The 131,156-nt window shown below is 44.2% G+C and overlaps 1 protein-coding gene across 2 annotated transcripts; it reads left to right on the top strand.

Moving 5' to 3' along the window:
* Positions 1–9,735: 9,735 nt before the first annotated feature.
* UBE2F (ubiquitin conjugating enzyme E2 F (putative)) lies at positions 9,736–117,820 on the top strand. 2 transcript variants are annotated; one of them, XM_044673325.1, is made up of 10 exons: positions 9,736–9,813; positions 37,676–37,809; positions 48,401–48,430; positions 50,985–51,050; positions 60,938–61,005; positions 69,809–69,879; positions 79,880–79,937; positions 95,091–95,123; positions 102,132–102,194; positions 117,723–117,820. In XM_044673325.1, the coding sequence occupies exons 2-10, from the start codon at positions 37,692–37,694 to the stop codon at positions 117,771–117,773; spliced, it is 558 nt and encodes a 185-aa protein (XP_044529260.1). In that variant the 5' UTR covers positions 9,736–9,813; positions 37,676–37,691; the 3' UTR covers positions 117,774–117,820. The 2 variants fall into 2 exon arrangements, with proteins under 2 accessions (XP_044529260.1, XP_044529259.1); XM_044673324.1 differs by lacking the exon at positions 9,736–9,813 and adding an exon at positions 22,799–22,817.
* Positions 117,821–131,156: the final 13,336 nt, after the last annotated feature.

Raw genomic sequence — 131,156 nt, 5'->3', positions numbered from 1 at the left:
CAGAAGAAAGAAAGAGAAAGAGAGAAAGGGAGGAAGGAAGAAAGAGAGAGGGAGGAAGGGAGAGAAAGAATGAAAGAGAGAGAAAAGAGAAAGAGAAAGAAAGAGAGAGGAAAAAGGGAAAAAAGAGGAAGGGAGGAAGGAAAAAAGGAAGGGAGGAAGGAAGGAAGAAAAAAAGAGAAGAGAGAAAAAAAGAGAAGAAAAGGCCATGCCACTCCGTTTCCAAGGTTTCTTAAGGACAGCATGAAAGAAAAAGTCCAAGTGTTTTCTAATTATCAATTCAGAAACATTCTTCCATCTTCTCTAGAGACTCTCTTTGCATCCCAAACATTCTCCTTTTCTCTCCCAGCCAAACTCAAACAATTCTAATTTGTTGTCTCTGTTTCTTAGACTTTTTGCCTTCCTTTCTTTGACTCTAGGGCTTTTCATGCCCGCTGTTTCTGGCATCAGAAACCTGAGGCCTCTGGCTTTGATTCCCTGGATTCTCAATCCCCCACTCCTAGAGATGTCAAATATTGGTGCTGCAAGGGGTGTAAAATAAATCAGTTCCCTTTGCCTTTTCTTCCCAATGGGAGTTTGGGGTGGATAGGGAGAAAATAGGGAGAAAATAGGAGAGCAGTAAAATGAAATAAATGGGATATTTTTAAAGTGTATTTTACAGACCTTAAGTCACTTTGTGATTTTTGGATATTTGGATATTTAAAAGTTATGAAAAACTAGCCTTTATTTTTCAATGATAGAATTTTTTTTTGAGAAATTTTTTGGATAAAATTTGGATAAAAACTCCTACCACTGGGACAGCTGGGTAGGTCAGTGGATTGAGAGTCAGGCCTAGAGACTAGGGAGGTCCTAAGTTCAAATCTGGCCTCAGACACTTCCCAGCTGTGTGACCCTGGGCAAGTCACTTGACCCACATTGCCCACCCTTACCACTCTTCCACCTATGAGCCAATATACAGAAGTTAAGGGTTTTAAAAAAAATCCTACCACCATTCACTTTCAATTATTTTGATATTTGTCACAAGTAGATCTGATGATTTGGGAAGCTCACTGATGTGGGTACAATTTCCAAGAAAGCAGATCAGCATCCATCTCAACCTCTTTTCCTTGTCTGCCCTCAAGTTCACCATAGAGAGTCCACCTAATATTCTGGGAGGCTTTCCTCAATTTCTCCTGACATCTGGTAAATACTTATTAGGTGAAGGCAGAATCTTGTGTGATTCCTTACCCATCTCTTTTTGCTGGCTGGATGTGACTCTGACGATGTTCCTTATGCAATTACGTGTGTGTAATGTGTTTCAATACTTATTCACTTCCACTAAGTTCCCCTACCCTGTTTCCTCTTGGTCAACCCCTAATTTTAATTCTTCTGAAACTTTGGCAAATTGCATTGCCAACTGCTGAACTCAAGGAAATCTAGTTTGCCTTTATGGTTGTTATTTAGGAGAAGTAGGGGAAAAAAACAACCACCTGAGAAAAGAAGCAACCACTCACAGTATAATAAAAATCAAGAAAGATCTTTTTCTGGTCAGTGTCTTCATAGTGCTAAGCTGCCAACAAAAGCAATCCTTTTTTTTTTTTTTTTAAGGGGGAATGAATACTCCATGAATATCACTTGTTTTCCTCATGAACTACAGTCCACTTCTGAGACCTCAGATTTCATTGATTTGCAAGACACATTTTATTTTCTCTGTCAAGCATTCCTTGTCCCTCATTAAGTCACAGCCCCCCACGCCTATTCCTTTTAGAACCTGTTGGCCACGTTTCATTTGTTCAAAGCTCGAGATTCAAGGCAAGCAAACAGTCTCATTAAAGTTCAATAGACAGATGCCAAATCAAAAGCAGCTGACGCATGTATCAAGGTACACAACATTCTCTTCCTGTTTCAAGGCCAATACTGGAAAAAAAACCAAACAAACGTGCCTTCTTAATTTGGAATCCAGTTCCTTTTCCAGGCTTTCAACTGTAGCATAAATCAGGAGAGCAGGTGCCTGCTTAAATGGCATTGAGAGGCAGCCTACCTAACTGAGGTGATGGTCCCATAGCATTCTGGCCTGGCCAAATCTGCCACATATTGGGGAGAATCATGGAATCATTTACTTAAAGCTAGAGGAGACCTCATTGGATGAGGAAGTGAGCCACAGATTGAGGCCTAGAGGCCAGGCGTGTCTCTATGTCCAACATCACCCCCCTAGAAGGAACTAGACTTTAAACCTAGGCTCTCCGACTTCGAATCCAATACCCTTCCCTGCAGTGTTCTGCCATGACAGCGACTGGACTTTAATAAGCTAGAGGGTATCCAGAGGATCATGGATCTAAGGCTGAAAGGGACCTTCTCAAGATGGCGCTGTATGAGAAAGATGGACCAAAGGGTGTTTAGACTAGAGAAGAGCTCATTGGCAGTGGTATGGTCAAATAACAATGGAAAGAGGATTGGGGCCCTGCTCTGCCTCAGAGGACAGAGCTTGGAAAAGGCGGACCAGCTCCTTACGGAGACAGTGGGCTGCTTCTGGGAGGAGGCCTTTAAGTAAAAGCCACTCATTGGAGATATCATAAAAGGGACCCTTGTTCAAGTAGAGATTTTAAAGACCTCCGAGGTCCCTTTTAACTCCACCATCCTGTGATTGAGCGATTATATGGGGAATGGAACTCTGGTAAGGAAGGAAGAAGCCTTTACCCCTACTCCCACCCTTCCTGTATGTCCAGGTTTTTCTGGGACATACTGGGGCTTCTCTCCTGACTTTCCTGCCAGCAGATGAGAAAATGAAGGCTCATAAATGGAAAGGGACTTGCCCAGGGTCACAGAGTTGGAAAGTGTTGAAGGTGGAATTTGAAGGCAGGTATCTCCAAACTCTTAAGTAATCTCATTTCAACCATATCCCTAATAAAACTAAATTTACACTTACTTCCCACTCCATCAATAAACACTGACTAAAAGCCTTTGTTTGCTTTCTTTCTTCATCTGTAAAATGGGAATAATAGCACCCACTTCCAATGAGATAATGCTTATAAGGCACTCAGCAAGCACTCTCTGTATGTGAGCCCTTATTATTATTATTACTTCAATGCATGCTAGGGATGTAAAAAGAAGCCAAAGCCAGACCTTGCCCTCAAGGAGCTTCTCGTCAAATGGAGGAGAGCACAGGGAAACCGATATGTACAAAACAAGCTCTATACACCATTGATAGGAGGGAAATTCACAGAGAGAAGGAACTCAAATTAAATGGGGTTGGAGAGGTCAGCAGGTGGAGTGGAGGAGGGACAGCCCTGGGGGACAGCCGGAGGGAAATGGCCAGAGCCAAGAGAGAGTGTCCTGTCCTGGAACAGCCAGGACTCACTGGGTCGAGGTGTACATATTGGGGGACAAGATGGAAGAAGATCAGAAAGGGAGGAGGAGATGGATCGTGAAGGGCTTTGAAACCCAAACTGAGTATTTTGAGTTTGATCCTGGAGCCAAGAGGAAGCCCCAGGACTCTCCGGAGTAGCCTCCACTTGAGTTCTAGGAAAGTCACTTTGGTGGCTGCAAGGAGCCAGGATTGGAGGGGAGAGACTTGAAGCAGGTTGACCCGCCAGCAGCCTTTGTCATGGCCCAGCATAAGGGCACAAGGGTCTGCCTGCCCTCTCTCTCCACCTGCTGTTTCTGGGCTGTGTGACTGGGGGCAAATCACCCCTCACTGACAAAGGCTCCAAGGTTTGAGCTGGAAGAGGCCTTTGAGGGCATCTCCATCACTTTACAGAAATCCAGAAAGGGTAAGCAACTTGCCCAAGATCACAGAGTACTAAAGGGGCTACGCTGGGCCTCTGGCAATGGTTGGCCTGGAAACTCTCCAAAGAGACAGTTTAGAAGGTCTCTACAGTTGTGTGGCTCCGAGGCCCTCCTCTGCCCTGGCATCCTTCCTCCCCAGAACTGGCTCCCAGACCAGACAGGAGCTGCCTTGTGCCCTGGCTCTTGGCTGCCCCCCAGTGGTAGCACTCTACCTGGCTTGTGCCATCTGGAAACTTCCAGTCCTCCCCAAATTCAAGGGATAACTCCCATTTTCCGAGGCTTTGGGGGAATCTTTGTTGCAGGCAAGTAGGGGAAGAACATTGTTTTCATTTTACAAATAAGGAAACAAACTCAGGTAAAAGGACTTGTCCCGGGTCACACAGCTCTAGTAGCACAGCAGGGCAAGGTGGGGGACTGGAACCAGGGCTTGTTGGATCCCAATTCATTCCTGCTTCTACTCTACTGAGGAGTGGATGCTCAAATTCAGCCCCAGATCTCCTTCTTTGAGTCTAAGCCACTCTGCACTCTCCCACACTGACTCTTCATGTTCATTTGGAGCTAAGAAAGGATCTTTCCTTAGGGGGAAAAAATGCTATAAATGATGATTTGGTTCCCTGGCAAGTCCACCAGGGGTTGTCCCTTCCCATTTGGGGGGGGGGGGGACAAACATAATTTCATCAGTTGAGGGAACCCTCCCAGCCCTAAGCAGATAATTATAATAATAGGTAGTCTTAATGATTAAGCCATAAAGGTTTAAAACTCGATTAAGATTTTTGAGAAGCTTTATGTGAAGCGTTTACATATATTATATCATCTGATCATCACAACAACTCTGTGAAGTAGGTGCTATTATTATCCCTATTTTAGATGTGAGGAAATTGAGGCAGAAAGAGGTGACAATGACTTCCTCAGGGTCACCTAGCTAGTTAGGGTCTGAGGAGGGATTTAAACTCACTCCTTCTTGACACTAGGCTCAACACTCTGGCACTACCCTGATACCTCAATAGAAGTAATGGGTCTAAAATATAATTTATAGTCTTACGAAGTCACACATCATATAAATCAACTTTCTTAGAGAATCATCTGCCCCATATTGTCAGGGTGTAAATCCAGGTCTTCCTGACTCCAACTCTAGCCCCCAATTAATTCTGTCCACTTCACCTTGCTGACTATCATGTGTCCCCCCAAGGAGTTAAAATACTATAATTTCTCTTTTGGGGACAACTGGGTGGCAAAATGGGTAGAGTATTCAGCCTAGAGTGAGGGAGATCCACCTTCCTGATTTCAAATCTGACTTCATCACTTATTAGCTTTGTGACCCTGGACAAATCAGTTAACCCTGTTTGCCTCAGTTTCCTCATCTGTTAAATGAGCTGGAGAAGGAAATGACAAATCAGTCCAGCCTCTATGCTAAGTGTTACAAATAACATTGATATAGATGGATATATTCAAAAGTATTAATAGTTTATTTAAAGCCATATTGGTAATTAAGAAGGCCACGTGTCTGCAAAGATCTAATTCAGATGCCGCACCATTACCTCTGCCCACCTGGCTTGTTCCGCAGGAAAGAGCAAGTCCCAATCCCAATCTCCCTATTTAAGCTTCTGTTTACGTTGTCTTACTTCACCACATAAGGGCAGGAAGCCTGTTGAATCATGGGAAATGTAGTTCTCAAGTCCCCTAAGCATCCACAGGACGTTTATATCATGGATCTTGATATTAAGACCAAGGACGCCAAATTTCCACTAACACATAAGAAAACGCCAAATGGGTTCATGAAGAGTCAGACACAACTGAAAATGACTGAACGACAATTTCTCCTTTAAGAAAAAAAGTAAAGGAGAAGCATTTCGTCATGATGGACCAGAGCCAAGAAGTCCTTTGTTCAAATCCCACCTTTGGCACATACTGGCTGAGGGGCCCAGTCACCTTCCCCTCCCTGGGCCCCTGTTTATTTCTCCGTAAATCAGCACTTTGCCTGGCTAATGTTGTCCTAGACATCTCTAGACCCTCTGAAGTATGATGTAGGCAAATACAGGCCAATTATGGAGTGCACAAGAATCACATTAAAATATAAATGGGAAATGTTTAACAAAAAAATTAAATAAAATTCAACATAGATGTTAATTTTGGAGTTTTCTAAGACAATATGTAGCCCAAAGGGATCCGTTTCTATTTGAGTTTTACATTACTAATATGGAGGGGGGTGGTGGTGGTGGTAGAAGAAGTATCTCGTAGAAGAGGAATGAGCTTTGGATTTAGATCTAAAAGACTGTTTCTAGGTATGACTTTGGACAAGTCACCTCACCTCCCTCAGCCTGTTTCCTCATTCATAAAGTAAGAGAATTGACCTAGATGTCTACCTTGGAGACCTCTTCCAGCCATTCTTAGTAACCACATCTCTATCTCCTATCACCCAGATTTCACACAAGCTGTCTTCCCTGTCTGAAATGCTTGTCCTCTGGGTTTCCACTTCTCAGAATCCCTGTCATACTTCAGGACTCAGCTTGAGTGATATCTTCTTTTTCCCATATTTTTCATTTTTTAACACATAAATATAATTTTTTCATTTTTTTATTTTTAAACCCTTAACTTCTGTGTATTGGCTCCTCGGTGGAAGAGTGGTAAGTGTGGGCAATGGGAGTCAAGTGACTTGCCCAGGGTCACACAGCTGGGAAGTGTCTCTGAGTCCAGATTTGTTTTTTTTTTTGTTTTTGTTTTTGTTTTTTTTTTAACCCTTGTACTTCGGTGTATTGTCTCATAGGTGGAAGATTGGTAAGGGTGGGCAATGGGGGTCAAGTGATTTGCCCAGGGTCACACAGCTGGGAAGTGTCTGAGGCCGGGTTTGAACCTAGGACCTCCTGTCTCTAGGCCTGACTCTCACTCCACTGAGCTACCCAGCTGCCCCTTCTGAGGCCAGATTTGAACCCAGGATCTCCCGTCTCTAGGCCTGGCTCTCCATCCACTGAGCTACGTAGCTGCCCCTATCAATATAATTTTTAATAATTGTTTTCTGTTCTCTCCCTCCTTCCCACCGCTCTCCTCTCCCCAAGAAGGCAGGTAATATAATATAGGTTGTACATTTATTAGTAATAATTTATGACTTTGTGGAAGAAAACACATATTGCTTACACTAGAGAAAAATTCATGGAGGAAAAAAAGGTAAGAACGGGATCCTTCAATCTGCATTTGGACTCCATCTGTTCCTTCTATGGCCTTTTTCATCACGAGTCCCTTGGAATTGGCCTGGATCCTTGCCTTGTTGATAGTAATTAAGTCTTTTACAGTTTATCATCATACATTATTGTTGATACTATGTATAATGTTCTCCTGATTCTTCTCACTTCATTTTGCATCACTTCATATGATGCTCCCCAGGTTGGTTTGTTTGGGGGTTTTCGGTGATCATCGTGCTTGTCATTTTTTATGGCACAATAGTATTCCATTAAAATCAGATGCCACAACTTGTTCAGCCATTCCCCAATTGATGGACGCCCCTTCAGTTTCCATTCTTTGCCACCACAAAGAGCGGCTATAAATATTTTTGTACAAGGAGGTCCTTTTCCTCTATCGTTCATCTCTTTGCCATACAAACCTACTAGTGGTATTGCTGAGCCAAGGGGGTATACACGGTTTTATGGCCCTTTGGACGTGGTCATTGTTTTCCAGAATGATTGTTAGCTCTACCAATATGTATCAGTATTAGTGGCCCAATTTTCCCACATCCCCTCCAACGTTTATTATTTTCCTTTTTTTTTTAATCATATTAGCCACATCTCTGTGTGAGGTGATGGCTCAGAGTTGTTTTAATTTGCATTTAATTTGATTAATAGTGAATTGGAGCATTTTTTCACACAACTAAAGATAGTTTCTATTTCTTCATCTGAGAACTAACTGCCTGCTCATATCCTTTGACTATTATTTGTCAATTGGGAAATGCATCAATTAGCTTTTACAAAGGGAAAGTTTGAGAAGGTAGAGCAAAAACCGAAGTACAGAAACTTCTGAAACAAACAACTGAGTCCCTGAAGAGAATGAGCTCAAACTTAGAGTGGTTTTTGAGTGTGGCAAAAAGATGGATGAGTTGCTTTCTTGCTTGCAGATGTCTAAGTTGGCGAACTGATCCACTTCTGGGATGGGTAAAGCAGGTTGCAACTTAGGTCTGGTTCCTTGGCAGACTCGCTGCCAGGAGGTTCCACTATGGATTCCAGCTGGACTTCTGGCCTTTCAAAGCTCACAAGAGGGGGAAGCTGGGTGGCTCAGTGGATTGAGAGCCAGGCCTAGAGACAGAGATTCGAGCTTCAAATCTGGCCTCAGACACTTCCCAGCTGTGTGACCCTGGGCAAGTCACTTGACCCCCATTGCCTAGCCCTTACCACTCTTCTGCCTTGAAACCGATACACAATATTGATTCCAAGATGGAAGGTAAAGGTTTAAGTAATAAAAAATTAAAAAAAAAAGCTCACAAGACTGTAATGTGGTCCATTCTGCCCCTGGTGCTTATTTACCTAAGAACAAACACACCACAACCAGGAGGGCAGTGCTGGGCATTCACAGCCTCACGGCAGGCAGACTTGCTCAGGACCAGGAAAGAGGGATTTTGTTTTGTTTGTGCTTTGTGTGTGTGTGTGTGTGTGTGTGTGTGTGTTTTAAAACCCTTGTACTTCGGTGTATTGTCTCATAGGTGGAAGAGTGGTCAGGGTGGGCAATGGGGGTCAAGTGACTTGCCCAGGGTCACACAGCTGGGAAGTGGCTGAGGCCGGGTTTGAACCTAGGACCTCCTGTCTTGTTTGTGCTTTTTGCATGCACACTAGGTTCCCGTGCAGCAGCCACCTAGAAAACTTTCCTCACTTTATAGTAGACCGATGGGAAACCGGCACCTGCACCTGCTCTGAAGAGAAGATTCATCATTGGCTCCCAGAAGCACAATCCCAGAGCTTCTCTACGGATTCCCCATCAGCTCAGCATCTGGCGCCTGCCCTAAAACCTGGGCTCTCCTTGGCTAGTTCTCCTCCCCCTTCCTGCCCTGACTGAGATCCTGCGGGCAAAGTGATTTACTGTGTCCTTACTAGGACCGAGCACTGGACTCGAAGATATAAAGCTGAGAGGCAGCAGGGCGGCGCAAAGGATGGAGAACCAGGCCTGGAAACCGGAGGTCCTCGGTTCAAATGTGGCCTCAGACACTTCCTAGCGATGTGACCCTGGGCAGGTCACTTAACCCCCGTCGCTAACCCTTCCTGCCCTTCCCTTGGAGTTGGAACTAAAGAAGACGGGGAGGAAGGGAGGGAGAGCTGGATTTGGAGCCTGAGGGTTAGGTTCCAAGCCAGGCTCATCTGTCGGATGAGGAGCCTCTCTGTAGTCTTTATCTACGGTCCTGGAGCCCCACTTTCAGGCTAGACCAGGGATCCTAGACGCGATCCTCAGTCTGCAGAAGTCCTGCGACCAGGTACCTGCAGGTGGACTCCCTGGTCTTCAGGCTTCCAGGGCCTCTCTCCGAGGTCCGGCGTTTAAATCTTCCCGCCCCTCAGAAGGCTTTCCACCAATAAGAGGCTTCCCTGATGACATCACCACGCAGACCGGCACAGCCTCCAGGGGAATGGAGTTCAGAATGTATCTCCCTTTGAGCGATGCCCCCCCCCCCGAAGCATCACGGGAAGCGAAGTCCCAAAGGCTGAATCTCCTTCGCCTCAGAGGCACGAAGCGTAATGAAAGGGAGACGGAAGGGGCAGAAGCGGGATTCGAACCCGATCTTTCGGGCCCCTTGACCAGACCTCTTTCCCCGCCTCTCTTTTGGCTCCCCCCCATCTCAGGTGTTTGACTGGACGAACTCGGGAAACGCATAAAGTTCTTGTTTAAAAAAAAATTTGTGGGAGGGCTGGGGAGACCATTAACCAATCAGCGGCGGGAAGCCTCTCTTGCTCCTCCCCTTCACTTCCGCTTCCGCCTTTGCCGCCGCTGCTGCCTGAGGGGCCGGAGCCGGAGGCCAGAGAGCCCGACTGTGGCCGCTGCGGATCCCGTGCCAGGGCCGGGGGATGGTGTGGGGTTCCCCAGGTGAGTGGGCGGGCGACGCGGGGTACCCCGACCCTGCCATCCCCTCCCTGCCCGAGCCCTCGGGGCCCAGTGACCTCCCCAGTGGGAACTGCAGCGTCCCTACCCCCTCAGGGTGACCCCCCCATGTGGGGGCTATGACCCCTCCTCAGCGTGACCTCCGCCCTCTGTGTGACTCCCTGTGAGGCCGCAGCGTCCCCTCCCCCCATCGTGACTCCCCCTCCGTGGGGCTGCAGGGTCCCCCTTCAGTGTGACTCTCCAGGAAGACTACAGCATCCCTCCCCCATGTGGGGTTCTGCGACCCCTCCAGCGTGACCCCCACCTGTGTGACCCCATGTGAGACCTTAGCATCCCCTCCCTCTCAGCGTGACCCCCCCCCTTCGTGTGATCTCCCATGGCGCTGCAGGAGTCCCCAGGTGAGTCCCCCCATGGTCTTGACATTCAGATCAGGCTGCAGACCCCGCCCTGTGTGGCCCCCTGGAAGGCTACATCGACCTTCCCCCTCAGCGTCACCCCGCTTCCGTGTGACGCCCCCACTCCCCCGCACTGCAGGGCTCCCCTGACCTTCATGTTAAGGTTACAGATCCCCCTCAGGCTGCCGGCTCCCCTCTTGTGTAATATCCCACACAGGGCTCCAAGATCCCCATTTTCTCTCAGAACCTGTGATAACTGTGGAGCTGCAGGACCCCCTCTGTGTGACACATACCCCATATAGGCTGCAAGACTTGTCCCCCTACCTGCCCCTCCAGGTCTCCCTAGACCCTCTGACTCCTCCCCCCCAGGGGGCTGCAGAATATCCCAACCCTCCCATGACCTCATAGACCCTTATGAACTCCCCCCACTTCCTGTGACACCCCCCCATGTCCTCTTAGGCCCTTGTGAGGCCCCCCTAATATGAGACTGCACAACCTTGCCATGTCCTTATAGGTAGGTCCCTGTGACCTTCCCCCCATAGATCTACCTAGGACTACATAAGATCTCTTCCTCCTTGTTTTTATCCCCTTCTCCCCACAAAGTAACACACCCTATACCTCCCCTCCCCCATCCTGCTCCTGTGGTTGATGCTCTCTCACCTTCACCCCTACATTATCAGCTTTTTCCCAGAGCCTTTTGAGACACTCCCTCCCTCCCTCTCCCTTCTTCCTTCCTCTCCTTTCCCCCCCACCTCTAGCCACACACACCACATGGTTTCCTTTTCCCATGACCCTTCACCCCTAGTAGCTGTACAGCCTCCCTCTCATCCCTCCCTCCCAGTGTAGAGCCATAGGCCTGAAATTCCCCTTGGCCTCTGTCACCTGCCATCTCACAGACCCTCTCCTGTGTACCCCCCTTCTCTTGGAAGACTATTTCCTTCCTCATTCTTCCTGGTCTGCTGGAGCCAGAGATACCTCAACTTAACTCCTTTCCCCTTCCCCTGCCCCCACTTTTTCTCAGGTTCCTGGAGCTTTCCCCAGCCCCTCTTGTTGGAAGTCTCTCTTTAACCCTATCTTCTCCCTTTGAGAGGGCTGCTAGAGGGCATGGAAGGCCTGGGGCATATCCCTCTGTTAGAGTCCAGGGAGAAAGATGTGGGAAATTCAAAAATTCTTGATTTTAGAGCTGGCAGAGAATGAGATCATCCCAATGATGGGCAAACTATTTCCCATGGGCCAGATCCAGGCCTTAGTTTGCCCATCACTGCCTTAAGCAATTCCCTAATCACTGCACCCTCCACATCCAGATGTAGTGATTAGGGAATTGCTTAAGGCAGTGATGGGCAAACTAAGGCCTGAATCTGGCCCACGGGGAATAGTTTGCCCATCACTGAATTTTCTAGTCCAACTTCTTTGCAATAGATTGGCAGTCTGAGTCTACACATTTTTGTCAATAGCTTGGAGGAAGGAATAGATGTCATGCTTCTCAGGGCTCCTGTGATAGGAAGCTTAGCCAGGCTGATGATTTCTGGAACATTGTGTTCAGGTTTGGGCCCCATGGTTCATAGGCAGGTAGTTAAACTGAAGAGTGTCTAGAGAACAGCAACCAGGAGTGTCAGAATCATAGATTTAGAGGTGGAAGGGGGAGGGACATCAAAGGCCACTTAGGCCAGTGCCCTCATTTTTAAAACTGAGGTCAGGTTTGACTTGCTCAAATGTTAAAGTTGGGATTTGAATCCAAGGCCTTAATAACCTCCAGTGGCTCCCTAGGATTTCCAGGATCAAATACAAAATATTTTGGCATTCAAAGACCTTCCTAACCAAGTCCCCTCCCACCTTTCCAGTCTTCTTACACCTTATTCCCTGTTTAGATTCTTTGATCCAGTGACACCAGCCTCCTGGCTGCTTCTCAAACAAGACACCCTCCCTCTCTTAGCTCTATTCATATTTCCCCAACTGTCTCCCTGTGCCTGGAATGCTCACCCTCTTCTCTGCCTGCTGGCTTCTGTAGCTTCCTTTAAGTCTCAACTAAGTCCCATGGACCTGAAGGTGCCCCCCTCCCCTTAATTTTAGTTTGATTATTTCCTTTTTCCTACAGTGAGCTTGTTTATACTTATTTATTTGCTTGTTGTCTCCCCTGTTAGATTGGGAGCTCCTCGAGGGCAGGGATTGCCTTTTACCTTTTTTGTATGCCTGGCGCCTGGCACCAAACAAGCACTTAAATAAATGTTTATTGACTGACTGACTCCAGAGCTAGTGTTCTTTCCATTGTGAAGGATCCCATTTCCACTTTGTGAAGACCATCTCCCATTTGTTGGAGGGTCTCCTGAGCAGAGAAGAGAAGACCAGGAGGATATGAGGGCTGTGTCCAGTATGAAAGGGCTGCACTGTGGTAGAGAGATAAGACTGCTCTGATTGGCCCCCAAGCGCAGAAGTAGATTTCACCTTTTTGTAATCAGTCTAAACCCATTTCTTTGAGGAACCAAAGGCCAAGAACAAACAAAGGAATGAAAGTCCCTACCTTGGTGGAGCTTTTTCCTGAGAGGGTAGCAGCATAAGTAAATACTTGGATGTGCCACTAAGTCATTAACAGAGTGAAGTATTACTTATAATGCTGCAGCTTGGCATTTGTGGATTGACAACCAGCCCTTGTAGAAAGATTGGTTCTGTCCCTCTGATATATCCCGATTGGGTGTCTGTGCTCTCCTTAATCTACCCTGGAAGCTCTGGCGGGAGTTTCCTATACAGATGAAATCACTGGTCACACCCAAACCATATCTCCGGTAATTTGAGTGAGATCTCCCACTGCCTCTGGGACTGTCTCAGCCCAGGCTTCCTTTGGGAGCTGGTACTTGAGCTGGGCCCTGGAGGCCCAGGTTACTTGAGGGGACCTAGAGATAATAAAAGAACTTTCTGGTCATGGGGACAGCAAATGCCCCCAAAACAGAGAATGGGCTGCTTTGGCAGGGAGTGGATTTCTCTTACTTGAGGTCTCCAAGTGGAGACTGGGTGGCCTCTTATTGGGATGTTGAGAGAATTCTTGTTCAAAGTCCTGGTTGGACTGGATGGCCCTTGAGGACTCTTCCACCTCCAGGGAAGGATTTGGGGTTCTGCCTGGGAAGTGTGGCATATTTTGTCCCAGGAGTGGCTATTGTTGGATCCAGAGGTAGTAATAGCAATATCGAATGAGGTGGTTTTTCTGAAGCACTTAGCTAGCACATAGCTGCTATAGAAATATTATTAATAGAGCCCTTTTCCTCTCAGTAGTCTGTGATAGCGACTGTGTAAATAATGTCCTCCTTTTACAGGTGAGGAGACTGGTTCTGAGAGAAGTGATCTTGCCTAAAGTAGACAAATAACAAGTTTCCTTGAGGAACTCGTACTGGCCTAAGTTCTGTGGGCCCCCGAGGACAGTGCTCTTTACATTGCCCTTGCTGTGGGCTCCAAAGTGAGGAGAGAATAAAAAGGCCTAAACACTGACAACGGCATTTACCTGCCCTCATCTAGACTGGCCTTCTGGGCACCTCTTTGTTTTCTTACAGAAGTCGTTGGAGGATTAAGAAAGCAGCAGTAGAGGGGATCCCCAACCTAGAGAACCCCAGCCAGAGTGCTGCCCAGGCTTGGGCCAGCACTAAGGAAATTAAGTGAGAGGTGGGAGGGGCACTTTCTGTGAGACTTTGCCTTTCCAGCTATGAAACAACCCAATTGGGTCACCCTGAGGGTGGTAATGTTTATCTTACCAAGTTGGCTCTATTTCTAGATCCCATTCATTCTAGAGAGAGATTCTTCAGGGCTGAAGGGCCTTCCCTTTGCCTGAGAAGCAGTAGAGGGTAGGAGAAAGAATTCTGGTTTTAGAGTCAAAAAACCCAAGTTTGAGTCCTGACCCTAAGCACGTCCCTGTTGTATGATTCTGGGTTTGAACTTGATTTTCTCATCTGTAAAATGGTGATTAAAAAATACTTGTACCTTGGCCTTTCTAGGACTGTGATAAGGAGGTGCTTGTCAAACCTCACATTAAAAGTGGTGCTTTGTGGGGCAGGGGACGGTGGTGCTAATTCTGGAGGGGTAGCTAATATGTGGGATGAGTCTAAGGAGGCAGAAAGATCCCAGTAAGTTTAAGGAATGGGCTAGAACCAGTAAGACAGTATGACAGACAGTATGACAGGAATAATGACTATCAGTCATTGATGTACTTAGATACTGAAGATGTGAAGAACATCTGGCTTTGATAGCTGAGGGATTGTGGGGTGTTGGCTATAAGCATAGCGTGGGTGCAGCTGCTAATGTGTAATGATGCTGTCTTGTTCCTGGTGAAAAGATGATACCCACAGAATGAGAAGATGTGTGGGTGGGGCTGAATCAAGGAGATCATGGATATCCATCCAAGATTTAAGATTCTGGTGCCCTGGACAGTGGTCTCTGTCAGGTGGACTTTAACACCTTGGGAGAATTTTTAGAGATGGGGGTTGTGGGGTACAGTTAGGACAATGAGATGAGGAGTGGCAAAGACCAAAAGAGGTCCTTAGCTTGGAGAAGAGAGGACTGAGGGGGACATAGTAGACACCTTCAGATATTTGAAAGATTGTTGGGTAGGAAAGAGGATAGGTTTGTTCTGTGTTAAACTCCAAAGTCAATCCCGGCCCTCCTCACCTCCCCAGTGTTGTAGTGGCACTCTTACTCTCCCTGTCTCCAGACTTTCTTCTCTCTAGTCTTATCTTTCAAACAGCTATGAAATGGACGTTTTCCTAAATCACAGATCTGATCAGGTTACCCTTCTGCTCAGGATACATCATTAGCTCCCCATTGATGTTATGATCAAACACAAACTTACCTTTTCAGCTTTTCATGATTTTCCTAGTCTGGCTCCAGTTTGCTTATCCAGATTTGTTACCCAGAACTCCTCTTTACACATTCCAAGATCCAGCCCACCTGGACTTCTCATTCCTCATTCACAACAGGCCAGAGACTTCTTTCCTGCCTTTGCATGGGCTGTCCCCATGCCTAGAGCTCTCCCTCTTCCCCTGACACCTTCATTTTCGAGCTCCTTTCAAGGCTAGGCTTGAGTGCCATCTCCTTCAAAAGGCCTTTCCCAATTCCACAGGCTGTTAGTGTGTCTACCCCTTCACCCCCATCTCTGTGTATTTTTTAAAATTTCTCCTGCATTTACTTAACTTTGAACCTACTCTTCTCCACAGTGGCAAGTTTTGTCTCACTTTTGTCTTTGATACATTGATACTTGGTGAATGTTCCTTGATTAATTAAAGTTACAGGGCAGCAACTTAGTGTATCTGCCCCTTTGGAGCTGTCCAGCATCTGAACAAAAAGCCTGAAGCTCTTAAGCAATCTGTTCTTGAAAATGTTGTGCTTTGGGCTGGATGACCATCAGTTGAGGGTTTTGTACGCTGGATTAGTGCATTAGAGAGGAAACTGAGTGAGATGGACTCTGAGATTCTGACTTGCTGAACACTGGTCTTGGAGTCAGGAGAGCTTAAGTTTAAAGCCTGGCACTATCACTTCTTTTCTGTGACTGAATAAGTCACTTTTCAGATCCTGATTCCTGTCCCCAAAACAGAGAATGCTTGGGCTACCCACCTCACAGTTGTTTTGTTGAGTGCCATGTTTGTACATTGCTCACTTGTTTCAGACTCTTCATGACCCTGGGGACCTCTGTTTCTTGGCAAAGATGCTGGAGTGGTTTGCCATTTATTTCCTTCTCCAGTGGCAGACAGTGATTTGCCCAAGGTCACACAGCTAGGAAGTTTCCCAGGCTGGATTTGAACTCCAAACCCAGCACTCTTATCTCCTTATTTATATATAAATTAATCTTATTTCTTCTTGTTCTGCCCACTCAATCAGGTACTCATTGCTCCTCACTGCCACCGGAGTGGCTCCTAAAATGCATCTTCTGACCTCTTTCCCCTGATAGCCCACACTAGTATGTTTGTCAGATTAGTCTTCCTAGTATGTAACAGCTTTGATCACATTCGGCTGCTGAGAAACCTTCCAAGGCTCCCAACTGCCTGTTAAAGAAATTCCAAGCCCATTAGCCTGACATTCAGGACCCCCAGTCTGTCTCTTCAGCTTTATCTCAAACTGCTCTCATTTGCTCAGTGGTCTAGCCAGATTGGACTAGATGTGTCCCCTGATTTATCCCCTCTGCCCCTTGGCCAGGCCATTCCCCATTTCTGGAATGCCCTTCACCTACCTGTCCTTCAAGGCCCTGCTTCAAATGCTGCCTGTTCCATGAAGCCATATTTGATCTCCTGAGCCAGAAGTGATCATTCCTCCTCTTGAATCCTCAGAGTGTTTCTGGTGCCTCTCATTTGCATATTATGTTCTTTAATGTTTTTATTTGGTAGGCCACTTGCGCTTCCAGTCTGGATTATAAACCTGATGCCAGGTATCTTTTGAGGATTTCCATCTCTCTCAGCTCCTTGCATATATTGGGCGCCTAATGTTTGTTGGGCTAATGAAGATAGTCTTATATTCTGAACAATAGAGTTCCAATGGAATTGTGATTGTTTTGGTGTACCTCGTTTAGTGCATTTAATTCCATTCCAAGGAAACATTGGCAGCTCCTGCTTGTGGTAATGGAAAGGCAGCAGGGCAGATCATAGAAGATGGGAGTAAGTCAGAAGTCATTTGTTCACTTTTGCTATTTTTTGTTCTCTCAGTCAGTTCCTAAAGCAGTTCTAAAATGTCGCCATGGCCGTTTCCTGATTCCACTGACAGTGCCCTCCATTACATTCTTTTTTATACATACATGTATTTGTACTCAGCACCGCTCTGGGTAGAATGTAAGTTTGTTGAAGTCATGGCTAGTCTCCCCCCCCCTTACCCCCCCCCCCCATATCTCTTTGTTAAGCACTTGGTAGGCTTAACTCTTTGTTGGATCAAACATGATTCTAGGTGGCTGAGCAGCAGGGGAGTGGACACTAGTCAGAGATTCAACATTGCTGTGGAAAAAATCAATAAAGTAGGGGATTGTCCTATTAATGATCTGGAATTGCAGTTCAGATCACTGTGAGTTTGAACCTCCCAGGATGTTAGATTTGAAGCTCAGCTTAAACCGATAGCTCTATGGATCCTCGGCTCATCACTTAAACGTTCTGAGCCCAAGTTCCCTCAGATGTAATAGGGCTAATACTTTGACTTAACTACCTCAGAGGATTTTGTCAGTGTTTGGACCTGTGATTTCATTTCATTTATAATTATCTTAGCAACTCTTCTCATACTCAGTAATACTTATTTGCAGTGTAGAAAGTTGCCTAGTAAGCAGGTCCCTGAGCCAGTATGTCCCATAAGAGGGGGACTCGAAACCAGGTCTTACTGACTCAGAGGCCAGTCACAGTGTACCTCAGGCCACCTTGTCAAATGATTGTGAAGAAAACAGTTTATAAACCTAAAAGTTCTTTCTCGGATCGTAGATTGGAGCTCAAAGGGGGATCATAGGGGTCATCGAAATCAGATGTGAGGAGACTGAGACCCACTGAGGTTAAATCATCTGCCAGGGTCACCCAGGCAGCAGGAATCTGAACCATTAATAGATTCATAGAATTTCAGAACTAGAAGGGATTCTGTCCAGTGTCTTAGTCTGAACCCGTGTCCTGAACTTGTAGACCTGCCTTTGTGAGCCTGAGGTTAACGAGCTAGTAAGTGGCAGAGGCAGGATTTCATCCCTTCATTTTACCAATGGGAAAAACAGAATCCCTATGAGCAAAGTGGTTTCCCTGTAGCCACCAGGGAAGTACAAACTTTAAAAGGGGATATTGGATGCCATGTTAACCTAAGAACTTGAACTTTTTCCCTTCTCAGGATCATGGATCCAGAGTTGGGAGGAGCCTTCAAGGCCATTGAGACACCAGCCCTTTTGTTTTGCAGAGAAGGAAACTGAGGCTAAGAGCAGTGAAGCTTTGTAGTAGAGGAAGGAAGTGGCTGAAGCAGGATTTGAACCCAGGCCTTCCCAACTCCAAAGTCCTGAGTGCTCTCCACTGTGCCACAATGCCACTTCTGTTCTCTTTGTTTCATAAAGAACACAGCCTTTCAGAGTAAAGGAAACTGAATTCCCAGGAATATAATATTGTCTTGTTCTCATCAAATAAAGTCAAGATAAATAGTAGCAGCACATCTTAGCAATCCCTTATGCTCTTTTCATCATTTAATGGGGAAATTTTAGAGAGGGAGATTCCAGCTATAAGAGAACACTTAACAATTACAACTGTCCCAAGTGGAATGGGCTTTTGGGGAAAGTGGCAAGCACCCTGGAGACCTCCTGCACACACACCTGTCGGGGATAACTGGGCAGCTCTGCTCAGCTTGGGACTTGATTCCTCTCAAGTCCCTTTCATGTAAGTGTCTGTGGATAGCCTGGATGGGTCATCATTATGCTGTCTTGTGGGCAACACGATCTCATGTGAAGACCCCTGGATTCAGAGCCAGGAGAGATCCAGCTTCCACTCCTTCTGCTGACCCCAATCCAGCTCTGTGACTAGGGCAGGTCTGTTCCCTTCTGTGAGCCTTAGTTTCTTCAGCTGTAAAATGGGGATGATTAGTCCCTAACTCATAGAGGGAATTGTTGAGCAACTCAGATGAGTTAATATTTCTTAAGTCGTTAGGATGAGGTCAGCTCTGCCCTCCTCCCATGGCTGGAATGACTCAAGAACTTGTGAGGTATTTCTCTCTATGGTTGAGCCGGAACTATAGCAGAAGGGGCCCTGTGCATTTACTGAATGGAGCTGGAGCAGATAGGTTTATTCCTGAGGAGCAGCTCCCCAATTAGACTGGGAACTCCTAGAGAGTAGAGACTTTCTTTAAATCCCCAGTGCTTAGGCCAAGGCCAAGGCTAAGCTTCCAGGCCTAGGAAGAGCTTAACAAATGCTTCTCAATTTCACCAATGATTTTTCGTTTTCTAAGATTCATTCCATTTCCATCTCCCACTGACTTTATCTTTCTGAATAGTGTTTTAAATGATAGAAGAACATGTAATCTGGAGAGGTTTCTTTAAAAAGGCAGTGCCTTGGGGCACTTAGGTAGCTCAGTGGATAGAGAGCTAGGCACAGAGACTCCTGGGAGGTCCTGGGTTCAAATCTGACCTCAGACACTTTACCCTAGTTACCTAGTCCTTAGCACTCTTCTGCCTGGAACCTCCATTCAAAGACAGAAAGTGAGAGTTTAAAAAAAAAAAAAAGGCAGTGCCTCTGCTTTGAAGTAAGAGGGGAATGTAATATATTTTGATTTCTTTGAACATAATGCCTCTGAAAGTATTAGTGAGCCACTGGTGTGCATGGCTGAATTCCTCTAGCATTAAGGTTAAGGCAGTAAGAGAGAAAATTGCTTTAATTTTGGTTTTGGCATGAATTAACAACTTACTTGAGATTTCATATATTATATACCTTAGTTTATATTTTATAAATATATTTATAAATTTATAAATTACATATTTTATAGATATTTTCTATAATAAAATTGAAGCTTTACCTTTTAATGCCTCATCAGAAGTTTTAAAATTCAATATTTATTTTTATGTTTGTTCTTATTAGTCCAAAGTTTTCTTTTGACTCTTGCTGGCTCTTTTAAAAATGGTCTGCAGGGGGCAGCTGGGTGGTTCAGTGGATGGAGAACCAGGCCTAGAGACGGTAGGTCCTAGGTTCAAATCCGGCCTCAGACACTTCCCAGCTGTGTGACCCTGGGCAAGTGACTTAACCCCCATTGCCTAGCCCTTCCCACTTTTCTGCCTTGAAGCCAATATACAGTATTGACTCCAAGATGGAAGGTGAGGGCTTAAAAAAAAAAATGGTCTGCAGACAAGACACCTTTAAAAACATTTTTAAAGAAGGAAGCAGTTTATGTTAAAATGGCTTTATTTTGGAAGTGACAAGAATCATTTTCCTGATCTCCCCCTACCCCAGCTTTATTGATGTTCTTTTAAAAAGTCTGCCACTTTCCAAAGATGCCATCCTTGCTCCTCTTCCCTTTCCCTGGCAAACACAGAAGGCCAGTTTCAAACACAGTTGCACATTCCCTGTGCATGTATTATTGGCCATGCCTGACAACATATACCTAGTTCCTCACTTCACTACTGAGAAAAGGAAGACACGTTTGTAGATAGTCCTGGAAGTCACAGCTGGTGACTGCTGGGATCAGAGTTTTGCTATCCTTCCATGTTGTTTCCTTTTTCATTAGTTTGAATTTTGTGTAATCTTGGTTCTGCTTATTTTGCAGCAATGCATAGAAGGACTTGTGTTTTTTTTTCATATTCAATGCATAGAAGACTCATTAATTTCTCACATTCTTTATTTCTTTTAGCAGAATAGCTTGTTATATTCAGATACTACAATTTGTTTCGTAGGTGCCAAAGTGGAAAGTTCTCTACTTTGTTTCCAGTTCTTTTTTATACAGAAAATGCTGCTACAAATATTTTTGTAGCCATGGAGTATTTTTCTCTGTCTCTGACCTCCTTGGGGACATATAGTAATATTATCATTGGTTTAAGGAGTACAATAGATATAATTTTGTGGCTTTTAAAGCATGATTTCAAATTTTTTACCAGAACAGTTGAGCCAGATTCATAGCTCTACCATCTGTGTGCCTGTCTTCCCACAGCCCTTCCAGCAGCTTTCATTTTTGTCTTATGCTCTTTTAGTCAGTTTGACATGTGTGGAGGCAAACTTCAAAGTTGCTTTAATTTGTAGTTGTCTTAGTGATTCAGAGAATTCTTTCATACAGATGTTGATAGTTTGTATTTCTTTTTTGGAGCCCTGGCCTCGGATCCAGGTGATGTGGATTCAAATCTTGTTTCTGACATACTGACTGTGTGACTCTAGGAAAGGCATTTAATACCCAGGCTGTTATATAAAGCTATAGTTGTAGAGTAGGTGTTGAGATGTCTTAGATGGAGGGTTTCTTTACCTAGAGTTCCTCAAACCAATGCGGTCATTATTCTGACTTTTAAAAAACAGAAAGAAAGAAAACTAGCTCTTCATAGTCTTTAACCACTTAAAATAGGGAAATGGCTTCTGTTCTTATGTGATGGTATCAATTCCCAGTATGACTTCGACAGAATTTTATCACAGATATTTTCTGGGACTCCCCTCCCCCCCCCATTTTATAATTTCCCTCATCCCTGCTACATTGATTTTTGTTCTGAAAAAGGTATTTGAATTTTATGTAATCAAATGATCCTTTTTAAGATCGATTACCACATCCCTTTGTTTAGTTAAGAATTCTCTCCCAAATAATGATTGTAAGTTGCCTTTTTGTAACTTTTTAATGAGGTGGTTTTTCATGTTTAGATCATATGTCCATTTGGACCACCTTGCTTCACGAGTACCAAAAAACAAGTTGTACAAGTCTCTGAAGATAGCAAGTAACATTTAACTATTTCATCTAGATGGTAAGGTTTTGACTAGGGCTACCTCCTGCTTAGTTCTTGAATTCTAGATTTGGCGGGGAAAGCCCCACCTAAATCTATATTTCTTTTCTACTTCTTGCTTCTCTTTGCCTTCCTTCAGGTAAGAGAAATCCCAAGAATGGATTGTTGGCTTGTACCATCTCCCAAAATAGCTATTTGTAAAAAGAGCTCGTAGTCCACGAAGACTCTGAGATGCTTTTCATATGAACTGTTGTCATGTACCCTGTATTTATTTTGTTGACTTTTAAAAAATCTCTCTTAATTATATAGCACTTTATAGGTTGCAAAATGCTTCGTAATTTGCCTCATCTTTGAACCTACAGGTAGGCCCTTACATTTAATCCTATAAATTTTATCATGTTAAGTTCATCCTACTGTTCTCGGCCACTGTCAGGATTTTTTTATGTTCGTGATTACATCATCCAAATTGCTAACTCCTCCTCCTAGCTCTCTGGCATCTAAAAATTTGATAAGCGTGCCACCAGCAAGATGCAGAATACTGATAAAAAGAGGGAGCAGGAGGTAGCCCAAGGCCTCTGGGGCTCCACTGGAAACCCCTTTCCAGGTTCACTTTCAGTGCCTGCTCATTCAGATAGTTCTGATATTTCACTTGCTTGTAGTGCCATTTATTTCTCCTCAAGAATAGTGTGAGAGACTTTGTTGAAAGAAGCCTTTAGGAATTGTCTGTGCAGTAGTTCTCACAGTGTGGTCCACAGATTCCTAGGGGGCCTGTGAGACCTTTTCAGTGGCTCCACATGGTCCAAACTATTTTCATGTTACAAAGATATTATTTACCTATTAAGATGTTCTTCTCTTTTTAACTATCTGCGCAAACAGATTTTCTTCATATACTCCACCAAAACAACATATTGCAACAGATTGAAGGCAGAAACAAATATGAGAATTCCTTTCTCTTTACTTGCCCCAAATTTTAAAGAGACTTACAAAGATAGATAAAACAATACTATTCTCAATCTTTTTTTTTTTTTTTTAGGAAATAGTTATTTTTATTTTAGCATGTAGTAGGTTTATCAATAGTTTAAGATGTACAATTAGACAAATATTTTACAGTTTTTCTGTTTTAACTTCTAAAATGGTAAATAATTGTGGCCCTCAATAATTTTTAGGAATGTGAAGGAATCTTGAGACTGAAAAGTTTGAGAATTACTGATCTCTGGTGCTGCAAAGTAAGTGATGATTAAAAAAGTTTGTCTAAGCCAGTCTTGTTTTTGATAAGTCTATGATAACTTGGATAGATCCATCCCTTTCTGATTATTCACAAACTATCCCTTCATTAATGGGTTCTATTAGTTTTGCTAGGAATAAAAATAAAGCTTATTTGCTTATAGTTTGAAGAACCTACATTTTTCCTATTTGAAAATTAGAATCACAGTTAGTAATTTCCTGTTCTGCAGACTTCTCTTACCTCCTTTTTTTTTTTTTTTTTAAAAAAAAACCCTTTGCTTCTATCTTAGAATCAATACTGTGTATTGGTTCTAAGGCAGAAGAGTAATAAGGGCTAGCTGCTGGGGGCTAAATGACTTGTCCAGGGTCACACAGCTAGAAAGTGTCTGAAGCCATATTTGAACCCAGGACCTCCTGTCTCTATGCCTGGCTTTCAATCCACTGAGCCTCCTACCTGCTCCTCCCTTCTATGATTTCTCAGGGTTTACTGACATCAGATGCTCAGCAATCACATTATTAGCCATTATTATTGTTAGCTACCATTTATATAGTGCTTACTTACCAGGCACTGTGCCAAGCACTTGACTTTTATCTCATTTGATCTTTACAACACCCTTGGGAGGTAGGTGTTATTATTATCCCCAATTTACAGATAGGGGAAGTGAGGCAAACATAGGTTAAGTAACTTGCATAGGACCACACAGCTAGTATATGTCTGAGACTAGATTTGAACTCAGGTTCTTCCTGTCTGCTGGCCTGATGCTTTATCTGTTGTGCCACCATGTTGGCAAGTTCTTTCAGTATTCTAGGATATATTTTCAATTTGGGCCAGGTGACATGACTTCACAGAGAGCAGCTTATTGAAAGTTCTTTTATTGTGAGTTATAATTCTCTGCCAACCAAATTTTGTTCCATACTTTGCCACTCCAAAAAAAGATTGTAAGAAAACACAGAGATGATTAGTTTTCTCTTTCTATCTTTATCGTCTCATTTGCCCTAAGCAGTGATCTTATCCCAGTTTTGGTCTTGCTCCCAGTGTGACTTTTAAAAGAACACCATTTTCTTGTCGTTAGCATTTATTCTTATTGTTGTTCATTCATTTTCAGTCATATCCAACTAGGGGTTTTCTTGGCAAAGACACTAGAGTGGTTTGCCATTTCCTTCTCCAGTTCATTTTACACATGAGGAACCGAGAGAAACAGGGTGAAGTCTCTTGCTCAGGGTCCCATGGCTGGTAAGAATCTGAGGTTGAATTTTAACTCGGGAAGATGAGTCTTCCTGATTACAAGCCTACTCACTGCTCCATCCACCTCGCTGTCCGTAGCATTCATAACACTTTTCATTTAGGACTTTCTAATATTTTTCAGACATGCTTCCAGGGCTCTGTTTTTCCTGTATTTGTATTTAATCATTTGTCCTTGCTTCTTTCTTCCTTTCGTTTTCCATTCAGAATTTTAGCTGGTGAATGCATTCCCTGTCCACCAATATCTGCTCCTTCCTGGGATTATTCATGTTTGTATTATTAGAATTTTTTTCTTGAAAGATCTCAACCATCTTAAGCTAACTTCCTCCGTTTTATTTTAGATCTGTCTTACGTGTCCTTTCTCTGAATTCCTTGTTACCTTCTTTCCCCAAATCTAGGGGGCATATTTGACTAATTCACACTTTCTTGGCCTTATTGATCATGTATATTAAGGGGTAATGATTATTTTCTCCCAAAGTTCCAGTAATTCCAACCTCTGCAACTAGTTGTTCCTTTACTGGTCATAATCTCTCCAGAAGAGCAGTTCCCCTCACTGTTTCCAATTAGGGAAGAATGCTATTATCATCAAGGCAAATTGATAATTTAGCTACTGTTCTACTGTTAACAGAAACAGAATTGCAGATAGTTGAAACCAAATTTCCTTCCTTGCCAGCTTTGAAACGTCTGAAACTCATTTATTCATTTCCGATTTAGTCTGTTTGGCCTTTAGCAGAGGTTGGCAGACTGGGGCATCTAGAGCAGATGCTGTTTTTGAATGGCTCATGACCTAATGGTTTTTAAGTAAAAAATTTTAATTTGCCAACCTGCGGTCTAGAGTGTACTTGTATCACAGTGTTGTTTCTCTTCCTACGTTAATCCTCTCACCCAAATATTCTTCACCACATTTCAATTGGACTTGAGTAGTTTGTAGGAGTATTTATCTTCCCAATAACCTGGGTGCCTCTGGTGCCTCCGGTTCTTTTATCTTTGTGCTCCTCTGGCCATATTTGAGTCACGAGATAGAGCCCACAGATCTTCAGTGATATCAGAAACTGGAATCATTTACGTTAAAATCTCTTGTTCCTTTTGCTTGTTGCCCACATGTTGTATGTTTGTGAGTAGAAATACGAGGTTACTGGTGTCACTCCTCTCTTCTTACTGACTCTCTGGCCTTAATAACTCTTCTTACAGCTTGGGGGCTTCTCTGACTGCTGTCTTAGAAGTCACATGTTGGTATTCTTTTCTCTCTTCTTTAGACTGTCTCCAGGGAAATCGATTTTTATCTCCGTTCCTGGCTAGAAATTCCTCATTTGTGTTTCTGAAGTCCTAGTTCATACATCTATGCTCTGTTCTTAGCTATTTTCTTCCCTAATCTACTGTTCTTTAATGGAGCACAACTTTTTTTTTTCTTTTAAAACTCTTACCTTCCATTTTGGAATTGATACTGTGTACTGATTCCAAGACAGAAGAGCAGTAAGGGCTAGGCTATTGGGGTTAAGTGACTTGCTCAGAGTCACACATCTGGGGAAGTATCTGAGGTCAGATTCAAATACAGGACCTTTTGTCTCTAGAACTGGCTCTTTATCCACTGAGCCACCGAGGTGTCCCTGAAGCACCAACTTTTAATTGCTAGACATGATGGATATACTGCTCATGTCCCTAAAAGTTTTTAATTTGTTTCATTTAGCTCCAGAGGCATAACTGAATGAAAGTTACAGGGAAAGAGCTTTTGGCTCAGTATTAGGAAAAACTTAAAAACTGGAGCTATCCAAAATGAAAAATGGTTTCTTTGTTGTAGTAAGTTGCCCATCACTGGAAGTATTCAAGCACAGGGACCTTGTCAGGGATTTTGTGGATGGGAGTTTTTCTGTTGTGCTTTGGGCTAGAGGACCTCAGACAGCCTAGACTAGAGCAGTTTCTCATCCCATCCAGCTGTTCCTGGGCCTCTCCCTTCCCAGGCCTTTACTCACCTTTTATTGAAACCATGTAATTGACAGGATGGTTTTAAATAATAAAATGAAGCTATTAGTACTACAAACCAACTCCCCAAACTGCTGCCATTTAATCTTTTTATTTGGGACTGTTATGGTCACCTTCAGTACCTCCAGAGAAGTTACCGTAGTACATGCTCTGCTCTCATCAGGCCATCTCCACTCAGGTCTGGGCAGTAAAGGAGGGTATTGATTTTGTGTGGGTGGGTGAGAGAAAGGGAGACAGGAGTGGAGGAGAGTCTGTCTCTCAAGACAAAATTTGATTTCTACATTATAGGTAGAAGCAGTGGTGGCCCTCTAATACCAGTTTATATCAGAATTAGAGGGGAGATATGCTACTTTCAGGGGTTTTATGGGTGCTTTGCACCTCCAATTACTGCACCCCAGTATTACTGTTCTGGTTCCATTGACCTAGTTATGCCACTTTCAAAAAAGCTGAGTAGAACTTCCTAGATGATTCAGCAAGAAGTTAAACACAGGTTCAAGCCTAAAAGAACTGAAAATGAACTTGCAAGGAAAGGCACTTGAAAGCCCTCCCCACCCCAAACCTCCCTCTTGGACTTATATAGTTGATTTGTTTTAACCCAAGTGGAAATACCATGCCCTGTGGCCTGAAGCGGTTTTTCAAAGTGGCCTCAGCCTTCCTTGTCAGCCTTTTATTCCTCACTACTTGTCTTTAAGCCTGCTGCTGCTCTTCCTTCATGCACACTCTGGTCTCATCCGTAGTCCTTAAATGATGATGATCTGAGGGCTGAGAGCTCAGAGAGTCCCCTCCCCCTGCTGATTCAATAGATAGCTTAAAGATTTGCTTCAGGCTTAGGTACAAGCTTTTGAGCTCATTGGATCTTGATCAGGTCAGGGGGTTGCTGTATACTTGATCCAATTAGGTTCACCCTGATTGTCCTGCCTTGGAGCTTCCCTGAGCTTTAGGCAAAAAAGATCAATACTTAGTACTTAATACTTAGTACTACCAACCACCCCAAAGTGTGGACCAAGTCCTTATCTCAAGCTCAGACTAGAATTCCCTGGGCTGGGGCTCTAGATTTCTCCCCAGGTTTGTACACTCAGGGCTGCTCATCTGCCTTTGGTGTGTGTCCCCCTTTCACCCATGTATGGATCTCACCTATGGCCCCAAGAATGAAGCAAGCACAGCACCCTCATCCCAGTAAACTGGCTTGGCAGGTGGGCTAAAGTGAGTGGAGAGTAACTGACAGTGAGTGAGGGGAGTCTGATCTCAAGCACAGGAATGAAGACTTGCCCCTGGGTAATGGACAGATAAGAATGGTCTCCTCAGCAGCTGAAATACGGTCTGTGGAGCCTTAGAGCTTGGTCACACTTCAGAGATGCCACGTCGTCTACTGCATCCCAGTCTGCCTCCAGTTGTCCTGACTTGTGTTTTGCCACTGGTCCCTGAAAGGGAGAATGACGCTGATGGCTTTGTGTACCTCTGCATCACTTAAATCCAGTTCACGCACAAGTCGGGACTGTACCTTGTGACATCCTTGTTCCTCTTGGAAAACAAGGGACAAACAATAGTCACAGTGTTGTTTGATTCTGTTAACTTCACTTTGCATCAATTTATTCAGATCTTTCCATGCTTCTCTGTGTTCATCCCACATTATTTTAGCACAGAAATATTACATTATTGTAATCATATTCATTTACCACAATTTGTTTAACCATTCCCCAGTTGATGGGCATCTGCTTTACTTCTAACTCTTTAACTATCACAAAAAGTGCTGCTGTAAAGATTTTGGCATAATAAGGGAACTTTTTTCTTTTCAACACAGCTTCCTTAGGGTATAAACCCAATAATGGTGTCTAGTTCCAAGAGTACAGGCATTTTAGTCACTTTATTTGTATAACTCCAAATTGCTTTCCAAAATGGTTGTATCATTTCACAGCTCCACCAACAATGTACTAGCGTGCCTATCTTTCTACATCCCCTCCAACATGGACTTACCTTTTTTTTTTCCAATTTGCAGTGTCAGGTGAAATCTTTGTTTTGATTTGCATTTCTTCTTATTAGTGATTTGGAGGTTTTTTTCATGTTGTGAATACTTTGTAATTCCTTTTTTTGAAAACTTTTTGTTCATATCTTTTGAGCATTTATGTTGGGGAATGTCTCTCAGTTTTATATATCTTGGATTTGAAACCCTCATCTGAGAAACTTGAGATAAAGGGGTTTTTTCCTCATTGAACCACTTCCCTTCTTATCTTAAATGTCTTAATTTTGTCTGTGCAGAAGCTTTTCAGTTTTAGGTAATCAAGGACTATCTAGTTTATCTTTTGCAATTGCCTCTGTATCTTGTTGGGTTAGAATATATTTCTTTCTCACAGCCAAAAGGTATTTTAGGTATGTTTCTTTTCTAATTTTTTTCATAGTATGGTCTTTAATTATCAAGATTGCATCTCCATTTAGAACATAGTGTGAGGTTTGGTCTAGGCCTTATTTCTTCCAGATGGCTTTCCAGTTTTCCCAGTAGCTTTTTATCAAACAGAGTTTTCCTAGGTAAATTTATGTTTTCCATTTAATCATACACTGGGTCTGTTATTTCTAAATCTCCCTTGTCTGGTATGTTCCATTGTTCTATCTCTCTATTCTTTTGAGTTGACACTCTCGAAGGAAGACAGAGGCAAGGAGGGGGAGCATTTGATACTGGAGGGGACAGCTGTTGCTAAGAAACAGAGGTGAGATGTCATATTGTGCGTAAGGAACAGCAAGTAGGCTGATATATGGCTGGACCCTCCTTAGAGTCAGACCTGTGCTTAGGAGGCTATATTGGAGTGAGGAGACAGTCAAGGCTAGAAGATGAGCCAGGAGACTATTATAGTTGTCCAAGTGAGAGGTGATTCGTATCCTTCATATTTACATATAGATCATAGATCTTATTTGATTATAATGTCCTTGAGGGCAGGGACTATGTCACTTTCCATGTAATCCCAGCCGCAACTACTTAGATGTCTAGAATATAGTAAACTTAATGTTTATGGAATTGTACGATTGTCCTCCATTCTTCCAATTGCAAGCTGTTCTTAAAGTGGAAGGTTTACTTTAAGAGGATTTGGGAGTGAGGGGGCAGGTAGGTAGCACAGTGGATAGAGCACCAGGCCTGGAATAGGGAGGACCTGGGATCAAATCTGCTCTCAGACCCTGGACAAGTCACTTAACACCTCCATTTGCCTTGCCTTTGCCCTTTTATCTTAGAGTTGCTACTAAGGCATTTAAAAAAAAAAAAAAAGAGGATCTGGGAGTGGAACTATACTTTGTACTGTCACCACAAGCCTACAGAAACCTTTTTTGTTTCTCATCCTAACCCAAGCATTTTTCTGCTGAGAGAAAGAGAAAGATAGAATGGTTCAAACCAGCACAAGTCTCTTCATGCTCTAGACCATTTTTCTTTAACGTAAGTCACTTCAAAGTCATATTTTATCAAATTCTTAGAGAAGGGAAATTTTCTAACAAGAATTAACTAACTTGTTGCCTCATCCAACAGAAGAGAATTATTTTCCTAAAACCACTCAGTCCCTCTCTGACCACTCTCCACAGAGTGACCCAAAATAATTCCAATCCGCCGCCCCCCCCCCCCAGATTACTATTTTAATCCCCACTGTGATTTGAGGAAGGCTATCTCCCATTCTTAGTCTGGTTACTACCCCAAATCCATTCTCCTGGAGCTTAGCTATACTTTTTAAATACTTTTCCTAAAAGAAAAGAGATAGGGCAAAGAGAAAGGGGAAAAGAATTTAGTAAAGGGCATTGTTTCTCCTGAGAAACTAGAGAGATATTTCTTAATATCTTCAGTTGAAACTAAAAACAAAGGTTTTACCATGCTACCAGAAACACATGAGCTTTTGGTTGTTTGATTAGACCTCTGACACAAACAAGTGTACTTTTTAGTCAAAGTGGCCAGTAGTATACATTATGCTTTCTGTTAGACATTATTTTTTCCCATTTTCTTAGATATTTTATTTTTCCAATTGCATATAATAACCATTTTTAACATTTTTTAATGAAATTATAAGATCCAAATTATCTCCCTTCCTCCCTTCTTCCTTCCTTCCTGACATGGTAAGCAGATCCATATTGATGATGTTTTAGGAGAATACTCATATAAAACCAAAATCCCAAAATAAAAACACAAAATAAAATAAAATGAGAAATAGATTGCTTCCATACCGATTCTGACTCCATCAGTTCTTTCTCTGGAGGTAGATGACATGCTTTGTCATAATTAGGGCAAAGATTCTTAACCTGGAGTCTGAGAACTTAGAAAAAAAATTCTCTATTTGGAGAACTATTTCATTGTAATTGTTTTCCTTTGTAATCCTCTGTATTTTGTTTTGTGCATTCAGAAACATCATTCTGAGAAGAGGCCCATAAGATTCACCAGGGATGCTTTAGGACACACTGAGCCAAAATTCCTTTTTTAAATTTTGTTCCATTTTTATTATCATGGAAAGCACATTTCCATATTGGCCATTGTTGTACGAACACACTCATATATAACCAAAACCCCAAATAAAGCCATAAATACACTGATATGAAAGATAGTCTGCTTTGATCTGCATCCATCTGACCCCAACAGTTCTTTTTCTGAAGGTGTCAGAATGCCTATGTCTAATCTCTAGTCATTTGTGAGTAATGAAGGAGGAGAAGAGAGGAAGGACTTTTAGAGCTCCCTTTATTTTCTTTTGTACTTGATTTTTTTCTTGATCCCAAAACCATAAGAAGGAGTGATGGTGAAAAGAATGACAAACAACTTCTCTCTATTGGGCATCCTTCATCTTTTTATATTAAGCCTCTAGAGCTGTGATTTTCCTCGCTAATAGTGATCTTGTTTTTGAGGGGAGTCTGATAAAGTGCCCCATTTATGCTGTGTATTTCACAAACTTCCTTTTCCCAGACAATCTCTCATTGAGACTGATTAGGCCAAATTCAGTCTGAAGGAGAACTCGTGTTTATTGACACTAAGATTTTAAGGCATGCATAGCTTTATTTGTTGAAAAGTGATGCCATTCTCTTTAGATTCTTGGGGCTTGCCAGTATAATACTTTTTTATTAATCAATGTCAGTTGATGTGTTATTTTTGGCATATGCTTAACGGCTCCCAAAGGTCCACTTACTGTAGCTGCTCTCATCGCTTACAATGAAGGAATGGGGCTGAGAAATGAGGCTAAGATGGTGGTGCCAAATAATTCTTCCCAAAGAATAGTTGGAGTTTATCTCATAAGATGCAAATAACATTGATAGAACAGTAGCTCCCCAAAGCTCCTAACAGAAGTCATACCCACTTAAGAATTCCCTGTTTGGCAGAGTATTTGAGAAGTGTTGTCTTTTTCCCCATTTAATAGAGATGGCATAGAGTAGTGGAAAGATCATCAGATTTAGAGTCTGAAAATCAATCAGACAGCATTTATTAACCTCTTGGGACAGGCTTTGACTTCCAACTTGAAAATTTACCATCTGACTGTAGGCAAATCATTTAGTCTCTTTCAGCCTGAGTTTCTTCATTTATAAAATGGGGATCATAATGTTTATACTACCTATCTTATAAAGGTGGTATAATATTGTATCACATAACTATGAGCATAATAAGCTTTGGAGTTGTGATCCAGGAGCAAGCTAAAGCCACCTTTGCTGCCTCTAAATCATTACAGTGTTTTTTGCCCAAGGAAGTGATCTCATACTACTTTCAAGGGATTTGAGTACATTTGGAGAGTATGGAATATTTTTTTAAAGGATGTTTTGTTCTGTTGGAAGGAGCTAAAGGAAGTCTTCTCTCACATATAGTTCCTTGGAGGGCCTGAGATACGCATTCCTGCCCATTTAGTGCCCAAGGAACTATTAGAGGGTTAGAATGGGAGGCTGTTTTTAAACTGCAGAGCCAGAAACTCTAGGGCTGTGTTGGTGAACCTATGGCACATGTGCCAGAACATGCCAGAGGAGGCTGCTCCCTTCCCCCTCTCCATGCACCTCTAAGGACATTCCTTACGTGACCTGGCCCTCTGCCCAGCAGCCCAAAGGGAGCACCTCCTCCCCTGTCTGGGGTAAGGGAGGGGTGCTCACATGCGGTGTGAGGGTTGCAGTTTGGGCACTCAGTCTCTAAAAGGTTCACCGTCACTGTTCTAGGAGCTCCCTACCTTGATTTGGCCTTTAAAGTCTTTCACAGTTCAGCTCCAGCCTACCTTGTAAGGCTGGTTGTATATTATTCTCTCACCCATTTCCCTGTGCAGCCAAGCTGGCCCTTTACATGTTGTAACTCCTACCCTTACCCAGACTGTTCCCTGTGACTGGAATGCTTTCCCTCCCTGTCTCTGCTGTCTCTTGGAATTCTTACTCTATTCAGGACTCCGTTCAAGTGCCACCTCTTTCAGGAGTCTTTTTTCTGATACTCCCAATTGTGTTTGTTAAAATCCTGCTCCCCAGTCAGTGAGTGAATATATATTTATATATTATTTATCTTTTATTTACTAATTTGTGTACATGTTGTGACCCACATACACATACACACACCCTATTGAATGTAAGCACCTTCAGGCAGGGACTGCCCTACTTCTGTATTTATATTTCAAGTTGCCTGGCCCAGGTGCTTAATAATTGTTTACTGGCTGGTTGATTGATTGATTGATGGATGGATGGATTGAAGAGAGAGCTTTAAACTTCTATTAAAAGCATTCCTGTAGCCCATCTCTTCTTTGACATTAAAGAGACATTAAGTTCTTCCCCATGGTAGGGGAATGGAGATGAACCAGGGAAAAGGAAAGGTTGGCCAAATACTGCCTCTCTGTTGGAACTCAAGGCACAGCATGGGACATTAGAAACGAAGGATCCAGAAATAAGCTTGAACTTTCTTCACTGTAGATTTTGGTTCCGTCCAAACAAAATGAAAATTGGTTTTTATTGGAATGTAGTACTTGTCGGTTTGTGTCGAGAATCATGTCCTCTCGAGCAGCGGTTACTGAAAAATCATTTCTGCTGCTTGTTGTTGACTTGGGCTGGAAGGGCTTCTGCTAGTGACCATGTCAGCCAGTTAGCTATTGTCCTTTGTAGTGAGAGGACTAAAACGATGGGATTCCTGGTAATGTCTAAATTGGATTTAAGAGGGGCAGAGTTACACCAACTTGTCTGGCCTCCCAATCCTCTTCCAGAGTCATCGAAGTCCTGTGGCCAGACAACTGGCCATGGCTCAGGCAGGGGGCAGTCTGCTGCAGGCCTTGTGTCTGACTAAACTCTAAGTGCTCCGCAGCTCCCACTTCTGTTGCTTCCATGTCCATTGGAACAAATTGTTCTCAACTGCCAGGGGAAGTCTTCATGTGCCTCTAACTCATTAATGCATTTGAAACCTGTTGGCCCCTCAGCCAGGTTTAGCCCGCCTGCCAAGATGGTTTGCTGGGCATGGCCACTGCATGCTACACAGCCTCTTGAGCCACAAATGAGAGCTGGGTGGCAGGTGGGTACCAGAACAGGAAAGCAGCCCCGAAAAGGGCTCAACAAGCCGCCACACCAGAGGTGCTAGTATTGCCTCAGCACTCTGTATACCCCACATGGGCTATAATAGTTGTGACTTGCCCACCCTTATGGAACAGCTTGCTTGGGGCCATTGAAGACCAACTGAATGAGGACTTAATTTATTTTTTTCTCCAAAACAAAATCATATTTATTTCTAAATACAAAGTAGCAAATTAAAAGATTGCATGTGAAAGCAAGAATATTCCTCTATTCCTGAATGAGGACTTAAAAAAAAAAAAACCCACATAATCTTGCCTTTTGCCTTAGAATCAATGCTTAAGTATCCATTCCAAGGCAAAAGATCAGTAAGGGCTAGGCAGTTGGGATTAACTGATTTGCCCAGGGTCACACAGCCAGGAAGTGACTGATACCAGATTTGAATCCAGTACCTCCCATCTCCAGACCTGGATCTCTACCCACTGAGCCACCTAGCTGCCCTGGAATGAGGACTTTAAAAACTGCCTTCCATTCCCATGTACCTTCTTCCCAGTTAACTCTTGCATCTTGGGAAGTCCATAGAGTTTTACTAACATGGTAGTCTTACATGTTAGGTGAGTACCAAATCCCTAGATGTTTCCCTAAGATGTTCTGGGAATTCTGTCCTTCTTAGGGCATTTTAGTATTCTTTCAACTACTGTAGGTCAATTTTAGGTGTTTAATGAAAGGAGATCATTTGTCTTAAAGTAAGCACATCTCTAGTAACTTTAGAGTCATTGGAAGGAAAGGGAATAACTGTTTTCATAAATGGTTTATCCAAAATAGGAAAAGGAGAGATGTTTTTCTGTGTCTTCTGTAGTTGTGATTCAAAGCCCCCCATTGCCCACTGCAGGGTTCCTGTTTGTGAGGTTCACATCCCAGGGTAGATGCAGTCATGAATATAAATGAGAAGCTGACTTAAGAATATACAAGGCTTTGTCCCTGACCAGATTGGTTTGCAAACTCTACACAGATACTATATTCAGTACCAGTGATTTTGTTTGCTTTTTTTTTTGGATTATTTGAATTATAATTTTTTATTTTAGAAATATTCTTAATTTGGTCATGAATAGAACACGAGGATAGGAGAGTTGGTAGGTAGAAGTGTGTAGATGCCAAGAGTCCTTATCTCAGAGGTCATTGTGGCTTCCTACGAGGGATTGGTAAAGGAATCAAGATGGAGAGGAGAAGTGATCTTCAGAAGATGGTTTAGCTTGGAGATAAGTGGGAGTCTGGAGTAATAATAATAGTGATAATGTTAGCCAACATAAAGATTCCACTCGTGCCAGACACTGTGCACTTTGCAATTATTTTCTCATTTGATCCTCACAACAACCCTATGGGATGGGTGCTGTTATCCCCATTTTACAGTTGAGAAACTGAGGCAGACAGAGGTGAAATGACTTGCCCAGGGCCATATACCTAATAAAGCATGATTTGAACTCAGGTTTTCCTGCCTCCAGGCCCAGGCTCTACGAAGAAAGAATTAAAATTCTTTGTCTATTTTGAGTTAATCAATCAAGAACTTAAAGTACCCTACTTAACACTGAGTAAATCACTAATAGAAAAAGTTGACTCCAAAAGGCCACAAGCACTGCCCTCTGGGCAGTGCTAGGCAAATTGAAAGACTGTGATTGGTTCCTGTGAAAAGAGGGAGAGACAGGAAGTGCCGTGGAAAAAGGGGTATAAAAGGCAAGACCCAAAAGAAGATCTTTTGGAGAGGCTTGCAGGGTGAGTGACTGAAGCTGAAGGAAGAGGCTTGCGTTGGTGGAACCCTTGCTGAAGACACCACCGACTCCCCGGAGATGGAGGCTTGAGGGAGCCCTTGCGGGGTGGTGAGCTGGACTTCTTCGGACAGCAGCTATAGGGTATCTAGCTAGCCAGTATTTTCTACTTTTACTACATTTCTCTTCTTTTACTATATTTACATTATATTAAATTATTAAAAGCTACTAACAGCTTCATAATTTAATTTTAACCATTACAGCTCTATCCACTGTGTCCTTAGCTGCCTCTAAGACAATGCAAGGAATGGTAGAATCCGATTATAGAGAGCAAGTGGTTTGACTTGGGAAGAGTCCCAATGACCAGAGGGCACAAGGGTCTGAGAGGAGACTCTTAGGGGTCCCAGACTGCGGAAAGGCCCATTGTGGTTTGAAATGAAATGCCTGAGGATGTGATCAAACCGACTTCTGAGCCAGGGGTAGGAGAAGATCTGGGCAAAAAAGCTTTGGGGTTCTTAGCATCCTGGTCTCTGACTTTGTCAGCGTTTAGAGTGCTCATGGTAAAGACGTTCCCTCTGCTGATGCTCTTCCCTGGCTCTTCTATCATTTATAACCTTCAGGAGATGTCACGGTGTATGAGAGTGCAGACTTGGAACTAGGTTTTCCTGACTACAAAGCTGCCTCTGTGCAATAGCAGAGAGACCCAGAAGTGTAGCTGGTCAGCCCTCTGGTTTCCCAGGGGTGCCACACTTCTGTAGTGTTGTTGATTGGGATATGGGTGAAGGATCTCCTCTGGTGGCTAATTTCTGTTCCTTACCACACAAATCATGGAGGTAAATACTCCTATGAGGAGGCTCTCGAGCCCTCTGCTAGGCAAAAGGATGTCAGCAGGGCAGAGAAATCCTTCATCGGCACGTTGCAGCCTCGTCCAGTCCTCTTAGGCCATAAAAGAGAAGATAGAGTCACAGTCCCCTGCTTCCTTCAGTGACCTAAAAGTGGAGCAAACTTAGTTCAGCAGTCAGGACACAGACCTCATCCATCAAACAAATTACAGGTAAAGGAAGTCAGGCACAGACAGGCCGATGGAGGATTCACAGGGCTTTGGGGACAGCTGAGCTGCTGCTTCTGGCTTCCTTTCTAGGGAGAGTCCATCGTCCCCTCCTGGGGGGCAGACGTTGGTCTGGTGAGCTCAAAATGAAGATGGACTTTTAGTTATCCAAAATTTGAAGAATTCTAATTGGCTAGTGTGTGTTATCACGGTCTTCTCTTCGAGTCCTTCCTGTGGCACTATAGAGCAGGTGTTTGGTGGTCTTGCTACCTGGCCCTCTGCTCAGCCGCCTGCCGCACATGCGCTTCCACGAGGCTGCCAGGCTGATGGGAGCGGGGCTGGGAGGGGGCAGCCCGGGTGAAAGTGTCTTCTCCCTCCAGCCAAAGGGAACTTGGACTTTGAAGTAAAATTCCCCTCCTGGTTATCATTTTTCATTAAAACAGGCGAGGTGATGTTAAATGGGCTTAGCTACACTTTAGGCTTGAAGAAGCTTCATGTCCAGAAAATCGATTCCCTCATTCTCAGCCTTCTTCCATGAATGGGACTCTTCACTGGGGCCTATATAGGAATTTTCTATCAGAGAATTTTCCTTTGCAGAATTCTCCTCCTTGCCACCTCTGTGCTGTATTTTCAGCTTTTTTCTAGATCACATTAAATAGGATTGATTTTACTTTTGTTTCCTATTGGGTAAAAAGCCTTCTACGGTGCATGGGCCTGCTGACGCTGACAATAGGCCCAGCGGGATTCGGGCCACAGCCTTGGCTTCCTGCTCTAGCTCCCTGCCCTGTACCCCTGGGCCACAGCCTCCTGAGGATGCCTCCTCCGGACTGTCCAGTTAACTGACAGCCAATACATAGAAATAGTCCTATGAGAAGAAATGAGTGTTAGCCCAGTCCACTCCCTCGATTGACATTTGTCTTTTTATGCATCTGGCAGCTTTGTGAGTTCTGATTAGCATATGGTTGGAAGCCAGAGCTCATACGTGCTGAGCCGTGGCCTGGGCAGCTCTCTCTGTACCCCGCACGGCTTTGGTTATGGTCCTTTGTCCAGGCCTTTCTCAGGGCACTGTGGTCAGACCCAACAGTGTTTGGAGAAGAGGGGACGCATGGCAGAAAGATGCACTTAAAGGGAAGGGAGCCCCGGGGCTGAGGAGGTGGGGAGCAAGCCCCAAGATCTCGCCTCTGATGGGTCCTCTCAGGATGCACCGTGGGGGGGTCAGCGGAGCTCTTCTGAGACCCCGCTGTGGTCACAAGAAAGTACGGCCAAAGCAGAGCTGGGCAGCCTGAATCTTCCCTGCAAGAGGCTCCCGGTAAGTCCTTTCTGCTTGACCCAAGGTAATCCCTCGTTTCTGGCCCTCTCTTCCAGGGTAAAGGTAGCAGGAATGCTCACATTGGCGAGCAAACTGAAGAGGGATGAGGGCGTTAAAGGATCCCGTCCATCCGGCCCAGCCTCGGACTCCACACGGAGAGTGTCTGTGAGGGACAAGCTGCTCGTTAAAGGTAATCGGCTTCCTGCCCATCATGCTCAGAGGACGGAGACCGAGGGGAAAGCCCTGGTAGAGGCTCTGCGGGTACACCCTGGGAGCACTGACTGTCCCAGAGGAAGGGGCAGGCTGTGCCTCATCTAGAAGGACAGTCACCATCTGTAAGGCCAGAAGGGTCCTGGGAGCCCATCGAGCCCAACCCTTTCGTTTTAGATGAGGAAAATGGAGGCCCAGAAATTTGTGTGAGGCCAGGCCAGCTGGTAAGTGGCAGAGGAGTGATTTCAGATCCAGGGCCCCTTCCACTTGGCCCCCTGGCTCCCCACCTGAGGTTTGGGGGTGGGGAGGTTGTAGGAAGAGTCTTGAAAACGGCCCTTTTCCTCCACACCCCCAGCCTCCGTCTGCCCTGGCCCTGGATTCCTGAAGAAGCCTCTTAGCAGGGCTCCCTCCTGCTCCAGGACATCCTTCATGCAGCTGCCTGGCTGTGCCTGTCACCCCCTGCTCCTTCCAGAGTCAGCTTTAACCTGCCCACTTCCCATATCTTGGCAGCTTGCTCGCCCTGGCTCCCCCATGCACTCTGTGGCCCTGCTGCCCTGGCCTTCTTGGGCTTCCTCACACGTGGCACCTTTGCCCAGGCTGCCCCTGCCTGGGATGCTCGGCCCTTGGCCTCGCCATTTCCCTGGCTCTCTTTGAGGCTGATCTTCCTTGGTCTTTCCCTGTCCTCTCAGCTGTTCATGCCATCATCTTTTGGGGGATCTTCATTGATTCTGGTTCTGTCTTCTCAGTACCTAGGCCACATATGTGTCATCTCCTCCTGAAGGCAAGGACTCTGGAGCTGGTTCATTTTCCCTTGCTGGATCCCCAGTGCTTAGCAGCCTGTCTGGCACATAGGAGGTGCCTCTCAAATGTTTGTTGCCCAAATGAGTCGAGAGACCTGGGTTCTAATCCTGTCTCCTCTTTTAACTCCCAGCATGATACCAGGCAAAGCACTTTTATCTCTTGGAAATTCCTCAGGAGGGCCCTCTGAACTCTTTGATTTGGATTCAAGCTTAGGAACTCCCCACACAAAGCGAGGTTTTTTAGAAGGTTAACATAAAGAGTATCCTGAAACCGCGATGGAGCCCTACAGGTGTGAGGGATTCAGAATGTGGGTCCCCGGAGGCTCTGTGGGAGAGGCGGCATATTTTCAGCCGACTTCTTTGACCAGAGCACCCCGAGACCCTGGAGGGGCGCAAATATATGAGGTGCCCTGCCCTCAGAGAGCTTAGAATTTGCAACGGTTTTGCCTTTGTGTTTTCTATTTTGCTTTGATTTTAAAAGTATGTTTGCATTTGCTGAACACAGCCCATGTGGGAAGTAAGGGGCGTGCTCGGTCTTTGGGAAAAACCACTTTGGAACAAACATGGAACTGCTTCTTGTCCGCAGACTCAAGGTAAATGGCTTCTTAGTGCTGCGATCACCTTCTAGAGCAGAGGGACTCGGGGGCATCATTGGGGCAAGCACTCCCCGAGGATGAGGGCTGGCCCCTGGGGATGGGGGAGCCTTCCAGTACGGACTGGGATGAGGGTCTTGGAGGCGGGATCCATGTAGTCCCTTCCAGCTCTGTCATTCGTGGAAGGTCCCTCCACAATTTACAGAATGAACCTTATTGCTCTTACTAGAGCTGTCTCAGATGTGCTCTTTGGACCTGGCAGCCTTCCGAGGGTCTGGCAATATAATTAGAGCCAGTTTAGTACCAGGTTTATGCACTTAGAAGGACTTGTGGTTCTGTGGCCAGCAGCATCCCAGAACATTTGTCTTTCGGGGAGCACCTCCAGAAGGATCTCCCAGGACAGTAAATGTGCATTTAGTGAGACGGGTCTGCTGCCCCTGGGCTCTGAGCCCTGGACACCCTTAGCATCGATTTGACTATTAATTCCGACTGGAAGGGAAGGAGAGGCCCCTCTGCAGCAAGAGTTGGGGTTTGACAAGATGTGGACAGGGAAGGGTCTGGCGTGTGTCTTTGAGGCCCTTGGCAGGTGCCCCAGAAGCTGTTCGTATTGGGACAGACTCCCAAGTCTACACACAATTCTCCTGTTCTGAGGGCTGTCTGTCTGTTTGATGACAGGAAAAGAGATGTGCTCTGAGTGTGGGTTCTGTTTGCCTGCTGGCAAGAATGAAGATGGCCAACTGAGCCTTGGGAGAGTCCATCCAGTGGCCCTTTCCCCACCTCTTCTCTCCCTCCCAATCTCTAACAACAGTAATCAAGGCAGCAAGTGTGGTGGAGTCAGGAGAGAGACCCAGTGGGTGCCATGCCCACCTTAGATATTTATTCTCAAGCAGTGGCTCAACTCCTCTGAAAAAATGGAGTAAAGATTCATGGAGTATCTGTCAGAGACCAGACTGTTGTTGGAATCCGATGAAGTGATGGGTCTTATAAAGGCGGGTGCCTCATGGGGATAGCAAGAGCTTTAATCATTAACTTCTCATCTTTTCTGGGGTTCAAATAAAATGGTCCTGAGACAAGTCACTGCCCTGCTACTGTGTTTTTAAATCCTCACCTTCTGTCTTAGAGTCAATACTGTGGGTTGGTTCCAAGGAGAAGAGAGGTAAGGGCAAGGCAATGGGGGTCAAGTGACTTGCCCAGGGTCACACCGCTGGGAAGTGTCTGAGGTCAGATTTGAAGCCAGGACCTCCCATCTCTAGACCTGGTTCTTTATCCACTGAATCCCCTAGCTGCTCCCTGCTTTTTTTCTTTTTTTTTTTTTTTCTTTTAATTAGATTGTGTAGGTGGATAAAACAAGTGTTTTTTTTTAATTAAGTTAAAAGTGTAAGACCTAAGCTTATCTTCTGAAGGCTTCCTGATAGCTTCAGACAGCATGGGTGCAGGGAATAGATGGGCCTCATTTTCTCATGTGGTTTTGACTTCTTTCACTAGGTCTGTTTTGAACCCCTTTTCATGTGACTTTAGTTGTAAAAGAAAAAAGATCCATTTTCTTGGCAGGATGTTTCAGAAGTCAAGACGACTTAAGAGAGGAGCTTGGAAGTGCAATATGACTTTACCAGTCTGTGAAAAATGGGACCTTTGATCAGTTTGTAAAGAAGGAGGTAACAGTCAGGAGAAAAACTGAAAATCTGCTGAACGCTGTTCATACCGAATGCTTCAAGAGAGTGTTCTAAAAGGTAGCTGGAATTCTTTACCAGGGAATCTCTTCCAAAGATCTGGCTTCACTGCTGCTTTTGTATGGTTGCCTAGAACAAGGAGATTTATGCACTCTATTAGTTCCAGATTGGTCAAGATAAGGAAGGATCAGGAACTGGAAATGACGTGGAGCCCTTTTCTGTCACACGGCTTTGCATTTTTAAGATAGTGCTCAATGCAGTGAAACGTTTGTGAATACATTTTATGAAGTTTTTTAAATGAACATTTGAATGTTGGTGTGGGCCAGATTTTTTGGTTATTTAAAGATACTTGTCATTTCTTAGTGCCATGGCACAATAGATTTCACCTAGGCGAGGTACGGTTCAGAAAATGCCCTGTGTTACCTGCAAAGTCTATGCCAATGCATGGCATTGTTATGGCTCACCTCTGGGGAATTTGGTGTTTCGAAGCTTCAGATCTACTTTGGTAGCGCCCAAGTAATGCCTGAGATTGGGTTTAACTCCCCACTGAAGGGTCTTCTATCTGACCAGGTTTCTTTGTTTTTGCTGCCGTTTTGTGCCCACCCATCTTCTTTGTCGACTTGATGGGTAGGACGGGTAGGGTCCCTTTTCTTCTCTAGTCATCACCCTTAGGGAACAGATCAAGTAGAGGCATCTTCTGTTCTTTTATAGACCCAGGTCTTCAACGGTAACATTAGCTAGCTAGAAGAGAGCCATGCTATTTATAGCTACTAATAATAGCTAGCATTTATATAGCACTTTAAGGTTTGATAAAATACTTCCCAAATATTCTCTCATTTTTATCCTTAAAACAACCCAAGGAGGTAGGTTGTTGTACTTGTTGTACAGATGCAAAAACTCAGACAGAGGTTAAGTGACTCTCCCAGGATCACACAGCTAATGTCAGAGACTAGATTTGAACTCAGGTCTAACTCCAGGGCCTCACCACTTGTTAGAACACCACTGCCATGGAGATTTGGTGGGAACCAGCAGCTCGGTTTCCTGGTCTTTCATAGACAGGAGAAAAGCCAGTCATAGTTTGGCATGTACTCTAGATTAGGAGAGAAAAGTTTCTAAGGTTAGAATAGGGCCAGTCCATGGGCCTGGCTCTCAATTCACTGAGCCACCCAGCTGCCCCCTGGCTCTTTTTTTAAAGAAAAGGTGGACTCAAGGACAAATAACAGGAGATGAGTACAAAGGAGGGACATGAAGGTGTAAAAGCAGTTCAGGCGTGTCAGAGTAAACTGCAGTTAGAGCAGAGACCCAGGGAGAAAAACAAAGACTGCTTCAGGTAGATGGGATCATGGGTAACTTGACAAGAAACAAATTTGCTAAACTCTTAATTTGCGTGTCTTCTCTGTCAAGGAGAATGAATGTTCTTTGGTCTGGGAAGAACCAAACAAAAATGGCCCAGAGGGAATTGATGACCTAGATAAACAGGGAGGTAGAGAGCATTTGAGTGCCCTTAATTCACATCTCTGGTACTGAAAGACTTGGCAGATGTGGTGACTACTAAACTACTGTGAGCGACATTTGAAAGGGCTCAGAAAGCAGGAGGAGTAGCAAAAAGCTGGAGGGAGACAGGTGGGGTCCCGCGTTTTTATTCTATTAGATCATATATATAATTATATCAGGCCAGTATATAATTACTATTAAATGTAAGCCAACCATTTTGACTTTTAATTTCTTTTATTTTAATTTTAATTCCTGGCATTGTAACTCTACATTCCAGAAGGCCCTATTATAGAGATGGTGAATAAAGACCTAGAAAAGAAAGTAGGGATTGCGAAGATACAACCCGACATCATCAAGAATAGCTAAATCTTTTTCCCTTTTTGACAGAATTACTAAGCTGGTAGATCTAGTGAGGGAGGGAGAAAGTCTACCCAGATTTTAGTGAAATATTGGGCCAAGCCTCACTTGCCACCAAAGTTCCCATAAAATCTACTCCAGCAGCCATCTCCTCCCTGTGGTGAGACTCAAAGTTCTTATTGGTTTAATGGTTCCAGTTGGATGATAATCAGCTTAGGTAGATTTGGATCTGGTCGAGTGCCCGAATGATCCCAAGTCATGCTGGAAGGACGTCTCCCATGGAGTGTTCCAGAGTCCTGTTCTTGACCGTGCACTATAATATTTCTTCTCAGTGACTTGAATGAGGGGGTGTAGGCATGCTTCTCAGATTTGCTAATGAGAAAGCTGACAGTGGATGATGGAGGTAGAACTCAAAAGTTTTTTGAGGGTCCAAAATATTGTTCTGAACTGAATAAAATGGAATGTAGTAGTAATAAATAATTGTAAGATCCTAAATTAAAAATGAGCTGCTGTACCAAAGGGAAGGAGCCATCATTACACCACAATTTGTTTGAAAAAATCTGATGTTTTTGGTGGATTTCAAGTTTGGAGTGAGTCGGTAGCTTGCTGTGATAGCCAAGAAAGCAAATACCATCTCAGGCTTCACTAAAAGGGGCCCTCGCATACAGAAGGAAGGGGTGAGAGTTCAAGCTACTGCGCCCTAGATGTGCCACATCTGGAAGGTGCTTTTCAACTTTGGATACCAGGAGAGTGTCCAGACAAGGGCAACTAGGATCATTGATCAGAAATAGCATAAACCTTGGAGGTCCTCTAGTCCAGGCCTTTTATTTTATGGCTGAGGAGACTGAGTCGCAGAGAGGTTCAGGTGGCCTTCCCGAGATCATGTCAGTGTTAAATCAACAGGATTGGATTTAAACCCAGCTCTTCTTACTTAAAACCCACATTCTTGCCAGTATACCATGCTGCCTCCTTCTGGGCCTCCAGTTTGTACCACAGGGAGACCTGGCCAAAGGAGCTAGAGATGTTTAGCCTAGAGGAGAGATGCCTAAGGGGAGACATGTTTAAAAGGGCCATCATGTCCAAGAGGATGAGGCTTGTTCAGCTTGGCTCAGAGGACAGAATTACAAACAGTGCATAAAAGTTAAGTAGAAAATGTGTGTTTTCAAGAAAGATTTCTTGAGCATTGGAGCTGTCTCAAATAATAGCTAACAAATATAGAGATCCTACCATGTGCCAGGCTCTGTGCTAAGCACTTTACAATTTCATTATCTCTTTTGATCTTCAAACTCTGCAAGTTTAGTGCTATTATTATCCCCCTTTTACACACGAGGAAACAAACCAAATAGTTTAAGTGATTTGCCCAGTGTCCCAGAGCTAGTCAGTGCCTAAGGCTGGCTTTAGAAAAGTCTTCCTGACTCTAGGCCCAAAGCTCTATCCATTATACTCTCCAGCTGCTCGATAAAAGTAGAATGTTCCCTTTCACTGGAAGAGAGTAGGCAGGTATGTTTAGATAGGGTTCTTCTTGAGGTGTGGATTGGACCACGTGCCTTTGAGGATGTCTCCTCTTTCCTCTCTTTTGATCCACAACAAATTTCTGTATTGGCCATGTCCAAAAAATTATGTCTCAGTATATATAGTCTCAGCCTTTCACTTCCCTATCGGGGATGGCTAGCATGTTTCTCTAGTACTCTGGAATAGCATTTAGTCCAGTGATGGGCAACCTTTTGAGCTTGGTGTGTCAAAATTCACCAAAAAAACAAGCTTCACTCGGGTGAAGCGTCACTTTGAGAAAACCTAATTTCATGATATTTATAGTTTAAATAACAAAAATGTATCATTGTAATATATAACTGTATTTAATAAACCAAAATAGGTCAATGAATAGAGGTAGAATTGTTGTCTAGAGTGCACAGAGTGTCTACACTCCACTACAGCAAATGTTTCATCCTCGGCACGCGGCCCCGTATTTCTCTGTATGCGGCCGCATGTCATTGAAAATGGCTACGTATGTCAGGGCAGACACACGTGTCACAGGTTTGCCATCACTGATTTAGTCGTTAGGCTCAGTAAATACCCCTCCCCAGTCTGCTCTGGATCTGTGACCCACAGGCTGCCACTTGGCACCTGCATCACAGGGCCTCAGGGGGGTCTGTTTAATAGAGTTTCGTGGAGGGAAGTTTGACCTGCTTCTTCTCCCTCCTCTGCCCTCTCCCCAGCATTCCTTGTGACCCAGACCAGCTGCCTGTCAATCTATGAAACATTTGCTTAAAGCCTCTCTGAAGGAGATTTCGTTCTCCCAATCTGCCTGGGGAAACGTCTTTTGCGGTCAGTGGGGGGCCCCCTGCTCCCAGTTTCACTTGATGTTAACTTCTTTGGACTTCTTCTGGGTTTTGGAGCCACGTGTGAGAGAAGCAGTCGGTCATTGGGCTGCCTCTTCAAAGTTTCTTGGACCTTCTCTGAAACATCTGAAGCTTCCTAGTCAAGTGTGTGTTTGGACTCTCAAGTCTCCTTTCTGTTTTCATCTAAATTAAGTGCTTTACCCAGGGCCACATAGTTAGGATGGGTCTGAGACAAGATTTGAACTCAGATCTTACTGATTCCAGACCCAGTTCTCTTCAGTGTGCCATTAGCTGTCTTTGGCCAAGGCACTGTAGGACAGCCAAAAGCTCAGGGAGACAGAAAGTGGTGTTTGAGGTCAGTCTTGAGGAAAACCAGGGATTCTGGGAGGCAGAGGTGGGTTGGGGGTGGGGGGGAGGAGAGAGAGAGAGAGAATGTAAGTGTGTATCAGTAAGTAGGCTAGGATGGCTGGACTGTAGAGAATATAGAGCAAAATAATGCGTCCAAATCCTGGAAAGAGAGATTGATTTCTGGCTCAGGGGATTGAGAACTGGAGAAGATGAGAGATCCTGGCTTTAAATGTGGCCTGAGACACTTCCTAGTTCATTGCTTAACCTTTGCCACTCTTCTGCCTTGGAACCAGTACAGAGGACAGATTTTAAGATGGAAGGTAAAGGTTTCAAACATAAACCAGCTCTAACTCAAGTTCACAATTTCTTGTTCTTTTCTTGATGTGTTTGCGTTTTAGCGATTATATTAACAATAAAAAGGAAAGAAGCTTTAGAAGAATATTCATGGCTCTTTTGAAGAGACCTGTCCTGGTCTGGGGCTTTATGCAGTTGGCACAGTACTGCATTAGCAACTAGCACCACGGGCTGACCTCATCTAGGTACAGAACAGCCACCAAACTGCCGAGGCGCACCTTTGCCAGCAGCCAGTGATTGCCTCGGGCGCATTTCTTCTATGTTCTTCCCATACTTGGATTCCTTGTTGGGAGTGCCCGTAAAGCCTGCTTCGCTGTGCAGAGTCAGAGGCCTTTTAAAATCCAGACACAGTAAAGTGAAGCTTTGGGTTTGGGGATTCTTTCAGTCAATCGTGTGATCTTAAAGATGGGGTTTGCTAGGGAGCATCTCCTGGGAATGCCTGCCTGCTCCTTCTCTTGTTTTCATCAGTGGTCAGAGGGGCTCTCTCCAACACTACACTGTCGGGGTCTTCATTTTGACTGATTGTCTTCCACTCTTTGGTTTCTTCTTTAAAATAGCGGCCAAAAATCCAATCCCTTGATTCACGAGGCAGAGTGAGACATCCGTCCTGACCCAGGGCCAGGATGGGAATTTGTGTTGCCTGATGGCATCTCTGTTACAAGGGCTTCTTTTTCTTTGTTTTCAGTTGAGTAGGAGGAGAGAAAAGAAGTGCCCGCCATAGAAAAATAAAATGAGGAACGAACAAAAGCACAGCCAACCCCTTGGTGCTTTCAGAGCCCTCAGGGTGTACTCGGTCCAGTCCCATCTTCACTTTTCCACAGAGCACACCCAGGCCTACGTGTAGACTTCTCTTTCCCTGCTGGCATTTCTCATTACAGAAACGTGGACAAAGCTGGTCCGTTTTTTTGTCTGTTGGCTCCATCAGTTTTGCCCAGCACTTACTTAGCACTTATGCTATAGCTATAACTATTCGTATGCTCTGAACAAATGTTTGTTGACCAACTACTTAGATATGTCATTCTTGTGTGTGTGTGTGTGTGAATGAGACACACCACCCCTACAGTTCCCTTGAGTATTACTTCGGCTGCGATGTTTAAAAGGCCAGATGTACCCATTTCAGCTAATAAGTGGGAGGGACAACAGTTATGGGAAAGAGAAGGAAAAAGTATTTACATAGGATCCACCAGCTGCCAATGTGTCAGACACGGCAAATAGGGTCTCGCTGAATCCTCACAGCCACCCTATGAGGTTAGTAATATTATTATCCTCATTTTACAGATGAAAAAATGGAGGCGGGCAGAGTAAGTGACTTGCCCAGAGTCACACAGCCCCTCTGAGGCTGGATTTGCACCTGGGTCTTCCTAACTCTAGGCCCAGTACTCCGTCTGCTGTGCCATCATCTACAGTTGACCAGTAGGGACATTAATGGTGTGTGATTATAAGGAGAATTTTGTGAAGGACGTGGGCATTGGGGCCATCTTAGACTATTTCACCTGCCCTTCAGTGATCATTTTCCACAAAAAGAAGCAGCAGAAGACTTGGGACACTCCCCCCTCCCCCCACGTGCACCCCATCTTCTGGCCGTCTGGAGGAAGTTGCTTTGCAAACCTCCAAGGCCAGTGGAAATGTGAGGTTCACTGTCTTGTTCTCTGTACACCTTGCGGCTTTCCCTTTCTCTGCCTTCCCGTGGCTCCTGCACCCTAAGGCCTGCGGACACCCTCCCTCCTCGCTGGGCTCTTCTCTGACCCTCTCCCAAGGCCCCTTTGCTGGTTCTTGGGCCACATCGCCCCCCCAACTCCAGGCTCTTACCTTACCTTTCCTCCCCTCTCCAGATCATCGTGGATGTTCAGGGCCGTATATGCCCTCTCGTATATATAATGCTCCCCCTTTGTGCTCTCTTCTGAGTGTTCTGACACGCGAGGTCATCCAGCATATGCTAAAACCCAGCGCCACCTTCTACCTCTCCTTGGGCCCACATGGGTCAGGTCCGAGTTCTCTCCATTTCTTGGGGCAGCACAGAGCAGTCACCTCCCCAGCCACCCATCTCATCTCCTGTGGAACGTAGGAGAGTGTCCAGGGAGAGAACAACACGGGAGATGCTGAGGGCGCCCCTGCTTAGAGAGGGTCTACAAAGGAGCATTTCCCTGCCTCTGGTCCCCACCCGCTCCAAAATCTGGGACCAGGTTTGATCACAATATCTGTGGGACAGACAGCGGACAGACCCTGCAAGCCTTCAGATACTTCATCAGTATTCTGAAGGGAATAAACCTAAGCAGAAACTCCTGGTCACAGCCTCCGGGGAAGCGTGGCCCAGGGCTCCTGTGCTGATGGTGCAAGAAAGAGAGGTTTCAGCGGGAATGGGGGATCCGTGGATCCCTTGGTTTCAGATAGCCACCATCTGCAGGGAGTGTCAGCCCGCTCTGGCCGTTGGGTTACTTCTTTTAAAACTCTGTAATTATGATTTTTCACTCATTTAGTGAAAGTTAAGCTTCCTTTCAATTAGTCCAACGTACTGACGATTTTCATATTCTAGAAGCCCCTGTCCATTGGGGATAGATTTTGTCTGGAAATGCATTAATTAACTGGCACTAACCAGAGTCTTTTTGTTTTCCACAGAGGTTGCAGAACTTGAAGCCAATTTACCTTGTAAGTACAGAGCTGGAAATGCCAGAGTCTCAGTGGTCCCCCATGATTCCTTGGGGAATCACTGTTTACTTTCATCTTGCAGGGAGCCTTCTTATTGCCCCTTTCTGCCTTCCCTTTGGCTTCTGACTTTTGATTGTGAGCAGTGATTCCCACCCCCACCCCTCAGCCCATTTCCTCTGAAGGTAATGTTGCTGCCCTTTTTAAAGGATGAATGAAAATCTTAGGAAGCCACTCAGGGCATAGACTACCAAGGATGAGCCTGTGCTCATGGGGTTGTTATGGCCTGGCTTCTAAAGGGCCTCTTTTCTGTCATGGGAAGGGGTGAGAGAGGAAAAAGATCTTCAGCTTTAGTCCAAGTTTAGTTTGTGTCTGCTTCTTCCGACTTCTCCCAAATCCTTTTCAAATCCTCAGTTCACAAAGGGCCCCAGTTAGCTCTCACTTTTCTTAACTGGGGATCCTGAGAATGGGTTTTTTGTTTTAATCTGTAGAACTGAGGCTCTGACTAAATTTGACTAGGGAAAAGCCAAACCAATCTTTTCCTAGAAAGCAGATTGCATTTGCTACCCTTAGCATTGAAAAGCCCACCCAGCTCGCCCTCCTCAGTAGTGCAGATAATGAGCTACAACAGTTTCTCCCTTAGTTCATGAATTTCCTCTTCTCCACTCCCCAAAACCCCACCAAAAGGGAACAGAGAAAGTGTCACCAAAGTATTTCTCAGTGACCAAACCCTCCATGACTCAATCCAGAGTGGGATACAAAATGCCAAATGACAAACTTTTGTCTGTTTAAAAATCTTTCCACAAAACCCACAAAAACAAGCAGTTTCAGTTTTTGCTAAAATGTAGGGGGCAGCTATGTGGCTCAGTGGATTGAAAACCAGGCCAAGAGATAGGAAGTCCTGGGTTCAAATTTGACCTCAGATACTTCCTAACTGTGTGACCCTGGAAAAGTCACTGAACCCTCATTGCCTAGCCCTTATCTATCTTCTTAAAGCCTTGGAACCAGTACAAGGCTTGATTCTTAAACAGAAGGTAAGGATTTTAAAAATTAAAAGCTTTGGTAGAGAAACATCAGCAGAGAGTGTACCTGGTCGAGTCTCTTGTCCCCATTTACAGCCCGACCCCTTGTAATAAGGTGCCCCCGCTCTGGATCTCATGATTCTGTAACCTAAAACCTCCCCTGCAAATGTTGTGTCAGCAGATTAAGCTGCAGAGAAGACCTCCATTCAGGCCTAGAGAAATTCAGAAAAAAGTAAGTTCATTCACAAGACAAGGCAGACTGGAACACAAGCTACTTTATTTTTTGATTCCCCTGCTGTATACGAAGTCCTCCTTCAATGCCACACTTTTCTGTGGTGAGAAAAGGCACATTGGGATTTTATCAGACCCTGCCTAGAGGAGGAACCTTGAGCTCGGGGCCGAGGGCCAAGTTAGCCAGGTCCTGGAAGGCACACCACAAGAGGCTGGAACTGCTCACAAAGATCCAGGCTTGAAACACAGAGGGCTTGGGATCTGGGCTAGTGGAAGGCATGGCCACCTCGAGGAAATCAAAGCCCTCAGAAGCAGCAACTTTGTGCCTGTGGCTTGTTCTTTTAAGTTCATAGGATTGTGACTCCTCGGGGTATTTGCTTTGTTCCAAATCGTTTCCTCCTTGTGAGCAGCTCACATCCCCATCTGTTTTCATACACGTTTAAACATATGTACTTCAGGGTCCATATATAGAAATGGTCACGTGAGATGGCTGCCCATCATCAGGTTGGCAGATAGGCCCCTTCCCTTCCCTTGCCCTTGCAGGAGATGAAATAGCAAACGACTTTTAAGGATCTTTTGGTCAGGAACTATTTGTCCACACGTAGAACAGCCATCGTCTTACATTTCAAAAAACTGTCCTGAAGCCACTTTTTCATGCATGTACCGTGCTAATGAGACTTCCAAGGGGACTGGCCTGCCTTTCATACTTAAATCTGCCCCCTCTTCAATAAAGATTTATCTCAGTGACAAATCACATCTGTGAAATACAGTATTCAAGGTAGTTAGGAAAATCTAATACAATTAAGTAGCCCTCCCCAAGGAAAAGATTTAGTAATAGAACATTCAAAATTCTTACACATTCAGTGGGACCAGTGCTAATGTACAAAACTGGATCTGCAGAAAGCTATACTCCAAGGGCTTTGGGGTTTCTATGTTCCTTTTAAAGGACTCCCAAATCCGTTCCTTTCCTTTGGAATTTATTCTTGTGACTTGTTGGAAGAAGTGGACAGAGAGCATTCGGATTCTCCTCCAATCTATGTGCAAATAGCACTTAGCACATAGTGAGTGTTTGAAAAAATGCTTATTGACATTTCCAGGGATCCCTTTTCTGTGGCCAGGACTGCGGTGGGGAGTTTCCCTGGTGCCATGTTGGAAGCTGTGGCGTGCTAAGTGGCCTAGTGACCCAAGGTCCGTGCTGTCAGTCAGTCATGGCCAAAAGCCCACTGCCGCATGGGAAGATTTCCACCAGGCTAGGCATTTCTCATTGGCTGCCACACTTCCCTGATGATTGTTTTCTTTTGTAGGTACGTGTAAAGTGAATTTTCCTGATCCAAACAAGCTTCACTACTTTCAGCTAACAGTCACCCCAGGTAATGTTTTCAGATAATTTGTAGATCATGCATGCGGTCGTCAGTGGGGCCCTCTCGCCTCCAACTTAGTGCCTGGTCCTGCTAAACAAATAATATGACTTCTATATGGCCAAAGCAAGAATTTTCTGGGGTTAACTCAGGATAGGGGGATGGGGGCCTTGAAGGGTGGGGGATGGGGAGGGACTCAGATATGCCCCTTCCCTTCACCCACAGGGAGTACACCCAGGGCATCTGATTGACAAGTCCTCCTGCCTCAGTATCCTAATGGCCAAAAGGGATTGGACGGTCTTGCCTTGAGGCAGGCTCTGCTAAAATGGAAGAAGCCCTTCCCATTCAGCAGGAGGAACAACAGCCTGTCAGACAGGGTCCAGGCCTTGGGCTAGACAGGAAACTAATGAGTTGGGGAAGAAGTGAAGTCATTCCCACTGCTTGACCCACCACAAACCCAAATCGTTTTCCTACAATAGAATCATGTGTTTCTTCATTCTCCCTCAAAGTAAGCAGAGTGGCCCAGTTTTAAGGGAAGATTCCCAGCTCCCGATTCTCCCAATTCCACCTTCCTGCTAGTTAATTGGTGACACTTTTTGTAGGGTTACAGCAATTGGATGTAGGGAGAAGAGAGCCACTGATGCCCATTTAGCCAGTTGATTAATCAGTGACTGGTGGAACCTGGAGCTACTGGCTGTGTGTGGCTTCTCCTTTATCAGGCTCTTTATGCACATTAGCTCATTCCATTCTCATTAGCCCTGCAGGGCAGGCAGAGCAGTAGTTATCCACATCTTTCAGGTGAGGAAACGGGTGAGGAGGATTTGAGTGACTTGGCCAGGGTCGCCCAGCTCGTCAGCAGCCAAGCTGGGACAAGTCCAAGTACCCTGATTAGAGCCAGGTTCTTCCTGCTATATTCTGCTGCCTCAGTTCAAGGCCTGATGTCTTGAGGGACCATCCGCCTCCCTGTGGGGGTGAAGGATGAAGAGCAAGACTCAGCAGGATATAGGACACGGGTTGGAGTGAATGGTTGGCCGGCCGGAGGCCAGAGGAGCCAGGCACCGCGGTTACTTGGCTCTCTGGCACTGAGCTGGGAGGAGCCTTAGAAATCATGCAGTCTAGTGCCCTGGTTTCGCAGATGAGGACACTTGGGGTTCAAGGTCAGCCAGCTTGTGAGTGAGCCCCAATCTGGTAGGGTGAGTTGGTTTAAATCAGATCAGCCACGGTAGAGCATCTCCCTTAGCTTCCTAACTCCCATCTCCCTTTCAGGGTGTCCTTAACAACTCACTGGCCTCCACACATCCTGATTAGAGGAACTGTCCTTTAGTTACCCCTCGCCCTGATCCCTCATGAATTTGTCACCAAGTTCTTTCCATTCTGACTCAGTGTATCTTGGATTTATCCTTTGCCCCATCACTGCCACCTTAGTTCAGCCTGGCATGGCATGGCCTGACTGCAGGGAAGTCTTTAGGGTCACCCTTCCTTTTTCAAGGCATTCCTTTGTTGTCTTTGTTATAATCTGATGTAGGCTTTAGGACATAGCCTCAGCATCCGGTGCCCACGGGGTCTCGCCCAGGCCCTCACATGTTTGGAAGAAGCCAAATAAATCAAAATAAAGGAGGCCAGCCTGGAGGCAGTGGACTTGGTCACTGTATGACCCCAGGCAAATCTCTTCACTTCTCTGAGACTCAGTCTCCTCCTGTGTAAAATGAGGGGATTCAATTTGATAACCCCCTGAGGTCTCTTCTAGCCCTCCGTTGAAGCTCTTGCTCTCGGGCGGCTGGATCCTGGTCTTTCTGTTCTCTTCTCATTCTCTTATCCAGGACTCCATTGAGGATCCTTCTTTGGTTCTCCAACTATCTTTTGGGTACCAGCATCATGTTGGGGCCTCCCTGGAGGATCCTTCATTTTCCCTGTATGGCCTGTTACCAGTGCTGTTGCTGATGTGTTTGGTGCTCTTCTGACTACAGGGGCATAAATTATTGCTCTTACCAGTATGTCGACTTCTAGTCCTCCCTCTGCCCCCAATTCGCTTGTGACTGCTAGGCTAGGCTGGGCCAGAGGGGAAAGGATTGTCTAGGAATGAAGTGCCTAGACTTTAGCTCGGGGGTCTCTGGCAGTGACTCGGGTGTTGTTTGGGGCTGTTTTCTGGTCCACAGCGGTGATCTGCCTGAATGAAGTTACCACTGCAGAAGACTGGGCCTAGAAGCAGGATTTTTTTCCCCTCTTTGAATAGCAAAACCTTAATTTTTGCAAAAATGGATTGAAAATAGTTTTGAAAAATAATTTATTTTTATCTGCCCTGTATTGAGATTCTACTGGTTGCATAGTTTGAAGCCATCCAGGGCAAATCTGCTCCACAGAAAAGTACTTTCTAAATAACTTAAGCTCCATCCTTGGCACAGCCATACCCTGTCCATTTTATTTTTATTTTCCAAAAACTCCCACGGACTTAGGAAACAATTGGGTGCCTTAATGTGCTAATAAGTGCATTAAGAGGTGTTTTCCAGAAGCACTTTCTTCTTTTCCTTGTATTGATTCCAAGGTAGAAGAGTGACTTGCCCAGCTAGGAAGTGTCTGAGGTCAGATTTGAACCCAAGACCTCCTGTCTCTAGGCCTGGCTCTCCATTCACTGAGTCCCCCAGCTGCCCCCCTTTTCCTACTTTCTTTATGACTTGGGGGCCACTGTTGTTGACAGGCAGGAGCTGTGCCCATTCCCAGTTGCCTCTGCCCCTTCCTTCTGTTGGCCGCCACTACTTGCCAGTGAGGCGTATGGCGGCACCACTTAGGCTTCAAAGTGAAATGCAGGAGCTGCGTAGAAGGTGTTTAGATGGCCCTTAGGAGGTTCGCCCAGCCCTCTTCAGATCTCACTGGATTCTCTCGGCAGTTTTGGCAGGAGGCGCTCTGATCATCGTGCGGCCCACGTTAGAGATGAAGACACCGAGGCGCTCATGCAGTTAGGCAGGATTTGAACTCCTGATTCCAAGTCTGCTGCCCTCGGGAAGTCATTGTGCCTTTATGCAGCTGTTTGCTGCTCAGACCTGTTTGGGTCGGTCCCTAGGCCGGAGCTCTTCTGGATGGCCTGCATCAAGCACAGGATTGAGGCTTTGTTTCTCTGAAGTAGAATCAGGTCAGGAACCAGGAAGCAGCGTGCATTGACCTATTCTGGCACCAGTCACTGTCGTCCCTGCTTTGTTCTTCCCAGTGCTGTCTGCGGGACAGACGCGGGACAGACGCAGGGCTGGGGCTCCCCCGAGAGGACCCTGGCGTGGCCCCAGCCTGAGTTTTGGTCTCAGTGATGTCCTGACTTACCCATGAATCCCTTATAAAACATGGGGCCACCTTGACCGCTCTTTGGTAGAGTTTTGTCAGAGCGAGTCAGACGAAGCCTGCAAGGCCGACACTTGGGGCCTGGCCGGGGACTGCAGGGCCGGCAGGCTGCGGAACTCCATTCCAACAGTGCAACCACACTGCGGAGTGCCCAGGTCATTGTGGGGCTGGAGAACGGGCTGTGTGTGGAGCCGGCCTCTAGGTGGCAGCACGTGCAAGTCCAGAGCATGTAAGGGCCGGCTCTGGGAGAGAAGAGAGAATGCTCAGGACTCACAGCGTGTGGCGCCCCAGCCTTATTGTCCTGGAAAATTAAGGCAGGTTCCCAGGGTGGTCACAGAAGATAGAAGAGGGGAGGAGTTGGGTTCCTAAATACTAGTCTTAATACAGTTTTAAAGCTTGGAGAAATCGCTGTTTTTCAGTCATGTCTCAGTCTTTGGGACCCCTAGTGGGGTTTTCTTAAAGGTACTGGAGGGGTTTGCCATTTCCATCTCTAGCTTATTTGACAGATGAGGAAACTGAGGCAAACAGAGTGAAGGGACTTGTCCAGAGCAGATTGAGAAAATTAGCATGCCATGAAAACCCCAGAAACCTCTTTCTGCTAATGTTATAGCACAAAGATCCCAGGAGCTGACCCAGCCTGCTCTAAATTCTGTGCAGATTGTTTCGTAATATTAATTTTGGAAAAATTTATAAATTTTTTAAAAAATTCTGATTTTTAAGGACTTCACCTCTCCACCCCACCCCCCAAAAGCATTTCTAAGTCAGGAAGTGTATATTAAGTTGCCTACTGTGTGCCAGGCTCCATGCTGAACACTGGGGCTAGAAAGAAATGCAGATAATTCTCCCTCCCCTCAAGGGGCTCCCAGTCTAACAAGGAGAGAGAACACACAGCCATTTAGGAACAAAGATGAACATGGCTTGGAGAGACTCTCAGTGGGAAAGTGCTAAGATCTAGGAGGAAGACCTGGAAAGGTTTTTGGCAAAAAGTGGGATTTAGCTGAGACCTGAAGGAAGCTGGAAGCAGCTTGTGATGAATGGTCTCCATTTTTCATGAAGTATGAGGCCAGGTTCTCATTTGAAGGTCTGGGAGAGCCACTGCCTCTAAAGAAGAGCCAGGAAAGAGGATGTAAGAGGGAAAAGGGGTTTTTTGGTTGGATATATTAATATTTAAAGGTGAGGTTGCCAGGGAACTGAATAAATACCAATTCCTAAAATGATTTTAGTAATTTATTTACAAAATATAGGAGAGAGTGGAAGTAAAGAGATGAGAAGAGGGTAGAGTAAGAGATCTAACTTAACTAGATTCATATTCAAGTTTGGGCCTTACTCTGGCAGGGCTCCAGAGGCCTAGCCAGAGAGCCTAAAAGTCACTTAACAATGGGTTTAGTCACAAGGGCTTCTCACAATCAAGGGTGCCCCTCTGGAGGCTAAGGTAGTCAGCCTTCTTCACTCACCATGTGTAGTTCTAAGGGAAAGATTTAAGAACAGTCTTGTCAAAGTCTCAGGGTCCCAGGTCCAGTGCTCCTCCAGGTCCAAGTCAGAAACAAGAAGAGAAGCTGAGCTCACTGTATTCTTTTTATTATTATTAATTTTTTTTTAATAAACCCTTACCTTCCATCTTGGAGTCAATACTTTGTATTGGCTCCAAGGCAGAAGAGTGGTAAGGGCTAGGCATTGGGGGTTAAGTGACTTGCCCAGGGTCACAACTGGACTCTCTTTTAAAGGGGCTTCTTTTGCTTCACTTCCTGTGCCTTCCTCTTAGTTTACGTGTCCAGTCACAACAGACGCTTTTCTTAGGACTGCCCAGGAGGCAGTCAGCAAATTTTGATTTGTCACTTACTCTAGCAGACCTCCCAACTTGTGAGTTAAGTGGAGTTTTCACCTTTGGTGATTAAATCTAAAGATGGGCAGGGTAGATTTAATCTAATTATCACAAGGATTAGGTGCAAAACTGACAAGCAACCCACTTGCAACTTTTCTTAAGTATATAATAAATCCCTGGTTACTCTCAAAGCTCTCTGAACATCATTCTGTTTTCTGTGCATTTTTAAAATGCTTCAGTGACCTTTTTCAAAAAAGATGTTTGTAACAAAATCTCAGTTGAGATTTAGTGGAAGCTTACTTCTTTTTAAATTAAAGGCAGCATGATAAAAAGAACTGGCCTTAAAACCAAGAGTTCAAGTTCTGCCTGACACACTAACAAACAGAATGTCCCTGGACAAGTCACTGAATCGGTGCTTGGGGTATCCCTCTAAGACTGTACTTTACAGAGAAGATGCTGACCTGCATTCATAGAGGGACTTTCCTTAGCTGGGAGCTGTGTCCTCACAGGCCTGGTCCTTTGCTATATCTTTTTGATTGCTATTGCTAGCTACACAGAATTGATTTCAGAGAAAATAGGAATGAGGTGACCCAGATTTCTGAATGGAGTTGTGATTCCTTGGTTTCAACTCTTCACCCAAGTCACACAGCCTGTGTGTTAAATGATGAATTCACCTTGTGCTTCCTCTGGTTTGGGCCAAGATTAGGTCACAGAAGCATCTATCACACCCTCCTGCATTGTTTTTCATTTTTAAAGTTGTGATGTGCGAGGCGTCATATGAGGCAAAAGGGAACCAAAGATAGATACAACGTAGGTATAGCAAAGACCCTGCCCTCAAAGCAGTTATAGCCTTGTGGGGTGGACGAAGGTCTCATGCACAGGAAGCCCAGGCAAAGGGTGATAAATTTATGCAAGAGGAGAGGTCCAGGCAAAGGGGTCTGTGTGACTTGAGGAGAGGGAGCATTGTGGGAGCAACTTCTTCCAAATACTATTATTTGAGTATTAGAAAATAGTATTTCATTCACAGATTTAAGTAAAATGCATTATTTGTCTAAATCACTTGTTAATTGAGGTTTTTAATTTAAAATTTAAATTTTTAAGACTCTTTCTGTCATCTGAGGCCAGATTTGAACCTGTGTCCTCCCAGTGCCAGGCCTAGCACTTTATCTACTGTGCTATCATCTGGCTACCCTGAAATTTCTAACTTTTAATGAAATCTCTACCTGGGCTATTTTGGGAAATTTAGTGACTTTAATTATCCCTAGTAGACATTATATCCTACTTCTTCCTCAGAGATTTTGCCTGTTGTAAAGGGAAAATCAGACTATTCTTACTCTCTTTGATTTAGCTCATCATTCCCAAGTCTGGGGTTTTAAGAGAAAAATGATGAACCTGTCCAGTTGGTGGGACAAGTACAGGGCCATCTTATTTGTGCCTGAAGTTGCAAAAATACTATGTGCCTAGTTTCTCTGGAGGGAATTTTCTATTCCCACTCTTGCCCTTGGGTTTATGTTATGTCATAAACCCATCATGTCGTGAAGTTGCCACTCAAGCTGTCTCTCAGGACTTTCTCATTCTGATTGTCCCAGATCAGTCAATCAAGTATCGAGTGCTTACTGTGTGCCAACCACAGATCCCTACACCAAATCGAGAGAGAGAGAGAGAGAGAGAGAGAGAGAGAGAGAGAGAGAGAGAGAGAATGAGAATATGTAAATGATTCTTACAGAATGTGAGACTTGGTGGAAACCAGGAGGTGATGAGGAGGGCATGTGTTCCAGGTATGGGGGACAGACTCTTTTGTTGAGTAACAGCCAGGAGGCCATTGTCACTGGATCCCAGAAAAGAGGGAAAAGAGGAAGGTGTATGAAGGCTTCGAATGGCAAACAAGATTTTGTATTGGGTCCTAGAAGTAATAGAAGATCCTGAGACTACAGTGACATAAGAATACTTACACTTCCCACTTTGTTAGGTTGTTGTGAGCTACTTTAGCCTACCAGGCTCCTCTGATCTCTCCCTTAGCTCTTTCTAGCCTGCATTTCCACAGTTACCCAAGGCCATCTCATTGAGTAGGAGTGCTTCCCTTTTTTGTGTCATGGACCCCTTTGGCAGTCTGCTGAAACCTATGGCCTTTGGGATAATATGCTCAAATGTGGGAAATAAAATATAGAGAAAAACCAAGTAAACGAGCTGTATTGAATGCAGTTATCAGAATATTTCAAAAAGCAAGGTCAAGGACCTCATGTTAAGGAAACCTCTGGATTAAAGCAAGGAACTAGTTGGAAGACAGGAGACAAGGGGTTGGCTTTCCCCACGCTTCTCAAAGTCCCGCCTCACTGTGATTAAGGTAGCCTGGCTTCCTGGCTTCAGAATCTCAATATTCTTGGTATTTGAAGTCTCTGTGCATTGAGAAACTCCTGACCAAGACTTCTCTGGAGCCTGCTTGTTTGCTTTGGCCTTCTCATAGTATTTGGAGAGGCAGCTGGGAGCTCTTGGGGAGTTACTGTACAAGCAAAGAATGTTTGCAACAGCCAACCCAGTGTTTGGACAGAAGGAGTTACAAAATGGTGCCACCCTTCCTTCTTCTTGTCTTTGTTGTTGTTGGTAATGCCACTTTCTTTTTCATCAGAAATCAGGAAAGCTGACCCCATAATGAATGCTCTTAAAACTGGGGGCTCTTAGAGGAATTCAAAAGCTGACCACCATGACTTGGAGTAGACAGGTGTCTGGGTCAGATTGCCAAGAGAAAAATGTTTGACTCAAGCTACCTAAAGTCATGCCAAAATTTAGTGGTAAAACTGGGTCTGGAACTAAGGCCTCCTACTCTCTCTAGTCCAGTGGTCTTTCCAGGGGCCTCCATTTCTGGAAGCTCACACAAGACCTTCTCTCACGGGATTGTCATTGGCCCTGGTGGCCATGTGAATGTGTGTGCTTGAATAAAGTTAGGACGGGGTTCAGATTTGGGAGAGAGTCATATAAGGAATAACTGACCCCCTGCAAACAGCTCACAAAGAGTTTCGCCATTTCCAAGTGTGAAAGCCACATGGTTAAGGCAGATTTATAAAGAAGTTTTAAGCAGAAAGAAAGGAACAATGTTTGTTTGCAGAATCAGAACTGATCACCTTATGTGTGTGAAGGAGGCTGTGTGTGTATGTGTGGATGCCCAGGAGCAGCAGAAGAAGCTTCCCGCACCCCTGCCATGTGGGTGACTTGATTAAACAACTGCCAGGTACCCATCCTCACACAACTGGCCTACTACTGTGTGTTATTGCCTCGGAATCCAAGGGACAGACTGTTGGGGTGTTCTGACTGTGACTTGGGAGACATACATAGCTCATGAAGAAACTAGATTTTAAATCGTGCGACAGAAAGGCGGTATGTGTGTGCATAATGGGAAAGAAAGGGGAAACGGGGCAGAGAGAAAACAGCAGTGACGGGCGTCATGTCCCAGGTAGAGAGTTCTCGAGCTTCCCCAGGAAGCATGAGACAGTCTGCAGAGCCTGCTTAGAACTTGTGAAGATTCTCCCATGCCTCTTAGGAAGTCTCCTTGGCCACATCGTGCTCAGGTTTCAGGGTTGAGGCCACAGAGAGCCCGGCGTGAACTGTGTCTTGATGGAAATGGAACTCTGGCAATAGAGTCATGAGCATCTCCTGTTTGGTCTTTGAATTGATTTGAATGGAGATAAAAGAGAACGTCTGGGTGGGGGAGAACACTCCATTTTCTCTAACCAGGACAAAAATGTTCAAATGACAGAATTCTGTGATTAACAGTTAATCCATTTGCTATAACTTGAATCCTCAAATGAAAAGTCTTTTTCAGCTTTGAATATCCTGTGTTAGAGAGCTTTGCCTGTCCTCCTTGGGGATCTCTCACAACCCAACACTCGTGTGATTGCCGGTACTCCAAGCAGAAGGCACAGTCCTAGGCTTAGAGAGGATTTTCATATGTGGGGAATAGGGAAAAGGTTAGAAAAGAGTCAACTTAAATTTAAGGGCAAGAAGTTGTCGGTTCTCATACAAGAGAATCTTAACTTTTAGAGCTGGAGGAATGGGCCATAGATCCATCTGTCAGCAGATATTTATTAAGCACCTGGGGTAGGTGCTGGAGATAAGAGAAAGGATGGCCTTGCCTGCCCCCAAGAGCTTACATCTACCAGAAATGATGTGACAAACACGATTAAAGTAAGGCGTTTGGGAACAAGGGACAGGGGAAGCTATCAGGGAAGGCTTCATGAAGGAGGTGGTATCTGAGCCAGTCACCTCCTCCTTTTGCTCCCATGGTGCTCCAGACTTGACCACAATCTTACAACTCATTTTTATTTTTAAACCCTTTCCTTCCAACTTAGAATCAATACTGTGCATTGGTTCCACGGCAGAAGAGCAGGAAAGGTTAGGCAGAAGGGGTTAAGTGACCTCTGTCAGGTCATACAGCTGGGAAATATCTGAGGCCAGATTGGAACCCAGGACCTCTCCTGTCTCTAGGTCTGGCTTTATCCAGTGAGTCACCTGGTTGCCCCAACTCATTCTTTTGAGTGTATATGTTCTGATTTTATAATTGCAAGTCAGTGTGAAAATACTTTTAGCCAGATTTGTTCAAGTGGAATTGGGTTACAACTCTTGCCCTTTTTCCAAATGCCTAACTTTCTAGTGTAGTTCTCTCAGAACATCATTCACCTTCTCCTTTTCCTAACATGGCATTGTTTTTTGTTTCATTTGTTAAAGGTTTCTTTTCTTTGTGTGTGTTTTCTGATAGATGAGGGTCACTACCAGGGTGGAAAATTTCAGTTTGAGATAGAAGTCCCCGATGCTTACAACATGGTGGTGAGTAGTCGGCGTCTTGATCTGCTTGCTTGTTTCTTGGCTTTTTGTGTATTTGAGGTACTGGCCACTGCCCCCTCCTACTTCATTCTCCCCATTCCCCATCATGACACAGCATTTGCTGGATTGGTAGATGAGGGAGGGACGGGCTTCAAGGCTGAGTCTCCCCCGTCCGAGTGGCCAGCCAGGGCATAGGCCCTGGCTTATTTCTGTGGCTCTTTAAATGTGATCATTCAGTTTTGAATTGTTCCCGACAGACTCATCATCTCCAAATTCTGACAGGTTCCCTACCCGCACAGGACTAAACTAATTATGTTCTGCTGGTTATGGATCTGAAGCTGGGTCAGAAGCAATACACCGAGTAGCATCCCACTTTGATTTGAAACACAGAGGGGCCGAGGAGTAAATCCTGCTTGAACAGTCATAGGAAAGCGAGTGTGTGGGGTTGTTCATTGTACAGGGTGTTTTTGTGCCTGTGATCATTCTGCACAAATCTAAAAAGTGAGCAGTTTCAGAAAAGAGTAAGCAAAAGATTAAGCCTACAAATACTCTCTTTATGTCTCTGGATTGCAAGTCAGTGACCAGCTCTCTTTCTTCGGCTTCTGTTGGTCCTTGTGCCAAGGGAGCTCTCCTGGTCCCCTGACGTGGAAAGACCTCAGCCTGCTGTTGTTTGGGCCTCTTGTCCTTCCAGTGTGGTCACATCATGTCCTTTCTTTTCCCCTGATTTCATCTCAGCTCCCTAAGACAGGTGACAGGTCTTTGAGTTGAGATAAATATTTCTTCTTAATAATTAAGCTGCCCCTACTCCCCAGCTGCTCAGCTAGAGCTCACCGGCCACCCACACTCCCAGCAGCACTGCGTACACAAGCCCTCCCCTACGTGGGTTTTTAGACCGAACATTACAAAGAGTCAGTGAGGACGTGAAGGACTTCTTCCTAACAAACCAAAGTAGATTAAAGCTGTATTTGGGAATGGCCACCTTTGGTGTGAAACTGCCATGTTGGTGCTGGATGGTGTCCAGACAGCCTTTGGGGAGACCCTTAGGCTGATCATTAGCTTCATTAGAATACAGATGCTGAGCTGGGAGGAACCTGAGACATCGTTGAAACGAATCCCTTTGTTTATAGAGAGGAAACTGAGGCTCCAGAAAGTCAGATCTCTGGGTTAGGACCAAAGGAACCTTGGGGATCCTCGCATCCAGCCCCATCTGTTTGCAGAGGAGGAAGTGAAGGGCCAGACAGATTAGGCGACTTGATTATACAGGTTGTAAGTAGAAGAGCTGGACCCAGGAGTTCTGACTCCCAGTCCAAGTGTTCTTTCTGCTTCTCTGTATTGAGGCTTCCTGGTCCCTCCTTTGCTGAGTCGGCCTCATACCCCTTGTTTTTTGACCCTGTTCTCAGGTAGCAGCATAGTAAGTGTCATTGGACCATCTGATCTAATTCCTGAGTGGAAGAAGCATGGACTTTCTCTTTCTCTGTTGGCGGTGGTCTGCCTCTTCTCTACTGACATCACAGAGCACATTTCTCTTGGGGATTTTTTTGTTTTTCTTGCTGAAATGCTACTGTTTAAGTTGACTAAGGTCAGAGATTAGGCCAAAGCATCTCCACAGTCTGTGCTGTTCACCTCATTTCTTGCTTTGACCTCCCTTCTCTTCTCTCCTTCCCACCTCACCATTGCAAGCCGTTCAAGGTTTCAGTCCACTTTGATGAGGAAAGCCTTTCTCTCCGGTGTGATGGGAATCAGAACTTTCTGTCCCTCATTTGTTTGTGCCTTTGAGTTTGGGGTTGTTAATGGTTGACGACTTCAGCACTCAAGTAAAGGTAATGATAGAACTCCCCAAAAGCAGATGAATTCAGGACAGGGAAAAAGGACCTTCAAATGGTTTTTGTTGTTTATTGATAGTTTTTCAAGCAGAAACATGGTGTAACTGATTATCATTTCTTTTATTCCATGGAGTTCCCAAGGGAACAGGAATTGTGGACCAAACCAGAAGGGTTCTAGCTGAAGGTTCTTGATAACAAAAGAGAATTTTTAGTGTAATTGTAATAGTCATTATGAAAATGTACATTATTAATCTCTGGGAATATTACAAGAAAAGGTGCTCTCTCTGTGTAATGTTGAATATGAGCTGTATCCATGTAGGAAAATGTGCCTTGATGGGCTTTTTGAAAACTAAAGGGTGCCTTAGAGTATGTATGACAGTGCATGGAATAGGAAACAGAGCATCCAGGGAGACCCGGATAGGTATAGTATAGGGGTTGAAACCAAATGTCAGGATAAACTTTAGACAGCATTTCTACTGTGGCTTTAATCAAACATTTGAACAAAGCTCCCCCCTCTCTTCCTCCATCCCTCACCTCACACACTTCCTGATGAAGGGAAGCTGGAAGTTGAGGTTCGCTGTTAAGAGCCTTCCCCTCTGTCTCTGGACAGCCCAGTCCCCTCCAGATATCGTGCCTCCCTTTAGCCCTGGGCCTTTTTAATGCCAGCTCCTGTTGGGATTTCTTATGCTCCTGAGCAGGAGGAGAAAGGCCTCCAAAGGCCTCCTGGGGGCTGTGGCCCCGACTCCTATCAGACAGATTCCGACGCTGGATGCTGCCGTGCTGGTCTAGGCCAGTGAGAAAGAATGTTTAAAGAGCCATTCTTTCTTTCCCCTTATTTCACCTCAGCTCCCTAAGACCAAGTTTTTTTTGTTTTGTTTTGTTTTGTTTTTTTGGCCATTGAGTTAAACTTCTTACTATGTGGGCTGCAGCTGTCCCCACTCTCTCCAGCCACTCACTACTCACTCCCACTCCCAGCTGTGCTGCGTACACACGCCTGTCCCTCACGGGCTTCCAAAGCAAATGTTATAAAGAATCAGTGAGGGCCTGAAGGACTTCTCTCTGACAAACCAAAGTAGATTAAAACTGTATTTGGGAACAGCTACCTTTGGTGGGGAACTACCCTATTTGTGGCATGTTCCCGTTAGAAATCAGAAGAAGGGCCAGAGGTACAGTGGTCCATCCAAGCTAGACAAAACCTGAGTAAAGTACTCATAGAGATGCAATTGTCCAGGGGCCAGAGCCTGAAAGGCAAGTTGTGGGGCCAGGAAGGGAGGAAAGCTGGTTCTGGCCTGCCTCTGGCCCACTGTGGCTTTTGGGCCAGACTCTTCCTCTCTCAGGGTCTCAGGCAACTCCCCTCAGGATAAGTTTTAGAAAAGCTGAAGATGTGTGATGGTAGAGGGCCTCGCCTCACCAGGAGTTCCCTGCACCATTTAAATCTAAGGGACAGACCGAACCCCACAGCTATAAGAACAGCAAAGCCTCTGGGGGTGGCGTTGACTATGCTGAGGTAGCAGAGATGACTCTCAGGCCAAACAGTTGGAACAGAGATGCCACCAAGAATGTTACCTTAATCCTGTCGCACTTCTAACTTTACTTGTGGGTGCCTTCCATCTTGGAGTTGGCACATTTATTTTTATACCAAAAAGGAGGCAGGAAAAGATAGTGATGCTACTGCCAGTGATGGCCACCAAACAGGCCTGCCTCTTGGCTTGGTTTGGCAGCTTGTAGCCCATCAGGGTGGGTTCCAGAAGCCCCAGCCATTGCCCTTTGGGTAACTCAGGGTACTTGACATTATAGGGACATCCTGGAGTCAGGTGCCACTTGGGTTTAATTATTAAAAAGAGGTAAGTGAGTTTAGCTTATTAATTAGCCATTCTTCCATTCAGTGGGACAGCTGAATTCAGTTAGTAAATTTGAAAACAGAACAAACAAGTAGTCATTGCTGAGAGCAAAACAAATACCTTCTGCCAGGAGCCATTTCCCTAATGGAACAGGCCTTTAATGATTGCCTCTGCATTATGTATTCAAAATTAGATTTATATTGCACCACCTTTATTAACTTTAAATATTCATTTACGCGTTAAGATAGATGTTTCCTTTGGGGTCCTCCTAACCACGATCATTTCAAGAGTTTCATGGTAGCAAAAATGGCAGTCATTGTCAGCTTACTGTGAGCCTTGAGGGTCAGGACTAGTTTAGACCAGCGAAATTCAGACTTAAAAGTTCTAGAAGTATCTTGGCAGATTTGTGCAATAGAAAAGTATGTTGAAGTATTTGTTAGCTTTTTTTCCCCTTCTTGTAGGTTTAGCCAAATCAAATACTGAGTCTCTTTTAATTTTTGGAGAAACCATCTTTATTAGGAACACTAGTGGTCCTCATTCAAAAAACAAAACAAAAGAAAACAGAGCATAGTCAGTATAAATAAATTCCCTTTCTGGCTGTCATTATCTGAGCAGTGATGAGCCAGAAGAGATGAACTACTGTCTGTTCACAGCTGAACACCTGACACGGAGCTATGGAAGTCCCAGCTTGACTTTGGGCTACTTGTGTGGCTTTTGGCAAATCTCTTTCTCTGGGACCTCAGTTTCCTCATCCGTAAAGAGAAGGGGGTTGGACTAGCTGACCTGATGGCCCCTCCAGCTCTATATCTATGATTCTATGAAGAACTCCTGAACCTGGAGGCATTTAACTTGATTTTGAATCCCTCTACTATATAATTTAGGAGTGAGATGTAATGAAATGCCTTTTGCCTGCTCTGTTTTTTCCTAATAATAGAACTAGATTTGTCAGAATTACTAATAATAACATTAATGTTAATAGCATCCCTTAAAACCACATGTATTTTCTGTTTGTTTTTTTTTTTTTTTTTTTGGTTTTGTTTTGTTTCATTGTTTTCCTGATCAAATTTCCCTTTAAAACTAAAGCTAAAGTGGGGCAGCCAGGTTTGAAAACCAGGCCTAGAGACAGGAGGTCCTGGGTTCAAATCCAGCCTCAGACACTTCCTAGTTCTGGGAGCGTGGATAAGTCACTTAAACTCTGTTGCCTGGCCCTTATCACTTTTCTGCCTTGGAACCCATATTTAGTAGTGAGTCTAAAATGGAAGGTAGGATTTTTAAATAAAGTTAAAGCCTGTCCGAACTATTATGTGAATAAAATAATGCCCTTTGTAACATGAAAAACATAAACATTTGTTACCTGCTACATGTTAAGGATGTTATAATCTATATTAATTTTTGTATGTATCAAACTTCATGTGTAGCCTAATTTTTAGAATGTTTTGGTGATATTTTAAACTCTCACTCTCACTTTTCACTGCCCCACCCCAACACTAGAGCCCTTCCTTATAACAAAGACATAAAATTAAGCAAACCAGACTAGCCCTCTGACCATCAACTCTAGTTAATCCATACAGGACTACAAGACTTCTGGATATGAAAGTAACTTGGCTCCATCTGGCTCCCAAATTTCCCAGTGTACCCCATTTTATTCTGGAGATGTTCTTTGTTCCGGGTGCCTCCAGCTGAGCATTTCAAGGTTCTTTAAATAATCAGTGGCCACATTTGTTGGAGAAATGCTGGCATAATGGTTCAGTGGCCAGCGGTTTTGAGTTGGGGTAGAAGGTCAGCTCATATCATTAGCACAGGCATAGTCTCCACTAACATTTGACAAGGTATAAGAAATTCTAATTCTAACAATTAAAATAAAGAGTAGGTAAATGTGGGTAAAAAAATCCTTAGAATTGATGCTAAGTATTGGGCCCAAGGGGGAAGGGCGGTAAAAGCTAGGCAACAGAGGTTAAGTGACTTGCCCAGGGTCACACAGCTATAAGTGCCTGAAGCCAGATTTAAACCTACGTCCTCCTGTCTCTAGGTCTGGCTCTCTACTGAGCCACTTAGGGGTCCCTTAAGAATACTAGGATTTTGTATTCTACTAATCAATCCACACCAAATACTTCAGTTCTTATAAATTTTCAAGTTCTAAGTCATTAGGAACTTGTGTTAAAAGATTTACATTTTGTATATCTTATTTTCATACAATGAATGCAATCCTCTGTTTTTTCATATATAAAATGGGGCTAGTAATACTTGCACCCTGCAGAATTATATGAGGGCCGTGCATTTAATTTAGTTAGGTGTTCTGTTTTTTTACATGGCTACTACTTTGGCCTGGAGAGAGAGAGAGCAGAACTTCTGAGGGGCTGGACTTGGGCTACCGGAACCAGGTCTTTTTATTGACATCCTCAGCTTTGAAGCCAATTCTTGTAGAGCCTCCTTAAAAAGAAAAAGAAAAACAACTTGAAAATTACCTACATCCTGAGCTGCTTGCTTAGGTAGCAGTCTTGGATTAATAGCCAGATTTCCCTTGGCCAGAGGACCTGGGAAGAATTGTATTCCTGAATGGAGCTGAGCCATGCTGAGTCATCTCACTCTTGCTTCTTCCTTCTTTATTCTATTTCATCTTTTTCTCCTTTCTATTGAAAGTCTCCTATAGCAGGGGGTGTGGGGGAGTCTCTGATCCCAGCAAAGTTTTTCTTTTTGTTGTTTAGTCATGTCTGACTCTTCATGACCCCACTTGGGATTTTCTTGACAAAGATACTGGATTGATTTGCCATTTCCTTCTCCAATTCATTTGATAGATGAGGAAACTGCAACAGTTCAATGACTTGCCCAGATTGATCTTTATCCATTGTGCCACCTACTTGCCCTAAAAGGTTTTCTAGACATACTAAAATTCATATTAATAAATTCACTTTTTTTTTTTACTTTTAGTGGATTGTTTCATTGGAGAATTCAAGACCGTCTATCCATAAGTTTATCTTTTTTTCATGCCCCAATATTTTTTATTCTCATTGTAAAAACGTAATTTCTTTTTGAATAAATGCTGCAGGAAAGTGGTCCCACCAATCTCAGAAATATAGAGGCATCTTTTTTTTTTTCCTCCTCTTTGAATCCTCTGTGATTAACCTTGAAAATCAATCATTTCAGTAAAAAAGCAAATGGCCTTTGCATGGCATAGTCTATACAGTATTCAGTTTTACTGCTAACGTCATCCTTTCCTCCAAATGACCTTGTATTTAGTTTGTAAGTGTTTAGTACAATATTTTGTGGATAAACACACGTGCACGCGCGCACGCACACACACACACACACACTCACTCAGGCTCAGAATGTTAGCTTACTTACTCAGGGCAGTGACTTTAAAAATTCTAATACTTGATCCTTGATTTTATTTCATATTTTAAAATTATTTAATGCTGACTCATTGTTCTGCCATTTCAGTTATTTCCAATTGTCCATGACCCCATTTGGGGTTTCCTGAGCAATGCTGATTCGTAGATACTTCCAGAAGTAAAAATAGAAAAATGACTCAGAGTGATTCATTGAGTTCTCATTTATCTAGTAGAAAAGGAGAGATTCCATCCAAATACGTTTTCTACCAACTTAATCCTAATACTGAAGACTTCTGAAATTTTATTAAGATTTTTTTTTTCATAGAACTTATTACAAGCTGCTCTTCAGACTTCCCTTCCTCCTTCAATCCAGAGTGTAGACATACTGCAGGCAATAAATCTCTAGGAAACCAATTCCCTTCATAGGAAGCCAGCCCTGTTTTAAAAAGCAAACCTCATAAATCAGGAGATAGAATGTTCCCTGTTTGTGGATGATAAGATGTTGCTAGGCATAACTTCTTTGTTCTAGCCCAGTTTTTAGGGGAAACAGATTGTGAAACCTGTATTCTTATTCATCTTTTTCTCCTCCAGGAGACCAGCCCTCATCCCCTTTTCAGGATCTTCTTTCCACAAGCTAGAACTGCCTAGTGGAAAGAGCCCTGGCTTTGGAGTGAGGATCTTGGTTCAAACCAGGCTCTAGTCCTAATTCCTTTGTGGCCTTTGGTAAATCATTTCATGCTTCTGGGCCTCAATTCCTAATCTTTAAAATGAGAAGAGTCAGACCCTTTTGTCTTTTCCAACTTTAAATCTGTGATCGCACTATAACTAGCAATAAGAAGGAATTTGATCTCTGTCTTTTGCCTTTGTTGACTAACTTGAAACAAAACATGTTCACACTAAAATGTTGCCGAGTCACCTAGAATCATAGATTCTACAATTTAAAAGAGACTTTAGGATCTGCCTTTGGGGGGGGGGGCGGTTCTCATCGCTGACTTGGGAGTCATCCAGGCCCTGCAGCTTCTATCCATTATTCCTGATTTTACTCTCTGGGGATAAAAATAGGAAGGCACACTCTTCTTCCATCCTCAGAGGTGGCCACTACTACATCTCCCTCTTCTAGGCAAAATATTTCTTGAGATCCTTTTCACGTGGCCTGAAGTCCAACCCATTCCCCCTTCTGGTTACCCTCTTTTGAATGGGTCCTATCATGTCTGTGTCATTTCTGAGACGTACGGTCCAGAACTGAGCTCTGTGTTCTAATGAAGATGCTGGGCCTCTCTTCATGGATATTCTGTTGGGAGGCTTCCAAGGCACGCTCTTATTGACTCTTACTGATCATGAGGTCTACTCAATCCTCCCATTTTTGGAAGGAACTATTGTCTAACTATGAGCAACCATCATGGATCCCATTTCGTTGAAGACAGTATTATTTATTTCCAGCTCTAATGTATAGAGTTCATAGTTCTAGAGTCTTGGGATATTGGATGGGAACTTCATCTTCATCCAATCAAACCCCAGAGAGACTTGACCTTTTATCAGAGTTTGGTTAAGATGGCTATTAAATTCAAATAGCCATTTTGCTTATGGGTCCTGGAAACATTCAGGAGTAAAAATAGCAGCAGTGGTTTCTGTCTTTAAGGCAGTTGTACTTTGCATGAGACATTTGGATTTCGGGTTTGGAGAAGAACTTGGCCTCGTAAGCTAAAAAGAGATGAAAGTTGATGTGGGCTGCTGGCAATAATAGAGCCAAGATCATGTTGTAATAGTGACTTGGTTTGAAAATACCATTTTGTAATCTCTCTCTGTTTTGCAGCCTCCCAAAGTAAAATGTTTGACTAGAATCTGGCACCCCAACATCACAGAGACGGGCGAAATATGTCTCAGGTAAGTTTCACTACCTTCTCCACTTCCTATTACCCCTCAGCCAAAAGAAAGAAAGCTCCTCTCCGAGTATATTTGGGAGACATTTGTCATTGGGGCGTTTTCTTATCATTTCTAATTTCCTGTGGACAGCTGGGTCGTACAGTGGATAGAGCACTGGACTTGGAATCCGCTAATTTTCTAGAGTTCAAATCCAGCCAGAGACACTTACTAGTTGTGTGACCCTGTTTGCCTCAGTTCCTCATCTGTGAAATGATCTGGACAAGGAAATGGCCAACCAGTCCAGTATCTCTGCCAAGAAAATCCCAAATAGGGTCACAGAGGTCAGACCCGACTGAAACAACTGAACAGCCACAACTAATTTCCTGTAACCTGTGGTCAGCTACCAAAAGAATGGCTTATGACTTTGTCATAATAAATGTCAGTGGAAGATGGCATTGGCAGCCTGGGGCTGGCAGACAGCCAGGAAGAGAATTTAGTAGTGTGTATTGCATGCCAGCAGGGAGACCTCTGTCAAAAGCGGCAAAATATGTAAAGATTATTTGCATTTCCTTCACTCCTTTAAAGCTCCTGTCTCCTTCCAGGCTCCGCAAACTTCATGTCTGTCTGAATCAGGGCGACAAACACATATTCCCTACTTTTCTAGTCTTGGATTCGATTCTCTTCACTGTCGATGTAAGCCCAGCCCCTGGGCATGACTTTGGTGGAAAATTGCTTTTCTCTTGGATGAAGTTACAGGGAGACAACAGATTCTTGTATGATAGTTTGAATTGTGGGGTCATTACCTCCAGGGGAATTCTTCCATTTCTCACCTCACATCCATTCAGTTGCTCAGTTTTGTCTCTTCCTTCCCAACATTCCTCCCTTTTCTCCACTTCCATAGCCACCATCCTGATTCAGGCTCTCATCTCCTTTTGTCTAGAGTCTGTTGAAGTAGCCCTTTTATCTGTCCTCCATTCCAAGCCAACCTCCACTCAGATGCTAGAGTGATTGTCCTCAATCAGAGAGTGGCCCATGGATCATGTCACCGTTTCATTCCTTACCCAGTAATTCCCACCCCTCTCTCAAATAGAAATCCTTCTGTTTGGCTTCAAAAACTCTTCATAACCTCATCCTTTCCTTCTTGTTAATCTTATAATTTACTCCCCTTCAGTACCCCAGTGAATGGTCTTCTTGCCATTCCTCACGCATACACAGCTCCATTTTGTATCTCTGCTTCTATATTGCCTGTGCCCCTACTGTGTCTCCTTCCTCTTCTCCTCTCAGTTTCCCATCATCCTTTAAGACTTAGCTCACAAGACACCTTCTGCAGAAAGGCTTTTGTGAACATTCAGTCAATGCCTTCCTATATAAGCTTGTTTTGTAATCAGTCTCTGTGAATCTGTGAATTTGCCTTTGCCTTGACATAATGTTAGACACATTGTGAATTCTTTTTTTTTTTTTTATAACCCTCACCTTCCATCTTGGAGTCAATACTGTGTATTGGCTCCAAGGCAGAAGAGTGGTAAGGGTAGGCAATGGGGGTGAAGTGACTTGGCAAGGGTCACCCAGCTGGGAAGTGTCCGAGGCCAGATTTGAACCCAGGACCTCCCATCTCTAGGCCTGGTTCTCAATCCACTGAGCTACCCAGCTGCTCCCTACATTGTGAATTCTTAATAAATGCTTGTTGAGTGACTGATAACTAACTTCTTTAAAATAAAAGAGCCTTTTTTTCTCAGACATCTTGAAGCCCCCAAAACAAAGAAGTAATTTTTCACCGTAACTCTCAGTTACTAAAGAGTGTTACTAAAATCTCAGTGAAGTAGACTGCTAAGAAATGGAATGTGCTCTTTAACCAGAAATCCATTTTTTTAGTCTCATTTACTGTGCGTACGATGATGAGATCATAATTTTGGAGTTGGAAGGGACCTTCAAAATCACAAGCCAAGCTAAGGCTTTCTTTGCTAATCAGGGTTTCTTTTATACTTGAATGTCATTTCAACATCAGCTGAGATAGACCATGGCGAATGGGGATTTGACCTCAGAAAACATGGAAGTTGTTGGATTTTTTTTTTCAAAATCAGTTATTTTCATGTCAGGAAATATTCCTATTGAGAATTCCACCTAGTTAGGTTTTGATTATTTGTTAGTTTATTTCTTTCCATTCTAACATCTCAGGTTAGACCATTAGGCTCATACCCTAGACTGGAAGTTTCTGGAGAGCAGGGACCAGTTCACCATTGTATTTCTATACCCAGTGTCTAGAACAGTGCCTGACTCATTGTAGCCACTTAATAAATATTTGTGGACTCCTTTCTTTTTATTCTTGTTGGACTTAAAAATCCCCCTTCTCTCCTCTGATCGTCCTACTGATCCTGGTCCTGGACTCATATATAAGCTATTGTAATAGCTCTGGTGGGACTTCCTGTCTAAGTTAGGGTAGAGTCATAAAGATGAATTCCACTTAAGCCTGCTCAATTAAAAGAATCAGTCAGAAATCTTTTTTTGGCCTTAGCCTCTAATTAAATAATAATAAGATACTAACTATAGTTAGAAAATATTCCTTCAGTGGTTGATAGCCAAGTGCTGAAGAGAATTTTTGGAACTTTTGAGCCACCCAGGAGTGGGGAAAGATTGGCCCAGGATTTGCCCAAGAACCCACCTTCTCTGGTCGGTTAGTTAAGTTTCTTTCAAGTATAAGGAAAATGTCTGACTTCAGGCAGGTTCATGGAGCTCTCTACACTAAACAGGATCTTCCACAAAATGACAAAATCCATTTGCCATCATGCCCTTGGCCTTGAGCAACTACAAGGACAGGTGAGCAGTTACTGAAGTCTTCTCTCGTGAAGGAGGGTGTTGTAAGCAGTCATCATACCTCTCAAACAATAGGCTTAGTAACTAATGTCTGAAGATGTGCTTTGTTTTCCCATTTTTAAATGTTGTTTCCCTGAAAAAGTTATAATTCATGCCTGAAGAAGTTCTATCCCAAAAGGAGAGCTTAGATACTTCAATTTTCTTAATCAAGATTTTATCATTCTTAGTTCTAAAATATATATATAACTATTCAAGGGGAAACCACTGTGCTGTATGGCATTTGAGAACCTGTACCATGATTTGAAAGTGCCCCTTGCTGCAAGAGCTCATCTCTTTAATCCCACTGTTTGTCCATTGACATTATGGGTGTGGGACATCAGGCGCTGGAATGCCCACACAACCTTGGAAGAGTTAAAGTTGTGAATAGCTCAAGAGAGGAGTGGAATGGCCTTGTGGTCCTCAGGCTCCATTTAGCCCATGGAGTGGCAAGAAGTCATCATCCGCAATGAGCTGGAACAGAGAAAGAAGAAGCAAGAGAGAGAAGCAGTGAATGAATTACTGGAAGGCTACATTGGTGCCCACAAAATGATGGAAGCAAAAGTACCTGTGTTGTTTTTTTAACTCTTATTTTCTGCCTTAGTAGTAAGTTGTAAGAGAAAAGGGCAATTGGGTTTTAGTGACTTGCCCAGGGTCTCACAGGTAGGAAGTGTCTAAAACAAGATTTGAACCCAGGTCCTCTTCACACCGGGCCTGGTGCTCTATCCATTGAGCCACCCAGCTGCCCAGAATTCACAGATGTTTGAAAATCTCAGAAGTAACAATTACTTTACCTTTCCATTTAAAAAAAATTCTTTTATTTTAATTTTGTTTTAAACTTGTCCAAAGTATACTAAAGAGAATGGGAGGGCTGTTGATTGATTGGTTCATGTAATATTCTTTGCAGATGGGTCTCTTAGTTTTGATTAAATGCTTCAGAGAATTAAAATTTGCTCTCAGCCAACATTGAAGTGATGGACATCATTTCTCTATGACCTAGAGAACAAGAGTCAGCCTGGGCTTTCCACAGAAGCATGCTGTAGCCATTCTAGGCCATTGTCACAGAATCCTGAGGGCTATTCCACTAAAGAGTGAATGAAGATGCAGCTAGATGGCTTAGTGGATGGATAGCCAGACCTGGAGACAGAAGGTCTTGAGGTCAAATCCCCATAAGACTGTGTTACCCTGGACAAGTCACTTAACCCCCATTGCCTAGCTCTTACCGCTCTTCTGCCTTGGAGCCAATACATAGTACCGAGTCTAAGATGGAAGGGAAAGGGTTGGGTTTTTTTAAGTGAATGGCACTATTTTTATTCTATTTCAGAAAGTCTCAGATTTGTTCAGCCAAATTTCTAATACTCTGTTTCCAGAACTGTCCCAAAGAGAAGCAGCAGGGCACTGAGAACCTGTTGTGGGCCTGTGATCAAATGGAATATCTAGGCTCTGGTTCCCAGCAGAAAACGCTTCCTTTCTATTCAGCTTCCAGGCAAGAGGATATGATTAGATAATAAGGCATAATTTACTTCCCTGTTATTTGACAAATCACGACAGCCTTGTTTCATCCTTTCTTTCTGTGGATGAAATGAATTCTGAGCTATCCTGGGATGGAAGTTGAAATGCTATTTCTGTCAGAAATTGAACCATCATTGAATGACTGAGGGTGGAGGGCTGGGGTCTCCTTTAGGGTTTAAGAAGAGTTTAGGTCTGGTTTTCCTCCAATCCCCACAGTAATCCAAGGTAATTCTTTTTTTTTTTTTAAACCCTTAACTTCTGTGTATTGTCCCATAGGTGGAAGAGTGGTAAGGGTAGGCAATGGGGGTCAAGTGACTTGCCCAGGGTCACACAGCTGGGAAGTGGCTGAGGCCGGATTTGAACCCAGGACCTCCCGTCTCTAGGCCTGACTCTCAATCCACTGAGCTACCCAGCTGCCCCCTCCAAGGTAATTCTTGTAGCCTGCCCTACAAACAGCTCTCAAAGCCCCTGCCTGGTCCTTGTTGCCTCTGTGGAGTCATGAGGGAGACTAAAGGGAGAAGAGGTCACTGGGGCCTGGCTGCCCTCAGCCATGTGTCGAATCAGAGCCTCAGGGGGTCATAGCACAGGTATTGAGGTTATTGTGAGGGTGGCTTTGTTCCCGGAGGTTTGAAACAGGTTGGGCTTTCTCCTGAGACATTTAATTCTATCGAGATAATGGGAATCGCAATGACTAGCTGGTATAACAAAATCCACTCACTTCTTTCCAAACCCCTCACCGCATCTCTTGGCATAAGCAGACCCCACCGGGAGGGCCATAGACTGTCTTCTCGCTCTTCTTTTTCTGTCTTCCTCTAAAACTCTAGCGTGTAAATGGGGAGGGAAGAAAGATGACTCCAGAGCCAGGTCTGAGTGTAGGGGCCTTGCCCCACAGGCCTTTAAGGAGGCTCCTTAAGGATTCAACATTGTGCCTTGATATGCGCAAAGAGAACTCGGAAATGGAGCATCCATCAGAGCAGCCATTTAGCCATTCAGCCTTTAGCCGAGCCGTGCTGCCTACTGCGCCATCGGGGTAAACTGTTGTCCAGCCTTCTTCAGCCTCCACATTGTGTGGTGTAATGGAAATAACCAGGGAAGTAGACTGAAATATTAAAATGTGGGTCCAGAAGGGTGTGAGGGTGACAGGAATGACAGATGACAGGACCAAACAAGGTTGGGAGACCAGGTTTAACTACTAGGAGGTGTCTGTTACTGAAGTGGCAGTCAGGCCCCAACTGCCACTCTGCAGTATCTAGTCTAGGCCTATGGAAACCAGCAAGTAAAGGCAAGAGTTTTATAACACTTTTAATCAGGAGCAACTAAGATAAAGGATGGGAATAGGGGTAACTACACTCTTCAAACTAGGGGCAAACCCAGGGTCAGGGAAGAGGCTTCTCTACACTAACCGAGACCTAAGCGAGACAGGGCCCAGAGAAAAGCAGGATTGAAGTGGATATCCTCACGGTAGTGTTCAGCCTCACTCCAGTGGTGTTTTCTGCTCCTCCAGGACCACCTGCTGTACTCTTCCAGGTGGGTAGATTCTGGGAGCTGACCCAGCCCAAGTTGACCTGCAACTCAGGTTGGGATTAGTAGTCTCTACCAAAATTCCCCCCAAGTAGGTGACGGTCTTTCCACAGAATCACTGGTAAACTGGTGTCTCCTAGGGTGAGTTGCTGCTTGCCCCAACCACCATGGAGTCTCTCTCAGTGAGCAAAAAAGATACTTCCTGCTTCATTCCATCTTGGAATTCTCCAGCCCCTCCTGCTAGGTCCACATAAACTATATATAAACTAATAACTAAGTAATCCTCACAACAGTGGTTATCCACACTTTATCCGCCATCTCCCAGTGCTCTGCCCCTGTGGACACTCACAGCCACCATCATCTTCCTGGCCTTCGTCTCTTCTCGCCTGGACTATCGCAGTTGTTCTCTTTATGGGTGAAGGGATCGCGTGACTTAGAAAGGGAAGGCACCTTAGATGAACCCGAAAGGCTGAGAGCTGCCGAGGCCCACCTGTACCTGTTGTACCTGTTGGAGGAGGGATTTTAACTCAGGGGCTCTGGTTCAAACGAAGTCATTTTGCCAGATTTTCCTATATTAGTATTTTCTATTTCCTATATTCTAATTCCTATATTCCTATATTAGTATTGGTCATAATATTTTAGTGGCATCATTGTGAAATGATGTTAGCACAGGCAGCCCTGCCTTGGTTTACCTGGGCCCTTTTAAGGAATCTCTCTGAGGACCGGAAAGGAGATTAATGGAAAGGAATCAAGCCATATATTTCATGCCCTTTCCTAAATGCATAAAATGTCGAGATGAATTTTTAGGCCTTTGACCTGGACTCGTGCCCTAAAGTTTTCTGAGTGACAGGGATGCAAAAAGAAGGCAACCCTTTTGACCCAACAAACTTTTTATTACACTTTTTATTTATAATTAATTTTAAAAGCTATTGTTACCTGACAGGAAAAATCGAGGATGTGAAGTGAATTCACGGGTCATTGATTTAAATCTGGAAGACTTACTAGAAGTTCCAGGCCTCGCCAAGGGCCTCCCAGCTAATAGATATCACAGATGAGTTTTGAACTGAGGACTTTCTGATGCTATTTCTCGCTTCCCCTCTGCTCCATACAACTTAGCTGAGGCAGTGTTCCCAAGGGCCACCTGAGCCAGATTAAAATATAATTGGGAAATATTTAACAGAGTAAATAGAAATGTAGCCCAACCCAGATAACGTTACATTTAAAATTAAATCATTGTTCGCTACAGGGCTCCTTATATACACATTGGTGGCCCATGTTTCTGTTTGAGTTTGACACCCCTGGCCTTCGCCACACTTCCTCTGCAATAAAGCTGCTGCTTTCGCATGGGAATGCTGGAGGAGAAGCCCCAAACCCGTGTCCTCTAGGAGCTTATTTGCCTCTCTTTGGAAACCTTTTCAAGCAAGAAATCTGATTATCAAAAAATTACAGAGGATGATGAAAAATGCAAGAGTAGGTGTCCGGCCTGCTTTGCGGGGGTAGAGGCAGAAGGGCTTCAGCTCGTACCAGTAAAACTTTCCAAGTTGGTGCATCCACCCTGGCCTAGCAGAAGTGGTGACTAGAGCCTTCGCATCCTTTATGGGCTCCTAGGATTTTGAGGCACACGTGGCCTAAAGGGCCCCCTCCTTCTCCTCCCTCCTCATTGTACAGGTGACAGCTGAGGCCATTGGGAGAGGCCCAGGGCCTTGGCTTCACACTTCGTGCTCCCTCCAGGGTAGAATAGTGCCGCCCCTCGTGCCCCCCTAGCCTGAAAGCCAGCCTCCTCACCCTGGCATCCCTGGTTGTAATAGATTGCCGACCCTCCGGATAGACCAAATAAGAAGAGCTGTAAAAGGTCACACCACTTAGACATGTGAGCAGGAAAGAAGCAATGTCCATCTGTCTGTCTGTTGTGGTGACTGCCCAGAGCTGTGTGCTGCTGATTTGATTCCTGCATGGTGTCAAGGAGGAGGAGGAGGGGCACCACCATGAAAATCACACTTTGGAGCCTAGAATGAATCTTAATTTGTCTGAGTGAGACAGATCTGCAAGCCTCTGCTTTTTTTTCGGCTGCATAAACAACCCCATGGCAGTAAGGTCATCAGAAAGGCGCCGCCACTAGGAGGCAGCTTAGTTTGGTCAAATGAGCATTTGACTCATCAGAAGACAGGTTTGGGTCCTTTTTATTAGCAGAGGATGACCTCACTGAGCCTCATTTTTGTCTTCTATGAAATGGGGTTGACAATGTCTGCTTTACTACGTGACATTCTATCTCCTTTGTTTGGGGGACAATAGCTGAACTGTGAATCGGCAGGCATCTTCAGAACATCTGCAGGGTGCCAGGGGTGGGCTCTAAAGAGATTTCTAGCCCCGATCTTGGGCCCTTCTTTTTTTCACGGCAACCTGAGTGCCAATGGCCACCAAGCCCTTAATTTTCTTAGCTTCTCCTGCCCATCCCTAGCCTTGCCCTATTTTCCCTTGAAGGATGAAGATGGGCCCGGCTCTTACTTGACTCCCCAGCTCCTTCCTGGCAATCATGTCAGCCACTCTTCCTTATCAGCTTCTCTTCACCATCCTCAGGTGACAGGACAAGATGTGGTTCTAGGAACCCAGAACTAGTGACAGAAATAAAGGGAGGAGGACAGGGTGCCAGAAAGGAAGGTCTCGGGCTGTTCCCCAGTGTTGTCACTGGGCTCCCCAGACATCACCTCCACTGCTGCAAACAGAATATTGATGAATATTGACCCTGGATTATAGTCCCAGAGTTCTGGATTTGTGTCTATAGATATCGTTTGCCTGCGTTTCTGTTTGCTACCTGCCAAAGTTAACAAGTAACGTCATAGGAAATGTGGGGCAGAAGGAGAAGAAATGTCACATCCACAAATGCACAACTGAGGGCATTTCAGAAGCTCATTTATCCAGAATGTACCCTGACCAGAAATAGGGTTTAGATTTCAGTGTTTTCCTCAAAAGAAAAAGATATTCTTGTTTTCCATTTTCCTCATTTCTTTTTTCTTTTCTTTAAACTCTCACCTTCCTTCTTAGAAGTAATACGGTGTATTAGTTCCAAGGTAGAAGATCAGTAAGGGCTAGGCAGTGGGGATTAAATGACTTGCCCAGGGTCACACAGCCAGAAAGTGTCTGCTTCCAAATTTGAATCCAGGACCTCCCTTCTCTGTGCCTGGCGCTCCATCCACTGATTCACATACCTACCCAATTTTCTTCATTTCTAAAAGATGTCTGTGCCCTTCTGCCACCTGGTGGACTCAAGAAACCTACTTTCCAGTTTGTCTGAAAATTGTAAGCAAACTAGCTAGACCAATTTATGTTTGATTGAGAATACTTAAAATAATGTTATGATCGCCTAAAATATTATCACAAATTCTTCAATAAAAATAAAATCAATAAAAGCCACTTCCCAACTATCTCCTGGTTCTCTGCTGCTAGACAAAGAAGTGGAAAGGAAGAGTAAATGAACTACTTTCTGTAGATGACTGGCATCGTCGGTGCCTGGAAGGAGAGTTGCAGCAACTTATCACAAAATGCCATTCCCTGAATCGTTCCAAGGTGGGGGTGATGTACTTATCTTTCAGCCAAGATGATCAAGCTCTGCCCCTCCATGGGCACACGATGAGGGCCACAACATCTGGCCAGTGTGTGGCTCCTAATTGGGAGAGGGAGAGAAGGAAAACCTTGAGGAGGACAGGGAGGAAAGAACACACTGCTCCGAGGTCCCTTCAGTAAAAAAGTTGGGGGAAAACCCACCCCAAAATGGAAGTTTGTGGATTCACAAAGATGCTCCTGTCTGGAACCTAGTCATGAGCCAGAGGACTGAGACACAGTCCCATCTTGGAGGATCGCTGGCTGTTTCCTGCTGGAGGCTTGTGAGGACGGAATATTCAGGGCGGTGTTCCTGCCCACTCAGCTCTGCATGGTGCCTCCTGCTCAGGAGAAGGGCTAGTGACCCAGCTGGAAAAGAGTGACCCTGGGTCTTTGGAGAGAGCAGACCCCAGAGCAGGCAGTACAAAGCTTGAGATATTGACATGGGGGGGGTCTGTGAAATTCACCCCGTCCCCCCTCCAGTGTTGGTAAGATGAACCCCCTCTCTGAATAAGCCGTGTGTGTGTTTTTCTGTCTCTTTCAGCTTGCTGAGAGAACATTCAATCGACGGCACTGGATGGGCACCCACGAGAACATTAAAGGTACCGAGTCTCTTTCACTTCCTCTTTGCGCTGCCCCTGCCCCCTCCCTCAGGCCACTCCAGGGTCTTTTCTCTACCACCCGGCTGTAGTCCTGGAAGAGCCTTGGGCTCTTGGAAGAAGCAGGCCCAGAGGAAGTGAGCACAGCAAGAGGCAAAAGGAGACCAGAAGCCGAGGTTCCAACTGCTGGAACTTGCCCCCTTAGGGAAAACCCTGTGCTGCCTTCTCTGGCCTTTTCCCCCTCCCAGGCTCTGCTGTACCCTCTTGTGCAGCTGGTCTTCCCTGGTAGGGAATGGGCTTCTGCAGGGCTGGCCTCGTCACCTTAGTGGATGCTTGAGGTAGGCGGCTGACTATAGCCCCTCACTGAAATGCCCTTTTCCTCTTCTGGGCCCATCCTGTGACCTTCTGTATTTATGTTCCTCTGAGTATGCCTGACCGGCTTCTCAGCTCTCCGAGAACCTTGCACAGCCCCTGATCTTTACCCTGATTGAACACCCCGTACCCGGGCAGATGAGGCCCAGAAGCATTTAAGGCATTGCAGAAGGTCAGTCTCTTATCAGGACTTCTGCAGAACCAGGCTTTGAGGACCAAGCCCAGCCCTTCCAGGCTGCCTTTTGCCTTGGACTCAATAGACATTTAATAAATGCCTGTTGAATTCAATTGAATTGGTTTCTAGTTGAAAAAAAAAAAAAGGTTGGAAGCTTGAATAGGATGAATTGGGGGGTCCCTTGACTTTTACCGAGGGCCTGTTGTGTGCAGAGCACTGTGAGGAAAGCCTTCAGATAACTCAGACCTGTGGTCCAGGCAAGGGGGAAAGTGTGTGTCCAGGGCATGTCCAGGTCCTGCTCCCTCTTGGGGAGCAACAGAGAAAATCGTAGATCCAAATGGCTAATTGCCCTTTTTTTTAACCCTTTACTTTTTGTCTTAAGAGTTGATACTGTATATTGGTTCCGAGGCAGAAGAGTGGTAAGAACAGGGCAGTGGGAGTTAAGTGACTTACCTGCTCTTCATTCACTAAGCCACCTGGATGCCCCGTCTAAAGGACTTCTTAAAGGAGTTTGGTCTGTCCAAACCACACCGGCTAGATGAAGGATTCTTAGTGTGGGAGGGAACTCCTAGATCATAGCCCATGTGGCCTTCAGTTGGTAAATCCTAGCGAGTTGCCTGGGGCCCATAAAGAGACAGGATTTGAACCCTGGTTTTCCTGATTCCATCCCCGACATTGTCCACTGTTCCATATACATCCTCCAAGTGAATCAAAATGGTTTCAGTGATAAATTGGCCTGTCTTCATCCTTATAGAATTTAATATGTGTTTATTCTCTTTTGTTTAGATAGTTTTAGGAAGAAACATTTTGATATTCAGAGGTGTCCATCACATGTCCGTGTCCCATGGATCCGAGGAACAGATGATGTGTGATTCTAGCTGTAAGGCAGCGGAGGGTGGGAGGCAATGGATAGAGTGCTGGACCTGGAGTCAGGAAAGATCTAAGTTCAAATCTAGCCTCAGTCACTTACTAGCCATATGGCCCTGGGGGTATCATTTCATTTTCCTCATCTTCATTTATTTGTTTGTACATTCATTTGCCTCTTTTCTTAGCTGTCAGATGGAGATGATACACACCGAATTCCCAGGACTGTTTTCAGGATCAAATGAGATAATATTTGGAAATAACTCACACAGTGCCTGGCACATAGTAGGCACTATATAAATACTAGCTATCATTATTGTTGTTGTTGCCTCCATTTGGCTCTCGGATCAAAAACAAGAGGCCTCTCCATTTCTGTGGGCGAGCTTATGGGACTGATGTTTATGCTTAGTAGAAAACTGTTTTTTCACTTTCCATGCCTGTTTTTTGGCATGATTTTCTTTTTAGTGTTTCCTCCTGGGGTTTCCCAGAGTTCTGCACTTTAATTTTCATTGTGAGTGTCATCAGGTTGTCTGAAATAAAGAGAAAAAGGCCCCACCAGATCCAGCCTTAGCAGGTGCTTAGAATAAGTATAGCCAGTTCCAATCACTGAACTGTCATTTTTTAATGTCAAGATTATGACAGAGCAGTTGTTTTCTTATTGTTGTAGCAGGCTTGTAGCCTACAGGAAACCACTGATGCAGAAGCCACTAATTCCAGATTCCTTTAAAAAGAGAAAACTCATGAACCAAGCAAACAAGAGACCTCTTTGAGGTCTCTGCTAGTGCTGTTTGTTCTCTGGATTTTTCCCATCATGTCATCAGAGTCATCAGAGAACGCTGCTCATTCTTATTTGCTAAGGTTGTCTTGGCAAGAAAGCCCAGTTTATTGCAGTTTAGAGTACAAGCCACTAAAAGGCTTCATTCTCTACATTTGCCACAAGCCTAGACAGGAGAGAAGCACCAGCTGGCACATAGAGAAGTGTGTCTGTGGGGCGTTGGGCTTCTGCTTATGAGCCACTTCCCCAAGAAAACATATGCTCATTCAGAGTTTGGCCTTGGGGACAACTTGTTCTATTGTAGGAGAAGGGACAGGATCTTTCTGCTAGTTCATCTGTGGCAGCACCAAAGGCTCTTCTCTTTTTGTTGTCCCTCTACGAGAACTGAGATAAAAGAAGGCAAAATAGAGAGGCTAGTTGGGAATGCCAGTTTAATAATGAAATACCGCCTCCTTCGAAATGGCATCACTTGTGTGAAGGAAGGAAAACACAAGATCTGGCCTTCTCCCCCACCCCACAGAGATATGAGGTAGTTCATAACTTCGGTTACAGTCAATTTAGCTGCTGATTTTTTCTCATTACAATTACCTTAGATTATGAAACCATTTGTTTCACATCACTAAATGATTCAGACAATTCAGATCATAAATTAGATCTGGCCTTGCTTGGCCTTTCAGACAAATGGATTTCTCTCTTAACTTTATTCTGCTAAAATACTGTTCATCACTCTAGTCATTTGGGAAGGAACAGAATCCAAACCAAGCTGAGGAAAATCTCTAGGGATGAGTTCTGAAGCTATTGAGTAGCACCTCCGCCTTGTTCCCTCCCCCTGCCCAGCTTCAATCTCTCGCATCATCAGTTGTTCAGTATTGGCCCTTCCATGCCCTTGAATCTTGTCGTTTTGATGTTGGCATGTGACTAGACGCCTGGCACTGCTCATTCACTCTTAAAATGAAAGCCGGCTATTCTCTGGTCAAAGGCCCAAGAAGGCAAGTGGTGGAGCTGGGCTCTAGACCCATTTAAATCAATGCTGCTGCTCCTGCACAGTTTGAAGTGGGGCAATAACCAAGTCCAGGTCTGTGTCAGATCTGAGCAAAGCAGATGGTGGATGGCAGCTAAGGAAACCTGCAAGCCCCATGCCTTCAGGACCCCAAACCTTGGTCATTCAGGTGGCTGACTGACCCCAGCTCCCTCTTTTGTTATCCAGCAGCCTGCCTGGCTCTGGCCTTCAAGACATTCATACATACAATCCAGAATATTCTGTAATTAGAAGGACAATGAAGACTTTACCAAGGTGCCATCTCTCATAAAATTTTATAAGATTATAGACAGGTAAGCACCAGCTTCATTCATATCTGATGACCTAATTCACATGCTTTGGGTGAATTGATTTGGGCCAGTTACCATGTGCTCTTCTACCCACTCCTACCCCCCTCCCCCCACAGAAAAAGATCATTGTCACCTCCCTTCTGGCTGATTCTTCTCAGTCTTTTTTTCTTTTTTTTTTTTTTTAACCCTCACCTTCCGTCTTGGAGTCAATACTGTGTATTGGTTCCAAGGTGGAAGAGTGGTAAGGGTGGGCCATGGGGGTCAAGTGACTTGCCCAGGGTCACACAGTTGAGAAGTGGCTGAGGTCAGATTTGAATCTAGGACCTCCCATGTCTAGGCCTGGCTCTCCATCCACTGAGCTACCCAGCTGTCTCCCCTTCTCAGTCTCTTTTGATGAACTCTCAGATCCCAGCTGCCAGCAGGCTCTGTCCTGAGCTTTATTTTCTTCTGTACTGAAACCTTATCACATACTGTCCCAAGGTATTGTCTCTAGAATGCTGATTCATAGATTTATTTAGGCAGCCCCACCCTCTCTGCTGACCTCAAGTCTCTCATCTCCAGTTGCCTGTTAGGCATCTCTTAACTCCAGTTTATTCATCCAGTAGCCATCTTAAACTTAACATGTCAGGAACTAAACTTATTCTCTTTCCTTAAAATCCCTTTTTCCTTCTGAACTTAATTAATACTGTCAAAGGCCCCTCTTTGATGTCTGCCTCAATTCCTCAATCTCTCGTCGCCTATATCCAATTATGTGCCAAGGCCTGTCTGTTTTACCTCCATAGAGCCTTTCATATGCCATTCCTTCACTCCTGACATTGCCACCACTTTGGTGCAGACCCTCATCACTTCATACCTTTGCTAAAAATTACTGAAAGCCCTGAGGTTTGAGCATTTGCAATCTGTCAGCCAGGTTTTCTAGGCCAGGGTCATCCTTTAGGTTTTTTGCTGTGTCTCAGTGTTCATATAACTGTAGACTCTGACAACAAATGCTCCATAACTATATCCAATGAGTTTTTTTTTTCCTAATTGGGGGAAAAACAATTAATCAATTTAGAGTATTTTCCCATGGTTACATGATTCGTGTTCTTTCCCTCCCCTCCAACCCGCCCCCCCCCATAGCTGACACACAGTTCCACTGTATCATATATTAAGACCTATTTCCATGTTATTAATAGTTGCACTAGGGTGATTGCTTAGAGTCTTCATCCCCAGTCATATCCCCATCAAACCATGTGTTCAAGCAGTTGTCTTTCCTCTGTGTTTCTACACCCACAGTTCTTTCTCTGACTGTGGATAGCGTTCTTCCTCATAAGTCACTCAGAATTGTCCTGGGTCATTGCATTGCTGCTAGTACAGAAGTCCATCACATTCAATTGTACCACAGGATATCCATCTCTGTGTACAATGTTCTTCTGGTTCTGCTCCTTTCACTCTGCATCAATTCCTGGAGGTCATTTCAGTTTACATGGAATTCCTCCAGTTCTTTATTCTTTTGAGCCCAATGTATCCCATCACCAACAGATGCCACAGTTTGTTCAGCCATTCCCCAATCAAAGGGCATCCCCTTGTTTTCCAATTTTTTGCCACCACAAAGAGTGCAGCGATAAATATTTTTGTACAAGTCTTTTTTCTTATGATCTCTTTGGGGTGTAAACCCAGAAGTGGTATGGCTGGATCAAAGGGCAGACAATTTTTTAATGCCCTTTGAGCATAGTTCCAAATTGCCATCCAGAATGGTTGGATCCATTCACAACTCCACCAGCAATGCATTAATGTCCCAATTTTGCCACATCCCCTCCAACATTTGTTACTTTCCTTTCCTATCATGTTAGCTAATCTACTAGGTGTGAGGTGGTACCTCAGTGTTGTTTTGATTTGCATTTCTCTAATTATAAGAGATTTAGAGCACTTTTTCATGTGCTTATTGATAGTTACGATTTCTTTATCTGAAAATTGGCTATTCATGTCCCTTGCCCATTTATCAGTTGGGAAATGGCTTGATTTTTTTGTACAATTGATTTAGCTCCTAATATATTTGAGTAATTAGACCTTTGTCAGAGTTTTTTGTTATAAAGATTTTTTTCCCAATTTGTTGCCTCCTTTCTAATTTTGTTTGCATTGATTTTGTTTGTCCGAAATCTTTTTAATTTAATGTAATCAAAATTATTTGTTTTACATTTTGTAATTTTTTTCTAACTCTTGCTTGGTTTTAAAGTCTTTCCTTTCCCAAAGATCTGACAAGTATACTATTCTGTGTTCACCTAATTTACTTATAGTTTCCTTCTTTATATTCAAGTCATTCACCCATTCTGAATTTATCTTGGTGTAAGGTGTGAGATGTTGATCTAAACCCAATCTTTCCCATACTGTTTTCCAATTTTCCCAGTAGTTTTTGTCAAATAGTGGATTTTTGTCCCAAAAGTTGGGCTCTTTGGGTTTATCATTGACTGTCTTGCTGAGGCTGCTTACCCCAAGTCTATTCCACTGATCCTCCCTTCTGTCTCTTAACCAGTACCATATTGTTTTGGTGACCGCTGCTTTATAGTATAGTTTAGGATCTGGTACTGCTAGGCCACTTTCCTTCACATATTTTTTTCATTATTTCCTTTGATATTCTGGATCTTTCGTTCTTCCAAATAAACTTTGTTATATATAGTTTTTTCTAATTCTATAAAAAAGTTTCTTGGGAGTTTGATAGGTATGGCACTAAATAGGTAAATTAATTTGGGTAGGATGGTCATTTTTGTTATGTTAGCTTGTCCTACCTTTGTCCGATGTTGAATAAGCCAATGCTGAATGAATTTTCAGAGTGCCTAGAAAGGAGGAGGAAAGTCTTAATAAATCATGCAGTGGATCTTCAGTGCAAATTGCAAGAGTGACACTGACCCTGAAACTCTTCCTAAGCTGCGGCAGCTCACCCACTTGTAGTCATTTTATGGTAGTTCCCTAAAGTTCCACCAAACAGCTACCACTTATTCTCAGGGTTCTAGAGGTAACTCCAGTGTGGGGAAACTGTATGTCGGACTCACTGCTTTTATCTCCTGAACCCCCCCACCAATGTGCCTCTCATGTAAACACATCAACCTTGGTCATACTATTAAATTGCAATCATGAAACTAAATTACTAAACATAATAATACAAAGCAAGAATACTCATAGCACAGCATTCTGACTAGTCACCTAGCTCATAATCCTACCAATGCATGGTGTGATATCTGTAAGGATGCATGAACAGAAACTTCCCAGACACTTAAACAGAGAGAGACACACAAGTAGAGGAAGCCCTGTGCCTAGGCAGCCAACAGACTCAGACCGTAGGCCTATTGCTCTTGGTCTTGGGGACTGACTTCCAGATCATATGAGCAACAAGGTGGAGGACTAGACATTTCCTCTGTTCCCATGACCTCGAAGACTTCTCCAAACAGAAGTCATGGGCCAGATATAAAGCTGCTTCTGTTGACCCCTTGGTCTAAGATGCTCCACAAGAATCATTACCCTGCCTCAACCTCCCGTGTTGCACCAGCGGAGCCCACCAGCTTCCATCCAGACCTACTCCTACCCTCTTGTTCCCCTCCCTCTTCCTGGCACTGTAGAAACTGTGGAAGTTTCCCTGAGCCACAAAAGATAGACAGCACATTGGCAGCTGCTCTTTGGGAGTAAAAGCCTGCAGGAGTGATACTTGTAAAACTTTGTTCTGCCCATGGTGGGGCAAACAATCCTGAAGCCCTAGTGTGAGGAACAGAGGGAGTGGGACAAGGTACCATCATGTGGGAATGGGCAGTGAGGGAACATCAGTAGGAGCCACTTCTGACCGCCCCCCCCAAGTCATTTGGGCCAGAGACCTAGACTAGTGAACCATGAATTGCCCAGCTTGGGAGGAGACTGAGACACATTGGGATCTAGCCCCTGAGGAAACCACCGTCAGAGGGGACAGAGTCAGAAAGTGGTTAGGTGAAAATAGAACTGGGGGAAGAGACTGAAATTACCAAAGATTTCAAAGATTTTAGTAAAAACTCAGACGTTGAAGATAGCAGATAAATCAACAGGGAGAACACTAATGAGGAGCCTCCAGATCTCATAAATGTTTTCATTCATCTGTGAATAAATATTGTAAAACAAAGGAAAATGATCTAACACTTGAGGAGACAGAAGACCTGGGAGAATGTGGAGAGAACACAGAACCACAATATACTGTTCTTGAGTGATTCAAAAGAGAAGGGAGAATGATAAGAGCAGACTCTACGTCCTGTACAGCAAAAATAATGAACCAGAAAAAAATGGAACTTGTGACGGCAAATCTCCCCAAAGAAACAAAAGGGAGAACAATCCTTTGGGAATGCAGATGTCTAGAAGTGAAAGCCAGTGCAGAGGAAGAGAAGTTTTTTAAAAGGAGTTATAGAAGACAGTATGTTCAGTATACAGGCAAAACAAAAGATAGGATGTGGAGAGAGAACCCAAGGATCTTCAGTCTTCCAGAAGAATGTGACAGTCCAAAAAACCATAACACCACAATGAAGGAAGGAAATAATAGAAGAAAACGTCATAGAACTTCTGAGCATAGAAAATAAAATACCGATGGAAAGAATTCCTAGCTCTCCTACAGAAAGGAAAAAAAGAAAAAAACCAAGGCTGCAAACTCCAGTCACATGTAGTGATTAAATTTAACAATTCATTTCAGAAACAAGTTCTATAAACAGTTGGGAGAAAGACCTTCAGATGCAAAGGAAAGGAAATATTAGTGCAAGACTACTCTGTGCCACCAGAAAACGTAGAGGGAATGGAATAATGTGTACTTGAGTTTTGGAGGGAGCAGCATGTGCCATGTTGCAGGGGGGCCACTCCTCCTTTGAGCCATTCCACTCTCCTGCTGCACAGACATTTCTCTGTCACTCTTGAGCTACAAACAGTAGCTTTGAGCCTGGGATCTCCTGAACTTTCTAGGTCTGCTCCCTTCTAAGGGTGCCAAGGTAGCATTACATGCTCTTTCAGTGAAAAGCATTTCCCTTAAGCTTGGAATGGGTTGGAAAACTTACACCTGTTCTGGGGGCTTAGAGGGGTTTCCTTTCTAAATTGTAGATGGTGCCAAAGAGGAAGGCAGACAAGCCTAGAGCATTCTTTTTTTTTTTTAAAAAAACCCTTACCTTCCATCTTAGAATCAATATTAAGTATTATTTCCAAGGCAGAAGAACAGTAAGGGTTAGACAGTTGGATAAAGTGACTCACCCAGGGTCACACAGCCAGGAAGTGTTCAGTCACAGAACCTTCCATTTCTTGGCCTGGCTCTCTATCCCTGAGCTACCTGGTTTTCCTCAGGGCCTTCTTCTAATCAGCTTATTCAAAACAGCATGATCCCCTCCCATCAGATCAGTTCTCCACCATCCACTGTGGAGCCGGTCTGTCTCTAGGCAGTGTGGCTCAACTCAAAGTGGCTGCTGACTATCTTCTTGCTCAGGGCCTCCTCAGGTGTAATGACCCCTCAGCTAACAGAACCTCTAAATTTACATTCTCTCTGATAGAACATAAATAGTGTGCACTTTTCCCACTGTTGCCAGACTCTTCTTTGCTTGTAGTCTTTGAGGGGCCTCTTTGTCTGGTGTCCTTGAAGCACCTTTATCTGAGTAGCTGCTTTTCCTCTCAAGTCCTCTCAGAACTCTGTTTCTTCTCAAGCCACTTTCCTCAGATCCTCACACGAATGTCTTTCTTCTGCCCCTTTCAGTAAATACAATGTCCACATGAAAAAGAAATGTCTTTCACAAGCTGCTACCATGTTTCTTCAAGCAGTCCCTCAATTAAATAAATGTTTTGTGCAGCCCCATCTGATAGAGCAGTTATCAGGAGAAGAAAGACGGTCATTTATCAAAACAAAACCTTTTGAGTGTTCTGCCACCTCAGAGATCTATAGGGCACTGAAAATAACACCTATCATTCATTCTTTTCTCAGAATTTTTATGTTAAAAAAGTTTATTCCAAGGGGTGGCTGGGTGGCTCAGAGTGCCAGGCCTAGAGATGGGAGGCCCTGGGTTCAAATCTGGCCTCAGACACTTCCTAGCTGGGTGACCCTGAGCACGTTGCCTAGCCCTTATCACTCTTCTGCCTTGAAACCAACACATACTATTGATTTTAAGACAAAAGGGGGTGGGGGGGTTGTTTTGTCTTTATTTATTTGTTTGTTTAGGGTATTTTCCCTAATAGGTTACATGATTCATGATTTTTCCCATCCCTTTTCCCTCCTCCCTCCCAGAACTGACAAGCAATTCCACTGGATTTTACATGTATCATTGTTCAAAACCTATTTCCATATTTTTCATATTTGCAATAGTGATCTCCCCAATAATATCCCCATCGAACCACGTGATCGGTCATGTGTTTTTCTTCTGTGTTTCTGCTCCCACAGTTCTTTCTCTGGATGTGAATAGCATCTTTCTCATAAGTCCCTCAGAAATGTCCTGGGTCCTTGTCTATTACATCACAGTCAGTTACATTTGATCATGCTACAATGTATTGGTCTCTGTACAATGTTTCTCCTGATTCTGCTCCTTTAGCTCTGCATCAGTTCCTGGAGGTCTTTCCAGTTCACATGGAATTCCTCCAGTTCATCATTCCTTTCAGCACAATAGTATTCCATCCCCATCAAATACCACAATGTGTTCAGCCATTCCCCAATAGATGGTGTAGTATAGAGAAGGGGTCATATAGTTTTTTCAAGCTTTTGGAACTCAGCCAAAGCTTGAAAAAACTATATGACCCCTTCTCTATACTTCAGTGGACATCCCCTCATTTTCCAATTTTTTGCCACTACAAAGAGTGAGACTATAAATATTTTTGTGCAGGTCTTTTTCCTTATTATCTCTTTGGGATACAAACCCAGCAGTGGTATGGCTGGGTCAAAGGGCAGGCATTCTTTTATAGCCCTTTGTGCATAATTCCAAATTGCCTTCCAGAATGGTTGGACCAATTCACAACTCTACCAGCAACACATTAGTGTCCCAATTCTGCCACATCCCTTCAACATTTATCACTTTCCTTTGCTGCCATATTGGTGAAAGCTAGGGGTAAGGTGATACCTCAGACTTGTTTTTATTTGCATTTCTCTAATCAGGAGGAATTTAGAACGCTTTTTCATGTGATTATTGATAATTTTGATTTCTTCATCTGAGAACTATTCCTATCCCTTGACCATTTGTCAATTAGAGAATGGTTTGAGTTTTTTGTAAATTTGACTTAGTTCCTTATATATCTGGGAAATTAAACCTTTGTCAGAGAGTTTTGTTATAAAAAATTTTCCCCAGTTTGTTGCTTTCCTTCTAATTTTGATTGCATTTTTTTTAAGAAGAAGAAAAAGATCATTGGTGACCTGTGAGAAACAAGTTCCTCAGAAGTGGTGGGGACAGAGGTCTTATTAGAAGTGGTTGAGGTCACTCTGATGATTATGTTCTACCTAGTATTCTCTTCAGGTGATAATGAAGTGTTCATATGGCAGTGAAAGGAAGGAATCAAGAATGGATAGAGCAGGAGATTGCATAAGCTCCTTGTGACTCAATGCAGTCTGGTGATAGCCTGGATCTACTTGCCACTTGTTATTCAGCCACTTGTGATGTTTTGGAGGGGATTCTTGTTCACATTCTGGATAGGCTGGGCCATGTCTACAGTACCTTTCAGTTCTGGGATTTTGTGAATTCAAGCATGTTTGCCTCAAAACAGTACCAGGGGAGTTTTGTATGACAGTTAGTAAACTCAGGAATCTTTGGATTGCTCCCCACATCTCAGCCTCTTCAGCTCTCCATCTCACAAAGTTAGGTTCACCAACTCATCCAAAACACAGGTGGAATTGGGTTGTTTTTTTTTTTAATTACTCTTCTTTCTATATGAGATTTCCTTTTCTTTTCCCAGTTCCTTCTGTTTCCCAGGGCATGAGCTAATGCATTCAACTCCTTTAATACTCTTCATGAATATGATGGATTGTGGGGAAAAAATTATTTTTTGACTTTATGAAAAGCAATTGCAACCAATTCAAAATAATTGAAAGACATCTATAATAACATCCCTCTGCCTCTAAGTGACAAATTCTTCATTTTATTTCTTAAATAATTTTAAAATTATTCCCAGGCAGCTATAACAAACTGTTTACTCAGAAATAGCAAAGAGCATTGAGAAATTTAAAATTAACTAGTTTTTTTGTGTTGGCCTTTGGGCACACAGTTGAATATTTCAGGGGAATCATTTAGAGGTATACAATGAATTGTGTAAGTAAAGATCATTAATGGGAGGAAAAATTGAAGGTCCTCAGGGAAATGTTTATTATGAGGTACTAAGCCACCACAATTTCAATATTTGAGGCATGACAATGTTATTTTCAGTACAAGTGATTTGCTTTTTCAGGCTGAAAGAGAAATAGAGGCCTAACGCCCGCTTCCTGGACACTCAGTGTCAAATCTTACATTGTGAAGAAAAAAAATTGAGCATTCATCATTTATGAAGGATGGAAGTAGGAGAAACATCAGCCACTTCCTGAAAGATGGCTTCTTCCTCCCTAGAACCTAAATTATTTCCCTGATTATTTGATTATACAACAGGATTTTAAATTGCCTAGAATATATGGGAAGATTAAAATGTTGGAAATAAATTCAGCAAAGCAGCTTCAATGTGAAAAGTAGTGATCAAGGCCTAGAGGCAGGAAGTCTTGGGTTCAGATGTGGCCTCAGATATTTCCTAGCTGTGCAACCTTTGGGGAAATTACTCCATTCTAAGACAGAAGGGTAGCAAAATGCTTATAAATGGTTGTTGTAGGATATGAAAAACTCCATAAAAGAAAGGAGATTTTAAGGGGGAGCCAGCAAGGTGGCTCGGTGAATAGAGAGCCAGGCCTAGAAATGGGAGAGCCTGGTTCAGATCTGGCCTCAGACACTATCTAGTTCTGTAACACGGGTAAAGTCACTTCATCCCATTTACCTAGCCCTTACTGCTCTTCCTCCAACTAATACTTAGTATCAATTCTAAGAAGGTCACGGTTTTAAAAAAAGAAAAGATAATGTGCCTCACTGATGCTGAAGAGACTATTAGGTTTTCACTTCTAATTAGTCACCTCTTAGTTCTGGATTAGCATTGAAAAATCTCAGTTCATGTTTAAATAATGCTTTGGGGATTAAGAAGTAGCCTTGTATTCCTCGTAGCCATGGAAACATCCTGAAGTTATGAAAGCTTGATAATTTCCAGAGAATTTTTATTCTGAATTTAAGCATCAAAAAGGAGTATTATCTCACATACAGCGAGATTGTATGAAATAGTAGTCATCCGTTTCAAACCGTTTGCTTTTTTAAAGCACCAGATGATAAGTGAAGCAGATTTTGAAAACTGCCCTTTTGGCTTTCTGTTCTCTTTACATTTTTAAAGTGTTTCAGGGGCCTCTTGGGGGAGCATCACTCTTGCTGACCGGTTCTTTCCTCCCTAATTTAAAACAGAGAAGAGAAAGAAAACCATTTTAACAGATGACCACAGTGGTGGTCTAGAAATGGGTGTCTCTTTCTGCCTCTTGTGGTCATCCCCTCTGTCAGAAGATGGGTGGCACGCCTCCTCTGTCCTCTAGAGACATGGTTGGTCATTGCTTTGAACAGAATTCTTCAGTCTAGAAGTCATCTTTCTTCACAGTGTTGCTGGCCTTGTATATCTTCTCCTGTTTCAGCTCATTTCACATCAGTTCATGCTTCCTAGGATTCCCCGAGATGATTAATATTTATTAAACACCTACTAGGTGCCAGTCACTGAGGACACAGAAAAGAGGCAAAGACAGTCCAGTGCCTTTTGTTATTTCTTACTACAGTCATGTTGTTTGTTCAGACGTTCCCCAGTTGATCAGTTGCCCATTTCTTCTCTTCTCTTTAGAATGTTGGCGTTATATCACTGTAAAACTCCTCCTCATTGCTCAGATAAAATGGCCTCTTCGGGCTTCTCCTGAGACTTGGGTTTTGCAATTCAGGGTTCCTAATGGGCTCTGGTCTTCTCATCAGGAAAGTTTGAAAGTCTTCTATTCCTTTAAAGATCCATTTTTCCTCCGTGGGATGATTCTCAATTTGGCAGGATAAGCTATTTCTGTTGTGATCTCCTTTCTTTTGCCTTTTGTAATGTTGTATCCCCAAATCTCTGCCTATTTTTAGTAGAAGCTGCTAGATTTTAAAGGACTCTGACTGTGAGAGGGGCCCTTTTAATTAATTATTTTTTTTTTTTTTAGTTTTTTTTTTTAACCCTTAACTGTGTATTGGCTCCTTGGTGGAAGAGTGGTAAGGGTGGGCAATGAGGGTCAAGTGACTTGCCCAGGGTCACACAGCTGGGAAGTGTCTGAGGCCGGATTTGAACCTAGGACCTCCCGTCTCTAGGGCTGGCTCTCAATCCATTGAGCTACCCAGCTGCCCCGGGGCCCCTTTAATTTAGAAGTTCTGGACACTGAGCATTTTCATTTGAGGATTATTTTCATGAGGGAACGGGGAGATTCTCTCTGATTATACTTTGCCCTTTGGTAGTAAGAGACCTCAGAGGTTTTCATTTTTGGTTTCTTGAAGATAGTGTTCAAATGTTTAAAGTTTTTTGATCATAATGTAAACCTTTGGGCTTCATCTTGGTCAGTAAAACAAACTCAGGAAATAAGGCAAAAGGAGTTTATTAGCACAAGGCAGCCGGGCAACTCTGAATCAGCTACTTCCGAGGACCCAGTCATAAGAGTTAGTCTGCCCTGTCATGTCATGTTAAAGAAGGCAGTGTATGCCACAAGGTGCCAGGAGCTTTGGCGAGATAAAGATTTTTATAATCTTTATAATTTAATTATATATATACTTAATATATTTATATTGTTTTATACTTAATAATTTATAATTATAATCTGCAATAACAACTTGTAAATAAATCTAAATTTTAAAATCTATAATAATTGATAAACAACAGCCTGACCACACCTGGAATACCTTCAGGAAGCTGGGGAAGGAACATCCTAAGGAGAGCAGATGGAAAGAATGACAGGGACCCTTGTCACAGGGCTCTTATTCAACAAAAGAGGTGCCGGGGGGCCAGAGAGGAGGACATGACAAGTATCAGGACTGAGGCTCTTTGTCTCCAACTGGAACTCCTGCTGCCCCTATAATGGCATAGTTGGGTTTACTTATAAAATTCTAAAATGGGAGAATTCAAGAACATCCCTTGAACCTTTCAAGGGGCCCTTAGGATATATATAAAAGGAAGAAGGCAGGTTTTCAGTGGTTTTTCCCTGATTTTCAAGGTAGGCACTGCCCCTAGAAGGGGTACAGAGCAGAGACCGTTACCGTGACTAATGAAGGCATTTGGGATTTACCTGGAGGAAGATCAGAGTCCGTGTGGACACAGCCTGTCCCTTCATGCCAAATGCTGGACTGAATGAGCCTCAGAGTTTTTGTTACTCATTTCTATACAGCATTCATTCATTGTTCCAACTTAATCCGCATGACCATTTGCGAGCTTATTTTGTCCCAAGTGGGGTTTGTTTTCATTTGCATTTTAGGAGTAAGAAGACATATCAAAGACTATTATGTTACACTGTGGCACGTCTCTTAGTTCCGGATTGGCGTAGCCAAACTTTCTCCAGATTCTAATAAGTATTTGTTTTTGTTTTTAATTTCAGGATGTCGTGTGGGGATTAAACTCGTTATTTACTGTAAGTATAATGAATTTAATGTCAGTTTTTGTTGATTCTCCTGCCCTGCTAATTTTAGATATCCCATCAAGCACATGCCACGTACCAAAGCTTGAGATTTCATTAGCACAGGAAACTTGTAAGGGCTCAACAAGCTAAGCATTCTGGCCAGGTCCCACATCTCCTGTCTCTCCTACCTCCCCAAACAGGGTCAGCTAACTCTAGGCTTGTCTCCATCCAGTCATTCACAGACTGTCCTCTTCCCCCCCCCCCCCATCCCCCAGTGCTTCCCCTCATATTGAACCGCTTCACGCAGGCACTTGTACTTGTCTTCATTGGCTTCTCTCAGTCAGTTTTCAGCACTGCTCTTGTCAGTTGAGGTTTTCTGCTCTCCTGCAGCCTTCGTCCTTTCTGCATTGGGCAGTTTGGGCCAACCAGGATGACTCTGAGCAATCCTGAGGGATATTTAAAGCTCCCTTTTCAGTGGCCTTGTCAGAACAGAGTAGCAGTTTCCTATCACTTTCTGCTGGTCAGTAAGTTGAAGCTGCCCCAAGATACCTGATCTCAGACACTTAACAGCCTTTTTAGTGCCTCCTGCTGGCCTGCTTTGGTCCAACCCTGAACAGTTACATGAGGAAGGAGAAAAAGCTGAAGAGAGAAATATTGATATGGTGCCATTTTTGTTGGGAATCCTCATCCCTGCCTCTGAATTTCCCTGACTTCCTTCAAGTCCCAGCCCAGAGCCCACCTACGGAAAGCCTCTCCCTATCCTCCCTTAGTGCTAGTGGCTTCTCTCTGCTCCCCCTCGGAGCTCCCTCATTAGCTTGCTCCATGAGCAGGGCTATCTTTTATCTTTAGTTGTTGCCCTGGTGCTCTAAGTGCCCTAGGCCTAGTGTCTGCCTGACCAGAGGATTTGTAAAGGGCTTACTAAGTGCCCTGAGCCACTAAACACCCAGGATAATAGACCAACCAGCAAACCTTCCTCTTCCCCAGGCAATATTGTAAGGGAGGGAATTACACAGAGGGAAGTGGAGGTTCCACGAATTGGAGACTGTGAAGAAGGGAGGGGAGGCCTGGTTCTGGGCCTCTCTGAGCCTAGACTCCCAAAGGAGGGCTAAGGTCTAATCAGCAAGTTGTCGTAGGTGCCTCCTAAGTGCCAGGTCCTGGGCTAACTCTGGGCTACAAGGAAAGGACGATACATACTTGTCGGTGTCTGATGGTACCACAGGATAGATGGAAAGCAGCCTTCTAGGGAAAGGCACTGCAGCTGAAGGGAATGTCTCTGTTTAGAACGGGCCGTGTGGCAGCAGAAACAGCATCCAACACCTCCAGAGGTTGCTTGGTATGCAAGTTCCTGGGCACAATTATTTCAGTGTGGTTTCATTTTTTCCATTCATGAGTTTATACTTCTACTGACTCAGAACTCTGGACCCTGACCAGGAAGAGCTGGTTTAGGCTGGGTTTTGTGGTATTAAAAAATAGATTTTACTCTGAGGAAATATGAAGAAGTCTCAGCTCCTAACTCATGTCCTGTGAGAGAGATCTTGCTGGTGTGAAAAAAATCAAGTATTTCAAGGATCCTTCAAACCTATAGTGAAGCAGAGTCAGCCCTACAAGAACAAAAACCACCAAGAACTGCTTACTAACGTTGCAGAACTGCCTGATGAATCCTCAGAGAAGGAGCAAAAACGCCAAAGGGTCTTGGCAAACGAGGGGTTGTTACTGATTTCTTTTGCAGACTGGCGTAGGCTTCTTGATTTTGGAAGAACAATGAAACGACAGTAAAAAGGCAGCTGCCCCAAAGGAAAAATGCCTCTCAAAAATGTAGCAATACAGAAATTCAAGTACTGAATGAAGCCTGGAGAAAGGTAGTTTTCACTGACGAAACGTATTTTTTCATTCAAGGCTGTGCCAAAACCATGATCAGAAACACTGCAAGTAAAGCCTAGAAGATCTGGGCATCTTCATGAGACTGTGAGACAGCCGCCCAGAAGGATGTCAGAGAGCCAGGCCCAGAGACGGGAGGTCCTGGGTTCAAATGTGGCCTCAGACACTTCCTAACTGTGTGACCCTGGGCAAGTCACTTAGCTCCAAATTACCTAACCCTTACCACTCTTCTCCCTTGGAATCAATACTTAGGATCAATTCTAAGACAAATGGAAGGATTTGCAACAACATTTTTTTGGAGTTTTTTTCAAATGAGCCTGGAAGCTTCATGTCCCTCATTGACAGAATAATGAACTCATACATATATTTATATGCTGAGAAACAGATTTGTTCTGAAATTACAGAAATTCCTAGATTGTAGTAGAATATAACAGAATGACTTTGCACCGTGATATGTTTCATGGAAATTTAAGAAACTTGTCAAGAGATAGAATAAGCATTTTTTGGTAGCCCGGAAGCTCCGCCTGATTTTATAAGTCCTTCAAAAACCTAGTAAAAGCTAATAATGGTAACTTCTATTTACATAGATAGTATAAGCTTAAAATGAATATACAATATCTCCAAGTAGTATATTTAATAAGCTTTATTAATAATAACGAAGTAAAGGAAAATAAAAAGCTTAGAGTAAAGAGGGAGCTAACCCAGGCCCGGTTGAGAGAGAAGAGCACAAAAAGGCAGGGTTACTGCCAACTTATAAAACAAAACATGAGGATGCAACGTGGGGGAGAGAGTAAAGGAATTCTGGGGAACATAATCCTGGGGTACACAATTCTATTTACATAATAGCACCCGTTCATATAGGTTACCTCCATTCTGCAGGTGAGGCCTGTGCCCCAAATAGATCACAGAAAGAAGAAAAGAATCCTTGTGAACAAAAATATTTATAGCAATTTTTGCAGTATCAAAAAACTATAAAGTCCCCCCCCTTAAAGTGGGGAATGGCTGAGCAAATTATGGGATGTGGTTTACTTATCAAGACAGTATTTGTAACATGAAAGACATTTGGTAGAATTCCTCTTTTTCTGTTCCCCCCACATAGTTTGCATAATATTAGAATTAATCGTACTTTGATTTTTGCTTGTAAGTTGATCTGATCCCAAGTTTTTTCCCTCCATCCCCACCTCAAGCTCTTTTTTTTTTTTTTTTTTTTTTTATCCTGGGACTCCATTCTAGGAGCACAGGGCCACAACCAGTAGGCAATGGGTCGCTCAGGGTCACCCAGCTGGGAAGTGTCTGAGCCCGGATTTGAACCTAGGACCTTTCGTCTCTAGGCCTGGCTCTCAATCCACTCACTTACAGCTAATTCAGTTTCTTTTTCTGATTGGATTATTTAATTCTATTTCTTGTTTTGTTCTGGCCATTTTTTAAAATATTCACCCATTTTATTTGAATTGACAGTTTTATTGGCATATAATTGGGCAAAATGTTTTCTAATGATTTCCTTTATTTCTTCATTTGTTGTAAATTAACTTTTTTCATTTTCAATGCTCTTAATTTGGTTTTTCTCAAATTAGCTTATAGTTTATTGAGTTTTGTGTGGTTTTTTGGTTTTGTTTTTCAACTTATTTTTTCTTAGTTGTGTATCCAATTTGTTGATATATTCTTTCTCTTATTAGCAAAAGGGTTTAGAGAGATAAATTTCCCCCTAAGAACTTCTTTGGCTACATCCCAAAATTTCTGGCATGTTTTTACATTGTTGTCATTACTTTTAATAATGTTATGGTTTCTAGGATTACCCTTTTAACCCACCCATTCTTTAGGGTTTTAGTCTCCAATGAATTAATTCGTTCTTTCTTCAACAACCCTTTATTGACAATAACTTTTCTTGCACTGTGGTCCATAAAAATTAAACTTAATATTTCTGCCTTCCTGAATTTGTGACATTTTTAATGTCTCAATACATGCTCAGTTTTTTGCAAAGATGAAATTCACAACTGGAAATATGCGTACCATTTTTATTCTCATTCAGTAATCACTGGAAGCTTATCTTTCTAATTTTTTTTGAAATGATATTGAGGCCCTTACCTTATTGTTTATTTTTTGGTTAGATTTATCCAGGGCTTAAATGGACACATCAAGGTGGTCCACTCTTAAGAGTTTTGCCTCTGCTTATCCCTATAACTCTAGGTGCAAAGTCCACATATATGTTTAATGCTGATCTTTGTTTATTTTGTTTGTGTTCATTGTTTGTCTGATTCAACAATGGCTATTCTTCCCTTTTTTACTTTAGCGAATGTCTGTGAGAGTTTCCTCTAACCCAGTGATGGGAAACCTTTTGAGCTTGGTGTGTCAAAATTCGCCAAAAAAGCAAGCATAACTTCAAGAAAAAAAAAACCATAATTTCGTGATATTTATAGTTTAAATAATAAAATATATCATTGTAATATATAACTGTATTTAATAAACCAAAATAGGTAAATTGATATAGGTAGAATTGTCATCTATAGTACACAGAGTGTCTACACTAAACTACAGCAAATGTTTCATTTAGGCATGCGGCCCCACATGTCTCTGTATGCGGCTGTGTGTCCGTGCTGACACGCATGTCATAGGTTTGCCATCACTGCTCTAACCCCTTCTTGGAACTCTTTGTGAGTCTCACTGTGTCAAGTGTGTTTCTTATAAACATTATTTCTGATTCCCGATTCATTCTGTTCTTTTTCCATTTTATAAGGAAATTCATCTATTCACAATTATGATTGTTAATTACATCACAAATTCTTTAAAGGTCAGTTTCAGAGAAAACTGGGAAGACAACCCTGACCCAGGGTGAAGTGAGCAGGACAAAGAGAACAATTTATATGGTACCAACATTGTGAAGAAAAATCCCTTTGAGATACACAAGAACTCTGATAATTAAGTAATCAGCTTTCTTACCCACATTCAGAGACCTGAAAGATGGTTACACACCTGACAGAGAAGTGATGGACTCAGTGAAGAATGAGAAATGCATTCTTGGAAATGGCTGATGTGGAAATCTGCTTTTTCTGCCAGTCCATATTAGTCATAAGGGTTCTGTTTATATTTTGTTTCACTTGGGGTGAGATGGTATGGTGGGGGATGAAGATACGGTGCGCCAACTCACCCCACCAAAAACTGTTCAGCAAAAATGTGTTTAATATTCAGTGTGGTAGGAAGGTAGTTTCATGATAAAGAATTAAAGAATATGCATCAAAAACTTGTGAACTCAATGCCAAATTGGGCAAAGCAAAGTGATTGGAGCAAAAGAAGACATCTTGCATGATGAAACAGTTTAAAAATATAAAACCCTGGGAAGTCATACAGTTTTAGTATACGCCAGTTGGTGGGATTGTTTCACTTTGTCCGCAGTAATTTGCACACCACCGTAAGGGACCTCGACCTTCCAAAGGGTTTTCTAAATGCCAGGAAGACAAAATTGTCATTAACGAAGTCATCAAAGTAAACCGTTTAGAAGTAAACTTCCGGACTTTAAAGACTGCGGACCAGTGAGTGATTAACTCTCAAGTCAAGGCATCCCCCCAAGGACATGGGTTCTCCTTGAAAATGAAGAATGGCCATGTCACAGGGTTATTGGGAGGATCAAAGTAGATCCATGAGTAAAGCCCTTTGCCAGCATTAAAATACTGTATAAATACCAGCTCTGAAGGTTGGGCTTTGGTTTTTATAATTTATTTTGGTTTGTGCATTTTTTAAGAAGTAGATACACACATTTCTTGAGTCTCCTTATAGAATCAGTGTTATAGGATATAGAAAAAAAAAACCCACAGTAGGGAAGAAAGCCTTGACTGAGAAGCAGGAGGACCCACATTGCAATCTCTCTTCTGACACTTCCTGGCTTTGGTGAGGGTCCAACAAGGGCATGGATGTAAAGCAACAACTCTCACCTGTAAGACTAGTACGTTTCTGCCTGTTTTTGTCAACTTCTTTCTTCTTAGGGATGATGGAGATTTAGAGTGGCTGTATCTTTGCAAAATTATCTGATGCCTAATCTTTGAGCCTTGAGCTCTCATAGTCCTGTGGGAGAAGAAGGTGGCTCATGCTTATCATGTGATTTCCCAAAAATACTTTGTAATGAATATAGGACCTTCTCCATATATGTTGGGGACTGCATAGTGTGTTTTGTAACTGTTTGTGAAAAATTTAAAAGATAAGAAAGAATAAATCTTACCAGCATCCTGCCCAGCCTCCGATGACATGAAGCTCCCTATGCGAATTTTGGGGTTTGAGGAGAGGCCCTTACACCAAGTCTCTAGTACTGTTGCTTATTCTGCATTTTCGCAAATTTGAACAACACAGGACACTTGAGTGGGTCAAAAAGGGCAAGTAAGGAATATGCTAAGTCAAAGAGGGCCTTACGAAATAAATTTTATGGTTAAGGAATTTCACTTTATTAGCCTTGTTCTTTGCTACATACCAGTAAGATGCTTTTTGTAGAGCAAATTTATTTCTACTTACTGTATTATCAGAAGTGGCACCAGAATAGGGCTTACCATCATCAGAAGCACCATGAGAGTGATTGCTTTCCTCATTAACAGCCCTATGAAGTAAATACTCTCCCTCCGCACTTTTGATTCAGAATTCAAACCCAGGTCTCTTGATAGTAGGGCATTGCTTTTCTCCCATACCCTAGTCTTTGCCATGAGATTCATGTGACCTTTGTGATAACCATTTTCATACTGAATAGTGAGTTCTAAGTTAGCCTAGCCTGTGTGACACTCTGGTCCTTCAGGAGTCTTTTTTTCCTTTCTCCCTCTGAATCAGTAGCCAGGGAACACAAATACTGGCTCCCTTGGGGCCCTCTCAGGTAGCTCATACTTTGCTGATCACTGTCCCAGTCACCCATCGCTTAAAGCAGTGATTCCCAAAGTGGGCACCAGCGCCCCCTGGTGGGTGCTGCAGCGATCCAGGGGGGCAGTGGTGGCCACAGGTGCATTTATCTTTCCTATTAATTGCTATTAACATTTTTTAAAATTTAATTTCCAGGGGGCTGAGTAATATTTTTTCTGGAAAGGGGGCGGGAAGCCAAAAAAGTTTGGGAACCCCTGGCTTAAAGGAAAGTGACATTTCACAAACTCACTCACTCTTTCTCTTGCCTTTAAGGACCTTTTGAATTTTGATGATCCTTTGAATATTGAAGCTGCAGAGCACCATTTACGGGACAAGGTGAGTCAGTGCTTCAGTAAACAAACCAGATGGTTTCTCACCACACAGATTGTTGGAGACTAAGTCTTTGTCAGGAACATTAGCTTAGTTGCCAAGTAGAAAATAATGTATTATCTAGCCTGTCTGCCCCCTTATTTGACATTTATGGAAACTGAGTCCTAAAGAAGAGAAAGGGACTTGTCTCAGCTCACAGCGATGGTATCACTCTTCTGTAGCACTAATTTCCCAGGAGAATTAATTATGACTGCATACAGAACCTGTTGAAAGTGGTTATATTGCCTAGTAGGCTTCTCAGAGGTAACCAAGCAGTCAAGACCTTGCAAAGTCACTTCACCAGGATCCCTGGATTATCCAGGCTCGTCCTCATAACGGATCTACCTTTTAGGGAATTGTTTTGACCACATCAGCTCAAGGCAGTCTCCAGAAGCATACAAGGCCAGTGAACTGCCTCTTAGAGGAAGTAGCCGCCCTTATGAAATCCTGGGTCCTTCCATCATTTTATTTGACATTAGCTTGTTTTGATTTTTATATTTTTACATTTGTTTACTCTTGCTACATGTCAATTTCACCTTTTTTTTTTTAACACAATTAAATGTTTTGGGGGCAGCTAGATGGCTCAGTGGATTGAGAGCCAGGCCTAGAGGCGGGAGGTCCTGGGTTTAAATGTGGCCTCAGACACTTCCCAGCTATGTGACCCTGGGCAAGTCACTTACCCCCCATTGCCTAGCCCTTACCACTCTTCTCCTTTGGAACCAAAACACAGTATTCTAAGAGGAAACGTGAGGATTTTTTTTAATTAAAAAATTAAATGTTTCCTTGAGAACATGTACTGAACATCAGTACACCGACCTAAACTTGTTCAATAACAATATATAATCAATTTAATTTCAATTAATAAAACATCCCCACTTTTCCCCCATGTCTCATGAGCCTAGAAGCACTCTCTTAGAACAAATATATGTGTAATCAGGAAAAACAAACCAATTCCTTGGTCATGCTAGAGAAGATGGAGAAGATTCTGGCTCTATACCTCTGGTCTGTCACAGGGATAGAAGAGGGCTTTTACTCTCAGCTTCTGAATTCAGAATCAATGGTTACTTAAGTCAAAATTCCAAAGCCTTTCAGTATCCTTCCCCTCCCTCACCCCACCACTTCAATGTTTTGTTCTTTGAATTTGAATGATTTGTTCTGTTTCTGTTCACATCACTTTGTTTCAGTTCATGCAGGCCTCTGTATTTCTCTGAGTCTGTTGTGTGACTCATTCCTTAAGTTCCTTACGGTAGAATCACCCCAAATTCAATTACCACAATTTGTTCAGCTCTTCAGATCAAATCACAAGGCATTTATTAAGACCCACTGCGTGCCAGACACTACCCTAACACTGGGGATACAGAGAAAGGTAGAAAGACAACAGCGGAAGGTACAGCTAGAAACAGTCTTGTAGACACAGGAACCTTTCCTTGTTCTCCTTGGAGTACATGCTTCCTGGGAGTATCACCGAGGCAGAGGTGTATATGAGTCTGATTGAGTGACTTTCTGAGTATGGTTCCAGTTCATTTTCCAAAATGGTAGATCCAATGGCGAGCACACCCATAGTGCACATTTAATGAATCTGTCCTCCCACATCCCTTCCAGTAATGGTTATTTTGTTCTTCTGTCATCTTGCCAGTCTGATGGGTAGGAGGAGCCTTAGAACTGTTTTGACTTCATTTCAGTCAGCCAGTCAGCTAGCATTTATCTAAAGTGTCTCTGTGTCCCAGGCACCATTAAGTCCTAGAAAATACAAAGAATGAGTTGGTACCAACTCCTAAGAGATGAGCACATACTAAAGTTTATATAGAACAAATCTAAAGTGAGCAAATACAAGGAGGCATGAAAGGAAGAACACTGGCATTTGGGGGAATGGGGAAAGGCTTCTGGTACAAGTTGGTGGTGCTTCAGAGAGGAGATCTGGGAGCCCAGGCCTCCCACATTCTATACTGGTGTCATTGATTTCTCTTAGCATAAATGTCAGCCTTGCCATTTCTCTGTTCAATTTTATTGCTTTTTTGAGCCATCTAAGAATTAGGTTAGTATGCCATCCAAATCTGGAGCCCCCAGTAGTGAGAGTGGACCCTAATAAAATCATAGCCATAGCCTAGCTAGAATCAGTCACATAGTCCCATGATCCAACCCGAGGTTCCTAACCCCTCCCTGCTGTACCTGGTAATAACTGGCTGTTCTTGATAAACCCAATGAAGCAGATATTTCCCTGAGAATCTGGACTAAATGTTTACATATTTATCTGTGATTTATTATCCTATAGAAAACTCTGAGCTTCAGCCAGGTAAACTGACATTGTACTAAGATTGTAAATCATTACTAACTATTGTCCACGTAAAAAGATGACCTAATCCTTTAGCTCCTGTAACATTGCCCTATAAAATACTGGCTGTGATGAAATAAAGTTCACCATGATTCACCATCAGTATCTTGTGGCCCTCCCAATCTCAGAAACCTGGCCGTCCTTCTCATCCTGTCTCCTGAATCCACTATTACTGTCAGCAAGCCTGACATAAATCATCCATTAAAAATGGTGAGCTGAGGACAGCAGCCTGTGAAATGGAGACAGACAGACTCTCTTCAGATTCCTTTTTGGATTTGGTTTTTCAATAAGGCATGAATTCTACAACCTTCAACTTGCTAATCATAGAATTTCTGAGTTAAGAGAGAGCCTCTGCGTGTAGTCGAACCCACATCTTGAACATGAACCCCTTCTCCAGCATCTCTGATCATTGGCCCTTTAGTCCCTTCTTGAAACCCTTCTGTAAAGCCAGGACTTCTGGATCAGCCTTCAGAGGCCACACCAAGCCAATCAGATTTACCTTTCTGCATCGGAATTCTTCACCTACCTGACCTGAACCTCCATGTGTCCTCCATAAGCCTTCTCTTCAGGTTAAACATTCCCCTCTTTTCCAAGTGACCTTTGTGTGGTCTTGAGTCTCTTTATTAGTTTGTTCCCTCTTCTCTGAGTGAATGCTAGCTTGTTGGTATCTTTCCTAAATGTGCTTCCCAGATGTGACCCGATGTAGGCCAGGGGAGCAACCCCCCCTCCCTCATTCTGGGTTTGGCCCCCAGTGCAGCCCAGGATAGCATCAGCTTTCCCTCTGAAGGATGGAGTTAATAACAGTTACTTGAAAACTTGTTTCAAGAGTGAACTAATCAATTGGCCAAAGATAATAGCTTAGAAAATGAAAGCTCTGTTTGATTGAGGCCAAATAATCACAAAATCTTTAGTGGTTTCAGAGGAAAGGAATTCTGTAGTCACAATGGAATAGAAATTTTCAGCAACCAAGACTTGTTTTTCATTTTAAGATCTTTTTTTTTCCGCTAAGGTGATACTCTTCCACATTTCTTAAAATCTACTTCTCGTTGCAGAAATCTATCCAGGCAAACAAGGGTATAAATAGCTCTCCAGTCAAAAGGAACGTCAGGAAATTAGGGGAGTGGGAGTGAATGTTCTCTTAAATGCAGACCTTGCACATACTTTTCCAATATCCTTAGAACTTGCCGAGTGATTGACAAAGGCTAACAACTAAAGCTTGAAATTACCTTTTGTGTATGATTTCAAATATTTTTCAAGATTTTCTTTCAGATAAGCTGTTAAAATGGGCTCACTTGATGGGCAATAAAAAGAATGAAATAAATGAAGGAATTTTTTTCGTTCTCTCTTTGATGGAACATGATCTTACCCTTCAGAAAAACCACTTTCCTTCTTTTCCGTTGATGATGCTGCCATCTTCCCAGACACTGGAGCAACAGTGTTGTTGCTTCCTTCTTCCCCCCCTAAATGACTACATTCTGTCATTCCTTCCTCAGCGATCTTCACCCTCCTAGTTTAGTCCCTCAGACTCTGGTGATAGCCTCTAGCCCACTTTCTCTGCTTTCACGCCCTTTCTTCTCATGCTCCGATCTGTCCTTCAGCTCATTCTTCCTAAAGGATGCCACCGACAAAGTTTTTCCTCACTCACAAACCTAGCTGATGAGGACTTCCACAGTCTTCATATGTTTCTCTTTACAAAATCCACATTCCTGCCAGGTCCTTTCCCTTGGCTCCCAGCTCGCTCAGCCTGGAATGTCTGCACTTTCCTGGGATCACCCCGTTTCACCCTGGCCATCTTCCTTCCCAACAGCACCCTCTCCAGTTAGAGCTAAGGCCTGCAGCTCAAAAGGCCCCTGGGACCATACTGCTTCATCCCAGTCTTGGTCCACTGCTTGTATGTGGCTCCTCCTTCCTCTTTCCTCTTGTTCTGAAAACTGCAATCAAATATATACTATCATTGCCTTTGGAAATGTCAATCAACTGGCCTGGTATTCTACTCACCATCCATCCTTATGATTCCAAAATCATAAAGGCCAAAAAAACCCTTCTGGCCCCCACTCTGTGTTGCCACTGATACTATAACATAAACTCTTTGAGGACAGGAGCCTTTTCTCTCTTCTTCCCTCCAGCCAAACCCATTTCTTGCCATCCAGACCACAAGGCCCTGCCATCTTCCCTGCAAGTGTGTTGTCTCCTCCTTTGAGAATGTGAGATTCTTGAGAACTTTTCTCTCTGAATCCCCAGAATGAAGCCCAGTACTTGGCACATGGTTAGTTCTCAATGCTTTTTTCATTCATTCCTGCCACTAGAACAGACTCCCTTTTCAAAAGACCAGTACAAAAGGATGTCAAACACAGTGAGAGAATTTAGTGGTTACGTTGTCATGGCAGATCATTTGACATTTCTTGAGCCTCTGTTTCCTCATTTGTAAAATAGGGACAGTTCTTTGAGAACCTGCCTTACGGGGTTGTTTTGGAGCTTAAATGAGATGATGTCTGTAATGTTCAAGCACATTGGCATAACAGCAGTTACTGGCTCATGGTCTTATATATAGTCAACGTTCTTCAAAAGCTATTGAGTGCTTGGCACAGAATAAATATTTCAGTACTTTTTATTATGTGAATTGTTCGATTCGCATATTCCATATATTACATTTATCCCTTTTATGCTGTGAGGACTGGTGATTTCATTTCATTGTATTTTGCACTGATAATGCAAAGTCTTTGGGACCTTTCCAGTTTGGCAGGGTCTGCCAGAGCTTGTGAACATCTGGCATAACCTTTGAGAGCCCCACCTTTCAGCCATGCCATAGTCAGGCAGAGAAATGAGATGAGTGGAAGAAAAAACAGTTACCAGTTTTTAAGAAATAAAAACAATGGCAGTCTCTGAGGTGGTGTGCCAAGTCTTTTATTCACTCCTTTGTGTGGGTTGACAGCAATGACCACAAGCTTCTATTCTCTTCTACCATCTCTCCTTGCCCACCCTCAATTTTCTAAGTGACCCAGCACTATTGGAATTGTCAGGAACATCAAGGGGCTGGTTGCCTAATATGTGCTTCCCAACAGTAAAGCAGATGGATGGCCTTTAGGGGAAGGACAAAGAATGAACATTCTCACCTCCTCGTAGCCCATTCTCTTACTACAATCCCAGCCACTATTTCTGTTTTATAAAGCAGAATGACATGACCAATATGAAATGTGTTTTGTACAAATATACATATCACATGTAGAACTGAGATCAAATTGCTTTATGATCTCAAGGAGGAGAGAGGGAAAAAATAGAGGAAGAGAATTTGGAACTCAGAATTTTAGAAGACTAATATTAAAAATTGTCTTCACATGTAATTGGGAAAAAACATAATATTAAAAGATTTTTTAAAATCTTTTTTTAAGATTTTTAAAAAGCTGTTATGAGTATATGGAGTCATCTATACCTTGACCCAAGAGATGCACTTTACCCAAAGGCCAAGTAAGGGCTTCCAAAAAAGGGCAGAATCAAGATGGCAGCTTAGAAGCAGTGAAAGCTAAAATTGCTTTGTCAGCCCTTTAAAAAACTCCCCAAAGATGTGGACTCGAAACTACCACACCAATGCAACCACCAACAATTTGGAAATAGGTCTTGATCAAGGACACATGACAAAACCAGTGGAAATGTGCGTCGGCCGTGGGTGGGGGGGAGTGCGGGGGGTGAAGGGGAAAGTAGGAGCATGAATCATGTAACCATGTTAAAAATGATTATTAATAAATGTTTAAATTCAAAAAAAAAACTCCCCAAAAAGATAGAAATAAAAAACCAACAGCAAGATGGAATGCGGGTGCCCTCCTGCTGAACACAACTTGAAAGGTAGGCAGATAGAGTCACAGGATGAGGAGGAACCAGAAGCAAAACTGCACACAGTGGAGTGCTGGCCACCCACCACTCCGCGCCACTCTGCCAGGTTCTGAACCTGGGCATAGGCCAACTTTGGGATCCTGATATCCTGCCTACGCCAACAGCACCCCACTGCTCCATCCTACCCCCCTTGAAGTGTCAGGCCCTGGCACCAACCCACAGTGAAGCCCAGAAATCCATTGTACTTGGCCTGTGCTATGATGAAGCCCTTACCCCCACGGCAAAAGAGCTCACAGTGCTCAGTCCTGCAAGCCATCAGCAGAGGAGACAGAATCAGTAGCTTTCAAAACTCCAAGTCCAGAGGCAAAAAAATGAGCAAACAGCAAAAGAAATACTGAACTATAGAAAATTTCTGTGAAGACAAAGAGCAAGGCACAGAGTTAATAGGGGATGGTGAGAGCCAAAACAAACACATGCAAAATTTCAAAGAAAAATGGGAATTGTTCTCAAGTGTTGGAAGAAGTCAAAAAGGAATTTAAAAATCAAATAAGAGAGGTGGAAAATAAATGGGAAAAAGAAATGAATGTAAGGCACAAAAATCCAATGAAAAAAAGAGTTCTATGAAAAGTAGAATGGATTAAATGGAAAAGGGAGGATCAAAAGGTCATGGAAGAAATGCAAAAAGTCCTAGAAAAGGCCAAGACTTCTGTGTCACATAGACGGAGAAACAAGCCAACTTCCTTCCCTCAGGGCGGGATGGCAAACTCAATGTGTGTGCATATACAATTATATAGAAACATCCAGAGTGGCATACTAAACCTCAATTCAAATTCTCTTGAGTATTCTCTAAAACAAAGTTGCAGGAGTTAGAATCTCATATACAAAAAGCACAAGGCCTCGAGGATTTAAGTAGCAGCTATGTGACCTTACTTACAAAACTCAGATGGCTCTGGGTTGCCTTCTGAAGTTCTTGGCTTAGATCTTCCTTGCCAAAGGCAGTGGGGTATAGCCCCAAGGACACTTGGCAAGAGCCTCAATATGACCTCATCTCAGTTTTGACCTGAGTCTCAGAAGATCAGAAATGCCCTTAGTACCTACCTTGACAGGATTATTGGGAAGAAAACAAGCCTTAATGCAGTATTTCTAGGTTATTCCATTTCTCATTGTTATTTCCTCAGTGGGGATGAGTTGACAGCCTCAGAGGATAAAGTTAAAGAAAGCCCAGAATATAGTAAATGTAAGGCAGTGATGGGAAAATTATGGCCTGGATCTGCCCCGTAGGGAATAGTTTGCCCATCAATGGACTATAAGGGAGAGAATTTCTCTCCTCACGCTCAGTCAGTAAAGTCAAAATAGATCTATAATATAATTATGCATTCCTAAAGTAGAACAATTCTCCTACAGTCCAAACAATGTGTGATAATCAATTTGAAAGGATTATAAAGCCTCAACCACCAAATGAAGGTAGTAGTATCCCACAGGGAAAATCTAGTGACTGGTTGAAAGAATCACTCTACAGAGAAGCAGCAGTTCCTTGAGTCCAGGCTCAGGAGACATACCCCTTTGTCTCTACTAGAAGGCAGTACAAGGAAGGGGGAGACTTTTCTCTCCTTCCTCCCACCCTCCTTCAATTGTCATTATAACCATCACAGATGATAAGTCCAGCCCCTCAGACAGAGAGAGATAACTAGAAACAGGACTCTTCTCAGCCCAGAAAAAAAGTCTGTGAATGTCTGAGTCACCAGACCCAGTAGCAGCTACCTGAGGACCATACAGAGAAACAAAGGACTTCCAGGCCCTTTAGTACTAGGAACTAGGATCTTTTTTGCCCCCCCTTACAGGTCTCACTACCATTGTATTTTAAGTTTGGGCCCACTCTATCTAGGGACTCTGTATGTGTTTGTAGATGAGTGGGTGAAGGCTTTGGGAGAGCATGATCTTTACTGATCATCTCTCTTCCGTCTTAGTAAATCCCTTCTCTAAAAGCTAGTAAAGTCTCTGGGTTGATTTTTCTTGGGAAGTATACCAGAAGGGGCTCATGAACCATAGAAGTAGGGACCTGAAGCAGCAGCCATCCTCTTCGAACTCCAGCTGAGGAGTATCCCTGAAGGTATTTTACAGAGGGGAGAGATCTGGGACACTAGGAAGAAAGAAAAAAATATTTATCCTGGAAGTAAACAAGTTCCATAAATAGATTCACTTCCCCTCCCCCCCCCCCCAGTGCTAATTCTGTGTCTTTCAGATGCACAGTGCTTCCCACAAGTTGCCAACCATCGAGATTTGTTATAATAGATGAATTCTCAGACTTCATTCCAAATACTGCAGAATCTAAACTTTTTCACTCTTTTATATTGATAAAAAAGCAGAGAATACAATTCAGGTTTACCTTTTTCCCTGAGCCTTCTGTTTTAGTTCAATAAAGTTTGCCTTACTTTTCTATCCTGACATTTAATGAATCTCTGTATGAATGCTGAAGACTAAATTTAATACATAGACCAAGGATAATTCACAAAGATATTTCATAGAGAGCATTGTTTTTCTGGGCCAGTAATTAGTTTGATATGCTTCCATAATGGAAATAGGTTTCCATTTGGAAGGAAGATATCTGAAGCATACAGATTTAGCTGCAGGAATGCTTTCTTTGTCATAGTTTATTAAATCTAGAAATTGTAGCAAATTTATTTCCTCATTGTCATAAAAATTAATTTCGACCTAATTACCTAGTGACAAATTAGGTAGTCATTTTTGAGCCACATTGAATTAAGAAAAGCTACAAAATCCCTAAGGTGGATAAGAACACTTAAGATCATAGAGTTCTCATCTACACCATCCCAACCTCTGCTTGAAATCGCCCTTTGCTAGGGAACCCCCTACCTCCTGAAATATGACTAGGGAGCTTTAAAGATTTTAAAGTTGTTCATTTTCCTTCCACTGAATCAGATCTAGCCCTTTGGACCCATCAGACCCTAATGGGTCCTTCCCTCTGAAAACAAACAAGCCTCCTCATAAAAGCTCTTCAGGCTTTTTTCAGCCGGGGATTGAAATCTAGGACACTCTCTGGTCAGTGTCCTCCTTCCTCCTGGAGTCTCTCAGAAGTCTCCCTGCCTCTTCTTCTCAAGAGACATCACTAATAAGTTAATTGTGACTGAACAGACTTCCCCAGGGTCACTGAGGGTCGTATTATTAAAGCATGGGATAGGAGATTCCTCTTCCTTTAGTGGAAAACATTTATTTTGAAGAGCACCTTCCCACTCACCCCAGTTTTCTTGTGTGAATACGCATTGCTAATGAAAATGACCCTGAACCTGAAAAAGGGAAACTCATTCTGAGTAATTTAGTGTTTACAGCCTTCACTGTGCCAGTTGAGAATCAAGTTCTTTATAAAGACTGTATTTAGCAGCCTTCCATTTGAATTCTGGTCTTTTAGGAGCTTGTTTCCTGCTCTGGAGTCTGAAAAGAAAGGGGATATTTTTCCAGGCCTAACCTTTTTAACCTTGAGTAAACAAAATCTGCATAGGAATTCCAAACCATCCTCAAGCCATGCTAATGACTAACTGTGACATCTCTTGTTCATAATACTGGAAACTGAGACTATTCATTTTCTCGATTCCCTTAGAGTTAAAAAAAAGAATCAGCCAGAAGAAATGCTGTCTATTTCTTTCCTAAATGAGTATGTTTGCTCAATCAGCAGCAACATAATTAAGCACTGGGTGTTTACGGTTTCCTCTCCAGGCTGCCATGATTTATTAAAATTTGGTGTCAGTAGACAAGCTTCCATGTTGGAATTCATTGGAGTGGCTCGCCTCAAATAGCCACATGAGCAGCTTCTCTATTTATAACCCAGACTCCTAGAACATGTTCTGGAAATAGAAGGTGACTGCTTGGGGGCAACCATGTGGAAATGTTGATACCATGAGGAAAGGTCCACACAGTGAGAAGATGGAGTGTGTAAAATAGTGTGGGAGATAGAAACCCAGAAACTCAAGGCCATGACTGGCAGAACTTAGACCAGTTCAGTTGATTACTGTATCCAAGAGGCATGGGATACAATTTTAATAAATTAAATCATCCTCATGAAGTGCTTATTCCAACAGGAGAGGCAACAAGGATTCCATATACACACAGATGGCATAAAAAGAAAGAGAATACAAAGTAGGTAAATACAAGGTAGTTGGAGAGGGAAATCACCAGCAGTTGAGGGGATGGATCAGAAAAGGCTTCCTGTAGAAGTCTGAAATGTGCTTTGCCTCGAAGGAAGAGAGTGGGCAAATTACAGTAGTTCTAGTAATGTCCACCAAGGCTAGAAAGGTGATGTTAAGGCAGGTTGTGGAGGGTTTTAAAAGCTGAACAAAGAACTTTCTATTTGATCCTAGAAGCAGTAAGAAACACTGGAGTTGACTAAGTAGGGAAGTCACATGGTTAGAGGGGCACTTAAGGCAAATCATTAGCTGTAATGGTTAAGATAGGCTGGAGTGGGGCAAGACTTGAGGCAAGGGAGCTAATGAGGAGGCTGTGGCAGTAGTCTAGGGGAGAGGTGATGAGTGTCTGAACCAAGATGGCAACTTGTTTGAGTGGAGAGAAAGGGTCAGATGCCACAGAGATAGAAACATCAAGGTTTGGCAAATAATTAGATTTCAGGGATAAAGGAGAGTAAAGAATGAGGAAAACACCAAAGTTATAGACATGGGAAATGGGGGAAATGGGGTTGCCTTGGATAGAAATAGATATATTTCAGAAGAGTGGATAAGGAAGGAATTAGAAATTCTGTTTGGGATTGTTGAGTTTGGGGTATCTCTTGGACAGCCAATTTGGAATGACCAGTAGTAACTGGTGATGTCGGGAACATTTTGACCAGAGAACTAGACATAACCTTTCTGATGAGAATATAAGAGGTTACTATTTTGCTCAGACCATATTTGAGTGCTCAGTAAAATAGAGGAGCATGGAATGAGGGTCATTCTCAAAGGCAGAGAGTTATGGATTCAAATCTTACCTATGACACATAGGATCCTGGACAAGTTCAGAGAAAGAATCGACCTGCATTAGCATAGAGAGTTCCCTCACTGAGAATTCTATTTGGACCACTAAAATGCCAGATTCAGTCTCTATTCCTATAATAGCAAAAGCCTTGCCAGTACTCTGAGATAGATAAAGAACTTTCTTCAACCCAGGACTATCTAGAAAATGAGATCATGGCAGAGGGTGAGAGGCTTACCACTATGTACCATATCTTATCTTGTAATTATATATGAGGCAGTAAAATGGAAAACAATTCCTTTTCATTCTCACCCCCACCCTCAGCCCATGCCCAGTGATGGTCTGTACTAAAAACAGAGTAAAGAGGGAAAAGCCGAAGACCTCATAAGTTATTTATTTCACCACCTGTGGTTGTGTTCTTATCACTCATCTATGTGGAGATTTCACTTCTGTGTTAAGCTTTTGGGGGCAAAACACTGCTCGATTCTGAGGATTCAAATATCTGAAAAAGGACATGTACATAGAAAGGGTGGTTCCAGTGTGACAGCAAGTATGGAAACCAAAAAGGTGCCCCAGGAAACACGAAGTCAAGGCCACTTCCTCTCCCAGGAATCCTTAGAAGGTCTGTGGGCTGCGTCTTGAAGGAGCCCAAAGTTACGGATGGCCAGAATGAAGAGATGTGTGGAGGGGGGAGAAAGAGAGCTCAAGTTATGTACATAAGTCAGCTGGAGACTGCCTGAGTAGTACAAGAATGGAAAGATGGGACCTTGAATGATTAAGGGGTTTTCTTTTTCTCTTAGAGGCATTTGGAGCCACTGCATGCTTTTGAGAAAAGAGGTGACATAGATCTTGATTGTAGGAAAATTATTTTGGAAGCCAAGTGGAATCATCCAAAGAGATTGAAGGGAAAGTGACCATTCAGGAATCGTTTCCCAGAGACCAATGACTCTGCTCATCAGAACCTTCCCTGAAAAAGTAGATATGAGACACCCTCTTTATCTGTAGGGTAAGATAGGATTCTATACCCCAGTGACTCTGCTTGTTATTTCCTCTCTGAGCCAATTCCAGTGAATATTACCTGTCATCACCCTCATCCTCCCCTCTACTGTAATAGGTTTTTTCCCCCATGCCTCTTTATGTGATATAATTTACCCCATTTTACCTCTCTCTTCCCATTTCTATCAGTGCAGTCCTCTTTTTTCACCTCTTGATTTTTTTTTTGCATATCATCCTAAACAGCTTACTATCTATCACACCCTCTAACTATATATACTTCTTCTAACTACTATGATAATAATAATAATTCTGTTTAAAATATTATATTTCTATGTATGAATAGAAATTATTTTACCTTATTGAGTTCCTTAAATTTTTTTCTTATTTACCTTTTTATGCTCCTTGAATTTTGTATTTGAACACCAAATTTTCTGTTTAAGACTGGACTTCAGGCATGTTTGGAAATCTTCTATTTTATTAAATGACCATATTTTCCACTGAAAGAATATAGTCAGTTTTGATGGGTAAGTGATTCCCTTGCTTCTAGATTATCATATTCCCAATTCTGGTCCTTCAGTGTAGAATCTGCCATATCCTATGTAAATCTGACAGGGGCTTCATGATATTTGAATTGTTCTTTTCCAGTTTGCAGTATTTTCTCCTTGGCCTGGGAGCTTTTGAACTTGACTCTAACATTGCTAGGAGTTGTCATTTGGGAATTTATTGCAGGAGGTGATCTGTGGATTCTTTCTGTTTTACCCTCTTATTAAGACTATCAGGGCGGTTTTCTTTGATAACTTCTTATAATATGATGTCTAGGCTTTTTTTTTCTTCCTTTTTTTTGGTCACAGTTTTCAAGTAGTATAATAACTCTTAGATTGTCCCTCCTGGATCTATTTTTGAGGTCAGTTGTTTTTTCAGTGAGATATTTCATATTTTCTATTTTTTTTCATTCTTTTGATTTTGTTTTATTGTCTCATGAAGTCTTCTATTTGCTCAATTCTGATTTTTAAAGACTGATTTTCTTCCATGACCTTTCGATCCTCCTTTTCATGAGACTTTTCTTTATTGGATTTTTGTGCCTCTTTTTCCACTTGACCAATTGTGCCTTTTAAGCTGATATTTTCTCTTTACATTACTTAAATTTATTTTTTCCATTTTTCTTCCACCTTTCTTAATTGATTTTTTAATTCCTTTGGAGCTCTTCCAGTGTCTGAGATCACGTCCCATTTTTCTTTGAAATTTTATATGGGGTTGCTTTGCTCTCACTGTCCTCTACTGAATCAGTTTTGCTCTTCTTTGTCTCTGTAAAAATTTTCTATGGCTGCTTCTACTGTTTGATCATTTTCCTGGCCTTTTTTTTTTTTTTGCCTATAGAGTGGGAATTGGGAAAACTACTGATTCTGTCTCCTCTGCTGATGGCTTGCAGGACTCAGCACTGTGAGCTATTTTGCCCTGAGGCTAAGAGCTTCACCACAGCACAGGCTTGAAAGGGCCAAGCACTCTGGACTTCTGGGTCTCACTGCAGACTGGTACTGTAGGACCCCAAAGTTATAACACAGGAACCAAGCAACCACAAGCTAGGGACTTTCCAGTCAGGACTTGTCCGAGAACCCATGGTTACTAACAACAGGACGTTCGTTGTAGCACAGTGTAACTAGGTTCTGGGACATTTGTATATGCTCTGCATCTAGCTTAAAAGCCCACACTTCCCTCACAACGGGGTCCAGGTTAGTTTTAGTGTCCTGGACCCTAACTCTGAGTTAGCAATACAGTTCCTTTTGCCCTTACATTGTTGGTGTGAACTCATCCTCTCAATTGGGACCGAAACTGGGCATAACAGTACTAGAGCTTGGAACTTCAGGGGGGAGAGGTGCCCTGCTGTTGGCCTAGGCAGGGTCCCAGGATCCCAGAGTTGGCCTGTGACCAGGCTCAGAATCTAGCACAGTAAGGGCTGGGGGGGAGGGTCGGCCAGCACTCCTCTGTGTGTAGTTTTATTTCCACTTCCTCTTTGAACCCATGAAAATCAATTCTCTCTGCCTACCTTTCAAGTTGTGTTCAGTGGGAGAGGCTCCTCGCTCTGTCCTGTTGGTTTTGTGGCTCGTGTCATTTTGAGGTGCTTTTTAAAAATTGGTTTGGAAGGATTCTCAGAGCGGTTTTAGCTTTCTCTGCTACTAAGCCACCATCTTGGCTCTGCCTCAGGAACACCCTCTTTGTGTGAAAGATGATGTCTGAGCACCCAGCTTGTTCAGAGCATCAGCAGCAACCACTTAGCAAATAGGTGCAGGGGGCCTGTTCCAATTCTAAGGCATACCAAATGTTTTCCTCATAAATCACCCTGGAAAGGCAGATTATCCAGACATTATCATCCCTATTTCATAGAGAAGAAACTGAGGCTCAGTGGAATTGAGCAGTGTGCCCATCGTCACTCAGGAGCCAGGATCCGGCCCCCTTCCTTGGCCTCTGAGGTACCAGGGCCACCGCCTTGGCCTGTGCGCCCTCGTCTGTGCCTGGTCTGTGCTTGGTGCTAAGGCAGGGGGGTTACTAGCAAAAGGGCCAGCCAAGAGTGATTGAAAAAAAGGCGGCATTGGGGCCAGAATCGAGTAGCATGAAAATGGCTCCATCTGGGGACGTGAACTCCAAGGATGGAGGCCCTTTTTGCCATCCTTCCGTATATGCCCCGAGGACAGAGCTGTGGGGCAGCCTCAGGGATGTGGCTGGGTGGGGGCAGCCACTTAGAAAGAGCCAATAGCTGCTCCCCTTGATCTAATGGGAGGCGGGGGGGGGGGGAGCAGGTCTTTGCCATAAACCTTCTAGACTGCCCAGGAGATTCCGCAAGGCTTGTCACCGATGACCCCCTGCACATCCCCTCGGCCTGTGGCTGCTCCTGACCTGCGGTCACCAGCCCGAGGGCCTTATTTCTGGGGGTCTGCAGTGAGAAATCAGTCCCTACCACTGACCCCAACACCTGGGCCTTCAGAGGGCTTCAGGGCTTCCTCCTAGAGGCCCATGGCTTGCCCCAAGCAAACTGTACCCCTCTGCCTGGGGGCGACTCTGGCAGTTTCTGTCTTTGTCACTCCTGGAGGCTGCCGGGATGCCCGCCCCGAGCCCCCTCCCCTCTGCATCACATTCCCTTTTCATGGAATCCCAAAGCGGTCCAGACTTTCCCAGAACAGTGACAGAGTAGAATTGCCCCCATCCAGGACTTTGAGAAATGGAGGCTCCCAGCCGGTAAGTCTCTGCGGGTCGTGCTCGAGCTCCCCCCACAAGGCCTGCCCTGTGGCGTGTCTCGGACAGTTTTGCACCCCCCGCGATGCGTCTCTGACTCCTCTCCTCTCCCCCTTTCTCCCCGCTTCCTCCAGGAGGACTTCCGGAATAAAGTTGAAGATTACATTAAGCGTTACGCCAGATGATGATGGATGGCAGCCCATGATTTCGCACCTCCAAGTTGTATCTATCACTTAAAAAAAGAAAGAAAAAACAAATATTCAGCATCTTCCTTCCCCCCCCCCTCCAACTCCCCGCCCGCCCCACTGGCTTGTACACGTCCCGTGACCGTGTTGTACCGAAGAAGAGAACCTTCCTAGCTGTCCATTTTACATGGAGAACTCCACATAAATACAGCAAGAACTTGTGTGTATTTGGTTTTAAAAAGTTGTTTGCTTTAAAATGTTTACTTTTCTGAATCCGTACTGTATAGCCTATTGGTGATATTCTCGAGAAATGTAAAGAAATCAGGACCAAGACTAGAGCTTGGCCGTCCTTGGTAAGAGCCCCCCCAGGGCTGGTTCTCTGCTCAGCTCCTTCCCAACCCTTCAGACCTCCCCACGGACTCGTGCGTGGGGGGAGGTCCTGGCGCCGGGCTCCGTGGGAGAGCCCGAGGGCAGAGGACCGTTCATGTACATCTCCTCACCGAATGTCGATTCTATTTAATGTAAGTATATTTTGGAACAAATTTGTAGTTTATCTATTTTCTGCTTTGATTACTTTTTTCTTATTCTGTCACTCTAATTTGTATTTGCATCATACACCGAAGAGGTGAAGGGCCCCACCAGGGTTAAAATAAGGAAACCTCCAGCTCTTCTCATTGGTCATGGAACCAGAACATCCAACTCTGAAGGGAGAGGGAGCCCTTTCCTCCAGGTCCAGTTAGGGCAGGCCAGAACCTTCTGGCCCCATCAAAGGGAGGGACAAGGGCCAGGCTTGAGGCCCTCCAATTTCCTGCAGCTCCTGCTGTTTGCACAGAGGAAAGCTCCACCCCCCACCCCCTTCCCCAGCCTCCAGCTCTGGCGTTCAGGGTGCCTGGACCATCTGCCCTCGGTAGTCAGCCTATCCCTCCTTGACGCCTGCTCCCATTTACTGAGCTCTTTCTGCCCAGGCTGCCGCCTCAGAAGCAATCCAGGCGTCCCTGAGAAAGCAGAGCCTGGACTCCTCCCCCAGGGCCAGGACCGCGGCCATTAGCGTCCCCTGTCCTGGTGGGAGAAGAGGCCCAAAGGTTCTGCCTCGAGGAGGGGGTGGGTCTTCCCCTGCCCAGTGGGACAGGCCTATGGCGGGCGTCTGGGTGAACAGCTTTGATCGCTGCGGCCCCTCTCAGCATTCAGCTCTAGGAAGGGCCGAGGCTGCCCTGGGTTCTCGGTACTGTCTGGCCAGGCCAGGGAGGCTCCCTCGCTGAGTCCTGTGTCCTGAGAGGGCAACTGCAGCAGCCACGTCATATGGAAGGGGCCCCCCATCTGGTTTAGGTGCCCTTTGACCTCCGGCCTTTGGGGGCTAGAAATGAAGACCTTGGCTCTGTCACTGCAGGTTTCTGGTTTTAAAAAAGGCCCATCAGGGAGGAGATGGATGCGGGCGGTCCAGGCTCACAACCTCGGGAAGCGGGCAAGCATGCCTTCTGCAGCCCAGGCTGCTCCCCAAAGCCTGGCACCCCGGGTCTGGGACCCCCAGGGTTTGTGTGGGAGGCCGAGACCTCAGGGGGGGGGGAAGGGGGGGAGGTGGGACAGCGGCTGGGGCTCGTGTCCGTGTCCTCTCACAACTGACCTTTTCAGAGAAGCCAGACCAGCTCTTTGAAAGTAGGACCAGGGCAGTGGGGGGGGGGGGGGGGGGCTCAGGATGGAGAGCCAGCCCTGGGTTCAAATCTGGCCTCAGACTGTGACCCTGGGCAGGTCATTTAGCCTCCATGGCCTGGCCTTAACCACTCTCCTGCCTTAGAACCAACACCCAGAATGCTAAAAGGAGAGGCTAAAAAAAGGGAACAAACCACAGTTTGACCAACGGGAGCCGAGGAGGCGAGAGACGGAGGGGAGGCGGGACGGAGGACGGAACCTTGACCCAATGAGGAGGCAACCACGAGTGACTGGACGGACAGGGCGAGAAACCCGGGAGAACAAGGCCAAGTGGCGATCCGGGCGGAAATCGTGCCTCCTGCCCTCCCTGAAAGCCCTCCAGCTCGGGCGGTCAGTGAGTGGAAGCGGCTGCTGAGGGCCGGCCACCACGCCGGGCCGGAGATGCCCAAAGAGGCATCGAGAGCTGCAGGTTCAGTGCGGACGCAGTAAGCGAGCGCACGGACAAGCGAGCTCCATCCAGAACAAACTGGAAAGGGGTCGGGAGAGGCTTCGGCTTTCGTGCGCCTCTTCCAGCTTACAGTCGATGCCGTGTCGGTTCTTAGGGCTCAACTGGCAGGGTTAGTGAAGGGACTTGCCCAGGGTCACACAGCTAGCAAGTGTCAGAGGCCAGATTTGAACCCAGGACCTCCTGATAATCTATTCACTGTGCTCCCTGCCTGCCCCCTGTTCTGTCTTTAATATCTTTTTTTTATTTTATTCTCTTCTGGCGGATCAGCTCAGATCTTGCCCTTCTCTTTGCCTCTGGGGTGAGGCTCCCCCTTCCTTCCCCAAATGTCCTGCACGTGTCCATTCCGGATCTCGTCCTTTGGGGGCCCTTTAGAGAGTTCCCGTCTGTTTCCTCTGATCGGGGGAGAACGTCGAGGCTTCCAGACGATGCGTCCAATCTGGCAACGGCAGAAATTGCTCGTTAGAGGACGTGAAGGGCCGTCATGCACCGAGCACGGCCCTGACGTGAATGTTCTCTTCGGAACATTTTGCCTTTTTTGACGAAAGTCCCTCTTTTCCGGGCTGGAGGGCAGAGACGGCTGCAGTGCGCTGGTCCGGCTCAGGCTGTGGAACTTCAGGCTGCACACAGTCGGCAGCTGTTTGCTTTGGGGTTTTTCTGCTTCGGGAATCACCGAAGACAACTTTTCGCCCGGATTCCACTGTGCTCAGGGAGCGAACGTCCCCTCGTCGGAGCCCCTCACTGGAGCCCCTCGTTGGAGCCCCTCACGCGTCTCCTGACTAGCCTGGGAGGCTCCCCCAGAACTATTCAGCATCTATAAAAAGAACAAACTTCACAATTCAGAAGCAACAAGAACAGACCCTCCTTCAGTCACAAATTTCATCTTTTATTCATTTGTAATACCATAAAAAATGTTGTTTAACCCCTTCCTTTCTGTCTTACTAACAGGGATGAAGTGATTCACCCAGGTTCACCCCACTAGGAAGTGTCTGGGGTCATTTGAACTCGGGTCCCCCCCTCCACGCCTGGTTTGCTTTCTGCTGGGTCCCCCAATGCCATTAATTCCTACAAAAGGAGGAGAGACTCCCTTTGTCTGTCTCTCTGTCTCCCTCCCTCTCTCCCTTCCCAGTTCCCGGCTCGAGCCCCATCTGCCCCGATTTTCTTTTCTAAGTAGGAGGTTCTCCGTGTCCATGAGGGTAGCTTTTTGAGCACATGTTCCAGTGGTTTTGGCTCTCCGGCCCACGGCCCGCTGCCCTTCTCTTGTCCACCCCCCCGTTTCCACCACCGCGTCCCGCATTTTCTCCTCTTGTTCCCCATTTCTATAAGGGGGAACCTTTTCCCCTCCAGAACCGCCTGTTCTTCCCCCCAGCTTCGTAAATAAGAATTCCTCCGTGCCTTGCCGGGGTGTATTTTTAGGTTTCTGCTCTGGCCACGCTGGCTTCAGGCCAGTCCAGAGTCCTCACCTGCTGGCGTCTCTCCTCATCTCTACCACCCCTGGTTCTTGGACTGTGGCCCAGAGTCGGCACTGCAGCTATCTCTGAGGACCCGCCTTATCGCCGTGGTATATCTTTGTGTTTTCTTTCTTTTCAACCCACCCCTTCCCTCTTAGAGTCGATACTAGGGAAGGGTTCAAGGCAGAAGAGCAGTGAGGGCTAGGCAAGGGGGCTAAGTGACTTGCCCAGGGTCGCACAGCCAGGAAGTACCTGGGGTCAGATTTGAACCCAAGACCTCCCCTCTCCAGGCATGATTCTCCGTCCGCTGTCCCCCTTGCTGCCCCGGACGCTTTGATTTTAAAAGGCTCCTCCTGGGCTCTCCAGTGTGTGGTGTGCAGGTGCCATCCCTTATGGGGAGCTGCATGCACTGGGTGCCCCAAGGGGGTGGGTGGAAATACAAAGGTTTGGCTGTGGGGGCGCCCTGGGTGTGTGTGGGGGCGTGTCCTGACCTCCTCTGCAATGGCCTCAACACCCCCACAGGCCGCCCACCCCAGCGTGTGGCGCAGAATGTCTCCTGAATCAGGGAAATGTTTCTGCCAGGTCTGGGACTGCCAGAAGGCCACAAGCTGCCCCCCGTGACTGACTGGACCTGCCTGCTGCCCCCCACCTTTCTCTGGGTGACCCTGATGTGCAGAGTCCAGCCAGGAGCCACAGAAGGGAGGGCCCGGAGGAGGCAGCTTGCTTTGGAGCCTCCCAACCCAGCTGTACCTGGCGGCAAAGGCACCAGCCCAGGACCTTTCCCCAGGCAAGTCCTAGGCCTTGTGGCTGGGCACAGGACAGTGGTCAGGAGAGTGACCTGAGGACTTGGAGAGGAAGGGGACAATGGATGGCAGAAGTGACCACAGAAAGGGACAGAATCTGCCCATTGGAGGAGTCGAGAGAGATCTGAGAGAAGCAGCTGGAGCGCCAGGCCTGCTGTCAGGAGGTCCCGGGTTCAAATAAGGCCCCAGGCACTTCCTAGCTGCGAGACCCTGGGCAAGTCCCTTCACCCCCATGGCCAGCCCTTTCCGCTCTTCTGCCTTGGAACTGATACCCAGGATGGATTCTGTGATGGAAGGGAAAGATTTATTGAGGAAAAAGAAAGCTAATCCCGGAGTTCTCCCAGAAGCTCCCGGGGCAGGTCGCTCACGGCTCCTCGTCCGAGCACAGTGACTGGACGGGAACATCCCCGTCTCCAGCCCTGAGCTGGACCCGCCTCACTTCTGTTGGACGTAAAAGTTCCCAGGACTAAACAAACGTCATTTGGGGGTTTGGATGCAGGAAGGCTTGTCCAGGGGCTCTGCGAGCCGCTGTCCGTCCCTCTTCAGACTCCTGCATCTCGTAGCCAGTCAGTGCCACAAGCCTCTATTGAGCCTCCAGGATGTGTCACCAGGTACAAGCCCGAGAAGGACACCGTCCCTCCTCTGAGGAGTGTCTGTCCTTGTGAGAGGAAGCAGCCACCCATGTCCAGAGACCCTGTTTCATAGAAGAAGAAGCTGAGGCCAAAAGAGGAGCCAGAGATTTCGAGGGCGGCACCTGATGCCAAGGCCAGGCGGGAGTGAGGGGCAGCCAGAGGCGGCTCCCTCCCAGCTGGGTCGTCTTCCTGCCACCGTGAGTTCAGGAATGAGCCGTTTGGCTGTGTCAGCAGAGAAGGGGCTCCGGCCTCCTCTTACCGAAGGCCAGTGTGGCCCGGGCGTCCGGCTCGGTGACAGACCTGCCGGCTGCCTTTGGGAGACCTGGAGGACCAGGCGAGTCGCTAAGATGCAGACTCAGATAACAATGAGCTGCTTCTGCCGTTTTTACGTTGTTTCCTAACCTCTGTGACCCCATTTGGGGTTTTCTTGGCAGAGATCCTGGCAGGGTTGGCCGTGTCCTTCAGCTCATTTTTCAGATGAGGAAACTGAGGCCAACAGGGGGAAGCCACTTTTTCAAGGTCACACGGCTAGGAAACGTCTGAGGATTTGAACTTGGGTCTTCCTGACTCTAGACTTGACTGTCTATCCGCAGCACCCCACAGGGGTCCTTTGCCCATCTCACAGAGCTAATAAATGGAATTATAACAGAGAGGCGAGGCTTTATTCCGGGTCTTAGGACCAAGGGAGCAGCGATTTGCCCGTAGGGTTAGGGAGGGAGCCGGCGGCACAGCTGGCCCAGCGGGAAGGTGACGTTCAGGGCTGCTCTCCTGCCCAAAGGCCCACCCAGGGAGGTGAGGCTGCAGAAGACCCCCATCCAGCCTACCCAACAGGAGGAGGCAGGGGACGGGGGACCCCCAACCCTGGAGGGCCAGGAAACAGGACGTTTCCCTCTGCAGGACAGCCCGGCCCGGAGGAGATGACGAAAGGCTTTAGGGATGTCCGAAGCTGTTTCTTCTGGAGAACTTCCCAACCCCAAATTCCTCAAGGATTTTTCCAGGGATTTTGCCCGGAGCTCTCATTTGCGAGGCTTCTGTTCCCTCTTCAATGGGCCCCAGCAGAGCTTTGCATTGCCTCCAGGGAAGTTCTCTGCACCCTGAGGATTCTTCAGGAGAGTTTAGTGACTGCAGAAAGGGATGGTCCAGAAGGCAGGCGCAGCCTCAGAGAGCTCCCCAGATGGCTTTTTGCTCCCAGAATCAAACGCCAAATCCCGTCCTTCACTCGCTGCTTCTCAGCATCTTGCTCCGGTTGCTGCTCTTTGCTTGTGCTCTAGCCCAAAGGGGCCTTGGTTTTCTTTCCTTTTTCTCACAAACCCTCACCGTCTACGTATCCATTCTGAGACAGCAGAGCAGTCAGGGCTAGGCCAGGGGGTTAAGTGACTTGCCCAGAGTCACACAGCCAGGAAGTGTCCGAGGCGAGATCGGAACCCGGGACCTCCCGTCTCCAGACCTGGCTCTCCAGCCCCTGAGTCGCCCTGACTCCCTTGCTTTTTCACATATTCCCCAAAGTCAGTAAAATTCTTTGAGGCAAAACTAGATCTGTGTTGGCAGAGAAGCCGATTTCTAGACGCCCCCCAGGACAGACCAGCTGAATTCTGAACTAAGAGCGGAGACGGAGAACCAGGACGTGCACAGTCACAGGACAAAAGCAAATGGGATCTACAAGAAAATCATACCCGACCAAGTTTAATCTTTCCACTGAAAATGGTCTCCTGGCGCCCAGTCATTACTGCCCTTTTTCTTTGTTTCCACACACACACACCTGCCACAGCGCCTGGAGCCCAGCTGGGTTGTACAGGAAGGTTTCATGGATTGGGTGTGCCTGGCGCCGCAGCTTCCTTGGAATGCCCGACTGCGGCTCTGAGCCCCCATCAGTGCTTTCTGCCTCGGGCACGTGGAACGCGTAGCTTTCTCTTCCTGGACCTTTTGTACTCGCTTCTGTGCCGTGGACTTCCTGCCTCCCATCTGGGGGGGAAGAGCATCATGGAGGCCCCAGAAGCCTTTGCCCCGGTGAAAAGCAGGCCATGAGTCAGTGACCGACGGTGATCCCCCTCCAGGCACCTGGTCTTCTTGGCCATTTCTGAGGGCCCGATTAGAGTCCAGGCCCTCGACAATTTATGTGGCTCTTCTCCGATTTAGCACACGTGATTTTCCCAAGTTTTTTCCATTATAAACAAAGAGGAGTAGAATGTGGAAAGACCTTTTTACTCTATCAGGATCACTTTGGGATGGACTTTTAGGAGCAGCATCGCTAGTTCTAAGGGGATGAACAGTTCTGTGGCTCGGATCGCCTCTCACTTTCTTGCTTTCCAAAAACATCAGCCCATTTCATAGCGCCAACAATTTGTCATATTGTGTGCATTTCTTCACACACACACCAGCATCCACTTTTACAACTTTTCATGGATTTTCACACTATATCTCTGTGTTTTTTTATTTGACTTTTTATAATTATTGTAGAGTTTGAACTGTTTCTTCTTTTAAAATAATATATTTTGTTTTCACATCACCATTATTGCGAAATATATCCCTCAGCTCTCCTAGTCAATAAGCCCATTTTGTATAACAAAGAATAAAGAAAAAAAATTTCCACCATCTAACAGTATCTTCCCTATTCCACACTCACCATCCTCTCCTTCTGTACAAAATGGCGGGCTCTCCATCTCTTCTTTAAGACCAAGCTGTGTCACCACCTGCATGTGGGGAGCCCATATGGCAGGGGTCCTCGTAATTCCTCATCCTGCCCTCTGGAAGCCAAGCAGAATGAGTCCGAAACCTCTGAACCTCCAAGAAGCCTTAAGATACTCTCAGACCGTGATTGTGTCTCCCGTGAATATTTCTGAGGCAGGATGGTGTAGTGGAAGGAAAGATGGCGTCACAATAGGGTTTTGAAGACCGTGGTTTCTCTTGGCTTGGCTACCATGGACAACCCATTTCATCTCTCGGTTCTCCAGGCCGATCTCTGAAGTCTTGAAGTCCCTTTGAAATGACTGCTCTGCACTGGCCACCGAAGGTACCTCTGCAGGCTTGCCATCCTGACTCGTTTGGTCCGTAGGTTTACAGGATGGCTCCAGAGCCACTGGCCATGCTGGTTGTGCTTCAACGTGCCACAATTCATCAGTCCCCTTCCTACGATGCAGCAGCCAACAGCTAGGCAGATGGGACATCCCTGGGCAAGATTTTGTGCCTCTCATTCAGGCAGCCCAAGTAGCTTTTTTAGCTCCCAAGTAAAACAACTCACACGTGTTGAACTTACAGGTCACAGGGACACCCAGATCTTTTTCAAATAAACTGATAATCTGGCCATGTGTCCCTGATTTTTTGTTCATGAAAGTTGTTGATTATCTCCCATGTAGAGCTTTGCAAGTATTTCTATTAGATTCCTATCATCCATCTAACCTTTGGAGGCATTTTGGAATTATTGATATTTCCTGTATTGATCATCAGCTCTAACAACTTTGATGTATGCCATTTTCAAATTTTATCCAATTTTGCCATATTTGCTTTCATCAAAGTAATTTATAAAATCAGGTTTTATGGATGGTTCCTTGTTATGTTCATGAATGACCCCCTTAATCTTTTAACTTCCATCTTTAGGCTTTTGTCATTTCTTATTTTTGTAGATACTCTTATGCAAGTTGAACTGATTGTTATCTGATATGTTAGATTTTTCTTACCTGCTTTAAAAAAAACTTTTAAAATATGTTTTATTGATTGATTTGACCTTTAGTAAGATTACATACATTTCTGAGGGAGAGAAATCCTCCCCCCCCCCAACTAATGGAACCTTCTCTTGTGACAAAAAGTAGCAAGTAGAAAATCGACTGTAACAATTGATGAACAGGATGATTTCAGAAAGAGCTGGAAAGACATACATGAACTGATGCAGAGGGAAACAAGCAGAACCAGAACATTGTACACAGTAACTGCATTGATCAGTTATGAAAACTTAGCTTCTTTCAGCAATACAATGATCCAGGACAGTTTTGGAGGACTTAGGACAAAGAATGCTCTCCACCTCCACAGAAAGACTTGTTGGAGTTGGGTGTAGATCAAAGCATACTGTCTTTCACATTATTCATGTTTTTATTTGGGGGTTTTGGTTTTCTGTGAGTAATCTCTTATAACAATGACCAATATGGACGTATGTTTTGCATGATTATACAGGTATAACCCAGATCAAATTGCTTACCATCTCTGGGAGGGTTGGAAGAAAAGGAGGGAGACAATTTCAATCTTATAATTTTGGGAAACATGTGGAAAATTGTTATTCCATGTAATTGGAAAATAAAATATCTCTAAAATTTTTTTTAAAGATTGAAGCATAAATTTTTTCTCTTTTTCCTTCTTTCTTTCTCTTCCCTTCTCTCCTTTATAGCTTCATTTCTAGAACACGGGTAATGTAGTCACTTATTTTGCACGACTACACATGTTTGTAATGTTTTTGGTTTTCCTTCTCAATAGTTGGGGGAAAGAGAAAATCTGGAACTGAAATCAAAATAAAATTGAATTTAAAAGAGATTACTGGTAACTTTCAAACTTGATTTTGGTTGAATAAAGATGTCAAAAACCAGATTGTAGAGAGCTTAGAAGAAGATTAAGTAGAGGCACCAAGTTTAGAGTGGAGAGAGTGGACAACTTTCTTAAAGAGTTCAGCCACAGAGAGGAGGAGAAACAGACAGCAATTGCTATTGAAGAGGGTTAGATTAAGTAAGTTCTTAGGATGGGAGAGATATGGAAGAAATTCAAGATATTTGAGTGGCATTGATAAGAGGGAGCAATCTGCTGGAGAAGACAGGATAGAATGAAATCAAGAATACCTGGTGAGGAATTTGTCTTGGCAAATAGAAGAGGCAGTGGAGGAAAACATCTGAGTGATGTGGAATGAGGAAGGAAGAAAGGGGAACTCTCAGTGAAATATGAAGACGTTCTTGGCTGAGAGAGTGGGATGAGAGGATTCCGCAGGAGACTTGAGAAGGTTTGGAATAAACCATATAGTGAGCAGCGTATCAAATTAGTTATGGAGGGGCCAAAAGATTGCCAAGCTTCTGGGTACAAGGGAGGGCACCACTGAGATTAAGCACTGAATTCAGTCAAGCAGCTTTTGGCATCTGTCAGTTCTATCCAGCAGCCCATGAACAGAATCAAAGGTAGCAGATGGTGGGAGTAATCCAAGGTTTAGGATTGGCACTTGGGACGCGGGGACTTGAGAGCAGAAGCTAATAGAGAGGTGAACTGATTTACTGAGGAGTTGAGAGAGGGAAGGAGAGAGAGTGTGTCTAGGTAAGAAGTTAGGACTGATCATCATAGAGCAAAGCAGGAATGAGAAAGCGTTATAAAATAAGCGAATTTCAGAGTTTATGAGTTTGGAAATGGAACATATGTTGGTGATGGCAGAATCCCAGGTCTGATCCTCTCTGTGTGTAGCGCCTCACAGAAACCGAATAGATGGAGGAGCTGGGAGATGAGGCTCTTGGGGAATATTAGGCATGTTGAAGTCGCCTCGTAGGAAGACAGGAATTGGTGTAGAAGAAAAAGGACTGCAAGCCAGGTACTAACCTCATTGAGGAAGGAGGGATAATGTCCTGGGGGCCAGCGTATGTCTGCTACCTGAACTTGATATATTCTATATTCTCCAAGGTTCATGCAACAGAAGCATGAACCTTGGAGACAGGCCTCAAAGACCACTGAGTGAAAATGGCAGAATCTGGAGGGGTCAATGGGGAACGACCACCACTGGGGTGGAGAATATCCGTGAACACACAAAGAGGCCTAGGAAGAAACATTCTCAGCAGAGAACAAGATCTCAGTGGGACAGAGTGAAAAAAGAAAAGGGTCAAATCAAGTTTGTTAACAATGAAATGGAGAGGGAAAGGGTGGGTAGATCTAGAGCAGGACATTGTAAGGGGAGAGAGTTGAGGACAGTACAGGACTGGGAGGCAGGGTTTTTCCTAGAACAGGAGGGGTTTCAGAATCTTTGGCATGGGGAGATGGATGTCGAGGGGTTGGGAGTCCATTAGCCATTGAGGGATGAGTCCAGGCTAACTGTCAGTGGTGTTGTGAGGATTATTTAGGTATTAGTTTATATATAGTTAATGTGGACCTAGCAGGAAGGGCTGGAGAATTCCATATGGAATGGGGAAGCAGGAAGTTGCTTGCACTCTCTGAGAAGGACTCCATGTTGGGAATTATAGGCAGTAACTGATTCCCTGGGAGACCTAAGAGCTAGTGGAGTTGCACCCTGATTCCCTGGGATCCTGGAGTGTGGTGAAGGTTGGAAGCAGAGGACATCTATCCTGCATGACAGCACTGAGTAGGGAGTGATCTGCGATCTGGTGGACAGCTTGCAGGCTCCTCTCCCTACTGGGCTGCTTTGGACCATTGGTTCTGGAGGAGTTGGTTCCTGGCATCCTGAAAACATCTCTGGACTCTACTGTGTGGATTCCCACTCCAGTTCTGTTATTCTCTGGGCCCTGCCTGGCTTAGGTCTTAGTTTAGTGTAGTCAAGTCCTTCCCCTGACCCTGTGGTTTGCCCTTAGCTTGTAAGTGTAGAATCCCAATTCCCATCCTTTATTATTGTTTCCCTCAATTAAGTTGTTATAAACTTTTACCTTTTGCCTGCTGGTTCCATAGGCCCTGGCCTAGGTGGGCTGAGAGACTGTTGGGCCTAACTGCCATTCCTGTTGACAGTTAACTCCTTGGCAGTAAACCCGGTCTCCCTATCCAGTTTGGTCCTGTTCAACTGACATTCCTGTCTCTCACCCCAGTGTGAACCCACAAGTAATAATAATAGTTAACATCCCTGGCAGTCCTCCATTACAGTGGCTAGAGAAGTTTGCTCAAGGAAGCAGATGATGACACTGTTCAAGCCTTCCCTGAAAGCAACAGTTTGGGAAGAAATCTTTATAACAAAAAACTCTGACAAAGGTCTAATTACTCAAATTTATAAGGAGCTAAATTAATTGTACAAAAAATCAACCATTCCCCAATCAATAAATGGGCAAGGGACATGAATAGGAAATTTTCAGATAAAGAAATCAAAACTATCAATAAGCACATGAAAAAGTGTGCTAAATCTCTTATAATTAGAGAAAACTCTGAGGTACCACCTCACACCTAGCAGATTGACTAACAGGACAGCCAAGGAAAGTAATAAATGTTGGAAGGGATGCAGCAAAATTGGGACATTAATGCATTGCTGGTGGAGTTGTGAATTGATCCAACCATTCTGGATGGCAATTTGGAATCATGCTCAAAGGACTTTAAAAAACTGTCTGCCCTTTGACCCAGCCATACCATTGCTGGATTTATACCCCAAAAAGATCACAGGGAAAAAGATTTGTACAAAAATATTTATAGCCGCACTCTGTGATGGCAAAAAATTGGAAAATGAGGGGATGCCCTTCAATTAGGGAATGGCTGAACAAATTGTGGTATCTGTTGGTGATGGAATACTATTGTGCTAAAAGGAATAATGAACTGGAGGAATTCCACGTGAACTGGAAAGACCTCCAGGAAGTGATGCAGAGTGAAAGGAGCAGAGCCAGAAGAACATTGTACACAGAGACTGATATACTATGGTACAATCGAATGTGATGGGCTTCTGTACTAGCAGCAATGCAATGACCCAGGACAATTCTGAGGGACTTATGAGAAAGAACGCTATCCACAATCAGAGAAAGAACTGTGGGAGCAGAAACACAGAGGAAAGACAACTGCTTGAACACATGGTTTGATGGGGATATGATTGGGGATGTAGATTATAAGTGACCACCACAGTGCAATTATCAATAATATGGAAATAGGTCTTGATTAATGATACATGTAAAACCCAGTGAAATTCCATGTTGGCTATGGGGTGGGGGTGGGGCTGGAGGGGAGGGAAAGAACATGAATCTTGTAATCATGGAAAAATATTCTTAATTAAATTTTTTCAATTAAAAATTATAATAAAATTAATAATAAGATCTTGGTATATGAAATAAAAGTTTACACTGATGGAGAATCTTAAAAAAAAAAAAAAAGCCTTCCCTGAGGTACAACCTCCTTGCTGGCCATGATATTGAACCATGAAATTTATTATTGATCATTGATTTATAGTTAAGAGTTTTGTAGTTATAATAGTAAAGGCTTTTAAGGCTGAGTATTGCTGCACAGATTTAGTGTCCAACTCTCCATAAGTGTGCAAAACAAGCCTGCCAGGTGAGGGAGATAAGAAAGATGGGTGAGGGGTGATTCCACCTGTTCACAAGATGTTTTCCTAGTACTGGGCTCCTGAGGGCAGGGACGGGTAGATAAGGGACCTTCTGGAGAATGTTACAGGAAGATGGCAGAGTCTGTGCCCCTCC

This window comes from Gracilinanus agilis, chromosome 4, assembly GCF_016433145.1.
Source record: "Gracilinanus agilis isolate LMUSP501 chromosome 4, AgileGrace, whole genome shotgun sequence".
Taxonomy (NCBI): domain Eukaryota; kingdom Metazoa; phylum Chordata; class Mammalia; order Didelphimorphia; family Didelphidae; genus Gracilinanus; species Gracilinanus agilis.
The sequence above is the reverse complement of the archived record's forward strand: the minus strand, read 5'-3'. Positions and strand labels throughout refer to the sequence as shown.

Coding starts and splice junctions, on each gene's coding strand:
- UBE2F (XM_044673325.1), top strand. CDS start 37,692: ATGCTCACATTGGCGAGCAAACTGAAGAGGGATGAGGGCGTTAAAGGA. Junction 51,051..60,937: donor TCAGCTAACAGTCACCCCAG/GTAATGTTTTCA, acceptor GTTTTCTGATAG/ATGAGGGTCACTACCAGGGT. Junction 79,938..95,090: donor CACCCACGAGAACATTAAAG/GTACCGAGTCTC, acceptor TTTTAATTTCAG/GATGTCGTGTGGGGATTAAA.